The 144,179-nt window shown below is 40.4% G+C and overlaps 4 protein-coding genes and 1 long non-coding RNA gene across 6 annotated transcripts; 3 read left to right on the forward strand and 2 right to left on the reverse strand.

The window, feature by feature from the left end:
* Positions 1 to 26,343: 26,343 nt before the first annotated feature.
* On the forward strand, positions 26,344 to 46,793 carry LOC124276614 (GTPase Era, mitochondrial-like). Its single transcript, XM_046712263.1, has 11 exons — positions 26,344 to 26,435; positions 27,785 to 27,994; positions 29,689 to 29,816; positions 32,176 to 32,253; positions 34,048 to 34,094; positions 35,419 to 35,480; positions 36,363 to 36,475; positions 38,750 to 39,190; positions 39,703 to 39,852; positions 44,162 to 44,242; positions 45,034 to 46,793. The coding sequence occupies exons 1-11, from the start codon at positions 26,348 to 26,350 to the stop codon at positions 45,220 to 45,222; spliced, it is 1,587 nt and encodes a 528-aa protein (XP_046568219.1). The 5' UTR covers positions 26,344 to 26,347; the 3' UTR covers positions 45,223 to 46,793.
* A 417-nt stretch (positions 46,794 to 47,210) lies between these two features.
* Positions 47,211 to 107,804, reverse strand: LOC124276615 (signal peptide peptidase-like 3). 2 transcript variants are annotated; one of them, XM_046712264.1, is made up of 14 exons: positions 107,358 to 107,804; positions 77,419 to 77,474; positions 70,839 to 70,916; positions 60,864 to 60,961; positions 59,715 to 59,834; positions 58,347 to 58,425; positions 57,831 to 57,943; positions 56,412 to 56,518; positions 55,931 to 56,002; positions 54,646 to 54,734; positions 53,538 to 53,583; positions 53,065 to 53,215; positions 51,861 to 51,970; positions 47,211 to 51,346 (listed from the first exon to the last, which is right to left on the reverse strand). In XM_046712264.1, exons 2-14 carry the CDS (start codon positions 77,454 to 77,456, stop codon positions 51,278 to 51,280), a joined length of 1,170 nt encoding a protein of 389 aa, XP_046568220.1. In that variant the 5' UTR covers positions 77,457 to 77,474; positions 107,358 to 107,804; the 3' UTR covers positions 47,211 to 51,277. The 2 variants fall into 2 exon arrangements, with proteins under 2 accessions (XP_046568220.1, XP_046568221.1); XM_046712265.1 differs by lacking the exon at positions 107,358 to 107,804 and adding an exon at positions 82,227 to 82,320.
* Positions 107,805 to 124,511: 16,707 nt separating this feature from the next.
* On the forward strand, positions 124,512 to 125,525 carry LOC124276616. Its single transcript, XR_006898587.1, has 3 exons — positions 124,512 to 124,555; positions 124,636 to 124,715; positions 125,278 to 125,525. It is a non-coding gene; the product is annotated as an uncharacterized LOC124276616 (long non-coding RNA).
* Positions 125,526 to 126,905: 1,380 nt separating this feature from the next.
* On the reverse strand, positions 126,906 to 135,836 carry LOC124276617 (sin3 histone deacetylase corepressor complex component SDS3-like). The gene is made up of 9 exons (XM_046712266.1): positions 135,651 to 135,836; positions 134,911 to 134,980; positions 134,196 to 134,343; positions 133,423 to 133,482; positions 132,797 to 132,899; positions 130,690 to 130,794; positions 129,134 to 129,302; positions 128,610 to 128,694; positions 126,906 to 127,725 (listed from the first exon to the last, which is right to left on the reverse strand). Exons 1-9 carry the CDS (start codon positions 135,748 to 135,750, stop codon positions 127,630 to 127,632), a joined length of 936 nt encoding a protein of 311 aa, XP_046568222.1. The 5' UTR covers positions 135,751 to 135,836; the 3' UTR covers positions 126,906 to 127,629.
* A 260-nt stretch (positions 135,837 to 136,096) lies between these two features.
* On the forward strand, positions 136,097 to 143,247 carry LOC124276618 (derlin-2-like). The gene is made up of 6 exons (XM_046712268.1): positions 136,097 to 136,203; positions 138,919 to 138,984; positions 139,179 to 139,346; positions 141,068 to 141,263; positions 142,460 to 142,550; positions 142,831 to 143,247. Exons 1-6 carry the CDS (start codon positions 136,111 to 136,113, stop codon positions 142,970 to 142,972), a joined length of 756 nt encoding a protein of 251 aa, XP_046568224.1. The 5' UTR covers positions 136,097 to 136,110; the 3' UTR covers positions 142,973 to 143,247.
* Positions 143,248 to 144,179: the final 932 nt, after the last annotated feature.

Genomic DNA, 144,179 nt, shown 5'->3' on the forward strand with positions numbered 1-144,179 from the left:
CCACTTGGTGGCCCTTTCCACGAATCTTCAAATAATCATAACAAAATGATTGAATACAAAGGGTACATTGTTTGTTTGTGTTTTTTGCTTAATACCACAGTATTCCAGCTATATGTCGGCGGTCTGAAAGTAATCGAGTCTGGACCAGACAATCAAGTTATTGGCATCATGACCATCGATCTACGCAACTGAGATACAATCACATGCATCAACCAAGTCAGTGGGCCTGACTACCCGATCCCATTAGTCGCCTCTTACGACAAGCATGGGTTGCTGAAGACCAATTCCAACCCGGAATGCCCCAGGTGTATGGGTCAACAGATCTAATCCCCTTACAGACAGTCCCATCCAGCCTACATGTACAACTTTGTTTTAAACAGTTCTTGGTTTTTGTTTGTTTGTTTATTTATTTACCGCCACACTCAACAATATTCAAGCTATTTTGCAGCGGTCTGTAAATAATCGAGTCTGGACCAGACAATCCAGTGATCAACTACATGAGCAACGAATTGGGATACGATAACATGTGTCCCAATATGCGTAGATCGATGCTCATGCTGTTGATCACTAGATTGTCTGATCTCAGTTCTTTTTTTTCTTAGACATAGTGAGTGAGGTTTTACGCCGATTTAAGAAACAATATTTCCAAAATACTACGGCGTGCGTAGATAGGCATAACATACGGGCTTCATGCATTCTACCATGTAGGGATACGAACCCGGGTCTTCGGCGTGACGAGCGAACGCTTTAACCACTAGGCTAAACCCATCCCACCGTTGAAGGGAAGCACAGTATACAGGTTAACGCTCAATGACATGTTAGAAAAAGCCTATTACCAACAGACGTAGTAGTCCGGAAACCCTGTAATCCGGAAACCTGCTAATCCGGAAACATGTTAGTCCGGATTCCAGCATTGCGGACCATTAGTGTTGGGAACGTCTCCATTAACCAAGACATATTGCTGCTCTCCTTCACCTTCCTATACAGACTTACATTATAGTGAGTATGGTTTTACGCCGCTTTTAGCAATATTCCGGCAATATCACGGCGGGGGGACACCAGAAATGGACTTCACACATTGTACCCATGTGGGGAATCGAACCCGGGTCTTCGGCGTGACGCGCGAACTCTTTAACCATTAGGCTACCCACCGAACGGTTCCGTATGGACTCACGAGGTTTCACTACATAAGATTTTTTATAAAGCTTTTCTTTTTCTCTCTAAGAAGTGCATAGAAATATTAATATACTTAATAAACAGATTTAAAAATTTTTGGCCTAAAATATCGATTCCGTATTCGCAATGATCTCTTTTAACTCACACCGACACACTACCGACACTTGAAATACACAAGCACGTGATCTTCAACATGTATACATGTCAATCATTTTCTCCGACTTAACGTTTGAGACTTTGAGGTTGCGCGAACAAAGAGGGCTGACCCAGTCAACCATCACAAAAGTCAGCTTTGGAATTACGCAACCAAACTTCAAATATTCTTTCCCTCACATTAAATACTTCACAACTTAAATATAATATTTCCCGTAATGTGGACATTTTGTCGATTAAGCTTTCTCCCTTTCAAGCTTTAAGACATCGCTTGAAACGTACACCCACCCTTTAATTATTGCCAATACCCAAAGTAGCTATTTTAGCAGTTACCGTGCTGCGCTTCATTACTAGCGAGGGATTGGGGAGTATTGGGTGTAATTAAATGTGGGCTTGGCGTGTAGGGGGGCAGAATTACTGACCGTTCATCAAAACTGAAGTCCGAATGCAGTTAGGGGGCTGGGTATTTACGATGCCATTTCGCATTTGGAGACCGCCCAAACTGCCGCTTAGATATGTAGAGTTTGGCTTTCATAATTATAATTAGCCCCCGGTCATCCCTTGAGTAAGTTCAGTTACTGATAGATCGTTAAAGGAAATTACAAAAGCATTGGTATACTTTTATGGTGTGTTTATTGTGATTATGACTGGCAGTTATGATTGTTAACTGTATCAGTGATCTGTGGTATTGGGCATCTGACCTGAACTGGTCGCGCTTTGGGGAAATAGTTTGAGAAAAACTTTATATAAGTGTTCATTACCCACTTTGAAGAACTTCGGCATCGGGAGGCGATTTAAGTTATAAGTAAGTTTTACTTCACATCCTGAAACATGGTTGATTTCGATACTGCACTAATATATATGACCTGAACCTTGGCTTGAGTGAGTGAGTACGTGAGTTGCGTTTTACGCCGCACTCAGCAATATTCCACCTATATGGCGGCGGTCTGTAAATAATCGAGTCTGGACCAGACAATTCAGTGATCAAAACCAGGAGCATCGATCTACGCAATTTGGATACGATGATATATGTCAACCAAGCCAGCGAGCCTGACCACCCGATCCCATTAGTCGCCTCTTACGACAAGCATGGGTTATTGAAGATCAATTCTAACCCGGATCTCCTTTACTTGAAGCTCCATGACGTGTACTTATAGTAACACCCAGTTCGGCTGAAAGGTTGTGGAGTGGGGGTGTCGGTGTGGGTGGGGGATTACTATTTCCCAATCGGTGACCCCATACTGGTCCAAAAAGGTCACGAATTGGTGATTAGGGTTTTTAGCGTGTTGTTGATATTAATCACTGGATTGTCTGATCCAGGCTATTTACAGGCCGTCGTCGTATAGCTAGAATAATGCCGAGTAAAAAATTAACAACGACAACGACAACAATAACTATCGTCATTATTGGGGCGTCGGTTGCTTACGAAAGGGACATAGCTGCGTAACGACGATTTACTTTATCCGGAATATGTTAACACGTACAATTTCAATTGGCTCGGAAGAGTCCGGATTAACGGGTCCACTGTTCAAAATGTAAACAACAGTTTGGTAACATATTGTGACCCTGAGGGTGAGATTCCAAATATTGGTATTTAGAGGAACAAAGAATTATTTCACAGTAAAAAAGCTATGTGTTGCTCAAATTTGAAATTAAATAACCACAAGCGAAGTTTCAGCGATGCAATTGAACACAATCTGATACACGATCCCTGAAGTGATGGCCACATGTTTCCACAATAAAACGAAGTGACACTATCAACCGGAAAAATATATAATCAAAGTTCGAATCATATTTCTTTTGTTAAAATCAATAACAATATGCATTTAAATTGAAAGTTTTGAAAATCAAAACAACTATCTCTCAATCCGCAAATATAGCGATCGTGGAGTCAATTAATCTATTGTGCCGCCCCATGAAAAGTTTGCCTGACCTGAAACGAGGTTAGCAGGTAAATTCAAACTCGGGGGAACACATCTTTGCGTCTTCCACCAATTTTCATGACATAAAAACGACACTGTGTGAATCTTATTACCATAAGTTTCTGTCGACATATGTATGGGCCACAGGTATTGTATCCATGGAAACGCTCCAGCGATTTCGTGGACAAACGAGACTGAAAGACCAATCATAGCATATGCGCCGATTTTAAGTGATCCCCACCCCACCTCGCACTAATGGTGTAATTAAAATCACTCACCTGTAAGGGGTTGTGTCATAAAGTCTCTCTGTATTTTAAAACGTTCGTCAGCAATAGATTGAAGAATCCTTCAACTTTTGTGATTAAAAAATGAAACGGATAATTTATACCAACAAAGTCTTCCCATCTTTAAATTAACCCTCAAAACCAATATGTATGTCTACCTGTCTGGTACAAATATTGTGTTTGACAATGGACACGTTTTCTCTTTGAGACGTCCTTCTACGAGGCTGCTTAAGTCAAGCGAGACATGCGCAGTAGCGTCTTTACGAACCTAATGACGTTATTTTTACACTGATGTAAACTTGCTAGTCGATTTATTCTTTTTTAAACATCACCTGCAAAATCTTTTCGCATGTTACCAAATGGACCATCACCCTCGCGGCGGCCAACTTCAAAAGAAATGGTTACCTGTCCTAAATAAGCTCAGAATAAAAATTAGCAACGCGGTGATAACAAACATGATAACGTTTAAAGTTAGCAATATTAATTTAGATGCTTTGCGGATAGCATTGTTCCCGGTTCGTAAATTTTACGAATGATTAAAATTTATTAAACATAATATTTAGACTAATTGTGTTTTTGTAGTGTAATATTTCATTGGCACCCGGGATATTTTATGAGTATAGAGTCGGCTTTAATTTCAACGAGCAGCAATTTATCATAATTTGCAACGATACTAAAACTGAATTGATCATTTCAGTTTTCAGTAAGGTTAATTATGGCAAAGAAATGTATACGTCCAGTGCATCCATCCGCCTGATATGCACGTGCAGCTGTAAAAGACATTTGTAACCATTCACGTTAGTGCTGATGATGCTATGCCGCTGGCCCTGGGTACCCGTAGGTCACTTCAACAGCTGTTTATGATTTATACTGTTTGTTGCGCTACGATCTCGTTTTGAGACGCCCTTTGGGGAATTTCGGACAGAATATTTTCTTGCATCCATTCTTGTCTTGTTTTAATTTACGAATTGATGGATTGGTACAGGAATAGTACCATCAACCACTTGTTTAGGTAGCGCTTCGATGGCTTTTTGATACGTCCTTTTGGGGATTCCAGACATTTATTAAGATTATCTTGTATCCATTCCTGTCTTGTTACATTGTACGAATTGATGGATTGGTACCGGAATAACACAATCAACTACTTGTTTATGTAGCACTTCGATGGCTTTTTTAAACGTCCTTTCGGGGATTCCAGACATAAGATTGTCTTGTATCCATTCTTGTCTGTTACAGTTGACGAATTGCTGGATTGGGTTACCACGGTAATCATATGAACCGCTAATTTTTTCGTTGCTACGGCAACTTTGTCTGTGACATATTTACTGCCAGACTTTTGACGCGATGGATTAGTACTCGCGGAAATAGAAATACAATGGTTGTTGACGTGTATTTCGTAGTTTTGAACACAAATAAAGTTTGATTGTTAAATATTCTATGACTATCGTTTTTCCCAACTTTTGTTTTTAACACTTTTTGTAAATTCATCCGAAATAGATGGGTTTACAGGAAAGCAAATCGTGTCATTTTTACCCCTTGAAATTTCATCCAAGTCAAAATGTACGTTTCTGATGCAAGCTGTAGTATGCAAATGAGATGTACTCTCCATAGGTTTGCGTACATGATATATTATATTATGTAAAACGTCATACACCATTCATCCTTTATTTCTTTTATCATAATTTGGAAAGAGTTCCTTCCGCTCCCCCATAGTCTTTCTTTCGCAGATTAACACTAGAGGTAACGCTAAGTGGTTCGACCTTAGATATTGTAATTAATTTGGGGGCTTTTAGTTATTTTTGCGAGTTCTCCAGTAATTTTTGTGTTAGGTTTTGTTAATAATTTTAGTATATATTAATTTATAAATATTGTTTGGAACGGGAGGAACTCTTACCCATAAGGGATACACAAAATAATTGATATAGGGATTTTTTCAGTACGTTTTTCACGCCTGTGCTCTTGTTGCAAGTTTACTATTACATCCATAGCTTTGATTATCAATTGCACAATCGCTATGGCAACGCACGTGCAAATGCATCTTCCCGTCTAAACTGTGCTACAGGTAGTAACCACCTATTGCTGATTGTGATGTAAGCTGTGACGCGTTCCTAATTTTGATGATAATATGCAAATCTTTGTTATTTTTACCTGTAAAATGGTATTTTGGATGACGATTAGAGCACCAAATTAAAAGGCGTAGTTGTGAAAAACATAGCTATTTCAATATTTGTTACAACTACCTATTTTAATGAAGTAATAAACAAATAAACTTTTAAAGACATTTTAGTTCTATTTCCGTGAGTACTTTTTTTATAGTTTGGATTATAGGTTTGATATTCCGAGGCTAGCCGTAACTGTCTCTAACCGATTCAGAGGCTAGTGCGATTCGAAATCCATGGCTGGTCGTGGGTATCTGATGAAATCAATGGCTGGTCGGACGTGCGTGCGTGCGTGAGTGCGTGTGTGCGTGAGTGAGTTTAATTTTACGCCGCACTCAGCAATATTCCAGCCATGTGGCGGCGGTCTGTATATAATCGAGTCTTGACCAGACAATCCAGTGATCCGGACGTGTTTTAGGGAATCGATGACAAAGTGTCTGTGACGAAGTTTATGACTTGTGGTTGGTGTCCGTGGCAAAAACCTATTGCTAGTTGTGAGCATTTGTTATGAAATTAATGGCTAGTCGAAGGTGTCTTGAACAGAACGTCTTTGGTTTCTGAGACGAAATCAATAGTTAGTAGTCCGTTCCTCATCAACTCAAGGTCTAGTCGAGGGCGTTCGACGGAATCAATTCGCGAGGACGCTGAAATATACGGCTAGTCGTTTGGATGTTAAAATCGACATCTAGTCGTGTGGATGTTGAAATCAGGGACTAGCCAAGTGGATGTTAAAATTGATATCTAGTCGTTTGGATGTTGAATCAGGGGCTAGTCGTGCGGTTGTTGAAATCAGGGGCTGGTCGTTTTGACTTTGAAATCAACTGCTAGCCATGTGGATGTTAAAATCGACATCTAGTCATTTGGATGTGGAAATCAAGGGACTAGTCGTTTGGATGTTGAAATCAGGGGATAGTCGTTTGGATGTTGAAATCAGGGGATAGTCGTTTTGACTTTGAAATCAACTGCTAGACGTGTTGATGTTGAAATCGACGTCTAGTCGTGGATGTTGAAATCAGGGGCTAGTCGTGTGGATGTTGAAATCGACGGCTAGTCCTGGTGTCTGCAAGCGGAGCCAAGCATACCTAAAGCGGTACAGCCGCGTTTTGGAAACTTGATCGAGAGTAATGAACGTTCATGGATTTAACTTGCCTAATCTGAGCTAATCTGGGTCCGTGTCGGATAACATTGATCCGATCGCTCAATCCGATGAAAATTACATATCACAGTGTTGAACCCAGTAAGCACTGTCACCGATTGCCAGAATTGGTGAGCCTCGACGCGCGCCGACGGTGACAATGTCGAAAGTGCGGCCGGTTCATTCACACCATCCAGGCTCCTTGCCGCCTCACGTGCTAAACCAAGGGAGATAATGAGGTCGGGACTACGGGGTAATTTTCCTCGTATATATTAATTACGCCGGAAGGGGAATATTCCGTGGAAGGTGAGAGGAATTAGGTAAAATTCTTCACCCTGCGTTCCAGATTTGCGCACAAGAGCGTTTAATTTGACTTTCGGTGATTGCCCGAACTCTAAGCTCGTGTCGAAAGACCAAAATCTCGAGTGCCGAAAAAAAGGACTTCAAACGGCATAGCATATTAGGCGATCGCTGTCTACAAGTTAATCTGTTCATGGGTCCCCGAGATGGCCACGGATAAGGCTGTCAATATTTCATAGGTTCGGAATCCCCTCAGGAGAAAATGAGACAGAGCACGGATTGATTCATTCGCTATTGAGATCGCCCGTGCTGATATACTCTATTTTTGAAGAATTAATTTTTGAATATTGACGTAAGGATCTGAGATGGGGAAGACGGGGTTGATTCTCATGTAATCTTGGACAGTTTGGTCTAAATTGTGCAAGAACTGCTGACATTCTTGAAGTTGGGATGAAATTTGAAAGCTTTGGTGTTGTAAAAGTACTAATTTTCAGAAGGGATGTTTTCACATAGGCCTATACAAGAAGGGATGGTATAAATCCTGCTTTGAAGCAGAAGCATGGTCCCCCGAGTATGGTTGGATAACTTCCGTTGCTAGCGATCTCTTGCCGGTATATTCTCTTGTTGTTATTTCTTAGTTTATTGTTTTAATTTTCCTTGAGCAAGTTTTAACAAATATGTGATAGTTATTTTACTGTTCTTTGACAAAGGATATTATCTAGTTTGTATATATAAACTATTAATGCATAAATTTGTCTTTTCACGATATGGCTGAATATTGCCGATGTGATGTTGCATTTTTAACTCACTCATTCACACATACACGAGCTGAACATAGATGGATGTTGTAGTGGGGTTCAGAATCTTTTTAAAATGAGGTAGTCATGCCAGGTGGATCATGATTGTGCCGATGATGATGGGTGTGGGTGATGACGCAGAGTGGGGAGGGGCGTTAATGTAACGGCTCGCGCATGGTAGGTAGTCCTATATTTAAACATTGACCTGATGATCGATTTGTTTATAACGCGACTGACTCCTTTAAGACACCCCTTGTAAACCGTTAGCGACACTGTGGGGAGTTCGACACCAACTACCGCAATCATCCCTTGTAAACCGTTAGCGACACTGTAGGCAGTTCGATACTAACTGCCGCAATCATCCCTTGTACACCGTTAGCGAAACTGTGGGGAGTTCGACACCAACTACCGCAATCATCCCTTGTAAACCGTTAGCAACACTGTAGGCAGTTCGACACCAACTACCGCAATCATCCCTTGTAAACCGTTAGCGACACTGTAGGCAGTTCGACACCAACTACCGCAATCACCCCTTGTAAACCGTTAGCGAAACTGTAGGCAGTTCGACACCAACTACCGCAATCATCCCTTGTAAACCGTTAGCGACACTGTAGGGAGTTCGACACCAAAGACCGCAATCATCCCTTGTAAACCGTTAGCGACACTGTAGGGAGTTCGACACCAAAGACCGCAATCATCCCTTGTAAACCGTTAGCGACACTGTAGGGAGTTCGACGCCAGCTACAGCAATCATCCCTTGTAAACCGTTAGCGGCATTGTATGGGGTTCGACACCAGTTACAGCAAACACCCCTAGTAAGGGACCGTTCATTTTATGGCTAGGGGTGGGGTGGGGTTGATGATGATTTTAAGGGGGTCACCCATTTTGTTCTGGGCAGGTGGGGGTGGGTGTCATCAATTTTGAACACATGTACTAGGGGTCAGCAATTTTGTACATAAAATATTTAAAAATTATGCTTAAAAATATGGAAAGGGGAGGTGGGGGGTGGTTGATTCTGTACATGACATGCAGGGGGGTCACTTACTTTGTATGTAACTTTTAGGGGGGGCGGTCACTCACATTGTACATGCTTCTCCTTAAAATCATCATATCACACACACACACACACACACACACACTCACACACACACAAACACACACTATAAATTATGAACGGTCCCTAAACCGTTAGCGACACTGTATGGAGTACGACACCAGTTGCGGCAAACACCACGAAGCCTGTCTTTAAATAGGTACACAATGCTACAAATATCCCTGGATAGGTGAACACAACGCTGTTTGGCCAATGCTCGTGGTTGTCATGACCTTTGAAGCGAGTTGTAGTATAATTGGGAGAAGCATATCTTATATAGACAAGCAGTATGTCAAAGTGGTTGTACAGAATCTCTGTGAATTCACAAGCAATCCTCCATAAGATATACGTTTTGTTTGTTTATCGTTCAACTCCGCACTCAGCAATATTAGAAGAAGACGTTCATTTAGTACAAAAGCCACGGGCCCATGTACATTATGGGCATAACAAACAATGAATACATTCAGCGTGGTGGTTCTGAAGCTGTGCAGATGAAGGGTATACTGAAGAACATAAAGATAAAGCTTCTTTGACATGTACTCAGCAATATTCCAGCTATATGAAGGCGGTCTTTAAATAATCGCCTGGACCAGAAAATCCAGTGATTAACGCCGGGACCATCAATCTGCCCTACTGGAGTACGATGGCATGTGTCAATCAAGTCCGCGAGCCTGACCACCCGATCCCGTCAGTCGCCTCTTACGACAAACGTGGGTTGCTGAAGACCAATTCTAACCCGGATCTTTTCGGGTACAACTACACACATTCACATAACAATATTGTATGAACATTTACATCACTCACCCAACTCACATAACTAGTTTAAACTTGTGTCCAGAGTTCTGTGTATCCAAGAATAACTGATCGTATACACTGGTTTCCTGTATATATTTTAATGTGCAATGGGTTTTACTACAGAAACTGACACAGGCTTAACATTTTGCTTATGAGTGTGTGAGGGTGGATTGGGGTGGGATGGGGGTGGGGTTGTTGACTGAAGATGGGTGAATGAGTGCGTGCAAGAGTGAGTGAGTGAGTGAGGTTTATCAACGCTGTAATATTCTACTCTTATAAATACTTACAATTCTTTGAGTCGATTGATACTGATGATATCTGATCCAGACTCAACAGGGGAGATAATACGGGGGTTAAAGAGCAAACAAACAAACAAACAAACACCAGTACAAGAGAGGGGATAGGTCACTTATGGGCTCTCCTTATGGCTCCCTGTGTTATTGCTGGCTGATTGTGTTATTACTGGATATATTGTTATTACTGGATATCCATTGCTGGATATCCATTGTTATTACTGGATACCCATTGTTATTACTGGATATCCATTGTTATTACTGGATATCCATTGTTATTACTGGATATCCATTGTTATTACTGGATATCCATTGTTATATATCCATTGTTATTACTGGATATCCATTGTTATTACTGGATATCCATTGTTATTACTGGATATCCATTGTTATTACTGGATATCCATTGTTATTACTGGATATCCATTGTTATTACTGGATATCCATTGTTATTACTGGATATCCATTGTTATTACTGGATATCCATTGTTATTACTGGATATCCATTGTTATTACTGGATACCCATTGTTATTACTGGATATCCATTGTTATTACTGGATATCCATTGTTATTACTGTAATTACTGGATACCCATTGTTATTACTGGATATCCATTGTTATTACTGGATATCCATTGTTATTGGACTGGATATCCATTGTTTACTGGATTCCATTGGATATTGTTATTACTGGATATCCATTGTTATTACTGGATATCCATTGTTATTACTGGATATCCATTGCTATTACTGGATACCCATTGTTATTACTGGATATCCATTGTTATTACTAGATATCCATTGTTATTGCTGGATATCCATTGTTATTACTGGATATCCATTGTTATTACTGGATATCCATTGTTATTACTGGATATCCATTGTTATTACTGGATATCCATTGTTATTGCTGGATATTCATTGCTATTACTAAATACCCATTGTTATTGCTGGATATCCATTGTTATTACTGGATATCCATTGTTATTACTGGATACCCATTGTTATTACTGGATGTCCATTGTTATTCCTTGATATCCATTGTTATCCATTGGTATTACTGGATATCCATTGTTATTACTGGATATCCATCGTCATTGGATATCCATTGTCATTACTGGTACCATTTTTGTTACTGGCGGGACACGAAATATTTTATTAATTTGCAAGCGCCATTATACTTTAATTAGAAATTATTTTTGCCCTCTTTCTCACGTTTACCCACCGAGCAGTGTATCGATGTCTCACGTCCTGGCTGTAGGCGGTAAGGATCGCCCGTGTTGAATAGTTCGTTTAGGTAGCAAAGGTTGTCATGAGCTTGTTTGTAGTTGATTCGAGTTAAAGGTGTTTTCAGGGAATTTCAGTGAGTGGGGTATGGGAAAGTCGTTGTCAAAAGTATCCAGGTATATCACGTCGTGTGAGCCTCACGTTGAAGAACAGCAGAAGTCATGTCGATCTAAGATGTTTATCGTTCTGGCGAACCCCATGAGCACGTATATTTAGAATTTAGACTATCACTTAGTCTCTGCATGTATGTAATTTCGATAGTAACAAATAAACCCATTTAAATAAAAAAGGAGCCCCTGTGAGTTGGGAGATTCAGAACCTGAGGAAATCTAGAGTTTGTATATTTAGAGTTCTACCATTGCAGGGAGTGCTAGGCAGTAGAGAAAATACTGTGTTTCAGGGACTGTGAGACAGGCTACTTATATTGTGCTGCGTGTAATCAGAGCGTGTCTGGGATTCAGACCAAGTTCTCAGGGATCCGAGGACACTTATTTTTCGCGAATTGGATGTGCAGATGTGTGTTTTTACAGTTTCTGTGGATTTTGTGGTGATTGATATCATGAGCGTCAATACAAACGCCATCTTCAAGGGCCACCAAGCCTGATCAACCGAGCCACGAATTCACCTCTTACAGTATAGGTTTCAATATGGACCAGGGCCCTGTTCCTCAAAGCGACCGTAGCTCTAAGACGATCGTAACTCCCACACTTTAACATAGACTTGCGACTGTCGTAGCGCTAAGGTGATCGTAACTCCCATACTTTAACATAGACTTACGACAGTCGTAGCGCTAAGGTGATCGTAACTCCCATACTTTAACATAGACTTACGACAGTCGTAGCGCTAAGGTGATCGTAACTCCCACACTTTAACATAGACTTACGACAGTCGTACCGCTACGATCGCTTTGAGGAACGAGGCCCAGTTCTAACCCCTATCCCAATGTGTTCCAAATTTAGCTGCCTCTACAGTGAAGTGCTGGGGACACACCTTATATCGGGGAAATATACAGTTCCAAGAATCTAGAAGTGTATTATTATAGATTTCCATAAACAGGATAACTGTTATGTCCGTGTGTGTGCGCGTGTGCATGTGTGCTGTTTTGTAAATTAATAATACAATCATACATTGTTTCATCTATTGTGCGTGCATGTGTCTGTGTGTAGGAGCGCGTGCGCGCGTGCCGTTTGTAATTAACACGGTCATATCGGTTCTTTGACCATTATTGTGAAGGATGTGGAACAAACATTATTTTTCGGGGTTTTTTCTGCACCAATAATTCAACCTCATACAAAACAAAGATATCAAAATTTCAGACAGATATGGTAGTGGCGAATACAAACAGCGGCGTGCTCTCCCTCAATACATGTAAAACGAATTTAATTCAACAAAGTCATTTTCTGCATTATAATCGTTCGACCATGAGACACGATACGGCTTTTATGTGGTAAATACTGTTTGAGGCTTAATTGTTTTTTGTTAAACCTTTTTTAGAAAAACATTAAAATGTGAAATTAGGTCCATGTAGAAATTCCCCAAGCTGTGGTCACTTCCGATGCACGTGACTAATTTCAAAATATGCGCAACATCTGCCGGTGTTAAAAATTTGCAGTATCTAAAGAGAAATAATTACACCTAGGTATTTGTATTACAGTCTGTGCGGTGAAAACCTGATAAAATCTCATAGCTTTATTTCACTACTGTAAACTTCGGCGATGTGCGGTTTGATAACATTCACGACCCTGTCGATTTGACGAAAAATCAACTCCGCTCGAATTCATAACATAAAAAAATTGAATTGAATACGGCCGTTTAAGGTAAATTTAATGATTTTGTTAAGAGAATGTAAACAACAGATTTCGGTAAGGAAACCGATACTGCCACATAACAATAAAACAGGGGGAATTGCTAATTTAGACTTTCCTTAACAAATTGGTTTCGAGGCTTTCCCGGCGGACATTGTTGGAGTAAAATTCTTGATATAATTGGTCAAGAAGGATCATAATTAGCTATTTTAGCTTGTCAATCATTACGTAATTTGTAAAAGATTTACTTGATTAAAAAACGTGATTAATCTTTCTTTTCACTCTGTAGTTCTGTATTATTTGCGAATTTAACCCATATAATTTACGTTTGTTTAATGATTGCCCTCGGCTGAAATGTTCGGAGTAATTGTTGTAATTTAGAGGTGTTTCCGCCCTCGCTTACAAATTGTCACTTCTTAAACGTGCTCGCGAGACGACGCGATAAAAACCTGTCTCCCTTGTATGCTGGCGTATACGTTAGGTGATGTCATCTCGTGTGTAATCGATCTTGAAGTCTTAACTTTCTAAAAGTCACCGGCGTCACAGTTTATGGATTGAAAGCGGTATTAGATACAAAAAATGTGACTTCTAAAAGTGGCCAGATTGATGCATGTGGGTACTTTTTTACATCTTAAACACGTTGAATCAAGGGAATATAATTTTGTAAATGGTTTGAAAAGCCGTTTAATAAGGGTTTTTAATTTTTACCATAGCGTATCAGGTCGTGATTGAGGAGACCAACGGGATCACAATGGGATCGAACCAAAGAACAGCAGATCCTGGAACTGCTAAGGGAGCTAACTCTATATACGATATAGCTGCGACTAAGATCACTGGTTTGACCTTCTTAATGTAAGGTGTAAAAGCACGCAAGTGAATATATTTAAAAGATATATAAGATATAAATAACAAACTTCTACCTTGACCCACAAAAAGAAGTTTACAAACTATGTCAATGCAACCACTATCGATATCGACTTTTACTTTTAGAAGCTTAACAAAGACGTTAGGTTACATACTGTTTGTCTACGGAAATAGTGTTTTGTTGTTGTTGTTGCAACATACAAGTCTTCCAGTACTGTATATCAACCAATATAGACATCGACTTTTAAAAATTGTTTTTGTTTTGGACTGTCTTTCACTCACTGAACTGGAGTAAATTAATTTCTCTAACTACAAAAAATAATTCTGTTTTCGTTTAAATTCAACAGATTCTCATAACGACAAATTGTGAGTGAGTGAGTTTAGTTTTACGCTGCACTCAGCAATATTCCACCTATATGGCGGCGATCTGTAAGTAATCGAGTCTGGACCAGACAATCCAGTGATCACATCGACCTGCGCAACTGGGAACCGATGACATGTCTCAACCAAGCCAGCGAGCCTGACCACCCGATCCCGTTAGTCGTCTGATACGACAAGCATGGGTTACTGAAGGTTCATTCTAATCCGGACCTTCACGTGTCGACAAATTATGAGATTCGGGTAGATTTGATATGTTTATATGGAAATGACATGTTGTATTTGAAGGGAACAATTTATTAACATTTAATTGTGGCAAATAGTGTCTTTTCGTGACACAAGTGTTCCGGTCCTGCTTCTGTTAATTGATGAGCGGTGGTTGAAACAGCTTTCTGACGTAAAAACGAAAGTGAACGTTGGAGCGTTATATGAATGGATAGGATGAAATAAACTCACGAAAATGGCTAAAGTGAGTGAAAATGGGTGCATGCAGTACCACACTCTAGTCAACAATGTTTCAGCTATAGCGTGTTAGTTTCAAGTCTTGTCATTTTTCAAAGTATTTTAGCATCATTGCCTCTTGATAATCACATTTAGAGAATTAATGTAAGAGCCTGAAGAAGATATTTATGTTTGTTAAGATTCAATGCATTACCATTACGATGTAATATTAGATGGACAGAGGCCCTGATGTATTTAGTAAGATGTGTACAAGTAATAGAAATGAGGATGAAGTCCACTTCCTTTTTGAATGTGATAGATATGTAACACTACGAAAAACGTATTTACCTCTATGGTATAATTTAACAAATGATTGTAAATTCATAAGGCTAATATCTTCTAACGATCGACATGGTATTTTGATTGAGGAAGAGAGGTGAATGGCGAAGGAGTAAGGATATACTCCGAAACGCTGTGTTCCTCATAATAAAGAAGTTGACATCCATAAAACTATTCTCTTATGTGTATAATTCTAAATGCCATTCAAAGGCCTACTTTTATTGAATTGTGCTAAATTTATCAAATCAGGCCCCGGTGTCTCGAAACAAACTTAAGTCTGAGTTTTGACTTAAGTTAGAGTTTTTACTAAAATTTGAGAAAATGCATTTGCCAGAATGAACTGAAATCGACATTGAACTCAAACTTAGTAGACAATTTGAGTTTGGTGGATAGATTACTTAAGTTGTTTGGGCTTTTTTATTTTTAAAATGCAGTTGAGTTAAAAAAATTCAGCTGTTTCAAATTGTCAAACTCAGTTTGAAATTTGAGTAAAAACTTAAGTTTGTTTCGAGAAATCGGGGCCTGGTCTTAACTGTCGATCTTCTGTAAACTGACAACTCAAATGTCTGCCTATTGCCATATGCACTTTATCATTATTTGTATTGCTTTTTGTACATGGGCCGAATCCCTACAAACTGAAAATAAACTTAATTCTTTCTTTCAGTTATGACTACAACACTGCCGATTACCCGGACCAAGATCTGGTTGTATGGAAAGTAGTATGGGATAAAAATAATAATGGAATATTATAATTGTTGGCAGTACAACCGAAATGTAACCATTAGCTGCAAGAAGAAAGGTTCCTGACCTAAACATGAATGTCTTCTGAAGACAGGCATGGAGATAAAACCGTCACCTAATGAAATTAAAATAAGTTTCATTCACTGGGTGATGTTCAACATTTTGAATTAAGATTTAACTTGAGAGAAGACATGGCTCCGAAATAACCACAAATAAGATCTTAGGAGACAGGTAAACCCGTGTCCTTATTATCAATGAATAATACCAACGAGCAGAAAGTCCAACAAATAAAAATGATTGAAAAAGTTCTCCTCGCGAATCACTGCTTTCTTCACCCTATCCAATCAGCTGACGCTCTCGAAGAAGTCTTATCGAGAATAAAACTAAATTATTAAAGCTCCAGTCTCAGATTACTAAAATAAAACAAGGAAATAAAATAGTGAACTGAAGCGGGATTTGACCTGATTGAGAAGGTTAATAAATCAATTATACCACTGATCTTATCAAACATTATCTACGAGAGCTTGAGATTAATCTCGGCTTCATGTCGTCAAGTCAGAGCCTCCTATCGGAAAGCATTTGATGAAATAACAATGCTTTCGTTATTTTCCCCATTCATTCAGAGTCTAATCAAACACCTATAGAAGGCTATGACAGTTTTTCGAGTATCCAAATCAGCTTCGGGTGAAATCAGGTCTGCTTCCAGCATAGCCACGACCACCTGAACATAAGTTCTGGAAAAACTGATGTATTCATCAGCAGTTACCTCCCTTCGATATACACGTATCGTTGGTTTGTTGCTTATTTTTATTTTGGAATACCTGTACCGTGGCTCATCTAGGTTTAGATGGACCCGATAAGAAATTTGAAGAGTAGCGCTCACGATAGTCAAGGGATTTGTTTTGACAGGTCAGCGGTTGTCTCCCTTAGGTTAAAGGTTAGTTTTAATCCTGCTTGACACAACTGAATGGCTTTGATACTCTTTTTATGCTTTCAAACTTTTTAAAAGATAAAAGTAGCCGTGGAATTGACTTAAATAGAACAAATTGCAACAGCTCATTCTTTTGTGAATGACGTTTTAAAACAATTCGTCACATGAACTTGAAGGCTATTTAGCTGGACATAATTTTCGTGTTTTTTATCTCTACAATCATAAGAAATATCTTTTTAGCGGAATCTCAAATTGGTTATTTTTTAATATCAAAGCGAAAACAAAAAAATAGAAATAAAAAACCTATATACTAGAATCGTTTGTCAACAACGGAGAGGACAAGTGGATGGTAATGTTGAATCTGGACCCAGCAGCACCAGGGCGGCGCTAACAAAAGCAAGGGTTATATTGGGTTTAACCTCACAACAGCAGATCCTGGCTCAACAGGGGCGTAACTCCTTAGACAACGTGAGCACCAAATCTTTGCGTTAAGCGCTGATGGGGACTACCAATTTCTATAGACAGAAACAACATGGCTAAAATACTGCCGACGTCACTTGAATTTAACTCACTATAGAAAGTGACTCAGATACATAAACCTCCTCGCAGTATTATCGCTAAATATGCTTCGTAAATCCGGCCCAAACATTTCAAAATACCATTGCATTAACGTCAAAGAAACCACAGTTTCTATTTCGCTGTTTGGTAATAGTCTCTTGGTTCATCGTCATCGGAGGTCGTGATTTCCATGAAGCAATACTCCCTCTGTTATTCAGGTTTCTTGACAAGGGCGGGGTACTTTGATGTTTAATGCTGTGCCGACATTTCTAACCCTCGGAGAAGATAATTTAACACCTGAATGTTAATTTACCTGTAATTAATCAGCATGCAACTGTCATTCATTTGATTGTCACGTGATTAGGTGCAAGGTGTTGACCTTTATGCAAATCGTCACAGGAAACCTGTCGCCTTTCGGGATTTTTTCAGGTTATTGTTGATGGTTGTAGTTATTTTCAGTATATTTTTGCAGCAAATGTAGCTTCCAATATCTTGTATATGTTTTCAATACTTTCGGAGCTTAATGCTAAGATCGAAAATACATCCTTATATAAAATAAACTTTCATTTAAAATAATATACAATGAAGGAATACATACAAAATAGGGTTAGGGTTAATTAAGTGCCATACAACCTTAGATTTTAATAGTAACTGAAGATTAACCCTATTTAGCTTGCTACTGTGAGAGAACAAACCATGCATGCTTGTCGTAAGAGGCGCCTAACGGGATCGGGTGGTCAGGCTGACCCCGGTGTTGATTTTGTGAAACAGGGGCAAGATGTCTTTTACAGAATATTAGTGTGCAGAATAATCGTAGCATATCATTTGTTGCCGACAGGTTCTTTAAAACAAACAAACGAACTTGTTTATTGATTAATGTTGTTTTAAATCTTTGTGTATTTAGTGACTTATGATGAATTTAAATGATAAATGTTTGTATTGACGTTTAGTAGTCAGTCTACTTATGCATTTCCTTGTGTGCAATATTTACAAATAAATATTGTTATAACCAAGATAAACTCCGTAAAGTCATTTTATGACGCACACTGCCGGTCAAACGAAACTATACATCATTGCTCAATGGTGACCAGTGTGCGAAATAGCCACTGGCCCGCTAGCCCGTGGCAAGTAAAAATCCAGTCGGGCAAGTAAATCTCCACAGTCACTGTGGTCATTTTTCAAATATATCACGCTCTCCGACTTGTTTAGTTGTAATACACTTTTAAATCATGCAAGATTATGGCCTGATAAATGATGGTATTTTACCTTTTTATAATCTTTTGCTTAGTTTCTACATTCAGATTTCAGGCTAGTGAAATATTTTGTCGGCTAGTAAGTTTCAGACGTAGCTAGCCCGAGTGGCAAAACTTGGAAACTATTTCGGACACTGATGGTGACTAAAGTTAAACAAAGAAGAAACGGATGTTCAAGGGTGATGTATATGATAGGGTGTCATAGCTGTGTCTCGGATCTGAAATGTACATACAGTGTCTCGGATCTGAAATGTACAGAAATGCAGATACAGAATCTCGGATCTGAAATGTACATACAGTGTCTCGGATCTGAAATGCACATACAGTGTCTCGGATCTGAAATGCACATACAGTGTCTAGGATCTGATATGCACATACAGTGTCTCGGATCTGAAATGTACATACAGTGTCTCGGATCTGAAATGTACAGAAATGCAGATACAGAATCTCGGATCTGAAATGTACATACAGTGTCTCGGATCTGAAATGCACATACAGTGTCTCGGATCTTAAATGTGCATACAGTGTCTCAGATCTGAAATGTACATACAGTGTCTCGGATCTGAAATGCACATACAGTGTCTCCGATCTGAAATGTACATACAGTGTCTCGGATCTGAAATGTACATACAGTGTCTCGGATCTGAAATGTACATACAGTGTCTCGGATCTGAAATGTACATACAGTGTCTCGGATCTGAAATGTACAGAAATGCACATACAGTGTCTCAGTTCTAAAATGTACATACAGTGTCTCGGATCTGAAATGTACATACAGTGTCTCGGATCTGAAATGTACATACAGTGTCTCGGATCTGAAATGTACATACAGTGTCTCGGATCTGAAATGTACATACAGTGTCTCGGATCTGAAATGTATACATGTCTCGGATCTGAAATGTACATACAGTGTCTCGGATCTGAAATGTACATACAATGTCTCGGATCTGAAATGTACATACAGTGTCTCGGATCTGAAATGTACATACAGTGTCTCGGATCTGAAATGTACATACAGTGTCTCGGATCTGAAATGTACATACAGTGTCTCGGATCTGAAATGTACATACAATGTCTCGGATCTGAAATGTACATACAGTGTCTCGGATCTGAAATGTACATACAGTGTCTCGGATCTGAAATGTACATACAGTGTCTCGGATCTGAAATGCACATACAGTGTCTCGGATCTGAAATGCATATACAATGTCTCGGATCTGAAATGTACATACAGTGTCTCGGATCTGAAATGTACGTACAGTGTTTCGGCGACTGTGTTATTCGTTGTTTCAGTCGCCCTTTTCGCCAACAAAACCATCCCCGAAGCTTAACTAACAGGTGAAAGTAAGTTATTCTCTTGGAAATTGGATTTGAACAAAATACTAAATACCTTGCCAAAGCACCAGACAGACAGCAATCACACAACATACTTAAGGTCCTAAACACGTGGGGCGGTGGGGTTGCCAAGTGGGTAAAGCGTTTGCTCGTCACACCGAAGACCCGGGTTCGATTCCCCACATGGGTACAATGTGTGAAGCCCATTTCTGGTGTCGCCCGCCGTGATGTTGCTGGAATATTGCTAAAAGCGGCGTAAAACTAAACTCACTCACTCACTCCTAAACACGTATTACATGCACCACACTCGAATAACCATGTCTTGATATAGCTGTCAGTTTGAGCCCCCATTAGACATAGGTGTAGTTCTTTTGCCCAGCACCATACGTCACAACTGTAATCACCGCCTCTGTGGTGTAGTGGTTAGAGCGTGCGCCCGGAGAGCGGAAGGTCGCTGGTTCGATCCCCGGTCGCGTCATACCAAAAGACGTTAAAATATGGTACTTGTTGGTCCCTGCCTGGCGCTCAGCATTAATGGGTACAACAAGGACTGGTCGGCTCGGAGTCAGGGGTTGGGGGCTTGTGATCCTGGTACAGTGAGATCCTGGGTTTCTTAAGGGTCATCATCAGCTCAGGGCCCTTGCCCCATCTACACGCAGCCCAGATACATACTGCCCACACAGCAAATGGGACTTCTCCCAGGATGTGCTGCCAAGTCGCACCAACTAAGACATTTCCGGAAAATATGGAGACTGCCCAACACTGCAACCTTCTGCATTACCCTGAGTTTCAGAATGGCTGTGTTCCCGGTGCAGACCCCTGGCTTCCAGAGGTACCAAACCAAGGGCACCGAGAACAATGGCGAGTTGGACGATAGTTTACATGGGATGCAAGCGTAACATGTATATCTTACTTTCCCCCAGTCCTGACAATGTCAGTGCTCTCAAAGGGGGAAGAAAATTCAATAACATAAAAATGTCATTGGCTTTGTGAAAAAGGACGAATACATTTTCTTAGGCTCTATATGGGCTTTTCCCAAAGAAGTTGAAAACATCATCCTCCATGACGCTCTGGACATGTTCAGGGTGGTACTATGGTGTACCTCGGAGCCATCGTGTCGGGTAAGATACGCCTTTGGTGCCAGGGAAGTACATCAACTGACAACGTGTTCAACAGCCCCATAGAATTCATCAGATAGTCGACATTATAACATTTTCACCAACAATCTCATTTTGGTGATTGCGAGCGGGAAATGACTGGTCTTGGGTACCAAGACAAAGCCCTCTGTTTCACTTTTAAGACCAGCCGACTTTATCCAGTCAAAGGAGTCCGTTGGAGTGCTATTCTGTTCCACACACTGCATACACACACGGTGCAGTGGTTTCCCGCAAAGCTTCTCCTTCAATGACATACTCTGGGTTGACGTGGTGAATGACTTCACCTTCATCTTTACACCCATCGCTGTACCGTTTACACCCACTGCTGTACCGTTTACACCCATCGCTGTACCGTTTACACCAATCGCTGTACCGTTTACACCAATCGCTGTACCGTTTACACCCATCTGCTGTACCGTTTACACCCACTGCTGTACCGTTTACACCCATCGCTGTACCGTTTACACCCTGTACCGTTTACACCCATTGCTGTACCGTTTACACCCATTTGCTGTACCGTTTACACCCATTGCTGTACCGTTTACACCCATTTACACCCATTGCTGTACCGTTTACACCCACCGTACCGTTTACACCCATTGCTGTACCGTTTACACCCATTGCTGTACCGTTTACACCCATTGCTGTACCGTTTACACCCATCGCTGTACCGTTTACACCCATTGCTGTACCGTTTACACCCACCGTACCGTTTACACCCATTGCTGTACCGTTTACACCCATTGCTGTACCGTTTACACCCATTGCTGTACCGTTTACACCCATTGCTGTACCGTTTACACCCATTGCTGTACCGTTTACACCCATTGATGTACCGTTTACACCCATTGCTGTACCGTTTACACCCACCGCTGTACCGTTTACACCCATTGCTGTACCGTTTACACCCATTGCTGTACCGTTTACACCCATTGCTGTACCGTTTACACCCATTGCTGTACCGTTTACACCCATTGATGTACCGTTTACACCCATTGCTGTACCGTTTACACCCATTGATGTACCGTTTACACCCATTGCTGTACCGTTTACACCCATTGCTGTACCGTTTACACCCATTGCTGTACCGTTTACACCCATTGCTGTACCGTTTACACCCATTGCTGTACCGTTTACACCCATTGCTGTACCGTTTACACCCATCGCTGTACCGTTTACACCCATTGCTGTACCGTTTACACCATTGGTACCGTTTACACCCATTGCTGTACCGTTTACACCCACCGTACCGTTTACACCCATTGCTGTACCGTTTACACCCACCGCTGTACCGTTTACACCCATTGCTGTACCGTTTACACCCATTGCTGTACCGTTTACACCCATTGATGTACCGTTTACACCCACCGTACCGTTTACACCCATGGCTGTACCGTTTACACCCATTGCTGTACCGTTTACACCCATTGCTGTACCGTTTACACCCATTGCTGTACCGTTTACACCCATCGCTGTACCGTTTACACCCATCGCTGTACCGTTTACACCCATTGCTGTACCGTTTACACCCATTGATGTACCGTTTACACCCATTGCTGTACCATTTACACCCACCGTACCGTTTACACCCATTGATGTACCGTTTACACCCATAGCTGTACCGTTTACACCCATTGCTGTACCGTTTACACCCATTGCTGTACCATTTACACCCACCGTACCGTTTACACCCATTGATGTACCGTTTACACCCATTGCTGTACCGTTTACACCCATTGCTGTACCGTTTACACCCATTGCTGTACCGTTTACACCCATTGCTGTACCGTTTACACCCATCGCTGTACCGTTTACACCCATTGCTGTACCGTTTACACCCATCGCTGTACCGTTTACACCCATCGCTGTACCGTTTACATCCATTGCTGTACCGTTTACACCCATTGCTGTACCGTTTACACCCACCTACCGTTTACACCCATTGCTGTACAGTTTACACCCATCGCTGTACCGTTTACACCCATCGCTGTACCGTTTACACCCATCGTTGTACCGTTTACACCCATCGCTGTACAGTTTACACCCATCGCTGTACCGTTTACACCCATCGCTGTACCGTTTACACCCATTGCTGTACCGTTTACACCCATTGCTGTACCGTTTACACCCATGGCTGTACCGTTTACACCCATCGCTGTACCGTTTACACCCATTGCTGTACCGTTTACACCCATCGCTGTACCGTTTACACCCATTGATGTACCGTTTACACCCATCGCTGTACCGTTTACACCCATTGCTGTACATCGCCATCAGCCAAATCAATTTCAACGTTGATATCCTGTCCAACAACCTTGGCGTGCTTGAAATAGCTGAGGAATTTCTTGCTTTCGTCACGAGTCTTGACGTGACTCATCACGGGATCATCAAATACACACGGTTGTCCAAAGATACACAACATTCGTTATGAAGAGTCTCCGAATTAATTAAACCTAACCTGATTGGTATATAAAATGAATTAAGAGAAGAACAAGTCGGCTCTGACGTCAGACATGATCCCTCCAGTGATGCCGTAAAGACTCTGGATGTCCTGATTTGTCTAGTCAACTACAAAAACGGAATAAATGAAGGATTGGCACAGAAAAATTATTTGCGGCTTTGACCTTGTTTCAAGCATTTAGCTCTGGGCTCCAGATTTATACACAGTTCGTTATAAATTTTGGCATACTTGAGCTTGTCCACACTTCAAGCTGGTGTAGGCCTGGTTATCATGTCATGTGCTGAACACTGCTGGAAGTCATCGTTAAAGTCAGGTTTATGTGATCATATCAATCTTCCTATATTTTAAACTGCCATTAGTTAACGCAGTCGCTTGGAGAAACAAATATTTAAAAGTCAGTTTACGAGCATTCCGTAAACCAAATGATGGAAAAAAAGCCCTTGCCATTTTCATCTGAATTTGAAAGTTTCTCTCTTATGTTATATCAGTGTATGAAATATGCCCAAAACCCAGCCAGACATCTGGGCTGGTAACTTCAAAAACTTACCAGCCCAGAAGAGATTTAACCAGTCCTTCTTAAATACTAAATAGACAGTGCCAGTGGACACGTTATTTGAATATTGTTTTCACCTGTCCATCAGGCTGGCTAGCTGTAAAATTAGACCGTCCGGCAGAAATCTAGCCCGTCTTAATAATAATAATGTGGGTATTTATATAGCGCTACATCCAGGTACTAATACCCGCTCATGGCGCTACAATACTATAGGAGAAAAAAAAATAGTTAAAACTATTTACAGAGAGACAATTGAACATAGAAAGTCTAGTAATAGGCAAGACGAAAAAGTGGGTTTTTAGAGACGATTTAAATGTGTCCAAAGATTCAGCATTCTTGATGTGAGTGGGCAAGTTGTTCCAGAGACTGGCGGCTGCGTGTTGGAATGATCTTTTCCCATAGGATGAGAGTCGAACTTTAGGAATGACAAGTAGCTGGTGATTCTGGGATCGTAATGGTCGGGTTGGAATGTACTGACACAGAAGACTGGAGAGGTATTCAGGTGTTTGTCCATGTAGAGCTTTGAAAGTGATACATAGAATTTTGAAGTCAATCCGGAATTTGACAGGCAACCAGTGTAGAGACATCAGTGAAGGTGTGATATGATCTTTCTTGGACTTGAGGCAGACGATGCGAGCTGCTGAGTTCTGTAATTTTTGAAGTTTCTGAAGTTGAGTTGAACTGATGCCAAAGTGCAGACTGTTGCAATAGTCGAGTCGAGAGAGTATAATGGATCGAACCAAAGAATGAGCACATTCTGTTGTGATGAGATTTCTAATGGAGCTGATGGTTCGCAGATAATAGTGACAGTTCTTATAAAGATGGTTGACTTGCGATTCCAAAGACAAACTGGCATCAAGATATACACCAAGATCCTTAGTGACAGGGGAAGGTTGAATGTGAGATGTTGAAATCTTCACATTGCAGATGGAGGTTTTCTTAGTCTTTTGACACCAACTTCATGTTCCAATGTGTGTAACAGGCACTTGTGGTCAACCGTGTCAAACGCGGCACTTAGGTTGAGTAGGACTAATGCCGCCATATTGCCACTGTCCAGGATCATTCTGAGATCATTCACTAAACGAAGGAGAATGGTCTCAGTAATGTGGAATGGCCTGTATGCAGACTGGAATGGGTCAAGGATATTGTTGGATGAAATGTGATCCATTAATCTCTTAGACACTGCTCGCTCTATGACTTTAGACAAGAAACTAAGATTTGAGACCGTTAAGTAACACAGCCAGCCAAAATAAATTGGGTCTTTCTTTTTCTGAATTCAAGCATTTTGGGTTGTTTTATTCGGTCTCGTAGAACAACCAACAATGTGAGGTCTAATGGCATTCTGTACCCGGGTCAGGATACTCTTCACGTACCCAGGGTACGTTAGATCTGGGGTCAGGCTTGTTGACTGTTCGAGTTGGGTTTCATACTGCCCGGTGACGTGAGTTGTTGCTGATGTTTTAGTCTCTGCTTTGCCTGTTTTTATCAATATCAATCATTGTCAGTTTTATATTGCTGGAATATTGCAAATAACACTCACTCACCCACTCACTCACTTATTTTTGACGTGTTTTCAAATAGGCAGATTGTTTCAACAGATGACAGTTTTGGAATATGTTATAATATCACTTTCTTGGTTAAGTACAAATTCTATTACTATTACTATGGGTAATTGAGTCCCATCTGGGATTTGAACCCACACCCTCGGTGTCAGGCACCAACTCGTCACACTCACAAAATCTTTTTGTTTATTCATTCAACTAATATTTGTTCTTGTACCATTTGGTACACAGTAGGAAATGATTTTGCTGCACCGAAATAAATACACAAGAAATACGCAGTGATGAATGACTTCACGAGTATTCATGTCACATGTCGAGATGATGTATTTAGGCCTGTTCGTTTCATGACAACGGTTCAGGAAGAGCTAGGTTGGCCGATTCCACACAAATGTTTCCAAAAATGAATAAAATATAAGGCCAGCGAGTCCTCGATTGATATGTACGACGTTTATGCCACGAATGTTTGGCGCGTTCAGTGCCATTATTTGATCACTCGTAAATTATAGGCATGCAGTAAGTACTGCAGAGGTTCGTTGTGGTCAAAGGGAAGTAACTCACAAGGACATTATTTCAAGATGGCGGCGCCCATGAGAAGCATGTTATCGCGCAGTAGTCCGACAAGTATATTTGCTGCAGTTGAAGCTGCATCATGTGTTAAACGATGTAAGTCACGGACTTCGTACCTCATTATAGCTGTTAAACACCGAAATGAGTTTAAATCTTGTAGAATGGCACAACCTAGGTACAAGTAGTAGTGTTCCATGGGTAACATTACATTTACAACTTGGGCTGGTTAGGACGTAAGGTCAGTTGTTTTTATACGTTGTAGATTGTCATATTATCATAACATATCAACAATGACGTGGTTTCCATTGTACTTGGAATTAATATTTGGTATGAAATTACTGTAACACAATGGTCGGCGAATACACTTTGTATCAATATTATGGGAAACAAGCTCGTCACATTAAGGAAGCGGTCGTAAATCGTGTTATCATTTCCAAAATAATCTCATCACAAAGGGACCTTTTGTAACCTTGTATTGGAATTGTTGTGTTGAAATACTGAAACCACCCTAAACCTCTGTCTGTTTCACACTAGTAATTCCGGGTTTCAGGTTTATTGTTCCTAATGACAGTGATATGGTAAACTAGGACATTCACTGGTCATGTACTTCCAGACACACAAGAATACAGATACACACAGGCACATACAGATACACACAGACACATACAGATACACACACACACATACACATATACATAGACACATACAGACACAGTCACATACAGATACACACAGACACAGACACATACAGATACATAGACACAGAAAGACGCAGTCACATATATACACACATAAAGATCGCAGACAAACTGATACTGTATCCACATCAACCTTTTCTGAATGTCTACACTGAAAATAAGATAGCTTAAAATGGAATTTCCTGTATGTTACACGGCCATTCCTACAGCCCCTTATAGAAATGACCAGTGCCCAATCAGAGACCATCAGACAGACAGAGTCGGCCAACCAGGTCACAGCGTCTGACCACCAGCTGATCCATTTGGTCACCTGTGATGGCCAGAATGGGTTGCTGGGCACTTCTCACCTGGAATCACAACGTGCTAGAAGTAGAACAGTGTCAAAACCTCACTCTGTTTTTGTAATGTCTCTAAAGGTTCTGAATCCCATCCTGGGATTCGAACCATGGACCTTCTGATCGAGACTCGCATGCCTTGCCCACATGACCAAAGGGGTTAAACCAGTGAGGAGGCTGACAGGGTAAAGATGTCGTGTGTTGGATGACTTCGTGCCCTCTTGGGGCGGTGGGGTAGTCTAGTGGTTAAAGGGTTGGCTCGTCACGACGAAGACCCGGGTTTGAATCCCCACATGGGTACAATGAGTGAAGCCCATTTCTGGTGTCCCCCGCCATGATATTGCTGGAATATTGCTAAAAGCGGCGTAAAACCAAACTCAGTCAGTCAGTCACGCCCTCTTATGTGTTTCAGCTGTTACATGGTGCTGCATGCAGTACAACTATACACGGAGGCATCTCACAGCCGCAGCAGGCTCGTCCTCAAGTACAGCTGAGTCAGCCAATTCTTCAGCTTCACCCTCATCAAGTCTGTCAGCACAGCCAAGCAGCATTCCAGATGAACACTTGGCTGAAGGTCAAAAGACATCGGGAGAACCACAACGGAATGTTAGCATGACAAAAGGTATGAAGTAACAAAAGCCAGCACTGAATGGGTACCTGTTAGGATGATAATAGTGACTTTTAGCGCTAAACTGGTGGCTGAAGGTCACATGACATCAGGAGAACCACAACGGAATGTTAGCATGACGAAAGGTATGAGTGAGTGAGTGAGTTTAGTTTTACACCACACTCAGCAATATTCCAGCTATATGGCGGCGGTCTGTAAATAATCGAGTCTGGACCAGACAATCCAGTGATCAACAGCATGAGCATAGATCTGCGCAATTGGGAACCGATGACCTCTGTCAACCAAGTCAGCGAGTCTGACCACCAGATCCCGTTAGTCTCCTCTTACAACAAGCATGGGTTACTGAAGGCCAATATTCTAACCCGGACCTTCACGGGTACGAAAGGAATGAAGTAACAAGTGCCAGCAGTGAATGGGTACCCGGTAGGATGATAGTAGGGACTGTTAACCTTCTAGCACTGAACAGGCACCTTTAGTTGCATACTCCCCAGGGAGCTGAGAATGTTAATCAAGTCCACACTGATATGCACAATGTCAAGTTGATAATTAGATGCGGTCAGAAAATCCAGTATACCACAAAAACATGCTAATGAATATGTATCACAATACATTTAGAAAAAATCCAGTATATTGCATTTTTCAAGTGACAAGTCAAAATGATCAAAAACAGTACTTAACTGTTTCAGTCCTGTGATTTAAAAAGTGAAACTATTCTAACAGCTTCTGGAATATACTGAGTTCCCATAGCAACATCCAACAATATGTTGGAGGGAGAAGTCCATTGTATCAGTACTCTTGCTAACTTCGAGCAATATATTGTGGTACCAGCACACAAAGTCAGGCCAAGTAAAAAAATGTTGTGGTTCCAATTACACCTCTTTAAAATTTAGGGTAGGTAGGTAGGAATTTTTGTTTTTCCACATTTTATTTAGAAGTAAAAAAACAACTCAAACTAAGAACACATTTATCAATGTGTAATTGTTTATACAATCAAGCTTATAGGCATCATGTCGACTTTCTCTATCAGAATGATCGATGTCTGTCGGTGCTGGGAATAAAAAATGGTATCTGAAAGCTTATTTTATTCATACCGCTTAAAAAAATAGATCCGGCACCAGAATTCAAGGGTCGGTCGGGTAATCGGAACCACAACATTTTTTATTAGGCCTCAATGGCCTAACCCACTCAGCCATCACATTGTGGAGCGGTGGCTGAGTGGGTTAGATGGCTGACTTTGTGTGCTGGCAATTAGGTGCCTGCCTTGAGGGTGTGGTTTCGAATCCCAGATAGGACTCAACCCAATAAAAGTACTAGAATCTGTACTTTACTCAATTACTAAAAAAAGTGCATTCCCAAATATAACCTGGTACATTTGACCACTTTCTAAATGGCATTGTGTATTCATAATATATTGTGGTAAGTGTCACAATACTTGAATCATTTTTGCAATATGAAGTCAGGCCAGTACTCATCTCTTTTAACATAAAAACAGCCTTTCAGGTTTTGCCAACATTGCCAAGAATTATGTGTTTTTTCTGGGTACAGTATGAAGCAGTGATAGATCTAGCTAAAGTGCAGAAAGTTTTGAGGACGATGAGACCTGTGATAGTTAACTTGAACATCATTTATCTCACCACAATCAATGTTTGACTTGCAACACATACATAAACCCCCCATGTCCTGTACAGATGGCCAGCACTGGCGTCTCCTCATGAAGCCAGACCAGCCGCCAGACGCCCGGACGCTGAGGGTCGCCATCATTGGTATACCCAACTCAGGGAAGTCCACACTCACCAACAGACTCATGGGCTGGAAGGTGAGCTACTGAACCTAAGAGTGTGCGTGGGAGTGAGGTTAGGTGAAATTGGGTTTTACGTTGTGCTTGAGAATATTTCGCTCATATGACGACGTGCATGCGTGTGTATGTGTATGTGCGGCTGCTTGTACTAGCCCAGACTTAAGCTGGTTTTATAGTGCTAGCCCACTGAGATACCATGCCGCAGTGAAGCATGAATACCCCATTCAGACATATTATACTGACTCAGAGCTGACCAGTCCTTGTTGTACCGATTAATGCCGAGCACCAGGCAGGGACCAACAAGTACCATATTTTAACGTCTTTTGTATGACGCGACCGCGGATCGAACCTGCGACCTTCCGCTCTCCGGGCGGACGCTCTAACCACTACACCACGGAGGCGGTCACTGAACCTAAGAGTGTGTGCGGGTGTGAGCAAGGCCATTGTTTCAAATTTATATAATCTGTAGTAAATTATACGTCACATGAAGCTATAGATTTTAAAGGAGGGCCTCAAGAGTTCTGTCAGGGCCTGCAGCTTGTGAAGTCTGTGGCTCCTCATGGCAACCTGGCAGTTATCTCAGACACTGGAATGTGGCACTGTCTTAATATACATACACCAAGTGTGGAACCTGCTTCTGGTGTTACTACTATGTTATATTAGACTGAATACTCAAATAATAGATATGTGTAACCATTTTAAAACATTTTGTTTTTAATTTTTTACACTTTTTATCCCCCCGGCATGTAATGCGGGGGGATATAGTCGACGCCTAGTCCATCTGTCTGTATGTCCATAATCATTTTGTTTTTGCATAACTCAAAAACTCAATATTTTTCAACAAAAATTGGTAGATGTATCAAACAGAACCTAAGGGGGGTGCCTTTTGCTATTTACAGAGTTTTGTCATTTTTATTTTTCTCGTTTTCCATCGAAACATTTTGGACTTAGTCTTAAAAGCTTAAAGGGAGTGGTGTGCTTCGTTTCAGGAGCATAACTAAAAAAACGTTCAATATTTTTCTGCAAAACTTTGTAGATATATCAAACAGAACCTAAAGTGATGCCTTTTGCTATTTACAGACTTTTGTGATTTATTATTTTCTCGGTTTCCATGGAAACGATTCGGACTTAGTCTCAAAAGGGAGGGGTGGATTTCGTTTCCAGAGCACAACTCGAAAACTTCTTAATATCTTTCAGCAAAACTTGGCAGATATGTGAGGCAGATCCCAAAGTGGTGCCTTTTGCTATTTACAAATTTTTAGGATGTTTATTTTTCCCCGGTTTCCCTGGAAAGATTCAGACTTAGTCTCAAAGTCAAATGGGAGAGGTTGCCTTCGTTTCCGGAGCACAACTCGAAAACCGATCAATATCTTTCTACAAGACTTGGTAGATATATCAAACATAAGCTAAAGTGGTGCCTTTTGCTATTAACAGATGTTTGGCATTTTTCTTTTTCTTGTAAACGTTTTGGACTTAGTCTCAAAAGGGAGGGATGAGCTTCGTTTCCGGAGCACAACTCGAAAACCGTTCAATATCTTTCAAGAGAACTTGGCAGATATATGAGACATATCTTGAATTGGTGCCTTTTGCTATTTGCAGATTTTTGGCTTTTTTATTTTTCATAATTTCCATGGCAACGATTTGGACATAGTCCAAATAAATCAAGTTGGACTTTAAGTAACTGTCAGTTGATTTGTTCTTTCAAATTTATGTGGTCCGGGGAGATTTGTCATCTTCTGATGACTCTTGTTATCCCCCGCAATGTGTTTTGCGGGGGGTATTAAAATGTACTCCGTCCATGCGTCCGTCCGTCCGTGCACATTTGTCTTTTCCGGAGCAGAACTCTAAAACCGTTCAATATTTCTTCACCAAACTTGGTCCATGGATAGATCTGGTAGTGTACTGGTGCCTTTTGGTAGTTTTGGAATTCTGAATAAAATATTTTTGGCGTTTCCATGGCAACAAGTTTGACATAGACTGAAATTGGTGGTAGTGCCATTTTCTGGAGCAGAGGGCCGGTGGGGTAGCCTAGTGGTTAAAGCGTTGGCTCGTCACGCCGAAGACCCGGGTTCGATTCCCCACATGGGCACAATGTGTTAAGCCCATTTCTGGTGTCCCCCGCCGTGATATTGCTGGAATATTGCTAAAAGCGGCGTAAAACTAAACTCAGTCAGTCAGTCAGTTCTGGAGCAGAACTTTTAAAACCTTTCAATACTCTCCTTCCACTTTTCTATATACACACCTAAATATTTGAAATAATCATACCTCGTAGACATAATCATGAAGAGTATTTTGCCATTGCGGGGGATATTGATGACTTTGTCTTCTTGTTTTCATTTGGTTTCAAAGCTCGGTTGTTCACTTACTGGTGTTATAGGTATCCGCTGTATCCAAGAAGGTTCACACAACAAGACAGAACTCAATGGCCGTCCACACAGAAGGAAATACACAGATTGTAAGTAGCCATTAGGTTGGTTGAATAGAGTAAAGGAATATTGTAGGGTGAGATCTGGTTGAATAGAGTAATTGAATATTGTAGTGTGAGATCTGGTTGAATAGAGTAATTGAATATTGTAGGGTGAGATCTGGTTGAATAGAGTAAATGAATATTGTAGGGTGAGATCTGGTTGAATAGAGTAAATGAATATTGTAGGGTGAGATCTGGTTGAATAGAGTAAAGGAATATTGTAGAAGTGAGATCTGGTTGAATAGAGTAAACTAATATTGTAGGGTGAGATCTGGTTGAATAGAGTAAAGGAATATTGTAGGGTGAGATCTGGTTGAATAGAGTATATGAATATTGTAGGGTGAGATCTGGTTGAATAGAGTAAAGGAATATTGTAGAAGTGAGATCTGGTTGAATAGAGTAAAGAATATTGAATATTGTAGAAAACTAATATGAGATCTGGTTGAATAGAGTAAATGAATATTGTAGAAGTGAGATCTGGTTGAATAAATGAGTAAAGGTTGAATATTGTATTGTAGGTGAGATCTGGTTGAATAGAGTAAAAGGAATATTGTAGGGTGAGATCTGGTTGAATAGAGTAAATAATATTGTAGGGTGAGATCTGGTTGAATAGAGTAAAGGAATATTGTAGGGTGAGATCTGGTTGAATAGAGTAAAGGAATATTGTAGAAGTGAGATCTGGTTGAATAGAGTAAAGGAATATTGTAGGGTGAGATCTGGTTGAATAGAGTAAAGGAATATTGTATTGTAGGGTGAGATCTGGTTGAATAGAGTAAAAAATCTGGTAATATTGTAGGTGAGATCTGGTTGAATAGAGTAAAGGAATATTGTAGGGTGAGATCTGGTTGAATAGAGTAAATAGAATATTGTAGGGTGAGATCTGGTTGAATAGAGTAAAAAGGAATATTGTAGGGTGAGATCTGGTTGAATAGAGTAAAAGAAATGAATATTGTAGGGTGAGATCTGGTTGAATAGAGTAAATGAATATTGTAGGGTGAGATCTGGTTGAATAGAGTAAATGAATATTGTAGGGTGAGATCTGGTTGAATAGAGTAAATGAATATTGTAGGGTGAGATCTGGTTGAATAGAGTAAATGAATATTGTAGGGTGAGATCTGGTTGAATAGAGTAAAAGTAAAGGATATTGTAGGGTGAGATCTGGTTGAATAGAGTAAATGAATATTGTAGGGTGAGATCTGGTTGAATAGAGTAAATGAATATTGTAGGGTGAGATCTGGTTGAATAGAGTAAATGAATATTGTAGGGTGAGATCTGGTTGAATAGAGTAAATGAATATTGTAGGGTGAGATCTGGTTGAATAGAGTAAATGAATATTGTAGGAGATCTGGTTGAATGAGATCTGGTTGAATAGAGTAAATGAATATTGTAGGGTGAGATCTGGTTGAAAATGTGAGATCTGGTTGAATAGAGTATATGAATATTGTAGGCAGAGGCCTGGTTGAATAGAATGAGAATAGCTGAATGTGTCCTGTTCGACAGACAGGGAATTCTGATTGAATAGCCAGGCACCTGAGGTCTGGGGGGACTGAAATATGTTAATAATTCTGTTTGTGTTGAGGGGAAGTGAATGATATTAATAGTTTGTGTACGTTGGCCTGGATACATGTCCTCATACATGCATGTTGCAAACTTTAAATACTACTACCTCTAAAGCATATTTAAAGAAAGAGTCTTGCTTCATGATTCGAGTGCAACATAGTATTAGGTCTAACTGACCTTTCAGTTCCTTCATTGTAAATATGATTGTGTCATTGATTACAGGTATTCATCGACACACCTGGCATCATGCATCCCATGGAGAAGAAAAGGTACAGAGATACAGCAGTGTAGCATCATGTACTTTTCTAATGAAGTAATTTCTTAATTAAAGGGAAAATATATACACAGACATTGGAACATACAAACCTATATAAAGAAATCAGTAAACGACCAGAAAAGATCGCTGAGAAATCAGTAAATTATATCCAAACATGCAGTATATTTTGGAAGTAGAAAGGGTGAAATACATGGCAGCAGTAACAAATATCAAACCCTGTATTAAGACGTTATTACATGAGTTTTCCGTTCGCCAGTCATATCAGCCCTGATATGGTAGTCGAGGGCTTATATGACTGGCGAAAGGGAAACTGTAATATCATAACCTTTTTATCAGACACCACATCAAGGGACGTAACACTAAAATAAACTAGGCTCCATCTATTGAAGTTTCGAGCATTTGCGTGTGTTCATTCCGTACCAGTTTAGTAGCTGGGCAATACGGCAGTCTTAGTAAACTTAGGCTCAGTATTATTTGTTACACTGCTATACTGAGTCTAACTAAACCTAGTAGAAGGTCGCATCAGCTAACCTTTGAGCAACCTATGACCGTCCAATCAAACGCGAGGCTGCTGAACGGACTGAACCAATCAGACAACAACTACTTGTTAGGGTTCGGCAGGACTTACAAAACGTTTTTTGGATTTTCTCTTACCTGGTCACTGCCACTGATCTATCAACAAAGGAAAATCCACATAAAACACAGATGTTTGACCTGCAGTATATACGCTTATAGGTTTCTAATGACATCGTTACTGTTTGCTTATATTTTCGCAAGATGACATCCTTGAATATTGACAAAAGCGCTATTTTCAGCGACTCGAAAGTGATCGTGCGGAAAATAGCATTCGGAATCGTTCGAGATTTTGAGGTAAAGGTTCAAACGGTAATTGCGAATGTTAACTTTCGCGATTTGGTAAGCTGTGTTCTGATTGGTCAGTCCAAAAGGTTACCTGACGCAACCTTCTACTAGCTTTTGTTACACTCAGTATAGCAGTGTAACGAATAATACTGAGCCTAAGTTTACTTAGACTGGGCAATACGGCTCATATGGATTTTCGGCCCTGGGGCTGATATGCATTTTCAGCCCAGGTGGTCAATATGGACAGCCAGCATTATATGTGCAAAATGGTCCATATTATTCACAGGTGTATGATAATAAATGTTAAAGCACATGCAAAGGTCTGCCAACAGACCGTGTTCAATGCTGCCTGGCATTTGGTATATTTAATTATGTATCCAAAATGTAGTTGAGTTGAGCATGTGTCAACACTGTTGAGTACAACCTTGGAATTAGGATTGTCTACTTTGTTTCAGACATGGCCTGGAGAAGAGCCACTTCCTGGACCCAGCTCGAAGTCTGGACCAGGCTGACATAGGTAAACAGCGTCAAATACAATAATGATAATGTTCTGTTTAGGTATTGTGTGTGCTTATTTCCGTTCTTTTAGTTGCTGAGTGTTAGAATGGTTCCTGCAAACACACATGACTTTGTGGACAGTTGTAAGAATGTGTAAAACTCATGCCTTGTCCACCACATATCGAGCAATTGTAGTCAGCTGGGCTGTTGACATATGATAGGTAACATCCATAGATATGCTTGTAATGAAGGGTTAGTTGTCACTGTAGAGAGTCAGCTTTAGACTTAGGACGTGGAACATATTGAGATTGTTTTGTGACGTAGAGATATATCGATTCAGAAAGTTAGGAATGCACAACGTTGTAAAGGTAAACTGAAAAAAAATGAATTTTAACTAAGAATAAACGTTAACTTGTTTAACTAAGAATTCCACTAGTAGTTGTTTCTGCTGATTAGTGTTGTTTCTGCTGGATCAATCATTGCTTCCAGTCAATGGATCAGTGTTCTGTGCTTTTCACTGAGGTGTCTGTGCTTCAGTGAGGTGTCTGTGTCTGTGCTTCAGTGAGGTGTCTGTGTCTGTGCTGAGGTGTCTGTCTGTGCTTCAGTGAGGTGTCTGTGTCTGTGCTTCAGTGAGGTGTCTGTCTGTGCTTCAGTGAGGTGTCTGTGTCTGTGCTTCAGTGAGGTGTCTGTGTCTGTGCTTCAGTGAGGTGTCTGTGTCTGCTTCAGTGAGGTGTCTGTCTGTGTTTCAGTGAGGTGTCTCTCTGTGCTTCAGTGAGGTCTGTCTGTGCTCTGTGTTTGTGTCTGTGAGGTGTCTGTGTCTGTGCTTCAGTGAGGTCTGTGCTCTGTGTCTGTGCTTCAGTGAGGTGTCTGTGTCTGTTTCAGTGAGGTGTCTGTGTTTCAGTGGGTGTGTTGGTGGATGTGTCAGACGCCTGGAAGAGGGACCGTCTGGACCCTGTAGTGTTGAGGCATCTTCATCTGAACCCCCACATACCGTCAGTCCTCATCCTCAACAAGGTGAGACATCCAGCCGCAGTGCTGGTAGTTGTGGGGTGGTTCTCTCGGTACTGGTACTGAATAACTGTGTTCTGAATAACAGGGTTATATGGTCCAGACTAACAGGGACCAGAGTAACAGGGTCCAGACTAACAGGGTCCAGAGTAACAGGGTCCAGACTAACAGGGTCCAGAGTAACAGGGTACAGAGTGACAGGGACCAGACTAACAGGGTCCAGAGTAACAGGGACCAGACTAACAGGGTCCAGAGTAACAGGGTCCAGAGTGACAGGGTCCAGACTAACAGGGTCCAGAGTAACAGGGTCCAGAGTAGGGTAACAGGGGTCCAGAGTAACAGGGTCCAGACTAACAGGGTCCAGACAGGGTCCAGAGTAACAGAGTAACAGGGTCCAGAGTAACAGGTACCAGAGTAACAGGGTCCAGAGTGACAGGGACCAGACTAACAGGGTCCAGAGTAACAGGGTATAGAGTAACAGGGTCCAGAGTAACAGGGACCAGACTAACAGGGTCCAGAGTGACAGGGACCAGACTAACAGGGTACCAGAGTAACAGGGTACAGAGTGACAGGGACCAGAGTAACAGGGACCAGAGTGACAGGGTCCTGGGACCGGGAAGAGTAACAGGGGCCAGAGTAACAGGGACTAGAGTAACAGGGACCAGAGTAACAAGGTACAGAGTAACAGGGACCAGAGTAACAGGGACTAGAGTAACAGGGACTAGAGTAACAGGGTCCAGAGTAACAGGGTCCAGAGTGACAGGGGTCCAGAGTAACAGGGACCAGAGTAACAGGGACCAGAGTAACAGGGACCAGAGTAACAGGGACCAGGGACCAGAGTAACAGAATAACAGGTACCAGAGTAACAGGGACCAGAATAACAGGGTACAGAGTAACAGGGACCAGAGTAACAGGGACCAGAGCGACGAGGGTCCAGAGTAACAGGGTCCAGAGTGACAGGGACCAGAGTGACAGGGACCAGAGTAACAGGGACCAGAGTAACAGGGACCAGAGTAACAGGGTCCAGAGTAACAGGGACCTGAGTAACAGGGACCAGAGTAACAGGGACCAGGGACCAGAGTAACAGAATAACAGGTACCAGAGTAACAGGGACCAGAATAACAGGGTACAGAGTAACAGGGACCAGAGTAACAGGGACCAGAGCGACGGGGTCCAGAGTGACGGGGTCCAGAGTAACAGGGACCAGAGCGACAGGGTCCAGAGTGACAGGGTCCAGAGTGACAGGGTCCAGAGTGACAGGGACCAGGGACCAGAGCGACAGGGTCCAGAGTGACAGGGTCCAGAGTAACAGGGACCAGAGTAACAGGGTCCAGAGTAACAGGGACCAGAGCGACAGGGGTCCAGAGTGACAGGGTCCAGAGTGACAGGGACCAGAGTAACAGGGTCCAGAGTAACAGGGACCAGAGTAACAGGGACCAGAGTAACAGTGTACAGAGTAACAGGGACCAGAGAAACAGGGACTAGAGTAACAGGGACCAGAGTAACAGGGTCCAGAGTGACAGGGACCAGAGTAACAGGGTCCAGGGTAGAGAGTAACAGGGACCAGAGTAACGGGGTCCAGAGTGACAGGGGTCCAGAGTGACAGGGACCAGGGACCAGAGTAACAGGGGCCAGAGTACCAGGGACTAGAGTAACAGGGACCAGAGTAACAGTGTACAGAGTAACAGGGACCAGAGAAACAGGGACTAGAGTAACAGGGACCAGAGTGACGAGGTCCAGAGTGACAGGGACCAGAGTAACAGGGACTAGAGTAACAGGGACCAGAGCGACGGGGTCCAGGGACCAGAGTAACAGGGTCCAGAGTAACAGGGTCCAGACTCACAGGGTCTAGGGACCAGAGTAACAGGGTCCAGGGACCAGAGTAACAGGGACCAGAGTAACGGGGACCTGAGTAACATGGACCAGAGTAACAGTGTCCAGGGACCAGAGTAACAGAGTAACAGGTACCAGAGTAGCAGGGACCAGAATAACAGGGACCAGAGTAACAGGGACCTGAGTAACAGGGACCAGAGTAACATGGTCCAGACTAACAGGGACAGGGACCAGAACAACAGGGACCAGACTAATGGGCTAAATAATTTGTTATATTTCAATTTATCAGAATGTTTTCGATATATATGTAGAATCAATATCCACTACATTTCAGTATTTATAGAAAGAATTGTTTGTTTAAAAAGTCATTAAAATTGTATTTTCCACTTGATCAGTGCTAAGGAAAAGTTTCACCAAGCTTTATATTTGGAGTTTTGTGTTCCACAGATTGATAATGTACAGGAGAAGGAAACACTCCTCCAGAGTACGCGATGTTTGACGGAGGGGATCGTTAATGGTACCCCGATCAAAGCAACACCAATGAGACAACACAAGAAGCAGGAAATCAACTTGAAGGAGATGTTCAACCAGTATGAACACAATACCAAGGGAAGTGGAGCCGACGCGTCTGAGACGGGTGACTTCTCCGACAGGGAGATGAAGAATGTGGACAACAGGAGAAAGGACAGTGGGGACAGTGATGCAGAAACAAGGTCAGAACAGTTCGAGAAACGTCACATCCTGCCACTAGGGTCGGAGGTCAAGGACAGTGATGCATTACCAAATAAGGCAATACGACAGAAGATTCATCAGTCTCGAGGCTGGCCTCACTTTGACCGTGTGTTTATGGTGTCTGCGCAGACTGGAGACGGCATTCTTGAGGTCAAGGTAGGGCAATGGTGAAGCTGGCAGCAACAGTAGTGTGAGGGTCAGTAGGCTGATGTCTGACCACGCGCATGGTCTGGTGGTTAGAATATCTTCCCACAGTGTGGAAGGTCGGTGGTTCCACCCGATACCAAAGTGTGTTAAATTGTGGTACTTGTTGTTACTCTGCCTGAACTCTTGAGTGAGTGAGTGAGTTTCGTTTTACGCCGCACTCAGCAATATTCCAGCTATATGGCGGCGATCTGTAAATAATCGAGTCTGGACCAGACAACCCAGTGATCAACAGCATGAGCATCGATCTGCTCAATCGGAAACTGATGACATGTGTCAACCAAGTCAGTGAGCCTGACCACCTGATCTCGTTAGTCAACTCTTACGACAAGCATAGTCGCCTTTTGTGGCAAGCATGGGTTGCTGAAGACCTATTCTACCCCGGATCTTCACGGGTCTTGAATATGGTTATGAATGCTATCTATCTATAACAATGTACAGTTATTGCATGTGTGCTTGTCCAGGACTACCTGATGTCATGTGCGGCTCCCGGAGACTGGGACTACCACAGCAGCATCGTCACCGAGGATGACACATTCCACATCGCCAGGACCTGTGTCTGGGAGAAGATGCTGGATAATCTTCCTAATGAAATACCTTACCAGCTCTACCCGGTTAGTACCAGTTTGGGTTTGTTTACACCAGTTAGCTGTAGTGTATACTAGTTCTACATGTTATTTTCTAGTTCTGTTCTCTGAATATATTTATGGCGCTACGGGACATATATCACTGGTACAAGGATCGCCATTTTGTTCCTTATGTACCTCTGGAAACAGTTGATTGCCAGCTTACCCAAGTTGTCTTAATCAAGTGATCCTCGACACGCATGCGCGCTGCCGAAGTAGCTGCACCGGGATACGGAAGGAGTGTCCAGAGTAATTCGGCGGAGTTGAAACCGCCCGAGACAAAAGGTTCTGCTTAGCCACAAGAGGAAGGTGAGCTATTGGACGGTTGGTTGTGTTTATCGATGAAGAGAGCATCACACCTGGAAGCTCGCTGGAGATTTCTGATGTGATACAGCGTTTCCTGAGGCTGGGAATACGGGACACAGAGAGCTGTTAGAAAAATAGTGTGATTGGCACCCCTGGGGCCCGGTCTCTGATGCCTTAAGGAGGAGAGTACACTTTGTAGATGTGTCGAAGTCCTAAATCGCCACACAGACATTAACACTCGGGATCAAAGTTGTCTGAGCAGGTTATCTCCCACAATCAAGAAACCCTCGAAAAGGCTGTGTAATGCACATGCATTCCATGATGAAGTCGCTTTTATCGGTCCGGAGGAGTCCAGCACGGAGGGCAGCCACCACCTTGTGTATACTAGTTCTACATGTTATTTACTAGTTCTGTTCGGTATTTATGTTATATCGATATGTTCCATCTGGTTTGTTATGCTTTAACTAAATATGAATAACCTCCATGCTGCTTGTACCAGTTTTTCCTGGTCTGTACCGCTCTACTTGGTATGTAAATTCCCTCCCAAAGAAGTTCCATCTGGTTTGAACTTGTTCTAATGAGTTTGCATCATCTCAATAGCTTGAGGGAGTAATTCAAAGACTCTCCCTGTATTGTGGTTGATAATGGTCAATAGGGCTGGATATTGTGATATGTTGCAATAACTTAAGAGCTATGGCAATACATATAGATATATATTGACTAGAAGGTTTCTGCCCAAGTACATACATAATAAATTCATAATAGCTCTCTGTGTGCGACATATCATTACTTTTCCATTCCGCAGGATCCAGTATCATCTTAGTTAATGCTACACCATACTTTCAGGCTCTATTGTGTATGGCTGTATGCAGTTGGTTTACAGATAAATAAAATGATATAGAGCCTTAATGTGGAATGTTTAAATGAAGTATTGCAACAACGTTTAGCGAACATAATGAAAAGGTAACAGTATAACATGATTTTCATGGTCAGTGTTGTTTGCTTCAACAGAATACACTTCAATGCAGTATGGGGGCGGTGGGGTAGCCTAGTGGTTAAAGCAATGGCTCGTCACGCCGAGGACCCGGGTTCGAGTCCCCACATGGGTACAATGTGTGAAGCCCATTTCTGGTGTCTCCTGCCATGATGTTGCTGGAATATTGCTAAAAGCGGCGTAAAACCATACTCAGTCAGTCAGTCAGTCAGTCAGTCAATGCAGTATGTAATTATTGTTACGGTATGTCAGTGATTCATTCAGATTCAACTCCAATATAAACATGTCTTACTAATAAGTCCAAATAAACTACTTGAGGTCGTGGCGACCCTCCCTATGACTTTTTGACTGGCATTACACAGTCCTAAATTTATCCTTGAAAATGTCACCCATTATGAAACAAAAACAAAATAATGTGAATTTGAAAATGGTCACAAGCCAGACGCCTACAAAACCAAATAAAAGGGTTCATTTGAACATTTGGCACATATGAAACTTTTTGGTAGAACATTTGGCTCTTTTGGGGCCACTAATAAAGATACTTCCACTTGTAAAATGTTACATGAAACCGACAGAAATAAAATAAATAAATGGAACTTTTAGAGCCCATTTTGTTGCGAGGGAAATCAAGGGCTGATAATTCAAAGGGAGCTAACTCTGTATAACCCAATATATTGCAGAATCTGAACCGAGTTTCTGTACCGGTATATACCGGTTTACCGTTAACGTTGCTCAGTTCTAGTGGTCAATGAGAGTCGAACCAGATGGACCTGTGAAGATCCGGGTACGGATTGGTCTTCAGCAAACCATGTTTGTCGTACGAGGTGACTAACGGGATCGGGTGGTCAGGCACAACGTTTTCAGATCCTATACAGGCAAACTTTATGGATAGAAAACATCTTTAGTCGGATGATGCGATGTTTCGATACAGATTCTTGTATCAAAACGTCTTTCTTGACAATGATACAAGAATCTGTATCGAAACATCTTTCTTGACAATGATACAAGAATCTGTATCGAAACATCTTTCTTGACAACGATACAAGAATCTGTATCGAAACATCTTTCTTGACAATGATACAAGAATCTGTATCGAAACATCTTTCTTGACAATGATACAAGAATCTGTATCAAATTGTTTCTTGACACCGATACAAGGATCTGTATCGAAACGTCTTTCTTGACACCGATACAAGAATCTGTATCGAAACGTCTTTCTTGACACCGATACAAGAATCTGTATCAAAACGTCTTTCTTGACAACGATACAAGAATCTGTATCGAAACGCGTCTTTCTTGACAACAAGAATCGATACAAGAATCTGTATCGAAAACGCCTTTTCTTGACAATGATACAAGAATCTGTATCGAACGTGTCTTTCTTCGAACGTCTTTTCTTGACAACGACAAGAATCTGTATCAAACGTTTCTTGACAACGATACAAGAATCTGTATCGAACGTCTTTTTTTGACAATAAACGATACAAGAATCTGTATCGAAACGTCTTCTTGACAACGATACAAGAATCTGTATCGAAACGCCTTTTCTTGACAACGATACAAGAATCTGTATCAAACGCTCTTTCTTGATGAACCCATACAAGAATCTGTATCGAACACGATACAAGAATCTGTATCGAACTGCTCTTTCTTGAACGATACAAGAATCTGTATCGAAGCGCTCTTTTCTTGACGACAAGAATCTGTATCAGCCTAAACATCTTTCTTGACAACGATACAAGAATCTGTATCGAACGTCTTTCTTGACAACGATACAAGAATCTGTATCAAACGCCTTTCTTGACAAACGATATACAAGATAAAAGAATCTGTATCGACAAGAATCTTTCTTTGACAACGATACAAGAATCTGTATCGAAAACGCCTTTTCTTGACAGCGATACAAGAATCTGTATCGAAACGCCTTTTCTTGACAACGATACAAGAATCTGTATCAAAACGCCTTTTCTTGACAACGATACAAGAATCTGTATCGAAACGCCTTTTCTTGACAACGATACAAGAATCTGTATCGAAACGCTCTTTCTTGACAATTTCTTGGACGATACAAGAATCTGTATCGAACGTCTTTCGCCTATTTACAACGATACAAGAATCTGTATCAAACGCTCTTTCTTGACAGCGATACAAGAATCTGTATCGAAACGATGATACAAGAATCTTTCTTGACAACGCGGTATACAAGAATCTGTATCAAAAATCTGTATCGGCCGTCTTTCTTTTCTTGACAACCATACAAGAATCTGTATCAAAACGCTTTTCTTCTCTGACACACGCGTCTACAAATGATACAAGAATCTGTATCGAAACGTCTTTCTTGACACCGATACAAGAATCTGTATCAAAACGTCTTTCTTGACAACGATACAAGAATCTGTATCAAAACGTCGCATCATCTGAATAAAGAAGTTGTTTATCCATAAAGTTTGTCTGTATATTACTCTCCAACTTCTAAACAATGCCTAGCCTTGTGGTTAAAGCGTTCGCTCATCACCCCGAAGACCTGGGTTCGATTCCCCACATGGGTACAAAGTGTGAAGCCCATGTCTGGTGTTCCCCGTCGTGATATTGCTGGAATACTGCTAAAAAAGTGGCGTAAAACCAAAACTCACTCACTCACTCTAAACAATGCCACTCAAAAAAAGTTTCAGATTCTGTTGTCCTGATGGGGGAATTCTGGTTAGAATAAATCCTCAGAAACAGAAACTTGTTATAAGGTTAAAATGGAGATCAGGGAGACAGACTTTGTAACATGGCTGATTCCAAGTTTCAAAATGAAACATCGCTCATGTTTTCAGTAACAGATTTGCCTGACCCAGATTTGATTATTAATGAGCTGCTTTGACTTAATTGGAAGAGAGCTAACTGCAGTGTTACAAAGTAAGTCACACAGATACTGACTTGAATGGAACACAACGTCAACAATTCTGAAATAAAGAACGTAGTGTCCTAACTCAGTGTGTGTTCTTCCTACAGGAGATCATGGTGTGGGATGTGGACCAGGATGACAATCTGGACATTGTGATGGACATCGTGAGTCAGCGGCCATATCACCTGGTACGTGGATCCGGTTTTTGTCATTCAAAACGAAAAATTGGTACAGGAAGAATTTCAGTACATGTGCAGTACAGGTGGCTGAATACTATTCTGGCCTCATTTGGTTATACCGATATTATAAATTGTGTTGTCCATGTTCCTGAATTTACCTAAATATCTTTGAACATGCTAAACTGAGGAAGCCAACTTTGTGTGTATGACTCTGACAGTATATTTTGTTAAAATCATTACAGTATTAGTTTGTTGTTATTAAGTCCTTGGTGCCGCCTCCATGGTGTAGTGGTTAGAGCGTCCTCCCGGAGAGCAGAAGGTCGCTGGTTCGATCCCCGACCGCGTCATACCAAAAGACGTTAAAATATGGCACTTGTTGGTCCCTGTCTGGCGCCCGGCATTAATGGGTACAACAAGGACTGGTCAGCTCGGAGTCAGTATAATGTGTCTGAGTGGGGTATTCACTGGGCTAGTGGGCTAGCACTATAAAACCAGCTTCAGTCTGGGCTAGTACAAGCAGCCTCACATACACATACACACGCATGCACGTCGTCATATGAGCGAAATATTCTCAAGCACGACGGAAAAACCCAATTTCACCTCAGTATTTAAGCTGAAAATATTTTACCATTGTGACGGCAACTTTAGGCCAGCTTGTTGACAGCAGACTGATGGCCAAATGTCAGGCCAAGCTTAATTGTTTTTTGAGACTGACTTAAGTTTAAACAATTTCAAAAAGCCCAAACCATTCCCATACTTGCTTGACTGAGATTGATGCTGTAGTGATCTGTTCTGTGCAGCGCACCCTGGTAGGAAGAGGAGGGGAGACAATCAAGCTCATCACAGCACAGGCAAGGCAGGAAATCATGAATGTGTTCCGCTGTGATGTCCGCCTCCATCTACACGCCAAGCCTGGATCCAAACTCCAAGAGAAGATGAGGCAACGCAGACCTCATCGACATGTGCGGCCGTTCAACAGGGGAAGATGAGGCAACGCAGACCCCATCGACATGTGCCGCCGTTCAGCATGGGAAGATGAGGTGTGACCTCATCGACATGTCCGGCCGTTCAGCAGGGGAAGATGAGGCAACGCCGACCCCATCAACATGTGCGGCCGTTCAGCAGGGGAAGATGAGGCATCGCAGACCTCATCGACATGGGCGGCCGTTCAGCAGGGGAAGATGAGGCAACGCAGACCCCATCGACATGTGCGGCCGTTCAGCAGGGGAAGATGAGGCGTGGAACACCGCATTAAAATTTACACCTCCATCTACAAATCAAGGTTGATCCAAGCTGCCAGACAAGATGAAGCAAGGCAGAGCTTTTGGCAGGGGAAAACATTCAGAATATAACTAACGATCACAACACTAAATTATTGAGTTATCAGCCATGTTGGTGTTGCTGAGACAACCCACTACAAGACATTTGATGTATACTACTCAGTGTTTACTAGGGTGAAGGCGATATCTGGTTGAGAATGTGTCCGCATACCTCAACGTCATAGCTCATGCTGGCGACCATTGCCTGGCTTAGGCTTGGTTCATTGTCGAATTATTGTGTAAAACTACATATTGCATTGTTTACAGGTACCAGACCATTCCTCCAGGCAATCTTCATTCTTAGACTATTGAAAGCCTATTAAGCTTGGAAGTATGAGATGATCATCGTAGAGCTAAGGCGACTTTGTGAGCAGGGCCGGATCCTTGCCTGTTATAGTGATATTGCCTCAGATGGTTTGTCCTGCCAGACCTGAGTTAAGTGTGTGTACATGTGAAGCCCATGAAGCCATCGTTTTTTGGCTGGAATATGTGTATTTCTAATCGTGGCATTAAAACTGTTCACTCATCCAAACCTATTGCTTGCTATATGACACTGTACCACGACTGTGCGGGTCCCTGTAATCCTGCTCCTTGCATTAGTCACAGGTCATACTGGAATACTACGCAGTGTGGCCTCATACAAGGTAAGAGGTATAGGTGTCTTCAGCACAAAAGGGGACTATGCTTGTCGTAAGAGGCGACTAACGGCATCGGGTGGTCAGGCTCGCTGACTTGGTTGACATGTCTTCGGTTCCCAATTGCGCAGATCAATGCTCATGCTGTTGATCACTGGATTGTCTAGTCCAGACTCGATTATTTACAGACCGCCATCATATAGTTGGAATATTGCTGAGTACGTGTCAAAGAAACTTTATCTGTGTTCCTCACTATTACGCTAGTATACCTTTCATCTGTACAACTTTCAACCCACCACGCTGTATGTATTCATTGTTTGTTATGTAATGTACATGGGCCAGTGGCCTATATACTACTCACTCACTCATACAAGGTAATGTGTGTAATCTTGTTTCAGAAAGTTACAGTTATAAAAGAAATGATCAGTAGTTGAAGTTGTTCTCTAACAAGGATTAAGGGGACTTAATTTGATGGTGAAGGTCCTGACATTTTCATTTTTGGAATTCACAAGATCGAAGACATTGTATTTGAGCAATGATCACCTATTACATCCAAACTGTGTTGGCAAATAAAATGGTTGAAGGAACTTGTTGGTACTGACAGTTTCCCCGTCTTTTGTTCTCTATTATCCTTGATAATCAAGTGTATACTACCAATCTTTTGATTGGGATGTCAGATGTATTTAATATACACTTCACTATCAGATTCACTTTTGTATCTTGGAAAGATGGAAAACATGCCAATTAAAAGTGGGGTAGTGAATTCTATCGCCATCCTTTCATAATTGCCCTGGATCAATCTGCTGTGAGGGCTTTGGTTTGAGTCCAGAATGAGGCGGTCATATTCATCCAATCAAATGTTCTCACCGTCAAGAGAAGTTACAGATTGGAGAAAGATGTGGATGTCTCCTCATCCTGTCCTCTGATATCGAAAACTGGTTTGCCTGGTCCAAACTTGAATTTGTGCAGACAAATTTACCACCCAAAATCCATCATTGAAAAAGAAATCACTTCACACACTGATTGAAAAACATTAATTTTATTTTTCCTGTGGCCTACATGGCAAAATCCCCTGAACATGGCCTCTTGCAGAACGTCCATCTTTCTCATTCATACAATATATAGAAAGTATAATCTTAAATATACGAGGGTGTCATATGCAATAAATGTTACAAATATATACATCAATAACACTTATCTACAGACGTAAAACCAGAGTGAGACTAAACATAATAAACAGGCTAAAACATTCTGCGATCACGTTTGTGTAGATTTATTTCTTTGCTGATATAATAACTAGCGCTGAATCCGGGTGACCTCCAAACAATCCTATAACTTCGGGTGATCTGGGTGATCTGCCTTTCAGCAAAAGTTGTATCACATCCTCCTTCAGCAACCACTGCTGACATGAAGAATCAAATATGGCTGGTCTCAAAGGGAGCTAACTCTAGATATCAGTCCCCAAAATCTGTAACCATTTCAATCAAAGTAACATTTCAGTTAAATGAACATCAAGGATTTTTAAATTATTTGCAGTTTCTCAAACTTTTCAAGTGCGAGTCTAGTTTGTTGTTATAACAAGCTAATTTTAGTTCATAATTTTTCAGTAATTACTCGACTCGTTCAAGTCGTGTTTCTATCACACGAGTACTTGATGTCTTTTATATGGCCTTTAGTTCAGTTAAAAAAAGGCATTTACAACCAAAGATTTCTTTCAACCTAACACTGTTGTTTAATGCTTAGAAAAGACTGACTGAAAACCATTAAAATTACCTTCCTCATTCCAGAAAGAAAATGTATTTGGAAATCGTAAATATTTAATTATTCTCTGGACCATCAAAAGCCAGCAGTGACATTCCCCCTCTCATGATGAACCCAATGTTCAGCAGTGAACATTGCTAAAGCACTAGTTTTCTACTTTCATTACACTTGAGCAATGAAACATATCACATACCAAAATGCATTTATTTTTTGTTTCAACATAAAAAGCACATGAACGTTTTTTACTTGTTTTTAAAAGTCTTGTGAAGTTTGTATATTTGTTATAAAATATGTTGTTTCCATGACATTAAGTAAAAACACTGATCCATCGACATTCACGAAAAGACACTGAAGTAGTAATGACGGTAATTATATCAAAATCTCTTCTATTTAGAACATTTATTTTCTGTACTTTGGGAGACAAAAACACCCTCAGTCTGCAAAACAAGCAGTGTAACAAAATTAACATGAGGTCCCACCAACCCATATATTAATTACTTTGGAGTAAACATGGCCAAATTGCCTGGAGTTGCAGTAGCGTGAAATTTTAATATAATTACTGAATACATCCACACAAACAGCAAAGTCCTTCACCTGCTTCTCTGAACTTACAGAGTCGCCTCCCCTGTACAACTAAACCATGGAATCTGCCATTGTATTTGAGACTTATCACATCTGAAATACTTTCCTTCCTTACGAACATTCTAAACCTTTAACAAATTGTTTTAGTACTATGAAAGTGAACTGTGCAATTTACGTAACTTAGAGAGTGAGCGAGTGAGTTGGGTTTTATGCCGCTTGTAGCAATATTCCAGCAATATCATGGCAGGGGACACCAGAAATGGGCTTCACACATTGTACCCATGTGGGAGAATCAAACCCGGGTCTTTGGCGTGGCGAGCGAACGCTTTAATCACTAGGCTACCCCACTGCCCCTTACGTAACTTAGTGTTGTTAGAGTAAAAATAATTATGCTTGATTTTATTTCTTTGTTTATTGGTATAATTTGTTACCATGGTTACATTATAATACTCAGGATATATCTGTTGTGTTACAGCACCTGATATAAATTCATAATAAATGATGAATGAATTTACGTTGCTTGTTATTTCGACACGAGGCGAGATGTATGAGATACAGGGGAGAAGAATCGGTTAGTCCAGAGTTTCCACAAACCATCAACATTCACAACTAGTTCACACTTAAGAAAAGAACCCATCCTTTATCAAGAATGCTGGTGTATTGTGGAGGGAGCACACGTACAAGCATCATGGCATCTGAAGGTCGACATACCGTATACAACCGTAGATAAGCTAACTTTTAAGGACCTAAAAATGCAGTATTTTCACTACACAGTAACCTTACTCGTTAGTTATGCTTTGCCTGAATCCAAAATTGTGTCACCAAAGTGAGTTTTCACTATGCATGTTTCTTTTTTCATATTATTCGTTGGCCCAAATTTCATGTAAAATTACATTTTATTTATTTCTGGTTAGCAAACAAAACCCAGCTGTTCATCTATACATTTCTGATTTAAACTGGGTTGGCAGTAGATTCATAAACCAAACTGATAAATCCTTACCCTCGTATTCTCTACAACATGCAACATTCTGGTAGATGAGAATCAATGGAACAGTTATGTTTTGTTCAGGCTACCTCCCCAAATCTGTTCTTTTCCCTTTAATCAAAGTTTGATATAAACTTAATTATTTTACTTGCATCAATTACATTGTTATAATCTTAAATGTTTTTCTCAATGTGTCTGGAGCCATGTCATTTTCATGTACTTATTGGAATAGAAGAAAATAATAAAGATCAAATACTTTTAGAATTCATCGTAATTAAAATGGACTGCTTGCCACTGCTCGACATTATCACATGACAATCATGTGACCTGTGCTCCCTCCAATCCATGTTCAGGGCCTGCTCAGTGGGCCAACTCGAGTACATACAGGCTGTAAGGTTGACCCCATCCAGAGTAGTTCTACACACAATGAAATGTCCACCCACGTTGCTTGATGAATTGTCACATTCTGGAAGTCTTTAACAGATGTCACAGCATCAAGATGCAACTGAATTATTACCAGTTCAGACAATACCACAACTGGAAAGCCTGTCCCACCTTACATTAAGTGGAATCTTCCAACACATTTCTGTTGTTTAGTCTTTCAGGGCAAAACATTCATAATTGGTCTCTTCCCTGCACATATTCCGATGAGAAGATTCCACTGTCATAAATAACCTCTGTAAATGAAATGGAATCTTCTGTTGTATGTATGCTGACTTCCCTCAAAACTGAATGGAATCTTCCAGCCATACCTTGAAAACAGACAAACCATTTCACTTTTAAGGAAGACATCTCGCTAACAAGTCCAGCGACTCTTGTCGTTGACACTTTGATGGAATCATTCAAAGACAAGGGTCATGCCATTTTACATGATTTAAAGACCTGACAACCTCCCTGAAACAAAAATGGAATCCTCAACATCCATCTCACACAGATTGGACTGTTCCACTTCTGAAGTATGGGGGTCAGGTACACAAATAAATAAACTTATCCACTGGCCACAACACAAAACACTGAATGTCGATTGGAAGAAGCAACTCCATTAAGAGTCTGGGCTCTTTCACAGTCAGGATGGGAGTTGTATAAATATAAATAAACAAAAAATCCCCATCTATTCCAGGCCGTCCCTCAGCACTGTATGACAACCACAAATATGGTTTCCATCAGGCTCCTTCCACCACATAGTCTTTCAATTACAAAGTTCACTTGATGTCCAAAGAAATGACTTCATTCTTGACCACTGATCTCTGTCAAGTCATGCACACACAGTAGGTTGGTACCGCCATCCTTAAAATCTTAAAATCCAACTCTCGAATGGATTTTTATTTCTCTTCAAAATGCCCCCAGTGAAATATGAAATCATGAACTCGGACTGTGAATGATCTCCATGTGAAAAAAAACTTCTCTCTAAAATATTATCTTTGTAAAATGCTTGTTTCACATGATGGTATGAGAGGATGAAGTATGACATGTGTCTCCATTAAAAGACAATATGAGTTGGCATGACAACGCAGATCATTTAGGTATTTCTGTGGTTATTTTCACATCAATGCAAGAGTTACTCCCCTTTCTTTGAGTCGTCTCCTTTTGCATTTCTACCATTTGAATTCTGGCCACTCCAATGTTTCATCACATGAAGGTGTCTAACCATTCTTCAGTCTTCAACAATCCTTGTTTTAAAGGTATCATTCAGAAAGTCACCTCCAATATGTTGGTGACTGCCATTCAGGAATTGTTTTATTATGATCAGCTTGTGTTCCCACTATACTTCAATGTTTTTGGGTTGCACAGACACGATGAACGGTTCATGCCACATCCTTCTTAGATCCCCCTGAAATGGCAGAAATATTACATATAAAATTTTCTCTTTACATGTCTCAACAGATTATGGAACCTTTTCAGCCAAGGTGAAGAGCCTATAACCACCAAGTGCACAAGTATGACCTTGAATTAACAGACAACTTACTATGTTTGTGTTACTTGAACCAAATTTGTCAGGTCAGTATAGTTTCATGCCACTTTTAGCAATATTTCTGCAACACTATGGCAGAGGACACAAGAAATAGGCTTTACACATTACACCCAAGAAGAGAATCGAACCTGAGTCTGACGTATAACAAGCAATGTTTTTGCTTGTTGTTTAATGCCGACATCGGGACCAGACGATCCAGTGATCAAAATCATTACAATCAGTCAAAGCAATTGGGATATGATGAAACGCGTTAACCAAGTCAGCAAGCCTAAATACCCGATCACATTAGTCGCCTCACATGAAAAGCTTGGGTTGCTGAACACCAATTTTAACCCGGATTTTCACTGCTACAGCGTATCTGCACAGTATTTACCTTCAAGTATGCCATACACAGTAGTGGAAGCAGCGTGAACGGCACCAGGTACAACAGAGCTGGCTGGGCAGCCTTAAATAACTCCGAGGACACGGTGGCTGTCAACAGTCCTGAATGTAGACAAACACAACATATAATACAAACAAAATAACTGTTGAACTATTCTCCCCAAACAGTTACAGCTACACCAATCATAGATATTCCACTTAGTGAAGCATGATTTCTCACAAACACATGAACCATAATTTGGGCAATCTTGGATTTGAACCCATAATTGCTGGATGCTGGCAAAGGGAGGCAACTCTGTAGCGTGAAGCACTGCACTAAGACAAGTAGGCTATCCTTCCACTGTTTGCATAATACAGTGTTTGACCTTATCACTGCTTTGAACAGTATAACAGCCATGTTGTGACAACGAAAATGTACGATAGATTTCTTCTGCCATTAGCACCCCTGTGGTATTGATAGACAAAGGATCTTGATCTGGGCTCAAAACTCACATGAAGTGGAGCGAGTGAGTGAGTGAGTGAGGTTTTACGCCGCTTTTAGCAACATTCTAGCAAAATCACGGCTGGGAACACAAGAAATGGGCTTCACACATTGTGCACATGTGGAGAATTGAACCCAGATCTTCACGTGTCCACACCCCTTGATATAGAGGTAGGGATGGGGATACATATATGGGGTAAAGGTGGGCTGATTTATAAGGGAAGGGTATTGAGGGTCATGCCCAGAGCTTCAAGACCTTCATTGGCTTCCTGTCCACCACAGAATCCAATGCAAGATCCTTGTTCATGTATTCAAATGTCTGAAGGGTCTTGCTCCATCATATCTGTCCAGCATGACAGAAACCTATCAACCAGTCCGTCAGTTAAGATCAGCTGAACAGAATCTATTTGCTGTGCCACGGACTAGGACAAAGATGTTTGAAGATAGATCTTTTGGTAAAGCAGGTCCAGTTCTCTGGAACAGATTACCTCTTTGCCTAAGATCAGAACAACAGCTATCCACTTATACAGAGAAGCATTCAATCTGTAACTGTTGCTTGAAGTGTTTTCCTGGAACTGATGCGCTTTTGAGCAGCTTCTGCTGGATTCTAGTGCTCTATAAATGTTTCTATCTATATATATGATGGGGTTTAGTAACAAGGTAGGGACGAATATCAAAGGTGTTAAACTATGGCAGTTGTTGGGTGATAACTCACCTAAAAAGTAACCTAAAAGGGAGCAGTGAAAGTAGGTGATCTTCTGCACGTAAGTAGGAGGGGGTGGCACGCCTGCCTCTGCCGAACTGGTCTGGGACTTCTTGTATGCATCGTAGCGAAGGACAAAACACAGCAGCAAGCCAGGCATCACCTGCAACAATAGACCATGTTGCAACATCTGACAAATTTCTGTTAAGTGAGTGAGTGAGTATGATTTTATGCCACATTTAGCAATATTCCAGCAATATCACAGCGGGGAACACCAGAAATGGGCTTCATACATTGTACCCATGTGGGGAATCTAACTTGGGACTTCAGCGTGATGAGCAGACGCTTCAGCCATCAGGCTACTCCACGGCCCCTCTGTTAAGAAGGGGTGAGAAGGGGTAAACTGTCTGGTTTACTGATTATTTACGCCAGCGTACTTATCAGATAATAGATCAGATTCGTACATACTTTCACACAATACTTACGATGTCTCCGAGGCCAAGCATTGAAAAATGACTAGAATTTTGTGTGCTGAAAAGAAAAACATCAATATGTAAACAACAACTTTGATTTATGACATGTCTTTACTGTTGATAGTAAATGCTTGTTATAACACATCTAACTACATGATAAATACAAACATGTTTGATATGTTCAGGAATACACGTGATTGGTCATATCCATCTGGTGATTTATGTTGTCATTAAATTACAAAGTTCAACAACTCGATGTTTAATTGTTTCTGTGGCTTGCTGCAGCTAAACAAAGATCTGAGTACATGCAATTACAGGTCACACCTGAACTTTGACAGACCAACGAAATTGCTCACAGAACTTGTCATTAGCCAATCAAAACACAGCTTTCTCAACTTTATGGAACTAGTTTCAAACTAACAACTTCCATTCCAGACTGTCTTGAAAAAAAAATAATTTGACAAAGTTTCCAATTTGAAAATTTGAAAACTGAACAGTTGAAATTTCGGGGAAGTCTAATACATGGCAGAAAGTGTATTGGGGTACATCCAGTGCTATGGAAACACCGTCTGCATTAAGTTTGAGACATGTACATATACTATACTCCGTTTGGCTCAAAAGCGGACTGATGAATTGCAATCTAACTCGAAAACTAATAAACAGAAAATACTCAATGAAACACTGATCATAATCAAAACGTCAGACCAACTCTGTGGACAGCCAGGTGTTCGAGAACGGATGGAGACGGCACAGCACAGGTTAATGAATCAATAACTTTGTCGGTACTTGTGCACGTGCTTCTCTAACACCTGGCTGTCCCCTTCTCTGTAGTCCTCCCTCGTAACAAATAGTGAACTGTGTCAATATTTTAATGATAGTTTGATAAACAACTTTTTTAATTTTAGGACATAAATTCTGCAAAAAAACTCAGAGTTGGTCTGACGTTTTGCAATTCATCGGTCTGCTTTTGAGCCAAATGCACTATACTCAAAAGACGTTTAGGAATTCCTGAGATTTCCACGTGACTTCGGTCATCTGATGTCATACTGATTGTTCTCATCTTCTTTTGAGTAGTATATTATTATGAAAAATAGATCCAGTGATCAATCAGTGGTGTTACCTTGGAAACACTAATTTGGCAGGCAATGACAATTTAGGAGCATCTCGAACTAGACCCGTTAAGTGAAGCTTCTTGGCAAATAGGCCCACCTGAAAACAGAATCACAGTTGAAGAACTAGGTTCATAACAGTTAAAACATGTAGCCAAAACACCTACGATGTGCTGAACCTACACAAGATCTCTACCAGTGACCTCTAGAACATTTACTACGTACATAGAGATTATTACATGAGCAAGTGTGTCATACGACTTACACGAAACGAGTGTGAAAATTTGAATTGCCCGAGCAAGAGTACATAATTTTATATGAGTTTCATAGAAGTCATATGACACTCTTGCTCGAGTGTAATAATTTCGTTATTGTCCATTATATTCATTTACATTTGTGCAGTAAAACACAGTAAGCAAGTGTGACGACCCTCTTCATTGACGTCATGTTCAATTGTTTAATAAGGTCAAAATAGGAAAACAATGGTTGCTTGGCACTGGTTATGTTTCACCATATGGGTAATAAATACATTAATTATGTCTTATGATCAATATGGTGGCAAGGTTTGTGTCGAACTGGCAGGAAATGTCAACGTTCAAGGACTGCAGAACTCTGAGCATGATGCTTGTGTTTTTTTCTACAGATACCCAGAGATCCGTTCGACAAAGCGATCAGCGTTAAGGTGACCATAACTTTGGTATAGTCAGACAACAGTTTTAGTGTTATAATGCCTTGTCGAACGGGTCCCAGGTACATACAATCGACCAAGTGATGCAGCCTGACCACACGATCCTATCAGTCCTCTTTAAAGACAGGATCAGGTTGCATGGGAACATGTGAACATCTAAAACAGAAACCTCACATGGTGAGCCCTTGCTAATGCACTCAAGATTAATGAGATCTGAAATGTCAACATCTGACGTCTCTTTTTTATAGCCTCCTCATACAACCAACAGGTAGCTGCAACATACCAATATATTTTTTGCCCATTCAGAATCCCTACTTTACTGCCATTATTACTACAAATAATATATCTACTAATATTACTACAACTACGACTGCTACTACGACAGAATCCCCACAAGGGCCATTTTGAGGAGTGAGTGAGTGAGTTTAGTTTTACCCCCGCTTTTAGCAATATTCCAGCAATATCACAACAGGGTGCACCAGAAATGGGCTTCACACGTTGTACCCATGTAGGGAATCGAACCCGGGTCATCGGTGTGGTGAGCGAACGCTTTAACCATTAGGCTACCCCACCGCCCCCATTTTGTGGAAATGTCTCGGCATACTTACTGGGTTTTCAGCAGGTCTGGTTGCCACTTTGACCATAACATTGGCACTAAATATATAGGAAGAGAAGAATACCTGAAACAGGAAACAGGCACATCGTCAGCACTGGGGAATACTTCACAATCATATTCTAGAGAAGACTTCATGATCATTTACTTGGAAATTGAACTGTGGTACAAATTGTTAGCACCTCATAGTCATGATCTGTTTTTTGGTTCTTCAAACACCACTGAACCATAATTCTGCTACATCTCCTTACCTGGTCATCTGCTATGGAAATATCTTTGTGAAACCATTAATAACCATTGTGAAACATCTCTCGGAATTGTCATGTTATAACCACGTAGTGACACGATTGAGCCAAGAAAATTAGGCTTGAAATTGTAAGGGTAGACAGACACTTTGATGTAGGCAGGAGGACATCGTTGCTTACTTAAGGCAGATGGCCACCTAGGATCCCAAATATTTCAGTGTTTCTACCTACCCAGAATACATCATAAACTAGAAGCCCAACGAGCAGCAGCGTGGACACCTTGAGACTTGGTAGCCGCACCAGCTCGATGAAAGCCACGCACAGACCCATACCCAGTGCTGAAACGTGGGAAACATATCATACATTTACAACAGGTCCTATTGCTGTGCAGGTATTATAACTTATATAATAGATGAGGTGAGGTGAAATTGGGTTTTACGTCGTGCTTGAGAATATTTCACTCATATGACGACGTGCATGCGTGTGTGTGTGTATGTCGCGGTTGCTTGTACTAGCCCAGACTGAAGCTGGTTTTATACTGCTAGCCCACTGAGATACCATGCCACAGTGAAGCATGAATACCCTTCTCAGACATTATTATACTGACTCCGAGCCGACCAGTCCTTGTTGTACCCATTAATGCCGAGCCAGGCAGGGACCAACAAGTACCATATTTTACGCTTTTGGTATGATGCAGTCGGGATCGAACCCGCGACCTTCCGTTCTCCAGGCGGACGCTTTAACAACTACACCACGGAGGCGGTCTATATAATAGAGTGTAAGGGAGTTGGGTTTTACACTGCTTTTAGCAATATTCCATTAATATCACAGAGGGAGACAATGGAAATGGGCTTCACAAATTGTACCAAATTGGGGAATTGAACCCAGGCCTTCAGTGAGATGAGTGAATGCCTACCCCACCAACCACCCAATCATTTACTAACAGAGTTCATTCCCTTTACTGTTGTGTATTTTGATTACATCAATTCAGACCATAAAAGGACTCAGAAACATCTGAACATCTTAATACAAATGAGTGAGTGAGTATGATTTTACACCATTTTTCACAATATTCCAGCAATATCATAGCATGGGACACCAGAAATGGGCTTCACACATTGTACCCATGTGGGGAATCGAACCCGTGTCTTCAGCATGATGAGGGAACGCTTTAACCACTAGGCTACCCCACCACCTTTAATACAAATGGAAATATTTTTTAAAATTGAAGGTGCACTCAAAATGCAAAAATGCTATCTCCCTAACTCGTATTGTTTCAACAAATAAAATAATCTTGCCTCACACATAAATGTCGTTTTCTGATTGGCTGAGCACTCTTCTATTATTTATGTACCCCACTTACAAGCGAGTAACATTTCCTATGTACCCCGCTGGGAATGCCGAACTCATTTGGTACTTCATAGTAGTAATTCTTTATCTCAAATAACATTGAATCACGTGTGATGTACGGAAATTACCAATGTTTGCGAATGCAAATTGATGGAAGGGAATCAATTCAGGCTCAGGGAACAAAAACATCGAGGGTACATCAGCCTATGTCCCCCTCGAGACCAGTGAACAACTTATAATGGTCTTTAGATAAAACCATGATTGTGTTAGCGTAGGAGTTACACCAGCTGGAGTACTGACCATCCATGAGTAGCCAATGCCCAGTGAGGATCCAGACACACACGATGAAGAAGGACATACAGAACGATACGATCTCTGCTGCCGTGAACCGACCACAACACCCGAAGGAAATTCTGAAAGCAGACAAATCACACTTAATCTATCATGAATCCAGTACTATTCCACCATTAGCCTCTTTAAGACATATGCATGTTTGAAAGCTATTTAAATATCATGGAAATGTAACGATAACAAAACTATTGAGAGAATGTTTGTCATTTAGATTTTACAAGATCATTTCTATATATTCGGTGATTTAAGCCATAATATTGCTTAAAGGGGTAATAAATATACATGCTATTATTTTATCCTGAAGGCATGATCACAAGAAGTATGCTGACTTGCATCAATTCTGAAACTTAACATTAATGGTCATGTGTCCAGGATATAAATATCGTAATACATGGCGACCAGGATATAAATATGAGACAATGGAGCCAGCAATATTCCATCTATTGTCGGAGTTCCTGAACTTACTTCTGACCACTGGAGCAGGGCTGGATGATATACTGACACATCGGCAGCAGCAGGAAGGCGAAGGCTACCGTGGCAAGGACTGCAACAAACACAGGTCATATTAGGTGGACCAAACACCTGACCCACTCCCCTAGCTTAGTGTGGCAGACAGCCCAATGTTGATTACAGGTCACAGTACAAGACAAACTATTCATTAGGAATCCTGTCCATCAACTTCAATAATTGTTGATCTGTGTTCTTTGAAAGAACAAGTAAGTGTGAGTTACCATGGTTTTACGCTGCTTTTAACAATGTCAGGGGAAACTACAAATGGGCTTCAGCATGACGAATGCTTTGAGTGAGTGAGTGAGTGAGTATGGTTTTACACCACTTTTAGCAATATTCCAGCAATATCATGGCAGGGGACACCAGAAATGGGCTTCACACATTGTACCCATGTGGGGATTCGAACCCGGGTCTTCGGCGTGATGAACAAACACTTTAACCACTAGGCTACTCCACTGCACCAGTCATAAATGAGGTTAGTACATGGAAACTATGGGTCAATTTTTGTCGCCAATCATTCAGAAATAGCCAAGCCACAGCTGCAGCAGCATCTGTGACCTTATTAGCCGCATTCTCGTAATATAACAGGACATCTTAGCCGTGACTATGAAAATGTTAACCCAAAATACCTTATGATGTACATGTTATTGACAAACACCATCTGTAGAGAGTCAAAGAACACTAGTGGTTCCCCTAGGCATTTCTAACAGGGCGCAGTGCCCTGTCCTTTTTCCTTGGCGGCCTGCCCTTCTTTTAAGGCTATAATTGATATTAACACTTGGTGGTTTTTAGTTTCTATTTCACGTTTAAGTTAAGTGAAATAACTGTGTTCTTTGAGTCTTTAAGAATCATATGCATGAATAACTTGACTTAATACTTGGACATATGTCATTGCACGTCCTTGTTGGAATAAGTCCGCCAATTTTGAAATTCTGTCACCCAGCCAGTGTGCAAAATAGCCACTTGCCCGCTAGCCCTAGGCTAGTAAAAATTCAATCGGGTCAGTAAATTTCCAGTCACTAGCCTGACTGGCTAGTGAATTTTATGGGGTCATTATTTAAACATATCACTCTCTCCGACTTGTTTAGTCATTATACACTTTTAAATCATGCAAAATTATGGCCTGATAAATGATGGTGATTTACGGATTTTGTAATTTTTTGCTTAGCTTCTACATTAATATTTTAGGCTAGTGAATTATTTTGTGGGCTAGTAACTTTCAGGCATAGCTAGCCCGACTGGCTAGCAAAATTTGGAAACTATTTCGCACACTACACCCAGCCCTTTAGGATCTTTGGGAAACACTAAATAGCAACTACTTACTGGCAGTAAAGATGGCGAACACCATCTGGAGAGAGTCAAAGAACAGGAACATGATGAGCAGTGAAGCAGACGCTCCCAGAGGCAGGAACATGGCTTGACATGTGTCGATCGTCTGCATCTCTGTTCAGAAAGATACAAGTCTCATGTAGTGTTTGATTGAGTAAATATGGTTAAACAAGGTCAGCAAAGAACAGTGAGTGAGTTTGGTTTTACGCCGCTTCGAGCTGTACATGTTGTTTATACCTGCAAGGGACAGTTCATAATTTATGGCTAGGGGGGTGATGATGATTTTACGGGGTGTGTGGGGGTGTGATTCACCCATTTCATTCAGGGGAGGTAGGGGGGTCAGCAATTTTGTACACATGTACTTGGGGGGTCAGCAATTTTGTATATAGAAATATTTAAAATATTTGTGCTTAAAAATTATGGAAAGGGAAGGGGGATCATTGATTTTGTACATGACATGCAGGACTGGGTCACATACATTGTACATAAATTTGGGGTGGGGTGATGGGGGTCATTCACATTGTACATGCTTCTGCATGAAAATCATCATCACCTCCCTAGGTATAAATTAGGAACGGTCCCTAATGCTCATGGGATGCTTTATGAAAATGCAAAAATACAAAAACTACTGAAACTAATATAATAAGAAAAATGCAGGTGCTGCTATCTAAACCAACTGCCTAAATGCCACAAAATCTGCCCACGCACAAGTAATTCAGGACAAGTAGCAGTTAATATCAGATCAAAATGGTTTATTACAGATTCAACTGCACTCTGGAACATTATTGACATTACTAAATACCATATCTCCTATCTGTTTGACCCCTAGATAATGAAGGTGAGCATATGTTCACAATAAACAAGTTGAAAAGTACTTTCGTCCAACAACCATGACAAGTGACATAAATCACTCCTTCACAAATATATCGAAAACAAATCAATAAACTTTGTATTTCATTTCTGTAACAACAGAGCACATGTTAGAATCATCAATTTCGCCCAACCCACTAACAAGATTCAAAACCCAGAACAAACAAGATCTCCCTCTAAAATAATTGCTTTGAAGGCTGTACTACCTGAGTTTCCATGGCAACCAGTGTTATTACAGGGAGGGTTGAAAGGGGAGATGTGAGGTTCACTTACGACTTTCTGTCTCCACGACATTTGCAGGATTGGCGTAGCCTCCCGCCTTTTCTTTCTCCTTATCTTTCTCTTTATTTTCCTTTTCTAAGTTGAGCGACCTGAAGAAAAAATATCATGATTATGAACACACAAAACATATTAACATCATGGCCAATGCAGGCAAAGAGTTTAGCTTAATAAAGGTGACTCACCAGGTGACCCTCACGACAAACTAGATGTCAAATACATATTACCGCCATATGATATCAGAATAAAGGAGGAAGGACCATATTTTCAAACCGCAACTAATTTTTCGCGATTTCATAAAAACAAACATTATTGACAGTGAAATATTCATATAATCAAACAGGTCTCATATGCTGACATCTGGTTTCAATCATTAAGTGTAATCACCACAAGCTTCCGTATTGTCATCAACCTCTTCAACTGGGGAAACTGAAATCCCCCTAAAGTATATATTCTTCTTGTGCATCATGTTGTGTATCATTTGTTTGGCAACGTTGTTAGGAGCTACACCGAAACGTCGCATCTATTGCAATAAAGAAGTGAGTGAGTGAGTGAGTATGATTTCACGCTGCTTTTAGCAATATTCCAGCAATATCACGGCGGGGGACACCAGAAATGGGCTTCACACATTGTACCCATGTGGGGAATCGAACCCGGGTCTTCAGCGTGACGAGCAAACACTTTAACCACTAGGCTACCCCAAGAAGTTGTCTATCCATAAAAAGTGTTCCACTTTATGGTTCCTCATCATAGCACAATGACGTTATATACAGATATACATGTAATGAGATACATGAGAACACAGACGATATACTTTAGTTTTTGATATCATAGAAATATAAACCATGTCCCTATCAACAATGGTTCAGTATATTTAAAGAAAGTCAGAAGAATCTTGTCACTCACATACATAATGAAACCCTAAAACAGTCTGAATATTGTACAAAGGCCTTCAAATACCTGAATATTGTACAAAGGCCATCAAATACCTGAATATTGTACAAAGGCCTTCAAATACCTGAATATTGTACAAAGGCCTTCAAATAGTCTGAATATTGTACAAAGGCCTTACAATAGTCTGAATATTGTACAAAGGCCTTCAAATACCTGAATATTGTACAAAGGCCTTCAAATAGTCTGAATATTGTACAAAGGCCTTCAAATACCTGAATATTGTACAAAGGCCTTCAAATACCTGAATATTGGCCTTCACAATATTGTACAAAGGCCTTCAAATAGTCTGAATATTGTACAAAGGCCTTGACAAATAGTCTGAATATTGTACAAAGGCCTTCAAATACCTGAATATTGTACAAAGGCCTTCAAATAGTCTGAATATTGTACAAAGGCCTTTACAATACCCTGAATATTGTACTGAATATTGTACAAAGGCCTTCAAATAGTCTGAATATTGTACAAAGGCCTGAATATTGTACAAAGGCCTTCAAATAGTCTACAAAGAATATTGAATATTGTAAAGGCCTTCACAATAGTCTGAATATTGTACAAAGGCCTTCAATCAAATACCTGAATAGTCTGAATATTGTACAAAGGCCTTACAATAGTCTGAATATTGTACAAAGGCCTTCAAATACCTGAATATTGTACAAAGGCCTTCTAATAGTCTGAATATTGTACAAAGCCTTCCTAATAGCCTTATTGCAATACAAAGGCCTTCTCAAATAGTCTGAATATTGTACAAAGGCCTTCTAATAGTCTGAATATTGTACAAAGGCCTTCAAAGTCTGAATATTGGCCGTACAAAGGCCTCCTTCAAATACCTGAATATTGTACAAAGGCCTTACAATAGTCTGAATATTGTACAAAGGCCTTCAAATACCTGAATATTGTACAAAGGCCTTCAATAATAGTCTGAATATTGTACAAAGGTCTTAAATAGTCTGAATATACAGGCCTTCAAATACCTGAATATTGTAAAAGGTCAGTCTGAATCTGAATATTGTACAAAGGCCTTCAAATACCTGAATATTGTACAAAGGCCTTCTAATAGTCTGAATATTGTACAAAGGCCTTACAATAGTCTGAATATTGTACAAAGGCCCTCAAATACCTGAATATTGTACAAAGGCCTTCTAATAGTCTGAATATTGTACAAAGGCCCTCAAATACCTGAATATTGTACAAAGGCCTTCTAATAGTCTGAATATTGTACAAAGGCCTTCAAATAGTCTGAATATTGTACAAAGGCCTTCCAATAGTCTGAATATTGTACAAAGGCCTTCCAATACCTGAATATTGTACAAAGGCCTTCCAATACCTGAATATTGTACAAAGGCCTTCCAATAGTCTGAATACTGACTGTGTAAAGGCTTTCCAATACCTGAACATTGTACAAAGGCCTTCCAATAGTCTGAATACTGACTGTGAAAAGGCCATCCAATAATCTTATTATTGTATAAAGGCCTTGTATCAATACATACAGAACCAAAAATGTCAGGGATCGTGAAAATTGGGGGATATTTTTCGTTGTAAAGACTGAACACACATTTCAATAAAAACATCCCTCAAAATAATTGTTAACAATAACAATTTTTCGTTCAGTGTCTATTCTGTCCAGCATATCAATCATGGAACCAAGGACTGGGAGCATGTAGTGATGACCCTGCCTTGGGCAAGATAGCCTTCTAGCCATGTCTTGTGAAATAGCTTCAACATCTGCCGGTGGCATAGTAATTAGTGATAGACACAGTAATTAAGTTGAACCCCACATCTACTACCATGTGACCCCTGTCAATAGCACACATCAATAAAGTGGATTTTGTGCATCAATCGCCGGCTGTCGGTTGTTGATGTAAGACACAGGTTGAACTCACTCAGCGTGTTTATCAGTCTGCTAGTCGGGCCGTTTCATCTTCGTGTAGTGTGCTTTGATTACTCAATACTGTTAGGCTTAGATTCGTTGGATTTCACAGTGCATAAAGGGTTAAAATTATACACAGGGGAGAACGGGTACAGGGGAGGGAGCACAGGCACGCGCACGCACGCACACACACGCACACACAAACAACAATCTTATTGTGCGTATTAAGATTTCTCACTGCACACAAGGGTGGTGAGGGCACTTGGAAAAATATTTCCCCCACATTTAACACAAAATAACAGTTTCAAACTTTATTTCCACATATAAAGTTCCTCAAAAACAGGAAGCTTGTTTCAGTTCATGACAAATTGAAAAACATTCAGATTTACCTAACTGGAGATTTGTCACGCCTAAGATAAGAAGTAGATATGTTCTTGGCATAAATCTTCTATTGCATTTAACAGATCACCCAGTATAATCTGGCCTAGATAGAGCAGGCTTACAAAATGGATCTCTTTTGAGCTTTCAGTAAACATTTGTTTGTGACAAACACGAACAAGAATAGCAACTAGGAGGTCCATCCAACTAAGTACAGACATGTATTTTCTTATAATGCCATAATGTAGAAAAAGGTTCTCATTGTCAGAGACAATAAAAATTCTCTTACTTTTTTAAGGATCTCGAAACTGAACTGTCAGACTTCAGATCTTCACAAGGTCAGAAGTCCATGGTATTCATGTCTTTTTCTTAAATGCCATCAGTTGGACAAATAATTTCGAAATTACGAATCTGAAGATTTTCAGGGTTTGACTCTCATTTCCTGCAATTTGTTAAATACTTCACACATCACATGACTGCCAGGCTATTCGGCAATCCCTATAATGATAAGTGAGTGATTTGGATTTAACACATTTTTTTAACCTGGCTGATGCCAATTATGGTTTGGTAGACTGTCAGTTTTACCTGAAGTCATGGCGATGCATACCATTGAAAATATCCCTATATGGTCCAGACACAAACTTTTATAGACTGTTGTCATACAACTGAAATATTTGTTTGATTGGCATTTTAGAAGTTGATGGATAATAGAAAAGTATAATACTTTATGGATGACAACTTCTTTATTTCTTATGATGCGACGTTTCGGTATAGCTTCTTATACCATTGTCAAGCAAGAAGCTATACCGAAACGTCGAAATGCCAATGACAACTTCTTTATTTCTTATGATGCGACGTTTCGGTATAGCTTCTTATACCATTGTCAAGCAAGAAGCTATACCGAAACGTCGAAATGCCAATGACAACTTCTTTATTTCTTATGATGACGCGTCGGGTATAGCTTCTATACCATTGTCAAGCAAGAAGCTATACCAAACGTCGAAATGCCAATGACAACTTCTTTATTTCTTATGATGCGACGCTTTCGGTATAGCTTCTATACCCATTGTCAAGCAAGAAGCTATACCGAAACGTCGAAATGCCAATGACAACTTCTTTATTTCTTATGATGACGTTTCGGTATAGCTTCTTATACCGTTGTCAAGCAAGAAGCTATACCGTTGTCAAGCAGGAAGCTATACCGAAACGTCGCATCATAAGAAATAAAGAAGTTGTCATCCATAATGTATTATACTTTTCAACTGAAATATTGCTGAGTCATGCAAAGACAAGAAACAAAAATATCGTTCCCATCAAAATGAAGCCCTTACAGGATGTTCACATTGGCAATCCTTGCAATTTGCTCAAGCCATTTACATCAAGTCCATGATTATACACGTTAATACTATGTCAATATTTGGGACAGTATTTTGTATGAAATGTGTTAACAGTAAATATTCTGAACAAGTAGACGGGCATATAAAACATGGTTAAACCTGTCCCCGTCAAACTCGGAACAATATCGGACATTTCCTTTTTAGTGTTATGTCATGCTTTACAAAAAATGTTTGTTTGCTTGCTAAACATCGCCAAATATCAATAAGCATACATGCAAAATGAGCCTCAAGTCAAATATTCTAAATGAATAACAAAGAAAGTTCTTGTCCCAGTCAATGAAGAAATGTCAATAGTTTCTCTCGTCTCAATAATACAGCTTTCATAATTCTTATCGTCATCTACTTGTAGGCTGGACTATGCATACTATTCAGGGGCCTAGCTACCATTATAAAGAAAGTCTGGGCTTACACATGATTGCTGCTACAAAGGTTGTGGATGTCCTTAATATTATCTAAATAGAAAGCTTTGCAACCTATCGGGCTTACACAAAAAATTGGCTTGCTACGCGCCTGCAATTTTCAACATTTTCTCAAAGAGTAATATCACCAATGACATTAGGTGATCTATGGAATAATTAAGGCAAATATTGGTTTTATCATGGTAATATTGAGAGATGCAATGGCAATATTAGCAGTGTTGGACTGTGATGAGGCATTTGGAATAGCGCAAGAGTGGCTACCTAATAGGACCAACAATGATGGGCCATAGAGTAACACTAGGTAAAACTACCCATGACAAATAAGGCTTATACAAGGATGAAATTTCTAAAAATAAATCAAATTTACGGATTATCTTTCCGGCTCGGGATTATTGCCATAACTCGCTCAGGGCAGTGAGTGAGTGAGTGAGTTTAGTTTTACGCCGCACTCAGCAATATTCCAGCTATATGGCGGCGGTCTGTAAATAATCGAGTGTGGTCCAGACAATCCAGTGGTCAAGAGCATGAGCATCGACGCTCAGGGCAGATAGTCTTCAAGTTCAACTGCGTTGTTTTACTCTCTAATAACTCTACGGGCATGAAAATACCAGACCATGTGTGTCTAACCTTGTGATCTAAACTCACAAAAGTGGACTTTATATCCCAGCAGATTCGTATTTCATTCACAGTGAACATAATGTCAATGACAAAATAAATACAATTTCACAACAAACATAAAGTGACATGTTTACATGCAAAAGGTAATATTGAATCTTGTCTTCATCAGGTTTGTTTTAAGGATGCACATCATCATTTGTTTGCAATGGAGGACATAGTTGTCATATTCTGTTATACAGGGAAAACGAAAGAGAATGAGATCCCTGGAAATCACGTCCGTTTATAGGCCTTCCACATACATCACATTAAGTTAAAGGGGAAGTGTAGACGAATAAATCACGTTTATTCTTCTGTGAATCAAAGTGAACTGTTTTAATAAGTTAATACCAATGTTTGAAAATATACACTCATTTTTCTTACAATGTAAGTATAACCCTAAAAATAAGTGCTGATATGTTATGCCAATATGAAGCCTTTGTTTGCTGAGCTAAACAGGCCAGAATTACCGCCCTTTGATTATGACGTAATTGGTGCCACTTGATTTTAAACTGGTCTACTGTCTAGTCCCAAATCAAAAGATAATAATACTGAAATTAATCAAGTGAAAAAGGTTTGTGAAAATTCGAAAGAAGCATAAGAACAGAAAATGTAAGCAGCAGGACAGATTGATCTCGTGTATTTTCATTCATAACCTCACCTCAATGAAAATACCAAATATGTATAACGATGTTGAAGTCTGTATGACATCACTATCGGGAAGCGACTTTTTCAAAATGGCGTGTTCACTGACACGAGTACGCCGGAGTTGTCGAAGAAATTTTCGTTGTTTCAAGCAACGTATATGCATAAATGTGACATGTAGGTAGTCGGAAAATTCTGTCAGTCTGCTGGTTGTTATTTTCTTTTTGTTTTCATTGTGACCAAGGGAAATAGTCAGAAATTAAGAGAGGTACTGTCATCGTTGTGCGTGAGTTTGCGCCAGTCATGGTGTCACGCTTTCAGAAACCATGATATGTTGTGATGAATCTAGAAAATCAATCGAATACACCTATTTTATTTAACTATCGCTAGCTACGATACCTTTCCCATGCATGTTCCAACTTTAATGAGCATGTGTATGCAACAAGTAGGCGAGCGCATACACAGTGTAAAATCTGAGATTGGCTTTGTTTACATTTCAAACAAGTGGTCCTTTCCCTGCGCGGCATCAGATATATTTCGTTCGATTTCACTGACACACTTCGAATTGGTGACAAAGTCCATTTGTCAGTTTATTTTGAACTGTATCAGAAATTCAGGGATTCGTGTCAGGAAGATGGTGTTGAACTATATACAATTGATTTTATGGGTGAAATATAGCCGACACACATGTGACGTGATTTTATAAACACTCTGTAAACTGGCTGAAAATTCACTTTGACATTAATTGTGTTTGCAAGCGTATTTTCCAAAACATTCTCAGCGATTCTCAGTTCATCGACAATGTTTCAGAACGAGCATTAGTGATTTGATCATACAACAACAAAACAACCGCTGATCACAATGATAGGTCTTTTTCTTTTAAATTCAACTCTCCCAGTAACATTTGACATTTGAATTAAGACACGCAAAACGCAGTGAATGGAGATGTAGTAATGTGTCAAAACTGGCGAGATTTACGATGCATGTAATTTTCAGTATATTTGCAAATTGCATTTATTTTCGTGATGTACATGGATATGGTATCGCTATCAAAGTGAAGGTGGAAGAGGAGGGACATATTGTACAATTTAAGTAAGAATTTTAGTAACAAACGTAGAATGCCTGCACATTCGCAGATGGCAAGCTAGATGTAGTGCACATTTTAGTTTTTGTGAAAAAAGATGCCGTTGAAAAGGCGACCGACTCAGGTTAAATGTTATACAATTTAGTTACATGGTAACACATTTAGTATAATGTATACGTTTTTTCAAACTGCAACGTCATTACAGTGTAGAACTGATGACATAGCCAGCTGACGGCCAGGCAACAGGTGGATTAAAACAGTATCCTGCACACCGAGACACAAGAACTGCACCTATACCTGCATCACGTGAAATGGGTCTAATAACGTCTAACGACGTCATTCATTTATCATTTGGGCACCAATGACGTCATTTCCAAGGGACATAAGCCATGGTGTGTTTATTGTGGACACAGAACTCTGGGTAAATGTTGAAAATATGAATTGATATAACACAAAAAATAAATTAGTTACTTCTTATATATGTACGGGTTTGGATATAAAACTACTTGACAAACATTTTTCATGATGAAAAAGTGCAAGACAAAAAGGTTTATTTTCGTGTACACTTGCCCTTTAAGAGCCCTAATCCTTCATATACTGTGAAAGTGTCAAGTAGTGGGTTACTTGAGGGTTAATTAATCAAAATCAAATGAAATATGAGTTGGCAAGCATGGATATATATAAATATATAACACCAGATGATAACATAATATCTTACCTAACATACGAATGTGGGATTCTGATTGGCTGATACCAAATTTCATGTTGCCTGCTAATTTGAACTGTTGACATTACTTTGGCAACATACCAACTACAGTTTTGTTTCTTAACTAATGATGTAAGAAACCTTTCTCCATATATTCTCTATATGTTTCTAATAATATACATATTGAGGTAATAGTCTTTTTCTGTCAACTATTTTGAATGCTTAACTATGGTATTCTAACCAATCAGATTAAAGCATGCACTAGATATACCTGCAGTATATATTAGGTATGTGGTCCCTTGGGTGATTCAGGTAAATCAACCCATGGCCTGTTGAGACCAGTACACAAATGTTAACATTATCTCAATAAATAGCACAGCTGTTAAATTAAATGGAAACTGAATCACTACATCCAATGTTTTACACACAAGAAAAAATGATATTTTTGCTGGTGTAGATAAATTGGATTTACTGTCCAATTACAATGAATCCTGATTGTAAGCACAGATGTTAAATGTATATCTGACTGCAAGCTTTCATTTCAGATTGAGTTGTTGTGAAGATACTCAAAATTCAAAAGCTCTTACCAAGCAGAAAATATCAGCATGTTAATACTTTACCAGTTCATTTAACACCTTTCAAACACAACATGGCTGATTGACACAACACACTCTGTAAACATCTATATAACACATACGGTTTATTGTTTGCCTGTGTTTAATACATATAAATGCTGCACAATAGGAACCGATCAAGTAGACAATGCAATACACTTTCCAAAATGATTGACTGGTATAGTGTTGTATAAATGATTTAACGGATAGCTTGGGTTAATGGTGACTTGCACAAGTTAATGGTTCGCCTTACACTGTGGTATAAATAATGTATACACCGGCATTGTGTTAAAGGTTGATTGGTAGAGCGTGGCATTAATGATTTATAGAGGGATGAGTGACAAGAGCTATATCAGGACATATCAGCCACGGTCATTGTACACATCTGCTGTATCTAAACGAAACAAAAAACACTGCACATTGGAAATATACAGGATGTTTTGTCAATACAAAGGACTGTGTGAATGTATGTTGTTTAATGCTGTACTCAGCTGTATGACCAGACAATCCAGTGATTGAAGTTTACTACAATGTTAAACATATCAAGCAAACATTGAAATACGTTAAAGCAAGTCAAACCTGTTTATCAAGTCAATGCATCTTTTGCATCAACACAGTGTGATATCCCATGAATATATGAATATCCATGAATATACCATGAATATACCATGAATATACCATGAATATATTTCAGCAACTACACAATATTAATGTTTTGAGCAGGCTTTCCCGAAGCAATGTTTTTTGGTCTCCAGCATGAGAAGAACAAAAGTTTTACCACACTGCAATTGCCATGACAGACAACACAGGCTATATGACATATGTACCGCATTATATATAACTTCAGTGCTGCTCGTCTTTTATAATATCTGCTATACAAGATCATGGTTTATACCTTAAGTATGGCCAAACAGGTTGTATTATGTTTTGAATGGCATATCTTTAGAATCTTCAATAGTAAATACTCCAAAGACCAGACACTTCATGACCCAAACTGGGTATTTTCTAAATAAATGTCTCATTAAATTACATTTATGACGTCATTCCATTGTCTGCTCGCAGGAATGGAGCGATGTGTACCAGTTTCAAATGTAAGACTTAGATAGATCGTTTCATTTGGTTTTTAAAATTACCTATACTTTGAATATAATTTAAGTAGGGTAATTTCCTCGTAACTCTCTCGTAACAACTAATAGACTTCTTAAAACGACTTTCATCATCATTATCATCATCATCATCATCATCTCTTACCTGAAACTGCCATAGACGATGAGCAGGATAGAGATGACAAATGTTGAGAGGCGGGACGTATCCACAATTGAAAAGGCACTGCAAAAATGAACAAATACAGTTAATTATCAACAATCACTATTTACCTCTCGGGCATATATATATATATGTATTTTCGATAATTAACAAACACCTTTTATATCTTCTACTGCATAATGATGTTACACCTGGTTATAATGATTACTCTCATGATCACAGTCAATATGAGTGAGTGAGTGAGTGAGTATAGCAATATTCCAGCCACATCACGGTGGGGGACTCCAGAAATGGGCTTCACACAGTGTAACCATGTGGGTAATTGAACTCGGGCATTCGGTTTGACGAGCGAACGCTTTAACCACTAGGCTACCCCACCACCCGAAGACAATATGAAAAATGTGAATACTCCAGAGTGTATACTTTGGGTGATATTTTTAGACTAACTACGGTAGCCAGCCATCGAAAATCGAACACCATTCCAGTGAAACTGTCATTAGTGTCTCCACTGTCTACAGATATTTATATACAAGATCAATGGAACTTGTCATCATGATCAACAAAATAGGCAGCAGTCCACAAAGTCGTCATGGAAACAACAATACTTGGACAGTAAATATCCCAGTCAGTATGGAGGTTCATAGCAACACAGCCACCTGGACCGGTGAGTTCTATTTCCAAAGAATCACGGACCAACAGTGAATGTCATCGAGCAATTATCCATACAAACATCCTACTTAAATAAAAGGCCAAGTTGTCAACATTTTTAACATTTCCAGAATGTGGTGTTTCTTCACGGAAGTGACAGCAGACATTTATTTAATTAGGGTTCAGGCAGGTTTAGAGGTAGTGTTTAAGTATTCAGAGCTGGATGTGAAGCGTCAGTATCGGTTCACCTGACATTAAAAGGACTAGAAACAAATTAATTATGCTGGATGACTGTTTCACACTGTTTACAGAGGAATAATTATTACTTATGAAAAAATATGTAATCATCATTCGCTTGTAACTTGAATAAATTTAACAAAATCACATCTTTTTAAAAAAACGGTGCCTGCAAAGGCTGCTTAGTTTGTTTCCGCGAAGGGAAACTGTGATCAATACTGATAATATAGACGGCTCCCTATCGTGAATACCGCACAACTAATATTTGGGTAAAATGTATATTTGATATGAAAAATAACAAATGCATTTTTTACCTAACAATAGTAGACCGCCTCCGTGGTGTAGTGGTTAGAGCGTCCGCCCGGAGAGCGGAAGGTCGGGGGTTCGATCCCCAACCGCGTCATACCAAAAGACGTTAAAATATGGTACTTGTTGGTCCCTGTCTGGCACTCGGCATTAATGGGTACAACAAGGACTGGTCGGCTCAGAGTCAGTATAATGTGTCTGAGTGGGGTATTCATGCTTCACTGCGGCATGGTATCTCAGTGGGCTAGCACTATAAAACCAGCTTCAGTCTGGGCTAGTACAAGCAGCCGCAATTGCACATACACACGCATGCACGTCGTCATATGACCTCACCTAACAATAGTAACATATTTTAATACACAGAATTACTTTTTCACAAACAGACAGATGAATTAAAATGATAATCAATTATGTTTCTTAAAGAATATTAGTTCCATTCGGACTGTGCATTATCACAGGGGTGGCTAGCTGTAGTAGACGTTTTTAATGCACTAATGTAATAATATGCCTCCAACATGCTGGTCATAATTCTCCAATAAACCTCTCTCCTTGACAAAAAGCACTTTATACTTTAACACATAATATCCATTTTTTTAATGACATATATGTGTTATTTTTATTACCACCTCCCAGTCCTAGAGATTTATACTGGAAAGCACCTGCCCTTCGTTCTATGACCCTGTAATGTATGAATGGTTCCTAAGAAAAGTTTAATATGGCAGTCTGATGTCTGATGTTTCAACAAAACACCAAAATGACCTTTTCATGTCTGTTATTTAGCTCGGTGAATTCACGGTTTATCGCATAAGTGGAAAAAATCATCTCAACCCATAATAGACGACAGCCACCAGCCACTTGTGTACTGCAGGATTTAATGGGCCACAGCTTAGTGGAGCTCAACAGAAACAACCAAGTCAGGACAAACGATAAACAGGTGCTTGTTCTCTACTCCCATCAAACAGGTTCTCCACAGATTACCACACGACCTTATGAATTGGATCCTGCAGGGGGTGCCTTATTCTGTTATGCAAATTTAACGCTTGTGTCTCTCAATGTGGAAAATATTACAAGGTTGATGTGATGCTGTTTAGTTATGTCAGACTGTGAAGTTATACAATATAAGTGGTCATTGAACGTCCTCGTAAATCTCTCGAGGTGTGTGGATTTATAACTCAGCTGTTTAAGTATGATCAAGATAGACTCACTCTGTTATGAAATTTACTGTATCTCTTTGTTGAAAACATTTCAAGGCCATTGACAATATGGACCTTGTGCTTATTAACAAAGCAAATAATATGGATTATCTTTTTAAATTGCTGGGTGTGTGTTTAACCACTTGCCATGGTTTAAACTGTCAATCATTATTTTAAGCTGTCCGTCATGAGGGTCTACAGGAGGATGTTCCACCAACATAATCATGATAATATAACAATAAATGCCGCTGAAAGTAGCATGTGCTTTATGTAACTTTACTTTAATGTAACTGTTCACTTCATCAGTTCATTTAATTGAACAAATTTAGAAATTGCTTCACATCAGTGTTCGAAATAGCCACTGGCCCGCTAGCCCATAGCTAGTAAAAATTCAAGTCGGGCCATAAATATCCTCAGTCACTGGCCCGACTGGCTAGTGAATTTTTTCATAGGGTCATTTTGTAAATATATTACTTTCTCCGACTTGTTAAGTTATCATACACCTTTAAATCATGCAAGATTATGGCCTGATAAAAATGTTCACCATAATAGCAGCTTAATGATGAAACCCTTGTCATGCCAACAATATCTTATTCTCATCTATTTTTGTAATCTTTCTCTTAGTTTCTACATTCTAAGTTTGGGCTAGTGAATTATTTTTGGGGGCTAGTAACTTTCAGGCATAGCTAGCCCGACTAGAAAAATTTGGAACTATTTCACACCCTGCTTTACACTGAACAATTTAAACAAGAAAAGATTTGAAACTAAATATTGCTAATTCTAAATATGTGGAATCTGTGTTCCCCTGTTCCCCTTTAAAACCCCTAATGACTTCACTCTACTTAACATTTCAAACCAAACCCTGGCTTTCGCTGTTTATCGACAGAATGCCACAGGGTCATATACAACCATACAAGCATCAAAGAGCCCCAACCTCAACAAAACCCATTATATTTGCTTTAATTATTTTGACCTTATCCTGATATGGCCAAGGAACTGAATTAAACACGAAATATCACCTGACTAATTACAATATCTCTATCTTTCCTTCATTAATCTTTATTTATCATTTCTGTCATTCTAAATCCAATGAAATCCAGTTTAGCTTGAAGAATCCTGTATACCATGCTACTCTAACATTAACTGACAGTTCAAGCTTGATTATTTATAACAGAGGTGATGAAGCACAAATATTCCCAATTGTCGTACAGTGTGAACAAAATCTAATGGGGTATATTCATTTATAACACCCTACTACAGATACACTCAGCGACTCATTAGCTGCCCTCATGTTATGCATATACCTTGAATACAGCAGAATGTGTGCTTCGAAACAAATAACTACAATGTGAGATTTTATTATCTCAGCTGCTGAGAACAGAAGAGATGATTTGAGCAAACCCGGGATCTGCATCCCCCACCAGCTAAGGGACACAACCATGTACATCACAACAATATCAACAATAAAGAATGTGACAGATGGTGAACGAGCAGATGGTAACATACATAACTTGTACATCACATATCTGACAGGCAGTTTTGACGTGTTCCTACCCCCGATTTCCCATAGCCTCTGCACCTGAACTTCACCTGTTGTACCTAGTTTTGTGGTTGACACATGTTATACTATCCCAACTGCATAGATTGATGCTCATGCTGTTGATCACTGGATTGTCTGGTCCAGACTTGACTATTTACAGACCGACACCATATAGCTGGAATAGTGCTGAGCGTGCGACATTAGACAAGCAACAAAGAAACAGCAAACATTTGTGTCTACACGTCTGTAGGCTGTTAATATTTAAGAAAATGAAACAAATATCAACACCATTTAACTGAAAATCATGTAACTGAGTAACATTGCCTGAAAAAGGTAATTTTTAAAGATGGTCCCATCTGCATGCTTCACAAGGTTTCACAAGGCGGCTTTGATAAGCTTTCACACTTCTCCAAACCACTGAGGACTATTGTTTATCAGCCGTGAGATTACCATGGGACTTTGGTCATTGATCCCTGGAAAAACCTTGTCTCATACATGAACAAATCTGCTCGTGAAGCCAATTATTTCCACAGGTAGTGGTTATGTGAGGAGGGGACTCATTACTACCGAAAAATGATCTGAAATTCTTGGTAGTCTCTCTTAGAGAGCCAATTATATTACAGAACAGTTGACATATTCCTCTGTATGTGCCCTCTGATCCACGAAATTGTCAATATGAATAATATTTTATTGTATTTATAATGCGACACATTCTCTTTCATCAAGATCGTATTCAAGCATCTAGATTTTTGCTACTCTGATAAGCTTGGTTAGTGGACCAGAGTAAACTCGTTAAGGATATACCACCCAAGCTGTCTGGGAGGCTCTAGGTTACAATCCTGCTGGGTACCCATTCGCTGCTGGGTATAAAAAAACAAATTTCAAACAAAATCTTGAGGAGACACCAAATGTAACTGTCTTTGATTGTGCGACAGGGTCTGAGCCCTTGAAACTCTCACGAGTAAAGATGCTGAACATCACCTACTCTCAGACCAACTTTGATTTGTGAGTGAGTGAGTGAGTTTAGGTTTACGCCGCTTTTAGCAATATTTCTGCAATATAAAGGTGGGAAACACCAGAAATGGTCTTCACACATTGTACCCATGTGGGAAATCGAACCCGGGTCTTCGGCATGACGAGCGAACGCTATAACTTTATAACCCCTAGGCTACCCCACCGCCCCAACTTTGATTTTTGATCTGTTTACAGAACACAGGAATAGATGCAACAACGTCTGTTCTAGATTCTTCTTCAGCCTTCCATGATGACTGTCAAAGGACTGACACTGTGGGTGAGATTTACACCATACACTTGCTACAATATTCCAGCATGTTGGGTGAGGTGAGGTGAAATTAGGCTTTACGTCGTGCTTGAGAATATTTCGCTCATATGACGACGTGCATGCGTGTGTATGTGCATGTGCGGCTGCTTGTACTAGCCCAGACTGAAGCTGGTTTTATAGTGCTAGCCCACTGAGATACCATGCCGCAGTGAAGCATGAATACCCCACTCAGACACAGTATACTGACTCCGAGCCGACCAGTCCTTGTTGTAACCATTAATGCCGAGCGCCAGGCAGGGACCAACAAGTACCATATTTTAACGTTTTTTGGTATGACGCGGCGATCGAACCCGCGACCTTCCGCTCTCCGGGCGGACGCTCTAACCGCTACACCACGGAGGCAGTCCCAGCATGTTGGGGGTCAACACAAATAGACTTGAACCTGGATCTACGACCTCATGAGCCAATACTTTCACCATGAGACTACACCAATATACTGTTTGGAGTAGAGAATAGATTCAACTCACTGTTTTGTGGGTGAAGTCTCTTACATTATCGCATAACATTACTGACTCCAAAGTCTCATAGAAACAAATAACCACTTTAAAACTAAGTGAGTGAGTTGAGTTTTATGCTGCACTCAGCAATATTCCAGCTATATGGCGGTGGTCTGTAAATAATCCAGTGATCAACAGCATGAGCATTGATCTGCACAACCTGGAACTGATGACATGTGTCCACCAAGCCTTACCACCTGATCCTATTAGTCGCCTCTTACGACAAGCATGGGTTACTGAAGATCAATTCTAACTAGGGCTGCGCAAATATAACCGGTTTACCGGTATTTACCGGTTCAGACATGAAAACGATACGTATTGCGATACGCTGATCGAAAACCGGTATTTTGACTTGCATTCAGAAAACTTCGTAACACTCGGAAATCTTCGGATATTTCTTGTTTCATTTGGGCCAAATATTATTCACATTTTTATTTTATCATGATTAAAAAGTCTTATTAAAGTTTATCATAGAGATTTTGTTGTGTTTTTGCTCTATAAAATTAAGCATTAACTCGATTATAAGTAGTTTTTTGTATAAAAATACTTCGTGCAATATATTGCAATACATATCGCAATACATGCTTTCGCATCGCAATATATCTCAATATGAAAATTCTCTGCAATACCCATCCCCAATTCTAACCCGGATCTTCACGGGTCACATGTGAATTAAGAGAAACAATGTTGAGAAGGAAGATTCAGAACTCTACAGAAAATGATTTGATTGGTGGCAGGGAAAATAGTACAGATGAGGTACTGTTAGAAAGACAACTTCAATCTAGTCAACAGGTCAACTTACGATATTGTGGCTGCCTCAGTCAACTGTTCTTCACCCATCTTGGTAGACCCCACCTCCTGTAAACACAAATGCACAATGTTAATGTCATGACAGTGCCAAATGTACTATCCTCTGTGAAACTATTTCTGTAGAGTAAGTGAGCGAGTTCAGTTTTAAGCCGCTTTTAGCAATATTCCAGCAATATCCCGACGGGGGACACCAGAAATGAGCTTTAAACATTGTGCCCATGTGGGGAATCGAACCCGGGTCCTCGGCATGACGATCGAACACCTTGACCACTAGGCTACCCCACCGCCCCATATCTTTAGATCATGTATGTGTCAGGGTAGAGATTGCAAGCTGGTAGAATCGTAGATTCTTCCAATAGAGATTGCAATCGGAGTGTCTACTGGTAGAGACTCTGATTATACAGGATTTACCTATATAATCACAATCTCTACCAGTAGAAGCTCCAATCTGATCCTACTAGTAGAGAATGCAATTCTACGATAGTGTCACAACAGTGAGTTTTAGCGGAGTTTTACAAACGGCTGGATCACCACATCACACAAACATTACAATTGTAATATAATCTTAAGTCACATTTGTATTTTAGCCATAAATGTATGTCCATCCAAACAGGCTTAAGTTTTCACAACTTCTGAACAGTTCAAATACTAAAGAAATTGAAAACCTGTCCATGTATATTTGCTACGCATTTGTACATAAGAAAGGGTATCTGCAATATTGTAATATAATCTCAAGTCACATTTGCATTTTAGCCGCAAATGTACTATCTGTTGGACTGGAAATAAAATGCACATTATTGTTCAGCAAATAAAGTGTCTTTGTTTTTTGCCCACAGATCAATCTGAGATTCCAGTTGAATTGGAAATTCTACCAATTAGTGAGTGAGTGAAAATAGTTTTATGCTGCTTTTAGCAAGATTCCAATAATACACAGCATTTTCACCTAATACCTATGTAGGGATTCAAACATGGTCTTCGGTGTGATGAGCGGATGCTTCAACAACTGGGCCACCCCACCGCCCTGGATCCACTTTGGATCAGACAATGCAGTGACTGATATTATGAAGAATAACCCATGTCTTCTGGGCAAAATGAGTGAGTGAGTTGAGTTTTACGCCACACTCAGCAATATTCCAGCTATATGGCGGCTATCTGTAAATAATCGAGTCTGGACCAGACGATCCAGGGAGCAACAGCATGAATATCGATCTACGTGATAGGATACGATGATATGTGTCAACCAAGTCAGCAAGCCTGACCACCCGATCCCGTTAGTCGCCTCTTACGACAAGCATAGGTTACTGAAGATCAATTCTAACCCGGACCTTCATGGGTCTGGTCAAAATGACATGCAAGCCAGTCAGATCCTGACCACCTCATCCAATTAAGTCCTCTTCTGACCAGCATATGTTCTTGAGGACTTATCGGAATCCCACGAATATGAGGAATCGCACGAACGATGACAGCGAAAGAACCCTTTGGTGAATGACCAAGTTGGGACACATGTGGGCATTTACTGTACAAAAACACATTATCAATACTTGAATCATCATTTTTAACTCTCTTCAAAATGAAATTTCCATTTTTTTGTATGTTGTAAAACCAAATGCTTGTCTTGTAAAAAGTTAAAGCTTATAGGCTTAACAATCACTATTTAACCATCCTGAAAAACACACAACCAACCTCGTTGACATGTTTGTCTATGACATACAGCTTATCCATGTCTATAAGCAGATCCACCTCTCAAGACAACATAAAGCGTTATCATCTAGAGCATTATTAGATAATGGTAACAACTACAAAAAGAATATTTTGCACTTATTCTCCCTAAAACTTCATATGCTTAAAAAACAAAATCAGTATGTTGAAGTTTATAAAAATGAAAAATAATTTGACAAATAAAATTCATGGCAATATTTTTTAAATTTAACAAATAATCCATTGTAAAGTACAGTAGAATACTTTTATAACGAACACGGATATAACGAACTGACGGCTATAGCGAACTGTTTTAAAAGTCCCGAATAAACCTTACATTATCATATAATAAAGTGAATAGCGAACTACGGATATAACGAACTATATGTCAATGGTCCCTTGGAGTTCGTTTTAAAGGTATTTGACTGTACCATGTCCCATTCCAACCACAGCTACAAATTTAGCACTTAATATGAAGAAACTAAGCTACAAGCTTGCCTGGTTACATTATTTTCTCATATCAAAGGTTATAAGCACAATACCAAATTGTTAGCCACTTTCTCTGTCAGCTATCAGTAAATAATGTTCCAGCAGCATGCATGGAATAAATACATGTGAATACACTACGATACACATCACACACACACACAATAGAACAAGTACAATGGGCTCACAAACCAGGAGAGACCAAGGTCAAGGTCAAGGTGAGATTATGGCAAAAGGTTTGTGTCTGTGACAAATCCTCCAGTGAGTTAGATAGCTGTGACTTGACTCTGTAATACGGTATTAAGTCTCAAACAACTGTTGACATACCCGTTTTTAGTTATGTAAGCTAGATGTCGGGGAAAGTCTCAGGCCAAAACGTTAGTCTAGCTGATCCAGACAATGTGTACAATTTGAAGCCATCACCAATAGCTTTGTCATGTGTCTTAAATTATGATTCAGAAAAAAAGAAACATGTCTCTTTTGTCTTTCATAGCTTCAAAGTTAATTTTTGTATTAATTTCTTTTCAGTACTCTTTACAGAATGGAAATCATTGGTTACAAACATGCATAACTGATCACATATAAAGAGTCAGTGAGTGAGTGAGTTGAGTTTTACACCACTTTTAGCAATATTCCAGCAATATCACCGCGGGGACACCAGAAATGGGCTTCACACATTGTACCCATTTGGGGAATCGAATCCAGGTCTTCAGCGTGATGAACGGACGCTTTAACCACTAGGCTACTCCACCGCCCCAAGATGAGACAAGAACATCAGGCACACTGATCTATTGACCAGGGCGACGATGGTGGATTATTATTATTATTACCAGGGATATTACTATCATAATTCATCCCACATACTTCAATTTTCTGTCACATTCATTATTTTTCCACTTGAGCTTTCAACAGATAATCTCTATGAAATTAATTCAGATAATTACAAACTTAGCATGGTGATCATGCATTATCTTTATTTAGAAGTTCTGTATAATAATTCTCAAGTAGTACATGCACACATTCAGACTACACCTTTGGATTTCTGTGAAATCAGTGATAATACCTTTACTTCCCAGCTGACACCATTTCTAACCAATGGACAACAAAACATCTGAATGCTTAATATGTTTGATAAATCAGCTTCATAAACATAAACATATGCATATGTGACACGAATGCACTCAAGCCAAACACCCTCAACCATCCACACGCACCACAAAAACACTTCCCTACACCACACAGTATATATCAATATATATCCTGGTATATATCACAGTATTTATAAAAGTATATACATGTATCATGGTATATATTCCAGTATATCAAAATATATATCACAGTATATATCAAAGTATATATTCCTTCCAAAGAAATCAAAACATGCATCCGACCTTAATTCATTATTCCTGTTTCTGAGTTAAGATTAATAAGAAGAATGGTAATTATTGAAACAATGACCAATGGTGACAGAAACTTCAATTTATCTACTGGTAGTCTAGAAGGAAGTGACTTGTCAGGACTAGGAATTACTGACTCGGTCATCGCTAGAAATAGCATCAATACCTGTCGACTAGGTCATATACACTGACGATAGTTAACAAGAGGTCAGTCTTTCACCCTAGGTCTGCAAATGTCATCAAAATGTTCCAAACTGTAATTATACATTTCCAAATTAATTCGGTAATATTTATAACTAACTTTATGTCTTTGAGAGGTGATAATTTTTTCACTGGTAAGTGGACAATTTTTTTAGCAAGAGGCTTTAATGCCTACGTACAATTACAGAAATAGATGGTGTTTCAAAATAAAGTTAAAATACTACTGAATTTAGGAATGTAAGAAATGTAAAATGAAACACCAATTTTTAAGTGAATAACATTTTTAACCAAATTTTAACCCAATAATAAGAATCTCTGTTAACTGGGGTTGTAATGACACGATATGAAGATATTGTTATATCCACAACAGTGTCCGGAAACTCCATCATAAAATATATTGAACAAAACATTTGAAGCGCATTTCAACTAATAACAGCTTACAAACTAATGCATATAAAGACATAAAATAAATATTTTCATAAGACAAGGGGTACTTGAATATACATGCATCAACACCCAACATCACAACATCCAATTCAAGAGGCTTTAATGCCTTCCCCCATTCACAAAATATTGTGATGCACTGGTCGTGCATTGAGTTGTCATGTGTTTTTGAAATCAATCAGAAATAATTATCTTGAAACAAAGATAGTTCTTTCCAGCTGTCCACACTGAATATAAGCACACCATATATCATTAAATTGTTTCGAACACAAATCTGTTTACTATGACCGAACAACGAACATGGCCATTGTGGCTTCAGCAAAGCATAGTTAATACGGACATTGAATACAAGAGATGGGTACAATACATGTAATACGCTATATATCACACTACCTTTGTTCACCTTCTGTGGGACATTCCTTCGTCACAACAACTTAGAAATAGGTCAATATAGTCAGTCATATGACCAAAAAAACAAACTGTCAATAGTCAGAGAGATCGCTGACTGAGGGAGTCAGTTAATGCACAGCTCCACACAGATTATTTTTTAATATTCTCTCACAGACAAACTCACCACAAAGTGTCCAAAGTGTGTTCTCTGAATGTATGTATCAGCCGATGGAGGTATTCCCAACTTGTAGGTAAACAAAGGCCACTGTATCTCTCCATGTGCTACACAGTCTGGGGATTATGGGTAATCTATATTTAGCTGAGGTTTGGACCAATAATCAGAGGGGTGTCAGGGCATACATACAAACCTTGTTTCAATAAAAAGCCTTGATATATAAACCTTAATATAAGGTTACTTGTAAAAACATATAGATACAAAATTCATGAACCCAGATAACATATCTTTTCATAAATTATTTCAAAATGTAACATTGTTAAGGTGATGAACTACCTTCCACCCCTTTGCAAATTACATGAACTGGTCCTCCATAACAGCTGAGAGGAGTGAACTGAAATTTCTTCTTCCTTTTTGTCCATTTAATATATACAAGCAAATAAACCATTGATTAATTCCTGAGTAGCAAATAGGAACCCCTACAAGGGAATGGATTAGAGGACTACCTAAGGCATATTCACACATTTATGATCAGCAAGCCTTACAAAGCATGGGGCATACCCTAAGCAGTGTCCAGGAATTGTCTTTGTGTAAGTGTGTAGCAAGGGTCAGATCTGAAGTGCCCCGAGGGGGTAATTATCTAAAGTTATCAGATCAAGGTTGAGAGTCTGTATCAGAGATTGCTATACACACAAGAATTTGTCTGCCATTTTTATACCTGTCATTGAACTTGTCACCTGGGCAGAACTATTAAAATGTACTGTTTATCACATGGTGATCTAAACTACCATCAAGAATTTCGAAATCTTGCATATTTGTAACACTTCTTCAGGATATGTGAGATCGCAGTTTCCACAATGTGGATGCCAACCCCACCCCGCAAGGCATCTGGTATACCACTTAAGTCGTCTTGGAATCCAATTTAAAAAGTTATCAGAGCACACAGCACATACAAGTCAATAGTCTGGGATATCATAGACAAACATCTAGAGTCTGAAATAAACATATTTCACAAAAACAAAAAAACAAAAAAACGGTTTCTAAATTATGTTGATAAAATTTAATAAAAAGGAGCCCAGAGACTTTCTTCATTACATTTTATTGGTCAAGCCTGAAATGGTGGTAATCTAGTCATGCCCCACATTCTAGACTAGTGTGAGCTGCATTGTGTATATTTGTTTCAGGGAATGTGTGAGTGAGTATGGTTCTACACTGCTTATAGCAAGTTTCCAGCAATATCATGGCGGAGGACACCAGAAATTTGCTCCGCACATTGTACCCATGTGGGGAATCGAACCTGGGTCTTCGGCGTGATGAGCAGACGCTTTAACCACTAGGCTACCCCACTGCCCCCAGGGTCTGTATGACAGACTAGGGATATCGCAAAGAATGCAAGATTTGAAAGCTCCTACGCCTAGAGCTAAATATTTTATCGATTTTGTAAAGTTGTGCAAGAAAAAATAATCCAAATTTCAATGTTCAAATATTGGCATCAGAGCACTAGATTACACATATCTGGTATATTTCAACAAAAGCACAAAATATTGTGATGAACTGATCCTTTAATGAATTGTGTGTATGATTTGGAAATCAATCAGAAATCATTATCTTGAAACAAAGATAGTTCTTTCCAGCTGTCCATATTTAGCATTGATTACAAGCATCTAATGATGTTTCATACACAAATCTGTTTACTATAACCAACCCAATAACATGGTCACTGTCGCTTCAGCAAAGCATAGTTAATCAGAGGCCCAGATAAGCTGCGTATCCGGGTAAAATATGCATAGAAAACGTCAAATTACGCATTGAAAAATAATTGTTGCGTACCAATTACGCATTTAAAATGTTAGATACGCACAAAGTTTAAAACAAATGCGTACAAAATATATTTATAAAAATAGCTTTGCGTAATGAAAAAGACATCGATTGCTATCAAGTTGTACTGTTAGTATAGGACAAGTGTTGTACTGTCAGTATTGGATGAGTGATTTTTTATGAAATCATTTCCATTATATTTAAGTTGGTTTTGATTAGGTATGACATAAGGCAGAACATACCTGCTTAGTAAACTTACTCAATGACAATACTTAGGTGAGTAAAATGACTGACATACGCACATATTTGAAAGCAGTGGGTAACGGAAAATGAAGTACCAAATCAACATTTAAAATACCCACTCCAAAAAATTACAGTGGGTACAGTACCCACATGAGCTAAATCTTATCTGGAGCTCTGGTTAATACAAAACAGTCATTGAATACAAGAGAAGGTTCAACAGTAATACGCTATATATCACACTACCTTTGTTCACCTTCTGCGGGACATTCCTTCACCACAGCAACTTAGAGCATTTAGAACATATATCATTACATTATGTTTCAACATTGCTTAGAATGTACAAACCACCAACATGGCCATGGTGATTCAGCAAAGCCTAGTTAATGCATGGTGGCATCTGGGAAACTGGTGTCATGTCTGGCATAACAAAAGAAGGCTGCCACCATCACAATGGTTATCTTTTCTTCAATTTTCATTAATCTATGGCTAATGAATATTTCATACAGAAGTAATGCACACTTTGTTAAACAAGTTGTTCATATCAACCGTGACATCATGAATGTTAATATGATTAATTATGAAGTAATTCTACTTCACAATGCTGTTTAACCTGAAAAAAGAAATCAATTAAGATAAAGTCAAAATTTTCTTTTCAATGGGTCAAAAGAGTCGCTACAAAGCACGATACACTTAACCATACAATTGATCTTGTCAGTCATGAGGAGAGTAAAAGAAATTGCGTGGGCATGACTGTCTATTATGATAATACAATTGAACTCATCTGTAATATTTGTTGGTTGTTTGATGTAGTGCTCAAAAATATTTCAGCTACATGGCTGTGAATAGTCGAGTCTGGATCAGACAATCTAGTGATCAACAGCAAGAGCATTAAGCAACGCAACTGTGTTACAATGACACGTGTTAAAGAGTCAGCGAGCCTGACCACCCGATCCTGTTAGTTGCCTCTTATGACTAGCATGGGTTGCTGAACCCTAATTCTAAGCCGGATCTTCACAGGCAGAAATGGTCTGTTAACATAAACCTTGATTTGTAAAACAGAAGTGAGTGATGACAGCAATATCCCAGCCCCATCCCAGCTTTACACATCATTGTAATGTGGGGAATTGAACCAGGGCCTTTGGCATGAGAAACAAACACTTCAACCACTTGTCTACCCCTACACACGCAAGACAAAGCAATATTTCATAGGAAACTCCTGTCAAACAGCCATTACAATTATCAATGAATACATATTGTCAGGAAGATTCACACATAATTTAAGACATAGTTTATATTCTAGATAAAAAACAACAACCATGGCTCACACAAAACCTCACATAACTGTAGTTAATCTTAAATATAGTAATATGAATAAATCAATTGATCCTTAACTTTTCTTTAAGCTGTCTAATATATTTTGGTGCTAATGTTTTGACACCACATAATGCTTTAAACATTATTTTGTATTTTAGGACAAACGTTTCTTAACTTGCTGGTGTGCTGATTTGGGGATAACAAATAACATGTGAGTGTCAGAATCTACATGTCTTTATGTTATTTGACATTTTTGGGGTCAGTGGTTGTCATAGGGAAACAAAATGGTGTCTAGTACAAATACTATTTACAATATACACTTTCAACAAGAGTCGGTCTTCACAATGAGTGAGTGAGAGAGTGAGTTTAGTTTTACGCCACACTCAGCAACATTCCAGCTATATGATAGTCCTAAGTTAATGTATGGCACTTGCAGCTATCTTAGCGCAATGAGAGCTTTGAAAATCTAGGCCCAGGATACAACTGGTGAGTGAGTGAGTGAGTGAGTGAGTGAGTGAGTGAGTGAGTGAGTGAGTGAGTGAGTGAGTGAGTGAGTGAGTGAGTGAGTGAGTGAGTGAGCTTTTATGCCGCTTTAAGCAATATTCCAGCAATATTCCAGTGACACCAGAAATGGCTTCACACATTATACCCATGTGGGGAATTGAACCAAGGACTTCGGCGTGACAAGCGAAGGCTTTAACCGCTAGCCTATCTCATCACCTCAGTTACAGAAGTATACATGTAGGTGACCTAAATGGGTCACATATGGATGTCTGATTCATGGTGACACAGGTCAATAATTCTATCCAAACTGGAGCATGACACATTCACCTGAACAGCAGAAACCATTCCTCTGTACACTTCGTAGCACTGATCACAAAATGACTACATTACACTATAATGCTGTGTCACTCGTATCCCAGGTTTATGATGACAGCCTGTAAAAAGAGTCATGTCTGATCACACAAACCATTGATTGATGTTGACACCCAACCATTCATTCATCTCTTATAACCAGGGCAGTTGGGTGGCCAAGCGGTTAAAGAATTTGCTCAAAACACTTGATGACCCAGGTTCAATTCCCAAAATGGGTACATTGTGAAACCCATTTCTAGCGTTTCCAGAAATATTGGTGAAAATTCATAAAACCATACACACTGACTTGTGAACACATATGGGTTCCTCTGCAACTGTTCTAACCCAGAACCCCTGTGCATTAATTCAGACAAGCAGAGACCATATACCGATACAATGTATATGGTCTGTGAGGTAAGCATGAAAAAGATGACACAAGTGTTAATTTACCCCAGAATTCAATATATTTAATAACCGATATTGCTGCATACTGGCCACCGTCTCATATACATATTACAGACCCAGTCGGTTGAGGTTTAAAAGACTATCTTTACCCTAGAATTCCAATAAAACATTTGCAGGCATACCATATTTCACATGACATGGCTGGGAACAAAGACAGTTGTCTGCCCAATATGTGCATGAGCTTAAAGCTGTTACAAGAAGATAGATTTTACTTAATAAACACTATCAAGCAAGCATCTGCTGCCTCTCCCTCCACATCTGTCTGCATGGATGAATCTATACTGAAGCTGACAACACATGCTCCCTGGCCAGTAACAAACAAAAGAATTATGCAGTTATCTCCCCTGGTGGGAGGTGGTTTTGTTATAAAACCAGATGTTGCTTTTAATGGATTTACCAGGAGATTGAAGGATATCCTTTTAATACAGTTCATCCAAGAGTTGTTACAGATGAATGCACTACATGTTGTAAAACAGATCTGACGATCTTCACATAGTTTTAGTCAATTCAGACTAAAATGAAGTGGAATTCTTGAAATCTGTTCAATTCACATCCAAAGTTACTGGGGGAGACATCATCTTGATCATGTAAGATCACATCCAGAGTTCTGCTACTGCTTCAAATTGGAGCAAAACATGGAGCAAGGACCATAACTCTGTAAAAAAATTTACTCAAGACACCAATTTTTCAACTCATTTTAGATTATGATCAGCAACATCAGAGTTAAATTTCGTGTCTCTAACTCAAATAGGTTTTTTTAAAACTTGATCCCATTTCACACAACTTGCACTAAGTTGAAAAGGGCCATAACCCCGTAAAAAAATTAATTTAAGACACCAATTCTGGACCTCACTTTAGATCATGACTACCTAGATCAGCAGCTTGTAAATAGTCAAGTCTGTCCAGACAGACCATTGACTGACATGAGCATCATTCTACACTGCGAAGCATCTACTAAGTCCGACTGTAATCCCATTGGCTGCCTCCTCCAACAAGCATGCACTACTGAAGACCTAACACAGAGGCCCTTGTGTGTGCTCAAAGGTGAAAATGTTCGTGGACAATAGCATAAGCACATTCCAAGCTGTCAGGTTTCGGTGACACAATGCCACCACCCAATCATTATTCATCTGCTCTTACAACAAGCAGGGGTATCTATTCAGGCCAGGCTAGAAACAGAACAGACTTGACTGAGTCCTGTTACCCAGGGCGACCCAAACCAGGGATTCACATGGAGTCCTGTATTTGAGGGTCCCTGGGACTCATACTCTTAATTCTTCACAAGACAGCACTTGTCCAGAAACCGACTCTGAATGATCAAAGCGAATATCTGAACCTACAGTCAACAATTCTTTTCAATGGAAAGTTCGCAAATGTACTCAAATAATTGAAAAGGTTCATCGCTATGACAACCAGTTCTCCCATTCATTATTTCTTCTCCTTAATCGTCCATCGTCTGAGCAATGGGACGAATGTGCTCTGTCATGCTCAAGCAGGGGACTGACACACAATGTGTTACATCCTGCAAGAAGTACTTCTGTTGACATTGTATGTTGTCGGTATCTGGGTCAACCGGAGACTCTTCAGGACACATCCATCTTCAAAATCTGCCAGTTATATTTCTGCCAGGAGGTAATTCACCATGGTTTGTCCGCCATTCACAGATACAAGTCAGCGGACGTACAACAGCCATAGTTCAAAGGGCCAAGACAAGGTTGACCAAAACCTGTGATAAACAGCAACCCAAGCAGACTGTGTCAGAATCTTTGACTTTATTAAAATAAATAATTTGGTTAACTCTACACTCAGTGACATGTCACCTATATGTTTAACAAGGAAGTATTTAGTTAATGTATGTACTTCCACTTCGATAGAATACGGGACATGCTAAACTGACAGATTTTGTATTAGACTTAACACAATGCTTGTGGCTGAAGTCTCACACTTGCAGAATGAGTGAGTGAGTACGTGAGTGATTTTAGTTTTACGCTACTTTTAGCAATATTCCATCAATTTCAGGCTGAGGGACACCAGAAATGGGCTTCACACATTGTACCGATGTGGGGAATCGAACTCGGGTCTTCAGTGTGACGAGCGACCGCTTTAACCTCTAGGCTACCCCAACACCCCTCAAAAGATATGATACCTGTGAAGGTCCAGGTTAGAATATTGATCTTCAGTAACCCACGCTTGTCGTAAGAGGCGACTAACGGGATCGGGTGGTCAGGCTCGCTGACTTGGTTGATACATGTCATCAGTTCCCAATTGCGCAGATCGATGCTCATGCTGTTGATCATTGGATTGCCTGGTCCAGACTCGATTATTTACAGGCCGCCACCATATACCTGGAATATTGCTGAGTGTGGCGTAAAACTAAACTCATTCACTCAAAAGATATGATACAGATATATACATAAATGTTTAAATGATGGTCGATAAACAAATCCAACATAGCCACAATAATGATATTGTGTATAGTTATAAACATCATGTGTCATGTAACGTCTTAGGAGCCGTATTGTAATTAGCTCTATTCATAACAAAGGATCTGTAAAGCCTATCGGCTGAATGTGTAACTGGGTCATTTCTTTCCATGAACCAATCAGCTGAATGTTTAAATGGGTCATTTCTTTCCATGAACAGTATAAGGATCAACAGGTTAAATAAACCTTTGTTTGCATGAGACGTAATTTCTAACTTCATCACACCTGAACAGGTGGAAACTGATGACTTTAAGGTCAAAATCCTCTTGTAGAATTACACAGCATGAGTCACAGATATTATTTGTATAGTCCGTTTATCAGGTCTAACTTGAAATGAAAAATATACTGACTGACTGACTGAGTTTAGTTTTATGCCGCTTTTAGCAATATTCCAGCAATATCACGGCGGGGGACACCAGAATTGGGCTTAACACATTGTGCCCATGTGGGGAATCGAACCCGGGTCTTCAGCATGACGAGCGAACGCTTTAACCACTAGGCTTCCCCACCGCACCAAAAATATACACGAGTAGCCAGTGATATTCATTATAGAATCTGAGTTAATTGGAAGTTACAACTGACTTCACATATGAATGGAGATGTTTCACACTGTGATACATTCACTGACCCAAAACAAGGAGAAAACTGTCAAAATACATTGATCGTGTTAATATCTACAAGGCTTCATCAGAAGAAAATGAGAGAAAACAAAGCATCATGGTTTGTATGATAGGAAAACCTTACATTTTCAGAACAAAAATCTATGAGGACCTGAATGATTTTACATCATGCGCAGACTATTTAACAGCTGTGACTGATGGCGAAACATGAAACTAGAGCTGGTGATGAAGCTGCTCTCTGTATATCTGTGTAGACTTACTAAATTACTTGAACATATGTGAAAACATGCTTTCCACACAATGCATTACAAGCCACGCAATGCATTACAAGCCATGCAATGCATTACAAGCCACGCAATGCATTACAAGCCATGCAATGGATTACAAGCCACACAATGCATTACAATCCAAATTATGTATCACCCTGTTTCGCCATGTTTCACACACGACATCTTCAATCTTAAAAATATGCCAAAAGAAAAAATTCTCTTTTGTTTAAGCAGTGTGACAAGAAAATCCTAAAGTATTCTCAAACTAGACTAGCTAAAAAATACAACAAAGCTTAAACTATTCTTAATCACGTTTATCAGTGTTTTGTTTATTTGACTTCTCAGATTTGAACACAAAAGCAAATTTCAAAAACAACTCTGCATTATGTCCACTGTCTTGGCTAAATCCGCTGACCAAACACAATTATTTACCCACATGAACTTTAACCTGAAATGAGCTTGTCAACACTTCGGTAGCAATCCGCTTGTGATTTCCTCTCTGTTTTAGAAGCCATTTCCCCGTGTGAAGCCCCCGACGTGCCTCATCATCCCATTAGCATCGCTATGTGGCACAGACACTTCACCAGACACTCCCAAACTAAAGGTCTCAGATCGAACACGGTGTCCTGGTGCAACCTTAGCGGAAATGTGGCTACGGAAACTAAGTTCTGTCCCATATCAATATCAACAGTTATAATGGTCTCTTCTATTAATCCTGTAAACGAACTCCTAATCACATTGTTTGTTTAGCATGCAACTGACACAATTGATGATGTTTGACAGTTGTTTATTCAGCTTACAAAACAAATCCAAGATGGATGACATGCTTTTTGGTTTCCTATGGAGACATTTTTTTAAATAAAGACAAACCTGAGGCCAACTGTCAGTACTCACAAGTTCAATTTAACTTTAACCTCTCTTCAAAGTGTGAAGCCCATTTCTGGTGTCCCCGGCCGTGATATTGCTGGAATATTGCTAAAAGCGGCGTAAAACCAAACTCACTCACTCACTCTTCAAAGTCTAATGCTATTATGCACAACATTCCAGAAATATGTAACCAGGAATATGCACGGTAATTTCAGATAAGCACGATATGACACGAGAATCACTCACCTCTCGTTACAACATCTTGATAGGGCTTGCAACAGAGAGTTAATGCATATAGTTCACTTTTATAACCTCTTTCTTGCCAAGTGCATTGGCTAAACTCCCCATTCCATCACCCAACTAGTACACCACCTTGATATGGATGATATTATAGGCAGATTTAAATTACTGCTTCCCTCACTCACCCAACTAGTACAGGGGTTGAAAAAACCCATTGCCCGACGTCCCAGTCCAGTGTATTCTTGTCGGGCAAGCAAATTTGTATATCATGCTGTACCAGTGTCCAGTTGACTTTCCAGTGTTAATTATGTTGTTTATATTAAAAATAAACAAGAAAAACGGCCGGTACAGTGGAAGAATTATCAGGACATGTAATTTTACATGTGCCACTGTACCGGGAGTAGTAATTTATTTCCACCCCTGTAGTACACCCCCATGGTATGGCAGATATTACTGACAGGTTTTAATTACTGGTTCACTCACTCACTCACCCAACTAATACACCCCTATTATGAGATACGGCAGATATCACACATCATAGACGTAAACCACCCTGGTGAAACCCACGAACACAGCTACTGTGATAACAGATCAAGGATTCAAACCATGAGTGAGTTTGGTTTTAATGTCGCTTTTAGCAATATTCTAGCAATATCGCGGCGGGGGAAACCAGAAATGGGCTTCACAACTTGTACCTGGGTCTCCGGTGTGACAAGCAAACGCTTTAACCTCTAGGTTACCCCACAGCCCCTTCAAACCATGAACACTGGATTCGAGTGACTCATTTAAACAGGAACCTTTTGACATTTTTCATGTGTGAACAAATACAGCCTTCAAATCTAGAAATGTGTAATACATAAACATGCCTTACAATCAGTGCCAATTTGGGATTTGAACACCTGCAATCTGTTGAAGATGGAACGTTAAAGGAACACAGCTCTGCACAGCAGAACACTGAATTTCAGTACAGTTGATGAGCAGAGATCTTGACCCTGACTCAAGTCAGCGGCTTTGTAGATATCATGTGACAACTGGCACAGATTCAGACAGCCTACTAGATCAAGTCATCTGACGTAAGTAGATTATCTCCCCTTCCACACATGATCAAGGGCTTGTGATTCTTGCTGCTGGACAAGCAGGTTGAGAGCTTATCACAAGCTGACCTGGAATGTCATGGATTTGTGGGTAAAATCAACTATTGGAACACAGTTTGCCCTCAAGCAAGGGACTGGTTAACCCTCACATAACTTGTACAAGTATCAGCCATCTCTATGTTGAGTAAGGGGCGGTGGGGTGGCCTAGTGGTTAAAGCGTCAAGCCGAAAACCCGGGTTCGATTCCCCACATGGGTGCAATGTGTGAAGCATGTGTTTGTGACAGGATATAGTAGGTTGGTTTGTCCTTAAACGCCACACTCAGCAATATTCCATCTATATAGCAAGGGTCTGTAAACAATCCAGTCTGAACCAGACAATCCAGTCATCAAGAGGATGAGCATCGATCTACGTAACTGGGATACGATGACATTCATGATATAGTAAGAATTGAGCAATCGACTCTGCTTTCTATAGACACAGAATCGGAAGGATTTTGTTGCTAAATGTTATTAACCCAAACATGTTTAAAGAATAGGTCTCTGCAACAGAAATAAGCAAAAGGTTGACACTGTCTTGACGACAACCATCAGTATGATGAACAAGAAATCAAATTCAAAACTGTAAACATCACTTTGTCTGAACATATCTCCGAAAAGTCACATGTTACTGACATTTCACACAAGCCTTTGAAACTACATTCATCTTAAATAAGGCTGGTCCTACATAACATGATGTTTTGTTGGCTCTGTCTATTGAATGGGGCATGATATCGGTTCAACTCAATGCACAGTCATACCTGTTCAATAACAAAAAACATCAATTTCCCGACAGCTGTGGCCAGCTGGGATTGTTCCATAAAGCATTCTCTGCTCTACAATCCTAGTGCTATGGTTGGTAGGTACGTTTGTTATTTAATGCTGCACTCAGCAATATTCCAGCGATGGTCTGTAAATAATCGTGTCTGGACCAGACAATCCAGTGATCAACAGCTCAATCTACACAATTGGGGTGTAATAACATGTGTCAACCAATGCAGCAAGCCTGACCAGCCGATCCTGTTAGTCGCCTCTTACGACAAGCATGGGTTACTGAAGACCAATTCTAACACGGATCTTCACGGGTCCCCAGTGCTATGACCCCAGCTGTACAATCTTAGTGCTACGACAGCAACAGCCCTTATATTTTGACACAAACTTACAATCATTGTAGTACCATTTACAGCGGTAAGTGTGATCCGAGCTCGGCTTCATGCCACAGCAATGTTAAGCTTGGTCTGTGCAAACAGTGCTGGAGACATCTCACTTGACTGTTATACCATGCATAGGGTATAACATAGATGTAAGTCAGTTAACTGGGAACCAGTGAAAAACTAGTTGCATTGTCCCAATAACAAGTTATTCATCATTAGATTAAAAAGGGCTGCAAACAAACTGGATTAACCAGTGGTGTCTACCCATTACCTCCTGAAATTAATATCCAGGTAGAGCTGTTAATGCCCTGTTACTGCGCATCCCATCTATAAATTCACAATGTCAAACTAAAATTTAAGTTTTGAAAAAATTTACAATATTTTAAAAACTTAATGTAATATAACAACTCATTTTTAATAAATTAGGATATTTCTGTGTGGAGTATATTGGAGTGAATTGAGTTGGGTTTAACATTACTTTGAACAACAATATTTCTCTCTGCCTGAGGAGTGAGTGAGAGAGTTTAGTTTTTCACCACTTTAGCAATAATCCAGCAATATCATGGCTCGGGACACCAGAAAAGGGCTTCACATGTTGTACCCATTTGGGGATCAAACCCGGGTCTTTGTGTGATGAGCGAACGCTTTAACCACTAGGCTACCCCTCTGCCTGAGGAACTGACAAGACATTGGGTTTTGAAACCTCTACCATAACAGCTATATTTAACATCTCATTTGAAGTAGCTTACAGGGAACAATTTTTCATTGAAAACATTAAGTCATCCCACCATGAAAACTGATAGGGATATGAACTTCTAGTTAAACCTGATGAGGGAAATCTATGATTTTAGCCCCAAGCATCTCGCACATATCTGCATGCAATTAGAGCAATTTCCAATGTCATGTGACCCCCAATGGGTTTAAAATTGCACCCCAATTATAGCTGTCCTACATCTTTGTTCAGGCCAAACCCATGCAGATCTAGGTTAGAACTGATCTTCAGCAACCCATATATTCCGACAGCGTAAATCTAATGAACTAATGACTAATGATTCAATCACTGGATCGCATGGTCCAAAACTGATTATTTACAAACTTCATAGCTGGAAATTGCTGAGTGCAGCTTTAAACAACAAACAAATATTTGGATTCCACAAAGCAGTCGTAGTGCCATAGAAATTGCAAGTTGTTCAGGTATGGAGCAACAATCCCTTCACCACATTACCACAACAATCACCTTACCACAACAATCCCTCTACCACAACAATGCCCTTGCCACAACAATGCCCTTGCCACAACAATCCCTCTACCACAACAATCACCTTACCACAACAATCCCTCTACCACAACAATCACCTTGCGACAACAATCCCTCTACCACAACAATCACCTTGCCACAACAATCCCTCTACCACAACAATCACCTTACAACAATCACCTTACCACAACAATCCCTCTACCACAACAATCACCTTGCGACAACAATCCCTCTACCACAACAATCACCTTGCCACAACAATCCCTCTACCACAACAATCCCCTTGCCACAACAATCACAGTGGATCTGGGCCCAATAACCCCAACTGTAGAATTTCACAAGTCTCTAAGGTAAAAATTAAGATAATTATGATAATTTCTAAAAGATAATAAATAACAGACAGGGTTCATCTAGACCTGCCTCTTCGAAGGACAGAATTACTATACACCCATGGGGTCAGCGTTCAGTACAGCCATAGACCAAGGCTTCCCCTACTGGCATGTTAGCATTACACCCTCAGGTAACAGTAAACTCAGACCAAGTGCAGTAACAATGAATATCCTCCCCAAGCATTACTACCCATTGTGGGAGAGCATAGCAAATACTAACAAAGTGTAACCATGGATACCTTCTCTTACTTTACCTTGACCGGTGTGACCTCTGCCTGGAGCACACAACTTACAACTTCATTGGTGATAAACTCCAAATATGAATGGCTAAGAGCAAAATCAACATGCAGGCACAAAGGTAATTTCAGATAAACTCCCAAATAGCTGCAATGCTCAGCATTATAAATGTTGAATGACATGTTTTTCTTTATCACTTGGGGGGACAATAATGTTATCATGATTAAAACATTCTGCTAAGTTTTACTATTGTTTGAAAACTCTGAGGCATATAAATCCGGAAGCTGTAGAAATATCTGTATCAAGATTTTAGGTGAGTGAGTGAGTGAGTGAGTGAGTGAGTGAGTGAGTGAGTGAGTGAGTGAGTGAGTGAGTGAGTGAGTGAGTGAGTGAGTGAGTGAGTGAGTGAGTGAGTGAGTGAGTGAGTGAGTGAGTGCGTGAAGCTTTAAGCAATATTCCAGCAATATCACAGCAGGAGACTACAGAAATGGGCTTCACACACTGTACGCATGTGGGGAATAGAACCAGAGTCTTTGGCATGACAAGGAAACACTTTAACCACCAGGCGAGCAGAGTTTATCTCTGCTATGAACAGTATTACAATTATACCATATATATAGCTTACTTATGTGAGGAAAGCCTTAAGTGATGCCGATCTCAGATACATGTATTTGTGAAACCAACAAGGATGAGTACATTCCTGTTATTAAAGCACTCCCTCTCAGAGATCATGTTTGGACCAGGCAAACCCGTGATTTATAGCATGGATATCCAAAGTCAGGATAAGATAACACACCAAGCCACACACTTTAATAAATCCTTCAATATGCACATGGTGCAGAGCATCCATCTATTAAACTCCACTATGTCCACAGGGTAATCACAGACGTGAAGACGGTCTTCATGACCGGTCAACTGTCTAGTGCGGGGGATGCTGCCGAGACAGTCTGATTGGCTTCAGTTATCACACCTCGCAGGTCCTCAAACATTCTGCTATTAACTGTTTACTTCACGATTGGAAACACTTCCTAGTTTGTCATGGCCCGGGTAAGGCTGTCTGGATGTAGACTAGATGCTGGTTAACAAGGAGGCGTAGACTCCATCGTAATGATGACAGGGAGTCAATTTCTAATCAAAGTAAATTTGATCAAAGTCAGCAAAGTGTTCATGTTGAATGACAACAATTCTGAACCTTCCTGTCTAGTGCACGAGAATATTCATTTCTCTCTATAACTTTAATGGGTTTTTTGCATATTCTGATGGAGAAAATGTTTGGTCTGAAACTGAGCTGATTGCATTTTTATGACTGAAGTATTTAAGTTTAAGGTATGTACACAAAAGCCTGTGAATATCCTGAAAGGTTTGAACGGGAGTTACAGATTGTGTGTACACAGGTAGGAGCAGCTTCATATCCTAACAAGTGCTCTACAAATGTGTCATGTGCAGATACCACTTCTATAGTACCTGGCTATATTTACACACCTTTCATACATGCATTTCAATGAAGACATTACCTGTAACGAGGCGTCCTCCACCGTGATATTGCTGGAATATTTCTAAAAGCGGTGTAAAACCATACTCACTCACCTGTAACGAGTCTTACCTGTACTAAATACTCAAAATAATTGTACCATGTGTATAGGGAAGGGGAGTATGTGTTACCTATTGAAAGCTGTGAGTGAGTGAGTGAGTGAGTGGTTTTGAGTAAATGTAAGTGATAGCAATTGTGAATGAGAGTCAAAGCAATTTTTAGAGTGAATGAATAATTTTGAGTGAGTGAGTGAGTGACTTCTCCACTGTGTATGGTTTGTGTTCGTACGGTAGGGCAGCACCAATGATGATGCCTCATACAGTAAACTGTATAGCCTGTGCCAACTGGGTCAACATTTACAATAAACATCCATGTAAATTATACATAAAGACTGGAATAAATAGTTTCTAAAAATATATAGATATATTCTACTCAAAATACGTAGGAATCTTTTATCGTACATAAGTTAATCTGTTATGCCAAGTCTGAATAATGACAGTCATTACTTCTTGTGAAGAGCATAACATCAAAATGTGGATATAATATCTTGATCTCCTCAGCACAGCGTGTGCTAACCATATATGGATTTACCAATATATCTGGTGGCTAAAACAGAGTTATCAGAACAGATACTTAATTTCCTGTCTTGCTAAAAATGGCCATCACAGACTATAGAAATTATATAACAGACATCGTGGACATTATAGTCCGTTTGGCTCAAAATCGGACCAATGAATTGCAATCTAACTCGAAAACTAATAAACATATACTCAATGAAACGCTGATCATAACTAAAACGTCAGACCAACTCTGTGAGGTTTTTGCAGAATTTATATCCTAAAAATAAAAAAGTTGTTTAACAAACTATCATTAAAATTGTGACACAGTTCACTATTTGTTACGAGGGAGGAGTGCAGAGAAAGGGACAGCCAGGTGTGCGAGAAAGGATGGAGACAGCACAGCACAGGTTAATGAATCAATAACGTTGTCGGCACTTGCTTCTCTAACACCTGGCTGTCCCTTTCTCTGCACTCCTCCCTCTTAACAAATAGTGAGCTGTGTCAAAATTTTAATGATAGTTTGTTAAACAACTTTTTTAATTTTAGGACATAAATTCTGCAAACAAACCACAGAGTTGGTCTGATGTTTTGATTATGATCAGCGTTTCATTGAGTATTATATGTTTATTAGTTTACGAGTTACATTGCAATTCATCGGTCCGCTTTTGAGACAAACGGACTATAGAAAATGGAATCATTAACATGTAAGTCCCTGTTATTGCTTCAGTTGTGGTAACCATGGTAATGTAGAGAACTGACAGCTGATTCAGGAAATAACGTTATTACACAGTAAAAATTGGAATTTAAAATCATAATCCACCCAAATTTGTATGTGTAATTGTCAAAATTATTAAGCAAATGACAGATTACCTATTTTGTTATCTAAAATCTCATATTTGGCTGAATTATTTATAAATTCACTCCAAAAACATTATAAAATGGATTTACACAAAATGCAAACCTTTTCACATTCATCTTGTTTATCCCTCCATGAACATATTGTTATAAACAAATTAGTCAACTATATCTTCAAAAACTGTACACAGTATGATTCAGTGACATTGATTGGTGCAAAAATGCAACAGGAGTCCTGCCTATTCCATATTCAGCCAATCAGAAAACAGCATTCCCTGAGAGTGTCTGTTGTAATGCATTTTCAGTTCATGGCAACAAATGCAAAAAAATATGCATGGTTAGCTAAAAAAAATGTCATGTAATCACTTTTAATTTGTTTAACAATAAAAGACAAAGAGAAGTATTATTACCCTAATTTGCCAAGAGATCTTGCTCTAGCCTCCGGCAACAACAAAACGAGCGATATGCTCCATGACGAATGCCGCTGAACTGAACCTCCTGTCACAGAGCGACTTGAGCTTCTCCCATGTCAACTTGACCTGTACAAGACCTGCATACCATCACTGCCAACATCTTCCTTCCACTGATGTACCGCTCCCTCACACACACCAGCCTTATTCAGTGTCAGGCATGGGTCCTCAACAACATACCTCTAAACAAATGTTTCACCTCGACCATTGTGAACAAAATGTTTTAATGGTGTGTTTCAACAGAGGTTTGACTAAGTATTCCAGCAACATCACGACGGGTGACACCAGAAATGGGCTTCACACAATGAACCCATGTGGGGAATCGAACCCGGGTCTTCAGCGTGACGAGTCAACGCTTTACCCACTAGGCTACCCACCGCCCCCGATCTGGACATGAACAAGATTATTCCTGATAATAAGATAGGGACAAAAAAATGTCCTTCTAATTGTTATTTGTGGAGGGATACGATGTAATTTTTTTTAATGAGACTAATACCTGATTAATTTTATGCTTTCTTAACAGAAGATTGGTTTTATTGGCGCCTCCATGGAAGTTTTGTAGCGAAGTGATTCGAATTTGATCCATACAAGCAAAGTTGGCCTGTACCAAGGAAACAATGGTACTATGGCATAATGGACTGCTCTAGCTGTCATCTCTACTCATGCATACACAAACAATGCCTAATGAGATCTGCTGTTATTTTCAGTGTATCGCTGGTCTTATAGTCTACACTTTCACAACAATACCAGAGAATACCTTACCAGAAAACCTTGCGTCTCCACAATAGCAGGGCAGATGTCAAGGAAAATGCAGCAAAAGCTGTGTGGTCATTATTAACGCAAGCACGAAACATGAAACTGCAAATTGACTGAATGTGATCAGCATTTCACACACTGATTGACCCTGTCCACCAGTACAGTGTGGACATGAGGGCATTTGAAAACAGAAGCCGTACTGACATGCTTTGGCGTACATTGTATGAGTTTTGGATATTTCTCTTTGGTTTCTCCAAGTTTGTATCTAGCTCCACCCATAGTAATGGTGAGGTTATTAGAGTCAGTGAACAATGGATGAGCGAGTTTAGTTTTACACCCTTTTATTCCAGCAATATCACGGCGGGGGTACAACAGAAATGGGCTTCACACATTGTGCCCACAATGAACAATGAAGTAGATATGGAGGAACAGTAGTCGAAAGGCTGTCATATATTTTCTGTGTTTTCTATCTCCCGAAGCCCTGAATCTTCATTTTGATCAGTCAGAGACATAATGTGTATGCGAGACGACGTACTGTATCTTGTACGCGAGACAGGTGTGCTCTGCGGCACTAAGTGAAACGTTTGATGCTAATTAAATCTACATGAAATAACAAAGTTTTCCATATCAATTTTCCTGGCCACTATGGAAATTTATTCCCTGATGTGATAAAGAAATACTCTTACCTCACACATTCATTAAAAAAATAGCTGATCTCTCTCCAACTACAATTATTAGACAAATTGTTTCTGAAGCAAAGCAACCTGATCAATTTCATAATTGGATTTAAAGAATATTAAAAAGTGAACTAAATTGTATGATTAAAGTAATACAATTAAAGAAAACGCACCAGTATTGTTTTTTACTTAATGAATTTGGTGCAGAGGCAGAGGCATGCCTGTTCCAAAAGTAACTATTATTACAATGAAACATGATTAAATCACACTTGTCACATCAAAATGTTAGGAATATCCTGAGTCACATATACAGCAAAATCTACATGTCAAACTTGACTTGTCCATTACTACCTTGACGAGTCCCTCCCTACCTCGACAAGACCATCCCTTCCTTGATGTGTCTACCTGTCACCTTGACGTGTCCCACCCTATCTCGATGTGTCCCTCCCTAGCTTGAATCCCTTGTTATCTTGATGGTTCCTTCTCTACCTTGACGAGTCCCTCCATACCTTGATGTGTCTACCTCTGTCACCTTTGCAAGTCCCTCCCTACCTTGACGTGTCCCACCCTACCTCGACGTGTCCCTCCCTACCTTGAATCCCTCGTTATCTTGATCGGTCCTTCTCTACCTTGACTAGTCCCTCCATACCTTGATGTGTCCCTTTTACCTTGATGTGTCTACCTCTGTCACATTTACGAGTCCCTCCCTACCTCGACGAGTCCCACCTTACATCGACAAATCCCTCCCTACCTTGACAAGTCCCTCCTTATCTTGATGAGCGAGTCCCTCCCTACCTTGACGAGTCCCTCCCTACATCTTGATGAGCGATCCCTCCCTACCTTGACGAGTCCCTCCCTATCTTGATGAGCGAGTCCCTCCCTACCTCGACGAGTCCCTACCTACCTTGAGGAGTCCCTCCCTACCTTGAGGAGTCCTTCCCTACCTTTATGTGTCCCTCCCTCAGTTGAAGTGTCCCTTTTTACCTAGACGTGTCTATCTGTGACGCCTGCCCGACAAGTGTTGGGTCTACATCCTCATCCCCAGTACACACAAGCTGATAGGCAAGTGAAAGTGCCCAAAGGCTACACAATCAATACATGACAGTTTCCCATCAGCATACAATTAACAAATCCCACCTGCATTGAAACAACCTAACACAATCACTGATTGTTTATTGTACCTGCAGTTACCTGTATTACACAACACATCATTACCTTAGTTGATTATTGCACCTGCATACCTGGCTGTAATAGACAATGAATCTTTTCTAATTATAGCATAGGGAACTGGTGTCCTGCTGGGGGTTTACCTTGGTTTAAATATGTTCATATTCTTGTCACTTGTACAAACAGTTAAAGTACTGTCGGAAATGCTAGAAAAATGTTTTTTGACTCATATTTAAAATTCAGAGGTATTACAGTTACAAAAATAACAAATATCACTTTAAGAAACATCTACCTAATGTAGACCGAGGGAATAAATTTTGAGACATGCCCTAAAATGTGTTTTGACTGATGAAAATACCAAAAACTTAGAAAAATAAGCGGTAGTGGGACGTTATTTGATACAAACATCAACTGCCTGTGTTACGTCATCAGCATGCACGGTATCGACAGGTGAAATTGACACCTGAGCAAATGCTCGGGAGAGGGGTCATCTCAATAGATGTTTTCTTCAAAATGTTGAATATGTATGTATAGTATACATGTTGGTTATGTAAGGAATCATGTGATATCCACATTTCGCACACCAACAATACCTATATGTGTGTGTGTGTGTGTTTGTTTTGAAATAAACATACGAATTACTGTACATTGGAAAGAATCCTATCACTTGTGTTATCTTATCGATTGATTGTAGAAATGTGCAACGTTTTAATAAATGTTTTGCATGTCAACAGTATATTTCATTGCTAAAATATGGATGTAATTCGGTCAGTTTAATCTAGTTGTGAACATTGGCCAAAGATCTAACTAAGTCAATGGTGTAGCTTCTTTAGACTATATATATTCTTCTTCTCATAAAGTTTGTAGACCGCCCTTCTAAGTACTCCCTTGTCAAAGATGTCAAGGATGGTTTTACGTCCCGGTTTTGCTCTTGAGACGGTCCCTGTCTTATCTGATTTGTTTACAATATTGTAAACTTGTTGGTAAGACATACCAACAGCTTTACAAGTTCTGTAATAAACCCTTTCTAAACTAATGAAAGGTTTACCTCTGTCTTTTTCATGCACAAGAAACTTATAAACCTTTGCAACAATCGACTGTAAATAGTTAGCCATAGTGAACGCTGTGATAAAGATGTGCATGCATGACGGGAAACTTATTTATCAAGACTTAACATTTATATTAATATTTCTTCAATAAAGAAACGATAATAAATTAAAGTAACAGAAACATTCAACATTTATTTGTTTAAGAAAAACGCTAATTCATATTTTTACACGGCCTGTATTATTAGCATTAATGTAAAGACTATTTCAGATTTCTGTTGTTGAACTCTGAAAAAATCTTGAGTTGTTGTTTTGGTACCAAATTCTCTCCTGTAAACTGCCCTTTAAATGCATGGGAATGTTAAATCGATTGAAATAAAAATTAGGTACACTATAGGCGAGTTGATATATTGACAACATAGTACATTTATCACCTTTATCGTAGTATTAAGGCTAAAAAGCATTTTTCTAGCATTTCCGACAGTACTTTAGTCTCTGAAATGAACATATTTTACAGAAACTAAAAGTTTTTAAATTAAATTTGTAAATACAATAAAAAGGAGCTCAGGGACTTTCTTCATCTAGACTTGACACATTTTCTAGACTTGCGTGGGCTTTCTTGGATATATTTGCTATAGGGTCTTTACCAACACTGGTATAAGAAGACACATGCATATTGGTATGAGTTGGTTTGTTCATGGTTTAATGCTGCACTCAGCTATATGGCGGCAGTCTGTAAATAATCAAGTCTGGACCAGACAATCCAGTGATAAAGATATTAAAGCTGAAAAACATTTTTCAAGCATTTCCGACAGTACTTTAGTTGTGTCTTTGGCACCTCAGAGTCATTTCAATTATTAGACACTGGTGTCCTACCAGCGTTTTACAATGTGTTCAAAATCTTGTCACTTGTCGTACACACGGTCAGTTTCAACAATTAGACTCATTTCAACAATTAGACACCTGGGTCCAAGTGTTTGAAACTCTTTACACCATGGCCAACTATCACTGAACCGTTGCACATAAAATGTTGAAAAAGATATTTAAGACCTCTCTGCTTCACTGTAAGTCAGTCACCTGTAGCCTGTATAGTGACCTAGCTCTTTGGTGACTCATGTAATGAAATACATGTACACAGGAAAATGCAAACATCGATGTTGATGTGACTTCAACAATCACTGGGGTAGCCGACTGGTTAAAGTGTCCGCACGTCATGCTGAAGCCTGGGTTCGATTCCACACATGGGTTCAATGTGTGAAAACCATTTCTGGGTCCATCACGCCATGATATTGCTGGAATTCGGCTTGACGAGCCAACGCTTTAACCACTAGACTACCCCAACGCCCCTCACTGCAGTAGAAGACTTCATATGTTTGCCTTCAGTATTTCGATCGCTATAGCAACACATTCTGTCATGAAATTAAATTTGTGAAAAAAGGTGCTGTCACTGCCATGTGTAATTACCGCCTTGGCTAAAAATGGCTGACAAAGACCAGGAGAAACTAAAATAGACCTCATTACACGTTAGAAACTGATCAGTTCACACATGGTCACGGGAAAAGGGGCCATGGTTGAAAACAAATGGAATAACAAGTAGTCCATGGACTAACTCTTAGTTTCCGAATATATATAAATTTGATAGAAATAAACAATTCCTTTTAAATTCAAAAGGAGCCAAACACACAGCTACTACTTAACGAAATTAAGGAAGGTCTGATTCGAACTTTTAGTACTACTGTTAAGCTGTCACTGCATGTTCTTTAATATCTTACCCGTGAAGGTCCGGGTTAGAATATTGATCTTCAGTAACCCATGCTTGTCGTAAGAGGCGACTAATTGGATCGGGTGGACAGGCTTGCTGACTTGGTTAACACATGTCATCGGTTCACAATTGCACAGATCGGTGCTCATGTTGTTGATCACTGGATTGTCTGGTCCAGACTCAATTATTTACAGACCGCCGCCATATAGCTGGAATATTGCTGAGTGCGGCATAAAACTAAACTCACTCACTCTTTAACATCTTTTGAGTGGTATATTCAAGCCTTTAATCACACTGAATGAGTATGTAATGTAATGATTCCAAATTAAAACATGAGAGAGTTAACAAGAACACTGCATGTACTGACAGACTGACTGAGTTTGGTTTTACGCCGCTTTTAGCAATATTCCAGCAACATCACGGCAGGGGACACCAGAAATGGGCTTCACACATTGTGCCCATGTGGGGATTCGAACCCGGGTCTTCGGCGTGACGAGCCAACGCTTTAACCATTAGGCTACCCCACCGCCCCACACTGCATGTATCTTCAGAAGCTATTGGTTTACATGAATGATCTGAAGAAGCAAGAAGGCTTACTTTTAAGGGTAGAAATGGTCTGGGGTAGACTAAGCCTAAGTTTCTAAATATGTTTAATTTTGATAGAAACAAAAAAATCCTTTTAAATTGAAAAGGAGCCCCAGGGAGATAGGAGATTCAGAACCCGAGGAAATCTACACTTCTTTCATATAGGTGAGGTGAGATTGGGTTTTACGTCGTGCTTGAGAATACTTCGCTCATATGACGAGGTGCATGAGTGTGTATGTGTATGTGCGACTGCTTGTACTAGCCCAGACTGAAGCTGGTTTTATAGTGCTAGCCCACTGAGATACCACGCCGCAGTTAAGCATGAATACCCCACTCAGACACAGTATACTGACTCCGAGCCGACCAGTCCTTGTTGTACCCATTAATGCCGAGCGCCAGACTGAGACCAACAAGTACCATATTTTAACGTCTTTTGGTATGATGCGACTGGGGATCGAACCCGCGACCTTCCGCTCTCTGGGCGGACGCTCTAACCACTACACCACGGAGGCGGCCCTTTCATATAGGGCTGTAGCATTACAGAAAGAGCTGGGCAGAAAGAAATATAATGCAGTTCAGTGAGTGAGTTAGGATTAACGCCGCTTTTACCATAGTCCAGCAATATCACGGCTGGGGACACCAGAAATGGGCTTCACACATTGTACCCATGTGGGGAATCAAACCCGGGTCTTCGGCGAGACGTAATTCAGTTCAGGGACTGTGGGGCAGACTATGCTCACCTACAGCTGCTCCCTGCTCTGATCATAAAACAAAAACAGTCAGATTATTTTCCCAAATAATTATGTATGAATTATGTTCAATCCAGATAACATACCACCACTGAACCATGTCTGTTTGTGAGACTGAAAACAGGAGTGCCTGAAACGGGCCGACACTATCCCCATGAGACTATGCAACATAGCATATCTAGACCCCATGACGAAAGGCTGGTGCAAATTCTAGACACAGCACTTAAAGCAACGAGACTCTGTCTCTGTGTGATTAACTACGTACTTGATGTACATCTTCCACTTTGATTTAACAGACCAACTGGGGTGGAAATAACTTTAAAATTGCTGGTGAACTCCGGTACAGTTGCACATGTAAAATCACTTGCCCTGATAATTTTTCCATTACCGGCCAATTTTCATGTTGATTTTTTAAATAAACAATATAATTAACATTGGAAAGTCAACTGGACACCGGTACAGCTTGATATACAAATATGCTTGCCCGACAGAAAAAACACTGGACTGGGGCGTCAGGCAATGGGTTATTTCCACCCCTGGACCAAGTTGGTTAAAGAGACTTTAATCAACCAACCATGGAGTTGATGTTCTATCAACCAGGTCCATCCAAACTCTTACATTTGGAAAAACAAGTTCATTTTCAAAACACATTGATCTTTTACCCAGTTTGTTCACAATCAACAGAGTGAGTGAATGCTGCTTAATAATACAATAACAATATTTTAACAATATTTGCTGAGTGAGTGAGTGAGTTAATCTTACACTATTTTTAGCATTATTGCAGCATCACGACAGAGGACACCAGAAATGCATGGCTTCACACAGTGTTCCCATATCAGGAATCAAACCCAGCTCTTCGGTGTGATGAACAAACGCTTTAACCACTAGGCTACCCCACCACCCACATTTGGTATGATGCCACCAGGGATAAAACCACAGGCATTATGCTCTCCGGGCATACACTGTATCCACTTGCCAACCCTTGTGGTCCAGATACATCATATATAAGGGATAATGTCAGTGTGCCAAGGTCGCATATTGGAATAGTCCTCTCCTAAACAGCTGACCCAAACAAGCAGAGGTATAGGTGGTGGCCTTATCTGCCCAGAAACAGTGTGTGTCAGCGTGACACATATTTATACCATAGAAAACCAGCAGTTATGAATCAAAAACAATGCATACAACTCTGCATCAACAAATTGCATGATCTACATACAATACTGTTGGTCATTATTACATGTATAACACCATAAAGAAAAGAGACGGATACAATGTTATACAACGACTGCCTGTTCCAATGTGTCATACTGTAACACTGTATCAATGCAGGTTTATCAGCTGATCTGACTATTACTAGTGTAAGTAGTACGTATAATGCACACGGTTTCACAACACGAAATGGCTCACATCGTGTAATCTCGAGCGGCTTCACAACACACATGACCAAACAAGAGAGGGTGTTTTCCTAGTCAGAGCTATTTAGGGGGTCAGTCGCATCATGCCATTTCAGTAAATAATGGCGGACATGGGAGAGGAAATGTCAAAAGCCTTTAAACTGGATGCCGGTCATCAGGGTATAGTCACACAGCTAAGCTACACAAGAGAATGCACGATACGCAAAACAGATATATGTACTTACATTTAGTGCCTGACCTGCTGATACATCAAAGATGGGCTGTGAGACGGCTTCTGTGAGGTCGTATGCTCCAGGAGTCAGCGATGATGTGACTGTCGTCGTCCGACGCTTGAGTTAATTGGGTAACAATAGAACGACGCTCCAGGTATCATTCAATCATGGGCTTGTGTTAATTACATAATATTCGTCACGTGCACTGCATATGCACTTGCTGGAAGAAGGATAACAATATACGAACATCCACCTTTGTTTACAATCACCCCGAGGTCACAGTGAGCAGGTGTTTATGTATTCCTCCGCCGTTATATAGTGCGTCCTTTCGTCCACATTATTCGGGTTTCATTCCACAAAGTGCTATATTCCCTGCACGTAACCCATAGGTTGAAAAGATTACTTAGTATTCCCCTTCCGCCTGAAACCTCAATGTCGGCACACGCATGCTAGCTTGGTTCCAATGTATGCGCATTAATTCTCGTTTCTGAATTCTGATTGGCTCTTGAAAATATGACATCATCCAGATAGTCTCAGGGTTGATATCACACCCCCAGAGATTATTTATATTAGATATGGCCTGAAAATAAAACTTGAGTCAGATTCGTGAGATAAACTCGATAAATTGATTATCATATTAGAAGAATAAGTCGTCAAATCTGATCAGAAATAGGACAGATAAATAATCGCGTTAAGTTTTGGTATGCATCGCTAATAAGTAATGTATATTCCCGGCCGATGTGCCTTGGGAAACCCATATAGAAAACGACAAAAGAAAAACGAGAAAAAATAGATATCAGAAATTATGTGAAAGGGTATAATTCACACCTACATAGGGCGCTATATAAATTTTGTACATTATTATTATTATTATTACATGAGCGTGCTGTCAACTAAGTATATCGTTAATTTGAAGAGAGGTGTGTATGTGTGTGTGTGTGTGTGTGTGTGTGTGTGAGAGAGAGAGAGAGAGAGAGAGAGTGAGAGAGAGAGAGAGAGAGAGAGAGAGAGAGAGAGAGAGAGAGAGTGAGAGAGAGAGAGAGAGAGAGAGAGAGAGAGAGAGAGAGAGTGAGGTGAGGAGAGAGAGAGAGAGAGAGAGAGAGAGAGAGAGAGAGAGAGAGAGAGAGAGAGAGAGAGAGAGAGAGAGAGAGAGAGAGAGAGAGAGAGAGAGACAGAGAGAGAGAGAGAGAGAGAGAGAGAGAGAATAACGCCATCATAATAAGACATTGGGTGAGTGAAGGTAGCACACGCAAGTGTACACACACGCACACGCACACCTGTGATTCAGGTGGCCTATTTATAGAAGTGTTTACTTCTCTGGCTTCAAGGTAGGATTGAAAGAACAAAGGTAATTTTCTCTATCATGGACTGAATATATTTTCATGGCGCCTTTAGCAATATCCAAACAACAATGTCACGGCTGGGTACACAAGAATGGGTTTCACTCCATATACCCCTGTAGGCAGCCGAGACGACCCTTTCACCATGCTTACAACAACAATACCTAACACCTGCCCCTCTCTTACCTTGCCCGCAGATCCCATTCCCATTTCCCATTGAAAAACTTGTTTACTGTTTAGTGACGCACCCCTGTAGTTATCTGGGTTATAATGAGTGAGTTTGGTTATACGCAGCTTTTAGCAATATTCCAGCAATTTCACGGTGGGGGACACCAGAGAGGGACTTCAAACAATGTACCCATGTAGGGATTCGAACCCGGGTCTCCGGCGTGACAAGCGAACGCTTTAACCGCTATGCTACCCCACCGCCCTAATTCCGATAAGATACGACCAACACTCGATCGCTGCTGACCACAGAGCATGCATAAAGATATTAAACCCGAGTACATCATTCACCTTCATGTGTCTCGGCTGGCCAAGACGTCTATATTCGTTGAGCAGAGTTGTGCCTCAGGCGTGGTTCGAATCTTGGGTTCGAATCCCGGTCTGCCATTCCAGGTTTGTCACACCATATCCGAACGTTTGGGTTTCATCAAACTACATATACCTGCATCAATTTGTATTCCTCTCACATCAACTTGACACTCGTAATATACCCGGAATAATGTTCAAAGCCGTCAAACCGAAACATGAGTCTCATTAACCTATTTAGACAAGGACCTACTTTTCAGCACATCCGAATTTTCGTGTGTGAAAAGGAAAATAGACATCACAAACAACTATGGTTACACTGAATTCCAATTCCTTGTTTCATACAAAATTGGTATCTACAAATGAATTTTAATTTTAAACTTTAATAACATCGTATTTCTATCTTTTGCGGCGAGGTGTAGGCAACTAAGACGTCACAGACTGCCCCAGATTGATGAGGTCGTAAAGTGATTCACAATGCATCTGCCTCACTGGTTACATCTGTTATGTGTTTTCTGCGCTTATTCATTGTAGTTCTGTAACGCACAATGTGATTGATATAATATCAAGTTCGTACCAGACCGCCAAACTGTTCTAGCGGCAGAACCTCGTTTTGAGATTTCGACGATTTCCAGGTTTCTGTTTGACAGTGCTCGCTGTGCGACGGAGCACGCTGCACGACATGTTTGTAAGGATTATAAGGAGCGTAGTGTTGCAATATACAAGTGCTTAGATGTATCAAATAATACTGACTAATATTATGTATCTAGTTAAATGAATTGGTCTCAGGTTCGGGGACTTGGACGATGGAGAGTCATCGTACCCCACGTCGGGGTCGTTGCTGAGAATGTTAGCATGACTGGGGTTTTTTTGGACAAGAGCATTTTTTTCTCGTATTTAGTAACCGTAGATTTTAACAAAAAGCTGTTCAATATCGTTTTGGAGTGATTGAGTGAGTATGATTTTACGATATTCCAGCAATATCATGGCGGGGGACACTAGAAATGGGCTTTACACATATGTGAGGGGGGATCGAACCCGGGTCTTCAGCGTGACGACCGGACGCTTTAACCATTAGGCTACCCTACCGTCCCTCCTAATTTGGAGTCCAGATTACGGTAGTTTGTTTTAACGCTTAGTAAGACCCTATATAATACCACTTGTTTTGGGAAGCCAAAACATTCACCACTTTTGTGAAGCCTGTAAATCCGGGTATGGCGTCAGCAGCGTATCAAGAAACAACAGGGGCGCGACACATCTTGTGTAACTTTGTATAAACTTAACTAATGAGCAATTGTTAATTTCATCCTTAATCTTGATTAAGACACAACCAGATTGTTATTTCTACCTCATAATCCGGTCTTCAGCAAACCATGCTTGTTACGCGTAAGAGGCGGCTAAGGGGGATCGGGTGGTCAGGGCTACTGACCTGGTTGACACATGTCATCGTATCCTAGTTGCGTAGATCGATGTTCATGCTGTTGATCACTGGAGTGTCTGGTCCAGACTCGATTATTTACAGGCCGCCTCATATAGCTGGAATATTGCTGAGTGCGGCGTTAAACACCAACCAACCAGCCTCATAATCCGAGCCTTTAAGGTCTTATTTTGTTCATAATTTGGTGTACAGAATTTTTTCAAAAAACGATCAGCAAGGTAAGTTATTTTGAAGAAAACGTCGGAGGATCCAAAAGCAAAAGGATACAAAAACTCAAAAAGATTAGAAATAGAACTCTTTGAGTAGCATTGAGAAGTCGGTGTGATGAACAACGGGGAGGGGATGAGTGAGTTTAGTTTTAGGCCGCTTTTAGCAATATTCCAGCAAAATCATGCACGGCGGGGGATCCCAGAAATGGGCTTCACACATTGTACGCATGTGGGGAATCGAACCCGGGTCTTCGGCGTGACGAGCGAACACCTTAACCACTAGGCCACCCCACCGCCCTGTTCTATGGATGATCATTTCCTTGATAACGGTTTAGCAGCTACACCGAAACGTCGCTCACATTAATAATGAAGAAGTTTTATATCCATAGAAATCAAATCACACCGTTGTTTAGACATAAAAAAGCAAAATTATTCTTATGGTCTGTTTATGTTAGGATCACAATTACCCTTTGCTTATCCAAACCGCAATCGTTGTCAACACAATCAGGCGATGTGTTATAATTCATGCACTTTTCAGCTTAATCCCTAAACTGTTATTTGCACAAGATGTACCACATTATATACAGAATATTTTGTTTGTTAGTTTAACGCCGAACAACCTTCCCCAAGGTTACTTACAGTAAGACGTTAAACACTGGCCCTTCAGCCCATCCAAACATACTTAGTGCAGGTATGATATCATATGTACATCTTCAACAAACAACCGACACCTCCCCCCGCCGTTACCCCTATAGTCTCACTCTCACGCTGCACATCAGCTCGAAAATCCCCTTTCCACGTAAAGCAACGTAAGCCGTATATGTTGTTGAGTGCTGAATATGTTCAGTCGTGTAAGTCAACTAGCTCAAGGCTAGTCATGTTTCATGAGTTTGTCCCCGGGATGTGATCAGCAGAGCGTGCTGCTTACACTTTGGTCGGGATGAGAATTAAAAAATATATATGTTCCCGAAGGCTTGATGCCATCCCTGGCTCACATAGGTCATGATTGCGGGCAAGAGATTAAGCTTTTCTTAGATTAAAACACATCCAACAGTTAGGAGTCCATGTTATAGACGCATAGGTTTGGATGTGGTGAAGCGATATATCAATATTGGCAAGATTATTCGATAATGATAGGGAGATATGACGTGTTATATCAACCGTTAGCGGATGTATAAACTCTATGATTTGTCATTATATTACATTTTCTATCAAAATGTGTTGGGCATATGCGGAAAACTGCATACAGTGAAACACCGTTGTGTCGAACTTTGATGTGTCGAGTTTATGCTTATCTCGAAGTAAAAACTAGGTCCCTGCATAATCCTTCTCATTTTATCATTTTTCGGTTGCGTCGAATCTCGGATAACTCGAAGTATTTACGCAGACCCCTTCAACTTCGACACAACAGTGTTTGGCTATGCTGGGATAATTGCTGGGATGGTCTTGTGGGTACAGTGTTCGTATTGTTGTGCTGTCATCGCAATTCGCCGGTCCCCTGATTAGGTCATACGCATATGCGGAAAACTGCATACAGTGAAACACCGTTGTGTCGAACTTTGATGTGTCGAATTTATGCTTATCTCGAAGTAAAAACTAGGTCCCTGCATAATCCTTCACATTTTATCATTTTTCGGTTGCGTCGAATCCCGGATAACTCGAAGTATTTACGCAGACCCCCTTCAACTTCGACACAACAGTGTTTGGCTATGCTGGGATAATTGCTGGGGATGGTATTGTGGGTACAGTGTTCGTATTGTTGTGCTGTCGTCGCAATTCGCCGGTCCCCAGATTAGGTACCCAGGATCCGACGATCGTGGGTTCGAATCCAAGATTGGCCCTGATTATGACTTTTTATTGACTTCACATCATTGTCGCGGGTAAAGTATTATATCTGACGAATCTCTGATATTGTGACCAATAGTCGATGCCTTTGGGGTGCGATAACAAGCAATTTGACACGTGTCATCGTATCCCAAGATCGATGCTCATGCTATTTTTAGTGGGCTGTGGGAGCCCGTTTTTCTATAGGCAGGTCTCTCCATTTCCTATACTACTACAGGATTGTCTGGTTCAGGCTCGATTATTTACAGACCGCCGCCATATAGCTGGAATATTCCAGCGTGCGGCGTTAAACAACAAACAAACAAATCTTATCGGTCCTCGCTGGGCACTAATTTGGAGTACCCTTTGGGTAGGGACAGAAGGACTTGGTCAGATGTCGTAAACAACGACCAGCTCTGTAATTACGACAACGCTGAAATCGGCTCGGCCTGTTGGCTGTTGTATGCATGCAGCGTTAGGGATCTCACTAGACTAAGGCTTAGTCTCTGAATATATATAATTTTGATAGTAACAAACAAGCCCATTTATATTGAAAAGGAGCCCTAGGGAGACCAGAGATTCAGAACCTGAGGAAATCTAGACTTGCTTTATTTAGGGCTTAGCACAGCAGAGAGGGCTTGGCAGTAGGGAAATTAATGTGGTTCAGGGACTGTGAGACAGACTAGGTCTCACCTGCGCGGAATCAAAAGGACAGGATGTTTGACCCGGCACTGAAACTGCTTGCCGACAAAACCCTCTCGATTAATTTCATGTAATATAAAGTCCCCACGTGATCTGAGTGAATAAGTTAAAATTTGTCGTCGTATCAGCGTAATCTCAGCACATAGCGACAAGACCATGTTTGTGCATATACGTGAAAGGGGATATGAAAAATATATACTGAGAGAAACAAATAAAGGAACACCTCTTGATTGCAGTGTTCCTTCATATATTCCCAGATTTTCACTTGCAGTACAAAGCTTGCGAGGGATTACCTGGAAAAGAATCAAGGAACATACGTACTTTCATGTGTTCCCTTATTTGTTTCCCTCAGTATATTCATCTATATCCAGTAGCGCTAAGATGATCGTAAGTTAATGTTAATGTATGGCACTTACGACTATCTTAGCGCTAAGAGAGCCTCGAAAATCTAGGCCCAGGGCCCCGTTCCTCAAGGCGATCGTAGCGCTACGACAGTCGTAAGTATATGTTAAAGTATAGGAGTTACGATCAACTTAGCGCTACGATCGCCTTGAGGAACGGGGCCCAGTACTTAACTACTGTCGTAGCGCTTCGATCGCTTTGAGGAACGGGGCTCAGGTGTTCTCGGTATAGCTGCAGCAGCATATCAGCTCCATTATTAGGTCAGAATCGTGTGCTGTATAAATTCATTTAGTGATATACATTAAGAGAACAATTGTATTCTCTAGTGGTTTGATTTGAAATTGGAGACCCGCGACTGATGCATGTTACTCGAATGCTGCTTACGTCGCAGAGTGAGTGAGTATGGTTTTACGCCGCTTTTAACAAAATTCCAGGAATGTAACGGAAGGTTCACCACATATGTTACGTCACAGAAAGCAATGCCGCTGGGTCCCGATCCTCAAAGCGTTTGTAATGTTCTATACTAGGTAGAGTAACGGTTTGTCTTGGGCTTACGAATGACGCAGAGCTACGGACGCTTTGTGGATAAGGCCCCTGCTCTATATACTGACTGACTGAGTTTGGTTTTACGCCGCTTTTAGCAATATTCCAGCAACATCACGGCGGGGGGACACCAGAAATGGACTCCACACATTGTACCCATGTGGGGATTCGAACCCGGGTCTTCGGCGTGACGAGCCAACTCTTTAACCATTAGGCTACCCCACCGCCCCCTGTATATACTTCTGCCTGTATATAGTTGAGTTTGGATTAAGCATGCGCGCACGCACCCTCTCTCTCCTTCACGCACGCACACTCTCTCTCTCTCTCTCTCTCTCTCTCTCTCTCTCACACACACACACACACACCAGACATCCAATAATGCAATAACACGACGACATTTCAATTACAAAAAAGAAGTGTACATGTTATAAGTTTGATTGAAAGTTTCTCCCCTGCCCGACAACTGCCATGTATCATGTATATGGGTGTGACAGGTGTGTACATGTACCACCACGTCAACAGTGTCCGCATCATCACTCACACCGTCGCGAGGAAACACCTGCCTTCATATATACGACACGGCCGCCCGCCAGCGACAAAGAGCAGGTAAAAATGACTGATGAAAAAGATTCTGTGAAACAAATAACTGCTGCCTAAAAACCCAATCTGATCTAATGGTCTCTGAATTCAACATTTCGTCGGCTCAGAGTGATACGTATAGCACTTGTCTACGACAACGTAAGAATATATTCGTAAATATGAGTGAGTGAGTGAGTTCCAATTATATCTCGGCGTGTCTGTTAGATATGGGAGGAAACCCGAAGTGACTCAGTTGTGAGATGTTTACCACATTGTCAGGCGCGTACCAAGTCAATTTTTTTTTTTCGTTTCAGCCCGATAGGTGCTAAGCTATTTATTTGGAGAGTATTGAAGACTTGGCCAACCTGTCTAGCAACAATCATGTGTAAGCCCGTGTTTTTTATAATGGTAGCTACCTCCCTGTTTGTTGAAACCCACGAGTATGCACGGGATGGTGCTGGCAAACCTGTAGACATGGCGAGGCGAATACATCCATCAAGACATGGCGAGGCGAAAACATCCATCATGAGGTAGTGCTGAGCCCTCCTTACTGCTGATGATGGTAGTGCTGAGCCCTCCTTACTGCTGATGATGGTAGTGCTGAGCCTCAAGATTCGGATAAACGTTGGTTGGGAATGAATGGTTGGTTCCGTTTTTTGTTTCAAATTTCGTAGTTTAAAAGAAAATTCATTACTACACCGAAAAAATGAAACTTGCTGATTCCGCCAGGCGTCGTATATCCCCGTGTATATGTCTTCCCTTAGAACCCAAGGATCATGAGTTGGAATCCCAGAACCCTCCTGATGATTATCCGCTTATAGAGTGGAATCACATGTTCAACCTAAAATCACAATGAGTAAATTGATAAAAATGTCCCTAGAAGACTTCAGAAAAGCGTCGGAATCGAAGTTTCAAAACCTTGGAGAAAGACGCAGTGTTAGTAAACTGCCAAAGGATGTTCCTTGGAGGTTATCACCAAAGCTCCAAATACCACTGTAAGAAATGGAAAACACTTTGTAATAAAATAAAAAAATAGCATTGTACATTTGATGACTCTGTTGTCATTGATGATATTTATAAAAGAGTATCACGCCGAAGACCCGGGTTCGAATCCCCACATGGGTACAATGAGTGAAGCCTTTTCTGGTGTCCCCCGCCGTGATATTGCTGGAATATTGCTAAAAGCGGCGTAAAACCAAACTCAGTCAGTCAGTATTAAAGAGTTAACATGTTTGTGATGTGATCATAGTTGAACTTTGTCTTACTACCCTATTTTCATCTTTGTAATCATAATTTCCGTATTGTTTGGTCTATTTTGTTTCTTTAAATCGAGAAAAGGTACCATCAGCGTGCTTAAGTTAGTACTTGATTGAAAGTATGTAATCACTTTGCACAGTGTATGCATCATAACTGATTTATCACATAAATAAATACAAATACAGATTCTTGTACCCTTGTCAAACAGGGCTTTTGAATGGCAAATTCAGTAATGACAAATTTTATGGATAACAACTTCGTATATTTCGTGAGAGCGACGTTACAATACGGATTTTTGATACCATTGTGAAGCAGGGAAGTTTTCCTGAGGCTGTCCGTATGTTTTCCTGGGTTTTTTCATTCCGACGTAGAATATTAGATTCTTCCCAATCTCAGTTGTCCCCGCAGTGTGGAAACGTATGCCCTGATAAAAAGTGAGTGAGTGAGTTTGGTTTTAGCAACCCTTAGCTTTTAGCAATATTCCAGCAATATCACGACGGGGGACACCAGAAATGGGCTTAACACATCGTATCCATGTGGGGAATCAAACCCAGGTCTTCGGAGTGAGGAGCGGACGCTATAACCACTATGCTACCCCACCGCTGGGATACGATGACATACGTTAGCCAAGTCAGCGAGTCTGACCTTGTCACCTCCTACGACAAGAATGGGTTGCTGGAGACGTGTTCTAAACCGGATCTTCACGGGTGGTATATTTCTCTGAAAACCACAAGCATCGGTACTAGAGTATACACATACAACATACAATAAAAATCTATTTAGATCAAGATGATGACATACTTAATGTCATTTAGACACTTTAATGTAAATATTGTTTTCAAATGAGCAATGGCTCACGAGAGATGTTTCAAAGCGGATCTGTTTCTAGGTGATAATGTTTAAGGTAATTTATGCATTTTGGCCAGTTGTAAGTCTATGTCTATTTAAGTCTAGGAGAAAAGCTTCACGCCTAAAAAGTAAACTCGATCGTCTCCAGCAGAAGATTAATTGTGTAGTGTAAACATACGGTCTTCTGTCAATAAGACTTTCAGCTGTTTCACGGGAATCTGCCCATCATTCGCGAAGGTTACAATATGCGACGCCTTAGTGTCTAAAGTCTTCTTTAATTAACAACTGACTTGCCTTTGCTTGTGTTTGTGGCGGGTGCCACCGATGATGCAGGATCCGCTCACCTTTTCGCGAACATCCGCATGGAATCATCCCTATGTAACAGTCAGTCATAAACACATGCTCTGGAAATAGTACAGCGGAATCTTGTTTAAGTAAATATCTCTTATTATGATTGAAATTTGATGTTGACATTAAGAAAAATCCATAAAAATGTTAGTAAGGAGATGGGTGTTTATGAATATTCAAGTAGTTGTTTATGAACACCCCAAGCGACTCGTGACATATCGGTGAAGAGAACCACTCTCTACTCTGGTGTTCCCCATTGTGGGTGTCGTCTGCTCCTCTAACGACGTCGATGTGTGTCTGTCGGGCTGGGTGTCTTGCACGGATGACGTAGACGCGAAGACGTCGTCAAACTGTTCACGGAGATACATGTCTGTTGCCACATATAGGACGGGTTGTGCGGGTTGTACGGGTTGTGCGGGTTGTACGGCTGCTGACTGGAACCTGTGTCGGAGGCGCGTTGCTCGAATCCATCAGTTATGATGTGGGATCGTTAGGGACCGTTAATAATTTATGGCTAGGGGGGTGATGATGATTTTAAGGGAGGGAGGGGGGTCACCCATTTTGTTCTGGGGAGGTAGGGGATTCGCAATTTTGTACACATGTTTCTAGGGGTGGGGTCAGCAATTTTGTACATAAACATATTTAAAAATTGTGCTTTAAAAAAATATGGGAAGGGGGTTGGGGTTGGGTTCATTGTACAATTTGTACATGACATGCAAGGGGGTCACTTACTTTATACATAAATGTTAGGGGGGGGGGGGGTAGTCATTCACATTGTACATGTTTCTCCATAAAAATCACCATCACACCCCCACACCCCAGCCATAATTATGAACTTTCCCTTACTGGTGGGCTTCCGCTATGGGGACAGACTGTACCTTGATTGTTTTGCTGAAAATGTTGACATAAGTGCCAAATGGTGCCTCTTCGGAAGTTGAATCGACAAGCTACGTCACGCTACAAAGCATACCCATACCTCTCCATCTGCCATTTTCTCCGAGGCGTGGCATGTCGAGCTTGTTCCAGGACGATGGACAGAGGTGTTTTTCTGATTTCTTAAGATTGCATCGAGTGGACATGTTGCCTGGTCTTTCAAAGGGAACCTCACTGGTCATGTTCTCGATTATGTCATGTTTCTTGCAAATCTCATGCAATACAAAGAAAACCAGTCCTTGATTGTATTCAAGATTATAGTTAATGTTTGAGACAGGGGATTGGTGGTATGTTTGCGTGACCCAGAAATATATAGGCTACCTCTTCCTGCGTTTTTTATGGGACATTGAAATCCAGGAAAAAAGAGCAATGCATGTTTTTGTACGATTGGTAGATTTCTTCCTCTGTTACCATTCTTGCCTTACACGTGTCGTTATTTGATTATTCACTTCGTACCATGATTACAGTTCTTATACGTCTTTTTCAGTAGGACTTCTATAAACTAGATTTTGTATGAAAGCTGGTTTGGGTAAATGAAATTTATCATCCAGTATTTCCATCATATGAGTAACTGACATAGAATTCCATCAACGCGGCCTACCATAGACAGGCTCTGGTCCTTTCAGCCACCCATGACCGCCTCCGTGGTGTAGTGGTTAGAGCGTCCGCCCGGAGAGCGGAAGGTCGCGGGTTCGATCCCCGACCGCGTCATACCAAAAGACGTTAAAATATGGTACCTGTTGGTCCCTGCCTGGCGCTCGGCATTAATGGGTACAACAAGGACTGGTCGGCTCGGAGTCAGTATAATGTGTCTGAGTGGGGTATTCATGCTTCACTGCGGCATGGTATCTCAGTGGGCTAGCACTATAAAACCAGCTTCAGTCTGGGCTAGTACAAGCAGCCGCACATACACATACACACGCATGCACGTCGTCATATGAGCGAAATATTCTCAAGCACGACGTAAAACCCAATTTCACCTCACCTCACCTCACCTTCAGCCACCCATTGCACCCTGTGCCCGGGTATCATGCCATCAACACGTTTGTTTGTTGTTTAACGCTACACTCAGCAATATTCCAGCTACTTGGCGGCGGTATGTAAATAATCGAGTCTGGACCAGACAATCCAGTGATCAACATCATGAGCATCGATCTACACAATAGGGAACTGATACATCTGTATCGTCATGCAGTCTTCAGGTGCGGCAGCCTAACGGAGACGACCAGGGTTCGATTCCCCATATGCCCTAGGGTTGATGCGGTAACTGTATCAAATCGTGTAACCATCGCTTCATAAATACACTGGGGCGGTGGGGTAGCGTTGGCTCGTCACGCCGAAGGCCCGGGTTCGACCTAGTGGTTAAAGCGTTGGCTCGTCACGCCGAAGGCCCGGGTTCGATTCCCCACATGGGTACAATTTGTGAAGCCCATTTCTGGTGTCCCCCGCCGTGATATTGCTGGAATATTGCTAAAAACGGCGTAAAACCATACTCAGTCAGTCAGTCATAAATACACTGATTCCGTTGCATACGCCTGGTTAACGAAATACGTTTGCTACAATCCGAAAATATCATGTCTCCTTAACGACAGTGGGCTATAAATAACAGAATGGCGGCAGGTTTTGTTGCATCACTTTATGTTAAAGTGTTCGAAAATAAGACACCAGAGTGACATCATCGAATTTTGTTGGACCAGACAATCCAGTGATCAACAGCTTTACCACCCGATCCCGTTAGTCGCCTCTTACGACAAGCATGAGCAACATACCCAAGAAACATCTGTGTTGTTTAACACGACATTGTTTGCTTCCAAGCATGCCAACTCGTTACCAAAGCACGTGCAACACGTGCAGCACGCACAAGCACAATTCAATTATGCAATGAAGTCACGAATGTACCTTCAGTTGAAGAGGAAAGCATTTGAACAAAACAAACACTATTGCGCAATGAAGTCTGTTAAGTGCAGTATCAATTCTGCAAGTCATTATATGCAAGTAAAAAGACGCATTTTGCACATTAATGAACACTAACAGGGCGAATTAAGGGGACTGCTTATAATGCTGACATTGAGATCAATATCGTGCTTTGTCCTTTACACAACATATATAGCTGCACTAGTATCAGTTTCCTAAGTATAATTTTAACACATGTTACAAAATATCTGCCGCTGCTGCAACAGTATTTATCGATTATGACTCATAACTGAACATAAAATACCTGTTCAGAAACAAATTGAAAACTAGATACAAAGAATTACGAATTTTGTGCACGTTCTGGGTGAACTGACAACCCTGAGCCTTGAAATAAAAGCATTATGCTTTGAAAAACATTTAACGATATTAGTACAGCGAATGTCGATTATAACTCATCTAATAATGTACACATATGGTGAGAAGCGCACATTTCACAAAGTTTGAAAAAGGAAATCTGTTATTGAAACACGATGGCAGTAATTGACCGGGTTGATCTGACCAGACATGAATAAAAGACTGCCTGCCGTGGTGTAGCTGGTTTGTTGCTTAATGTGGCCTCAAAACAATTATTTACACACGCACGCAAGCACGCACACACATATATTATTTTTAAGGCTATTTATAAGAGACAGAGTAGTGTCACTTTCGTCTCAAATTACACCAAGACAAGCCCTTGTTTGAACATCTTACTCTCACCCTTTGTCTCCAGCTGGGGGCGGTGGGCTGGCCTAGTTGATAACGTGTTCGCTCGTCACCGTTCGATTCCCTACATGGGTACAATGTGTGAAACCCATTTCTGGTGTCTTCCGGTCCGATGTTGCTGGACCCCGCCTCTGGATCCGCCCCTGATGTATGTTTCAGCAACACAAGAGTTGACAGTGTGAGACAAGGTGTCAGTAATACCTGGGTTGACAGTGTGAGACAAGGTGTCAGTAATACCTGGGTTGACAGTGTGAGACAATGTGTCAGTAATACCTGGGTTGACAGTGTGAGACAATGTGTCAGTAATACCTGGGTTGACAGTGTGAGACAAGGTGTCAGTAATACCTGGGTTGACAGTGTGAGACAATGTGTCAGTAATACCTGGGTTGACACTGTGAGACAAGGTGTCAGTAATATCTGGGTTGAAAGTGTGAGACAAGGTGTCAGTAATACCTGGGTTGACACTGAGACAAGGTGTCAGTAATAATAGGGTTGACAGTGTGAGACAAGGTGTCAGTAATACCTAGGTTGACAGTGTGAGACAATGTGTCAGTAATACCTGGGTTGACAGTGTGAGACAAGGTGTCAGTAATACCCGCTTTCGATACCTGGGTTGACAGTGTCAATAATACCTGGGTTGACAGTGTGAGACAATGTGTCAGTAATACCTGGGTTGACAGTGTGAGACAAGGTGTCAGTAATACCTGGGTTGACAGTGTGAGACAAGGTGTCAGTAATACCTGGGTTGACAGTGTGAGACAATGTGTCAGTAATACCTGGGTTGACACTGTGAGACAAGGTGTCAGTAATATCTGGGTTGAAAGTGTGAGACAAGGTGTCAGTAATACCTGGGTTGACACTGAGACAAGGTGTCAGTAATAATAGGGTTGACAGTGTGAGACAAGGTGTCAGTAATACCTAGGTTGACAGTGTGAGACAATGTGTCAGTAATACCTGGGTTGACAGTGTGAGACAAGGTGTCAATAATACCTGGGTTGACAGTGTGAGACAATGTGTCAGTAATACCTGGGTTGACAGTGTGAGACAAGGTGTCAGTAATACCTGGGTTGACAGTGTGAGACAATGTGTCAGTAATACCTGGGTTGACAGTGTGAGACAATGAATCAGTAATACCTGGGTTGACAGTGTGAGACAAGGTGTCAGTAATACCTGGGTTGACAGTGTGAGACAAGGTGTCAGTAATACCTGGGTTGACAGTGTGAGGCAATGTGTCAGTAATACCTGGGTTGACACTGTGAGACAAGGTGTCAGTAATATCTGGGTTGACACTGTGAGACAAGGTGTCAGTAATACCTGGGTTGACACTGTGAGACAAGGTGTCAGTAATATCTGGGTTGACAGTGTGAGACAAGGTGTCAGTAATACCTGGGTTGAAAGTGTGAGACAATGTGTCAGTAATACCTGGGTTGACACTGTGAGACAATGAAGCAGTAATACCTGGGTTGACAGTGTGAGACAAGGTGTCAGTAATACCTGGGTTGACAGTGTGAGACAATGTGTCAGTAATACCTGGGTTGACAGTGTGAGACAATGAATCAGTAATACCTGGGTTGACAGTGTGAGACAATGAATCAGTAATACCTGGGTTGACAGTGTGAGACAATGTGTTAGTAATACCTGGGTTGACAGTGTGAGACAATGAATCAGTAATACCTGGGTTGACAGTGTGAGACAAGTTGTCAGTAATAGCTGGGTTGACACTGTGAGACTATGGATCAATCTGGACATTTGAAAAAGACAACATGTTTCACATTTCTCATATAGATTTTATTTAATTTTACAATTGTTTTCTACAACTACTTTGATCAGTAACAAGTTGAGTGTCAGTACAAAGGATTCAAAGCTCTGTGCAGTTGGCTGACTCAAATGCAACACTCTGGAATGAAAGGGCATGCTAAACTGCTAAACGTCAGACTGGGTATACATGGTAGAGGACAAGGACTAGTTGCACTAAGTACCTGGGCTGAAAGCCAATATCTCAGTACAATATTTATGAGGATAAAATGTGGGTAAAATGTAGTCATTTTGATATTATAAAGGACGAGGTCTTTGATGTAAACTGTTCATGCTATTTCAAGACAACATCAATACATGATCTAATTGAAAAACAGGATCAGTATAAATCCTATTATAACACTACAAGGTACATGCTATTGTCAACACTCTGTGAAGTTAGTGTGGAGGGAGGTTCAAGGCTACATAGGTTGTAGATGTTTTAACCTGTTGATAAAACAAGATGGTTTTAATCAGGGTGGGTCGCATTACCCTGTAGACCAAGGTTCTTAATCAGGGTGGGTCGCATTACCCTGTAGACCAAGGTTCTTAATCAGGGTGGGTCACATTACCATGTAGACCAAGGATCTTAATCAGGATGGGTCACATTACCCTGTAGACCAAGGATCTTAATCAGGGTGGGTCACATTACCATGTAGACCAAGGTTCCTTATCAGGGTGGGTCACATTACCATGTAGACCAAGGATCTTAATCAGGGTGGGTCACATTACCCTGTAGACCAAGGTTCCTTATCAGGGTGGGTCACATTACCCTGTAGACCAAGGATCTTAATCAGGGTGGGTCACATTACCATGTAGACCAAGGATCCTTATCAGGGTGGGTCACATTACCCTGTAGACCAAGGATCTTAATCAGGGTGGGTCACATTACCCTGTAGACCAAGGATCTTAATCAGGGTGGGTCACATTACCCTGTAGACCAAGGTTCCTTATCAGGGCTGGTCACATTACCCTGTAGACCAAGGATCTTAATTAGGGTGGGTCACATTACCCTGTAGACCAAGGATCTTAATCAGGGTGGGTCACATTACCATGTAGACCAAGGATCTTAATCAGGGTGGGTCACATTACCCTGTAGACCAAGGATCTTAATCAGGGTAGGTCACATTACCATGTAGACCAAGGTTCCTTATCAGGGTGGGTCACATTACCATGTAGACCAAGGATCTTAATCAGGGAGGGTCACATTACCATGTAGACCAAGGTTCCTTATCAGGGTGGGTCACATTACCATGTAGACCAAGGTTCCTTATCAGGGTGGGTCACATTACCCTGTAGACCAAGGATCTTAATCAGGGTGGGTCACATTACCATGTAGACCAAGGATCTTAATCAGGGTGGGTCACATTACCATGTATACCAAGGTTCCTTATCAGGGTGGGTCACATTACCATGTAGACCAAGGATCTTAATCAGGGTGGGTCACATTACCCTGTAGACCAAGGACCCTTATCAGGGTGGGTCACATTACCCTGTAGACCAAGGACCTTATTTAGGGTGGGTCACATTACCCTGTAGACCAAGGTTCCTTATCACGGTGGGTCACATTACCCTGTAGACCAAGGATCTTCATCAGGGTGGGTCACATTACCATGTAGACCAAGGATCTTAATCAGGGTGGGTCACATTACCATGTAGACCAAGGATCTTAATCAGGGTGGGTCACATTACCCTGTAGACCAAGGTTCCTTATCAGGGTGGGTCACATTACCATGTAGACCAAGGATCTTAATTAGGGTGGATCATGTTACCCTGTAGACCAAGGTTCCTTATCAGGGTGGGTCACATTACCATGTAGACCAAGGTTCTTAATCAGGGTGGGTCGCATTACCATGTAGACCAAGGTTCTTAATCAGGGTGGGTCGCATTACCCTGTAGACCAAGGATCTTAATCAGGGTGGGTCACATTACCCTGTAGACCAAGGTTCTTAATCAGGGTGGGGTTAGCATTACCTGTAGACCAAGGTTCTTAATCAGGGTGGGTCGTTACCCTGTAGACCAAGGTTCTTAATCAGGGTGGGTCGCATTACCCTGTAGACCAAGGTTCTTAATCAGGGTGGGTCGCATTACCCTGTAGATCAAGGTTCCTTATCAGGGTGGGTCACATTACCATGTAGACCAAGGATCTTAATCAGGGTGGGTCACATTACCCTGTAGACCAAGGTTCCTTATCAGGGTGGGTCACATTACCCTGTAGACCAAGGATCTTAATCAGGGTGGGTCACATTACCATGTAGACCAAGGATCTTAATCAGGGTGGGTCACATTACCCTGTAGACCAAGGATCTTAATCAGGGTGGGTCACATTACCATGTAGACCAAGGATCTTAATCAGGGTGGGTCACATTACCATGTAGACCAAGGTTCTTTATCAGGGTGGGTCACATTACCCTGTAGACCAAGGTTCCTCTATATCAGGGTGGACCACATTACCATGTAGACCAATGTTCCTTATCAGGGTGGACCACATTACCATGTAGACCAAGGATCTTAATTAGGGTGGATCATGTTACCCTGTAGACCAAGAATCTCAAACAGGGTGGGTCACATTACCCTGTAGACCATGGTTCCTAATCAGGGTGTGCCATGTTAGATTGGTGGACATGTATGGACTCAATTTGACCATGTTATCTGAAGCATTCACCATTCCTTAAAAAGGTTACAAGTAAATGCATAATGACTAGCAGTCAAGAGGATGACAAAATTGATGATTAAATGAATAGTCAAAAAACTATGACACCTTTTTGTCGAACAAACAGTAACTATCTCCAAAGCATCTGCATTACACATGTGTGAAACCTGTCATGATACGTTCATAGGCAACAAGATTCTTATTTTGGACAAGTATACTCCAAAGGTTTCAAAAGTAGCAGAAACTAACTTAAAATGTTGTATTTAGTGAAAATATTCTTTCAGTTTTGGAGAAAATATTATTTCAAAGAGTTTGAAAATATTATTTCAAAGATGAAGTCATCTAAAACAGCATTGATTTTGTACATGACATGCAGGGGTGGGGTTCCACTTATTTTGTACATAAATTTCAGGGGAGGTCATTCACATTGTACATGCTTCTCCATAAAAATCATCATCACTCCCCCTAGCCATAAATTATGAACGGTTAGACTAAGCCTGAAGTGAGCCTCAGAGCACGGAGCAGGCTCCCCTTAACATGGGTTGACGGTGTACATGTCTTCAAACACTCCAGTGAATACACACACCTCGAACCAGGTAGATGATGATGAACTAAGGAGATGAACATGGATTTGAATCTATGATCAGAACATCATGACACACCAAAGGGACATAACTCTGTATAACAACTTAAACCAGACAAATATCCAAAAACAACTCAGAGACTGGCAAAACTTGTCAACAGGTCATAAAATTACCAGCCAACATCCACAGCTGATTTAAAATTACACTTAATTTTATAAACTTACCTACTTATAAACTAGGTATGATGAAATATAATATAAGACTAAGTATATTTGAATACTTCTCACCTTATGCTGGACATCAGTGTGAACTGGTTTAGGAGGAGACTGATCCTGGATCTAGTCCAGAACGAACTATTTCTATCAGTAATAGTTATTCACTTCACTGGGAAAGTGATTTCGTTTCTTTCCATTTCCATGGAAAATAGCGAGGACCGTCAAATAAAAAAATCAATAGTTTTGATGTTAAGTTGCTTAGAGTTCAATGTTCATTGTTCAGTTAATGAAACTGCTGCATAAGATGAACCTGATGGCAGCGTTTAAAATTTCCGCCTGCCCGACCGTCCCGAACGGTCTATTTTCATCTCAGACTGTCAGATTTCAAAGTAGCCTGTCCGGTGGTCTGGTAGATATAATTACCCCTAACAGTATATATTTCATAAGATCAGACAGGTTCTCTTGTCATCAGTTGAGGTATTTATTAAGGTATTATGATAATTATGTTAAACTACTTACGATTGGACAGTTCATGCTATGATAACCAATCACAACACATGTACTTTCAGTTTACCTAAACTCGGTGCATTGCCTGTTAGTGCTATGTAGTTCATTGCGATACCTACAAACAGGAAAGTATTCAGAAACCTAATTGTTTTTACTATTGTTGAAAACCGGACAGGTAAGTTTGTATCCGGACTGGTCTGGCTTGGAATTTTTGGAGTTTTAAACACTGCTAATAGGCAACATTGTAAAATGAATGGGAGTGTGTGCTGCATTCTGATTGGCTAACAAATGTAACTAGGTCACAGAAACCAGGAAAACTGTTGGGCTGGGTGGTGGAGCTGCCTCTGTTGGAGGACTAACCAGTTTGGGGGAGAGTATAACAACCTGAATTCAACAGAGCAAAAGAAGAGCTATACAACACAGGATTGTACTTGGAATTTACATTATAATTATTCACAAAATACAAACAATATTAACTTGATTAATGATCACACAATTGTTTTTAGTAGGATTGACAATTTTGTTCTCTGGAACATGTTTATATGAATTTTCAATAATGTATATTGAAAGATTCAGGGATGAAGACACTGATTTTAATTACATGCATTTATGCCCATTTATGGTAATATACAAGAAATCAAGCTCACTATACACTTAGCACACACTTTGGACAATCAAAAGAGTAATTATTAATCATATCATTCAGAATAGTATCGAATACAAAAATTTAAAATTTAAAATAAATAATGGTTTGTAGAGGCAGAATAATTACAGTCATGAAGACTGTAGAGCATAAATATTTTAGCGGCTTATTCGGAGTGTTGCCATGACAACATGATGTAAAATGGGGATGAGCATGATGTCATGTGTATGACAGTGTGTGATGACGTCTCACACAAGTCATGTGGAACGACGACGGAGGATGTATTTGCCTTTCTGAAGCTGGGAGACGTAGATGCGGAGCTTGGTGTTGTCGGACGTCTTCCTCACCCAGATCTGAAAACAGCAGAGATGTAAACACAAATGTTTGCCTGGAATCGGAGGAAAATGATGCTACAAACTTGCAACCATGCATCGTCATTAACAGCCTCTTACGTGTACCCTCTGCAATATTCCAGCTAATATTATCAGCTGCAAATAATCAGATCTGGGCAGGACGATCCATTGATCGACATTGTGAACAATAATCCATCCAGTCTTGATACAAGGAGTGAGTGAGTGAGTTTAGTTTTACGCCGCACTCAGCAATATTCCAGCTATATGGTGGCGGTCTGTAAATAATCGAGTCTCGACCAGACAATCCAGTGATCAACAGCATGAGCATCGATCTGCGCAATTGGGAACCGATGACATGTGTCAACCAAGTCAGCGAGCCTGACCACCCGATCCCGTTTTTCGCCTCTTATGACAAGCATGGGTTACTGAAGGTTCATTCTAACCCGGACCTTCACGGTACTTGATACAAAGACATGCAATCAGCAAAGGCTGTTGGGGAACCAGGGATGCTATCACAGCTCTGTGAAGCACTATGACCAGATTTTAATGAGACTGATCTTTGATGTGAATCCACAAAGAGGGTTGGTTGCAACAAAGGGAGACAACTCTCCAGGGGTCATCCCAGCACCTAAAACTGGGACACCCTGACTCAAATTTGTTTCATTCTAATCAGCAATATTCTTGCTAGATAGCTACAGCTTGTAATAAGTCAGACAATGCTGCATTAGTCAAACAACTGACTGATATTCAGAGCAACCACCTATGCAGTCAGGGTACGATGTCGGACAATCAAACAAGTTATGGTACCACACCACTAGGTGATACTTCATTTTTTTAACTTTGAAAGCTGGGTTGAGAATGAAGATTGTATTTCCTGTACTGACCTCCTGCGAGCCGACGCCTGTGATGACCCCACACACCTTGCCTCCTTCCTTAGACTCCACAAACACTGGCTGGTTTCTGTGGAACCTGGAACAGAACAATGTTGACAATACCTAAGGATATTCACTGCAGATAAACAACATGATGTAGCACAAAGGGAGGCAACTCATCCTGGATCACAATCGCATTCACTCATTACTCACTGTTTGTTTTTTCGTTTAACGCCGCACTCAGCAATATTCCAGCTATATGGCGGCAGTCTGTAAATAATCCAGTCTGGACCAGACAATCCAGAGATCAACAGCATGAGCATCGATCAAAGCAATTGGGATATGATGACATGTGTCAACCAAGTCAGCGAGCCTGACCACCCGTTCCCATTAGTTGCCTCTTACGACAAGCATGGGTTACTGAAGACCAACTATAACCTGGATCTTCACGGGTACTAACATGATCAAATTTTAACTGTCTCAATATATTGGGTGCATTACATCATTTTGAGAGATGTTTGACAGTCATAACCTACCATCTCTTGTCATAGTAGAGCTTGCCATCATCTATCTTCACATCTGACACTCCTTCTATAGGCGTGGGGACAGGCGCTGGCTTCTTGTTGATTGGTTTACCGCTGACTTTGTTGATGATACGGAGGTCATCCTGGATCTCTTGTTCATCCAAGAAGAAATTAAGCTGAGGTGAAATCAGTTAAGGAAGATCTGCATTGTCGATCAGTGTTTCCACTGGTCATCAGCGTTCGGTCACATTCTTGTGTGCCCATCTTACTTCCATACTGGCCATTAGAGCTGTGACGATATATCGTAGTATCGATAATCGTGATACTTTATCTGACGATAAATATATCGATACTATTTTTTGTATTGTGATATGTATCGTTGACCTTAAAATTGTTAATGTTCACCAGAAATTGACAGTTATGTCAAAATTTACACTGTTATTTGCTATCAAAATATACTTTTTGAAAGAAAATAACTAAAGATAGCATATCGTGATATGCATCGAATCGAATCATATCGTTCCCAAGATATCACGATACGTATCGTATCGTGAAATTTCTGTATCGTCACACCTCTACCGGCCATTCAGTGAACATCCAGTATCTTTCGGTTTGTTTTTATAAGACATTGCATTAGAGATCAAAGGAATATTGACCATGATGAGTTTTTCATTATTTACAATGATTTCATTTGCTGTTACGATGTCTAGTAATGAGCGAGTATGGTTTTACGCCGCTTTTATCAATATTGTAGCAATATCATGGAGGGGGGCACCAGAAAAGGGCTTCACACATTCTAACCATGCTGGGAATTGAACTCAGGTTTTCGGTGTGATGAGCGAACGCTTTAAGCACTAGGCTACCCCAACGCCTCTGAGGGCTAGTACGTTCAGGCACCGAGTCTCTTACATAAAGCATGCATGATCTACCAGATGGAGTCAATATTTAAAACTGCTACAAATACATACAGTTACATGGATATAAGTATATGACAATACAATTCAAGGCAAGAAATTGTTGACATGTCCAAAGGCAAAGGCAACAATAGTGGGAATCTGATCATGGCTGAGTTTGTGTGACCCGCTGACCAACTCAGTTTTGCTGAAATTAATGTAAACAATATTGGATAAAACTGACCATAAATTATAAATCAAGCCAGTGACATCCAATGATCCATTCTCATAGCCCATCAGTATAACAATTATTAGCTTGCGTACTTCAACTCAGGTTTGTTGACACAGTATATCTGTGTGTTACATGCATTAATTGTTTTGCTTTTGGGAAAAAGGATTAAAACTCATTGAAGGCATGTCTAATCTGCACTACATTATTTGGGAAAAATCTGAACTTAAGAGTGAGATGGGTTTTATACTGCTTTTATCAATATTCCAGCAATATCACTGGTGGCGGGGACACCAGAAATGGACTTCACACATTGTACCTATGTGGGGAATTGAACCCGGCCCTTTGGTGTGACGAACTTTAACCACTGGACTACCTCACCGCCCCTTTATGATTGTTGGAATATTATCAGTTTATATGGTATGGATACAAATAACAAAGGATATCAGGAGACGGTTTCCTCCGCTTCTCTGGCAGCGGTACCGGGTCATTTGGCCGTCGTCGCAGTTTCCTTGTCATGATTGGCTTCACTTCCATGAAGTCTGTCATTCCTGCGAGATATTCCACATCAGTCAGTGAGTATTGTTTTTGTGCCGCTTTCAGCAATATTCAAGCAATATTACAATGGAAGACACATGGAATAAGTTTCAAGCATCAGTTCATGGCAAGACTTGAACATGTCCTTTGGCATGAGAAGAAAATGCTTTAACCACTAGGCTACTGCATAGATAACAATTGTGGGTAGGTAGGTACTTGGGTATAGGATGGATGGATAGATGGATGGATGGATGGATGAGTGGATGGATAGGTAGATGGGTGGGTGGAGGGATGGATGAGTGGATGGATAGGTAGATGGGTGGAAGGAAGGATGGATGGATGGAGTGGATGGATGGTAGAGGGGTGGATGGATGGGTGGATGTAAGGGATGGATGGATGTGATGGATGGGTGGAGGGATGGATGGATGGAGGGATGGATGGAAGGTGGATGGATGGATGGATGGATGGATGGATGAATAGGATAGATGGATGGGTGGAGGGGGATGGATGGAGTGGATGGATGGGTGGATGGGTGGGATGGATGGAAGGATGGATGATGGATGGATGGTAGATGGGTGGGTGGAGGGATGGATGGATGGATGGAGTGGATAGGTAGATGGGTGGGTGGAGGGGATGGATGAGTGGATGGATGGATGGATGGGTGAGGTGGATGGATGGATGGATGGATGAGGGATGGATAGGTAGATGGATGTGGATGGAGGGATGGATGGATGAGTGGATGGATAGGTAGATGGGTGGATGGATGGATGGATGGATGGATGGATGGTGGATGGATGGGTGGATGGATGGATGGATGGATGGATGGGTGGATGGATGGATGGATGGATGAGTGGATGGATAGGTAGATGGGTGGGTGGATGGATGGAGTGGATGGATGGGTAGATGGATGTGGATGGAGGGATGATGGATGAGAGGGGATGGATGAGTGGATGGATAGGTAGATGGGTGGGTGGAGAGGGATGGGTGGATGAGTGGATGGAGGGATGGATGAGTGGATGGATAGGATAGGATGGATGGGTGGATGGATGGATGGATAGGATGGAGATGAGTGGGATGGATGGATGGATGGATGGATGGATGGATGGGATTGATAGGTGGATGGATGGATGGATGGATGGGGGTGGGGCATGGATGGATGGGATGGGTTGGGGCATGGATGAATGGGATGGGTGGGAGCATGGATGGATGGGATGGGTGGGGGGATGGGAAGGAGGGATGGATGGATGGATGGGTGGATGGATGGATGGATGGGATGGGTAGGGGCATGGATGGATGGTGGGTGGGAGGGAGATGGATGGATGGTGGGTGGGCCGGAAGGAAGGAGGGAGGGATGGAGGGAGGGATGGGTGGATGGATGGATGGGAGGGAGGATGGGATGTGTGGATGAATGGATGGGATGGATGGTGGCATGGATGGGTGGAGTGGGAGGGATGGATGGATGGATGGATGGATGGATGGGATGGATGGATGGATGGATGGATGGTAGGATGGATGGATGGATGGGAGGATGGATGGATGGATGGATAGGAGGATGAATGGGTAGATGGATGGTGGGATGGATGGATGGATGGAGGGATGGATGGATGGGATAAGGGATGGATGGGTGGATGGATAGGGATGGATGGGTGGAGGGATGGATGGATGGATGGATGGATGGATGGATGGATGGATGGATGGATGGTGGATGGATGGATGGATGGTTAGTGGAGATGGATGGATGGATGGTGGAAAGGATGGATGGGAGGGATTGTGGGTGGATGGATGGATGGATGGGTGGATGGATGGTGGGTGGAGGATGGATGGATGATAGGTGGGATGGATAGAATCTGGATAGATGGATGGATGGTGGATGGATGGGTGGGAGGGATGTATGAAGAGATGGATTTGAGGGAGAGAAGACAATTACTGAGGTGAATTACAGAAAACATAAACTGCATTTTATATACAGCTAAATCAAGCCCTACTACTCGATGACAAGGAGACAAGAACCCTTACCACTGCTGGTGTTCATGTCCATCGTCCCTCTCTCACACTCCACGTTTCTTTTCTTCTCCTCCAAATCCATGATTAGACTTTCCTTCAGCTCAATCTTCTTCTCCTGAGGAGAAACACATATAATATCATTCAAGTACCCAGCATATAACCAAAATCAGACCCGTGAAGATCCGGGGTAGAATAGGTCTTCAGCAACCCATGTGCTTGCCATAAAAAGGCGACTATCTTGTCGTAAGAGGCGACTAACGGGATCGGGTGGTCAGTTTCGCTGACTTGGTTGACACATGTCATTGGTTCCCAATTGCGTAGATCGATGCTCATGCTGTTGATCACTGGATTGTCTGGTCCAGACTCGATTATTTACAGACCGCCGCCATATAGCTGGAATATTGCTGAGTCCGGCGTAAAACTAAACTCACTCACTCACTCCTCACCAAAATCAGTAGGTTTCATTATTTGCTTTTATTGTTGCTTTGACGCCAGACTAAGCACACATAATAGCTACTGAGGGCTTAGGTATTATTTTGAAGATATAACGTAACTATAGAAGTCAATGGGAAAATATTTGGTTTTGTAAACCATTAGGCCATGTGTGTCATGCAACTGGGTTGTCTCCCTTCCCTCACCTCAAACTCTTTGGCTGATGCTTTCTTCTCTTTCTTGTGTTCTCGCTCAACTATCTCCAGCTGAAACAAAAGATACAACATTCATGGCAGAGCTGCTATTCCAGTAAACTCTATGATACACTGACATGATTGAAGCATTAGTCCTCAATTAAATAGTAAAACATTTGGCCAAGATACATGAAATTATCAAACACGTCAGCATGAGTAAATTCAATTTTCAATATCTAAAAAATCGCAGTTCAAAAGGTCTTAAGATTTGCTGAATTGTTTGATATGAATGTTTGGCAGGACTGTTAAAAGAGAATGGCTATTACGCTGGTGACATGGCGACCATGAAACAGTGAGGCACAGTCTCCTGTAGTTATGTGAGTATGGATGAAAGTCCCCCTTAGTAATAACTTATTATGTGGTCTTTAACAATAGTTAATTCAATGATTCTGCTTATAAGAATAGTAAATCTGACATTAATGTCAAGCTTGTGATGTACATAACAGTATAACATTTACATTTCACATCAACCATTAACATGCCTTTTAGAACAATGTCAGATTAGATAGAATGAACCAAATAACCTGTATTGTACTATAGTACTCATCCAAAGTCTGGGACCCTTGGATTCAAACCCATGACCAGCGGATCCTGACAGCTAAGGGACATAACTCTTGCACTGCAAGTTCAAGAACTGTGCGATTGGGGTCACTTGCACAAAGTAATCTTTAAAACACATCCTCTGGTACTGGGTAAGCTCAGAAAACATTTGTAGAATATACTACCTCAATATCTCTCCAGATCTCGTTCAGACGCAGTCTCTCACGATACTGCTGTTCGATCCTCCTGTTCCGCTTGATATATTCAGGGAGTGTGCCCTCCTTTAGATGCTGCAGCTGCTTTTTCAAGTGAGCCAATTTATCCTGGTACATCCTGGAACACAAAACGATATTATTCACCATGAGCTACTGGGGATTTTGACCATCATGAGAATATTACTACAGTTGAAACTACATGGCCATCATCATGATAAGGAGTTAGATGACTATGGTCATTTTATATCGACACATGGAAAAATTATGACAAAGATTTGTTGAAAATCAGTATTTTTAAATGGCGATTGACAACGTTCAGATTCCTTATACCCAATTGTCAATGTTATTTTGGATGTTTTTTGCTTGTTAACTGGGAATAGTTTAAGATGCTATACAAGTTCATGTTGTCTCAGTATATCCATGCAATGTTTTTCTGTTATTCTGGGAAATCTTGGGAGTTACATGGGATAATGAGTTTTGCCTCGTCCATGCAACATCATTGTGTGCTCAACCACGGACGTAACAATGATGCAATGGAACCTTGTGTTAAAAGATTGAAATACATTGTGAAAACATTATTTCCCTGTGCCTTTATGCAACTGCCTCGATTACAATGTTTTTCATATTGCACAAGAGCACAATGTTTTCCATGAACAGTCACACAGAGAATGCATGTAGGACTTACTGCTCCCTTATCTCTGTGCGAGGCAGATTGTTCTGTTGCTTGTCCTCGGTTTCACTTGCATCTTCAGTGTCTGCAATCAGAGAGGTAAGCATAAGACATCATTCTGTAGGTGACTTAATAGGTCATCAGAAAGGACACCGCGATGAATCTACTAATAGGCGAAATAGTGGGTAACAAATACAATGACAAGTCAGTGAGATGCAGTTTGTTGCAAGAATTATTGCAACAACCAAGTGGTCTGAACAGGTTACTATGTTCATTTACTGTCAGAATACATTGTTCATCAAACTCAACAAGTTGTCAAATACAGGTTGTGTGTGTAAAACGAGGACTAGTAATGATTCGAAACAAGCATTGTACATGTTGTTTTAAAGAGTTTTAAGAATACATTTTGAAAAAACCCCGTTTCATTGAACATCTATTTACCGTTTAAATGAGAGTATGTTGATGCCTGGCATCAAAGTTTGCTTGTCAAAATTATTTATTTGTTTTTGAGCATATGACATGTAGGTTACTAATTCTAAGACACGAATTCTATGCAAACAAAATTAAGCCGAAAGGGAATCTAGAAACCATATATTCAGAGGCTCTGATAATAGATCTGAGACAAGTGTCACTTGTAAAGTGCGGCTTTCAAACTACGCCTGCACGCGGTATATAGCCATAATGGTATATTTTCTACACTCGAATACAGATTACTTTTATTGACAGTGCATGCTCCTAAGTTTCATTTTATCAACCTTCATCAGAATCGTTGCCGTCCTCGTCTGTGCTGTAGATATCGTCGTTGTCGAGGTCGTCGTCGTTATCTGGTCTCGGCGATGAAGTGTAGCTGGACATTTGATTTCAAAATATCCCGATTACACGCCTCGGTCGTGCTCTCCCTGTTTTGTTGTCTCAATATATTTCCGGCTGCGTTCGCGCACCTGCGGATGTTGTCGATTTGTTCAAATAATAATTCTAATCGATCAATTTAACCATACATTTATTTAATATATTTCATAAGTTTTTAAAAAGAATATAACTATAAAAAACTAAAGACATAGTCACATTATAAGAGGTTAAAAGAATCATCTGTCGATGAGAATCCATGCAATAAGAAGTCACACTTTACTTGAAAACATTTATCGATGTGAATTTGACGAGGACGCTTTCCGGTAACACACGCATGCGTATAACACGTGGCTGAAATCAACAAGTATGGCGGCCCAAACGTTTCAGCAGGAGTATATGCAGATGCCCCCAATAACAAGGGCGTATACAACTGCATGTGTTCTAACAACTATTGCCGTGGTAAGTGCTTTAACGTTGCCGCAAGTAGTATTTGTAACTTTGACACCTAAAGCTGGTAGCGTGTAGATCTGAGTGAATGAACTCAAAGCGGACCGACTTATATGCCAAGACGGCAAGAGATTCACTGACGCTTCCGTGGTGTATTACTAACTACCCCTACCTACTGGTTAGATCCGAGAATGAAAGTCCATGATTCAATACATATGTCCAAAGTTAGGACGTAACGCGATATATGACGATGACTGTTGTCATTGTGACGAAACAAATCAAAACCTGTGTCAGCTGATAAACAATCCAGAATTCTGTAAATTCGGTTTTGGATGTCGTGGACATATTAGAGAAGCAACGAACACACTATGAGGCGAATATGTTATAGAATATAGGGTAATGAACAAGTCAGTTGTTGATGTATTATTCACTATGTTCAGTCACACACGCAATCATTTACTTTTTGATAATGTTGAGATGGGTGTCTGTGTATGATACATGTAGAAATATGAAAGGTTCAGTGTTTACATACATGGTCAGAGGCCCAGATAAGCTGTGTATCCGGGTAAAATACGCATAGAAAATTTCCAATTATGCACTGAAAAATAATTGTTGCGTACCAATTACGCATTTAGAATGTTAGATACGCAAAAAGTTTAAAACAAATGCGTACAGAATATGTTTATAAAAATCGCTTACGTAATGAAAAAGACATCGATTGCTATCAAGTTGTACTGTTAGTATAGGACAAGTGTTGTACTGTCAGTACAGGATGAGTGATTTTTTTATGAAATCATTTCCATTATATTTAAGTTGGTTTTGATTAGGTATGACATAAGGCAGAACATACCTGCTTAGTAAACTTACTCAATGACATAATACTTAGGTGAGTAAAATGACTGAAATATGCACATATTCTGAAAGCAGTGGGTAACGGAAAATGAAATACCCACTCAACATTCATAATACCCACTCCAAAAAAAAATACATTGGGTACAGTACCCACATGAGCTAAATCTTACCTGGAGCTCTGCATGGTTTTCAGACTTGTCTATCAGCAGTTGAGACAGACCTGACAATTATGATGATGATTCTTTTCAATATCAAAATGATCATGACAGCCAGAGTTATCGGACATTAGTTTTAAACATGAGTATAGATGAGACATTTAACAAGTGAATATAGTATAAGCAGCAATACAAATGTACATTATGATTGAGTGAGTGGGTTTTGTTTTACGCCACACTCAGCAATATTCCAGCTATATGGCGGCTGTCTGTAAATAATTGAGTCTGGATCAGACAATCCAGTGATCAACAGCATGAGCATCAATCTGGTATCAACCAAGTCAGCGAACCTGACCACCTGATCACGTTAGTCGCCTGTTACGGCAATCATGGGCTCCTGAAGATCAATATTCTAACCCGGACCTTCAGGGGTTATAAATTATGAAGCAATTTAGAGACAGTTCTAGCGGGATCAATTGCCATATTTGTGTTTGTACTTGTAGACCTGAGCAAATTCTTTTCCTGAATTAAACCAGATAATTTAGACATTTTACTGCTGCTGTTACTGTTATGGCCATGTTATAACCTGGCAGAGTCAAAACAAATGTCATGTTCTGTAAACAGAACTTTCCTTTACTATTCAGGACAGACCACTGGTTTGCTGTGAAAGGCAGTCACTGACAACCCTATTTCATTTGTTCTTTATCTAAAATTACCCTGAAAAAATTGTTAGCAATTATCATATTTCCCTCTATGGTAGTTATCCCAATCTTAAAAAAACCAACAACTGTTTTTCTATACTGACTGGCTGCCTGACTTGCAAAATTATTTTTTATGAGCTAAGTTCTAAGAAGGCCATGAATAATTAAGTTGCAGTACATTGTCATGCTAACCTGTTATAAACATGTACATCAATATACATGCTGTTGACAAGCAGTCACTATCTGATGGAATTGTACACGATCTAAGTTATTAAAGCTTATTGATTGTAAAGAACTGAAAAAGTAGACTTACTGGCTGCTACTCTATCATGTCTATAGTTGGTGTACATACTGCTACCTGAACTACAATCAACACAATATATATGTTCATTATAGGATTAGGATATGCCCTTACAATCTTTACAAGATAAAGAATGTGATATATACATGCTATAACATGTAACACATTACAGAGGCCCAGATAAGCTGTGTATCCAGGTAAAATATGCATAGAAAATTTCCAATTACGCATTGAAAAATAATTGTTGTGTACCAATTATGCATTTAAAATGTTACAAAAGCAAAAAGTTTCAAACAAATGCGTACAGAATATATTTATAAAAATCGCTTGCGTAATGAAAAAGACATCGATTGCTATCAAGTTGTACTGTTAGTATAGGATGAGTGATTTTTTATGAAATCATTTCCATTATATTTAAATTGGTTTTGATTGGGTATGAGATAAGGCAGAACATACCTGCTTAGTAAACTTACTCCGTGACATAATACTTAGGTGAGTAAAATGACTGAAATATGCAAATATTTGAAAGCAGTGGGTAACGGAAATTGAAATACCCACTCAACATTCATACCCACTCCAAAAAAATACATTGGGTACAGTACCCACATGAGCTAAATCTTATCTGGAGCTCTGACATTTGAAAGAAAATAAATACCCCAAACAATTTTTTTGTAGATATTTCTTCAAGGGCTTGTCAGTTTCTCTCTTTTCTTTTCAGCAACTTGATATCATCACACCATTCCAGATATACTTCAATCCAGACCTTATATTTAGGAGTTATCAGGTAAGTACTTGTCACCATCTGACTACTGTTGTTGGTTTTATTTAATGAATAACACTTGTAGACATGTTTCTGTGCTTCATTCGGAAATCCAAGAGGCAGTCAGTAAGTGGTAATCTGCAATGTCAGCATGTTTTTAAATAATTAGCTTGTTGTTTATCAGGCTTTTGTAACCATGGTAACTTTGTCTCTTGTAGTTATGGCGCCTGATCACCAACTTCTTATACTTTGGTCCGATTGGGTTCAACTTCCTGTTCAACATGATATTTGCATATCGGTATTGTCGGATGTTGGAAGAGGGATCGTTCAGAGGCCGGACGGCTGACTTCTTCTTCATGTTTCTCTTTGGAGGACTTTTAATGACTGTATCCTTTCAAGTTTATGTTAAGCATTTGCGACATTTAACATTACATGTATATAATAAGTTATTTTATGTTTTTTTCTTGGTGTTTTGCAGTTTCTGCTTAAGAAAGGATCTGTCAGTAATTTTGTTGCTAGGGACAAATGGCAATCAGATATTTTCAAGATTTTGTAAATTTTGAAGTAATGTAACAAAAAGTCAAGTGAACTTATGTCATGTTGCCTGTTATACATCTGTCTTAGGAATTTATGACTTCTTACCAGAATCTTTCAAGAACCGCCCCAGCCGTGATCCGATTTGGAACACGGCTGCCATGACAGCCATTTTGAAAGGATCATTTTGCCCCAAACTCAACAATTTCTGCATGTACCATAACAACATTTCTGTGCAATACCAGAATTCGTTGAGGACCGCCAAAAAATGCCAGTATAGAGGGTGTGCCGGTTTAGAGAACATTTCCTTTTTCAATCTGAGAATGATATTCCGTGTGCTGTAAAATATGACTGAATGTGTTGATAGTCATCATATTCTTTATTCATCAATAAAGATAACATCCGGTACAGCAAGGAAAAACAAACAAGTCTCATCGCAGTTAAAGACATCTTCAAGCACATATCCATGCGGGCAGTCAAAAATCACACGCCAATGTGTTAATTTTGTCAAATTTACTGTTTTCATTCACACAGCAATTAATTTATAATACAAGTGACATGTGTCACTCACCAATTTACCATACTCCTTTCATGAGGCAATATCAATGAGCTTAATGCCGATGGTAATCCATTGTGTTGTTAATACACGTTCAACCAATCAACAGGAGAGTCGAGGTACCGGATGCCGGTTTAGAGAGCGTTAACTGGGTGGTCTTTGATGTGCTGAATACGGAATAGACTGACGCTGGATTAGAGGGCGCGTAAATGATCATGAATTAACTAGCTACTGCGGGACCAAATTCTAGTGCTGATATTGACAGCATGCGTAATTGGAGTGCTGAGTTTAGAGGGCTTCCACTGTATATACAGGTACAACCTTGTACTCAAGTATTATCGTTGTTGTTGGTCTAGCTGCATTCTCTTCCCACAGAGGTTACTTGTCATATCTTCCTAATTCTAATACGGCTATATTTCCCGGTTCTCGTAAAATCCCCTAGCGGCAAAAGATCGCAACACGAATTATCTCCCTTCTTCCTATCCAATCAGAACACGTGTTACATCGACTTAGATTCAACTTGACTAACACAAGCAAATGTGGGGCCACAAATATCCACCATCTGCCGGGGCATTGTGTTGATGTTACACACAAGACGTTTAATGGCTAGCTTGTCCGTTGTCAACGAGGGCAATGGAGACGCCACTGATCTGCCATAACATGACTGAGTTCTGTCTAGAAGAAACGTTTGCGCATCGCGCAGGGGAAGAAGTTAAGTTTTTCTCGAAGCATACGGAAATTACCGAGGCCTTGCGAATGATCACTTTTGAAACAACGTCGCTGATTGCACAACTAAATCTGATTGCCTCCAATCACGAGACTTGAACGCTCATGAAAGGGCCGTATTAGAACAGAGGTTACGTAGGAAGATATGACAGGAGTAACCTCTGTGGGAAGAGAATGGTCTAGCTGTAACTGCTGTGTTTTAGAGTTATGCATTTTGCTCCTCTCTGAAAGTATAAGAACAAGAGGAGAGCTGAAACTTTGCCAAAATATATTTCCTTGACCTCATCTCAGATCATTGCATTGTTTGTAAATCTTGTGTTCCTGGGAAGTGCTTTCACAATAATGCTGGTGTATGTGTGGAGCCGAAGAAACCCTTACATAAGAATGAACTTTTTTGGTCTCATGAACTTTCAAGCACCATATTTACCATGGGTGCTTCTTGGTTTCTCTTTGTTGCTAGGCAACTCAATAATTGTTGATCTTATGGGTAAGTACATTTAGTCAAAAATCAGTATTAACATTTTACTTTAAATGTCATTTAAAAAGAAATCTTGTTAAGTAGTTTACTTTGTATTCTGTTATTCCTGAGGTTATGTTAGTGAGTGATTGAGTTTAGTTTTATGCTGCTTTTACCAATAGTCCAGTAATCACGGCGGGGAAACCAGAAATGGGCTTCACACATTGTACCCATGTGGGGAATCTAACCCGGGTTTTCGGCATGACAAGTGAAGGCTTTAACCACTAGGCTACCCAACCGCCCCTGAAGTAACCCAGGAGGTGTTTCTTATGCAATGAACATGGCTGTCTTAAATTGTGAAATATTTGCTTTTGGCCCTTCCATATTGCCTTGTTTTGGAGAGTAGAATGATGGGTTAGTCAAGTGCTTACATCTTTCACACATTGCTGAAGACCCAGGTTTGATTCTCCACTTGGGTACAAATCGTTTATATTTTAAAAAGTACATTAATACAAATGTAATAAGTGCACTTTAATATTTATGTTGTTCTTCATGGGATTTTGCACATCTTTGAACACAGACCCGGGTTGAACACAGTCCCGGGTTAGAATTGGTCTTCTTAATGCTTGTCGTAAGAGGCGACTATGTTTGTCGTAAGAGGCGACTAACGGGATCGGGTGGTCAGGCTTGCTGACTTGGTTGACACATGTCATCGGTTCCCAATTGCGCAGATCAATGCTCAAGCTGTTGATCACTGGATTGTCTGGTCCAGACTCGATTATTGGAATATTGCTAAGTGCGGCGTAAAACTAAACTCACTCACTCACTCTTTGAACACAAAATGGAGGAATTGTGCAAGTTTGAATTCCAACATAAAATCATAGAAATTGAAAATCTATGATATCACTCGAACTGATCAGTTGTTGAATTTAAGTAGGGTCACTGCTTCCCTGTGGTCTCTTATGATCTCCTAAGTCAGTTCACTCTAAGTCTTGAAATTCAACTTTGGGGTTTTCGCTATGAACCCTCGTCTTTCATGCTATTTGTTTAACCAGTCATTGTGTGAAGCCACTCTTTATGTTTTCTCTAGTAATTTGCTGACAATATTGTTGAATGCCTTGTAAAAACACTTTTTAAAGAACTGAAGGCCATAGGGACATTTTTAAGATAAGAATCTTTATGTTCCATGTTTGTTAGATGTGTAATGTTTGTCTTGAATGTTTCAGGTATAGCTATAGGCCATGTCTACTACTTCCTAGAGGATGTGTTTCCACAGCAACAAGGGGGATTTAAGTTGCTTAAAACACCAAGTATCTTGTAAGTTGAAAAACTATTTTTATGTTTTCACTCAACAAACGTATTTGACTATTTGTTGTTTGATTTGTTTTAATGGATAAACTGTTGAAAGCAGCTCTAAACCCAAACCAAAAAAGTTCTCACCCACTCACTCACCTCACTCACTCACTCACTCAACATTGAGAGCTGAAAGCCTTCCATCATGATATGGCTGAAATACTGCCGATGTGACTTTAAATTTTAACTCACTCACTAAAAACCTTCCATTCTTTGAAATCTGGTGTAACTTGTCTGTTTTCAGAAAATATCTATTCGATGCAGCCCCTGAAGATCCCAATTACAACCCTTTACCTGAAGATCGCCCTGGTGGCTTTGAATGGGGTCAAGGTCAAAGGGTGGGGGCTCAGGAGCAGGGTCAAGGTCAAGAGGGAGATGGAAACTGAGAAGCCATGGATCTTCCATAACTATGACAAACGTTATTCCAACTCCGAGTCTCAAGAGAGAGCCATATTAAGATGTTCAGTCCACATAATATGGTTTTTTGTTTAGCCAAACATCGAGCAGCATCTACCTGAACCAAAAGAGGCCGAGTTGTTTAGCTCAATGTTTTTCAGCGAGTGCAATCCGTGAGATTTATAACTTACAGGGTTGGTGTGCCACAGGGATGGCTTCTGGACCCTTCATCATTATCATGGTTTACATTTTTCAAGATCCGGACAATAATCTTGCCGAAGCTTGAAAACTTGCTTAGGATGATGCAGCAAGGAATAAGTTTGATGGAAAAAGTAGACATGTTGATGGTACATGATTGGAATGTTATTGAAATTACTGAAAGTTGCGATGACATGAACTTGTTACGAAAGTTAAGAATGGATGATCGGTGATGTTGTTGTTTTGATGTGTATGCATGATGGAAGTGTATATGATGTGGATATATCTTTTTAATAGTGTTATTTGTGTTCGTTTTATTGATGTTTGTGTTGGGGACATTCAGAACTATGTTTCCATGGTTACTGGTAATCTTTGAATATTTATAATTTATGATGCAGAGATAACAGTTGAATCAGAATAAATAATCCTTTTTTAGGAATGGCAATTTTTATTTAATTGACTGAAAAGTGTAGTATGTTCATAGGAACTCAGACTATTCCCATTATGTTGATGCAGTGTCAGGGACCATTCGTTGGTTTCACATTAGTTTCGACTCGCTGTGTGCATGCGCAGAGCGTGTAAAAATATCCACTGGTCAACTTCCGGTTTGGTTGTATGCTTTACTGAGTGTAAACACACTCTAAAAAACAAAATCAAAACAAATATATAGTTGTATGTCAAATGCAACTGATCCCAATTGAATTATGAAACAATTGCTGGAATTAGTTATATAAATAGCTTAATTTATATTAACAGCTAACAAGCTCTTGTATATAGACATCTCACCACCACCGTCCTTCCGCACATCCCCTTCTTGTAACTAAAACAACCCCACATCTCTGATGGAATTGCAACCAAAATGGGACATCAATTATTGACAAGCAGAGGCAAATGGAAGTATGTACTCAGCTATGAACAGTTGTCACAACGTAAATAATTTTCATAACAGCTTTTATTTAGAGTGCATTACTGGAAGTTGGCCAGTGTATAATTTTCACA

This window comes from Haliotis rubra, unplaced genomic scaffold (assembly GCF_003918875.1).
Source record: "Haliotis rubra isolate DU_JTF1 unplaced genomic scaffold, ASM391887v1 Scf210, whole genome shotgun sequence".
Taxonomy (NCBI): Eukaryota; Metazoa; Mollusca; class Gastropoda; order Lepetellida; family Haliotidae; genus Haliotis; species Haliotis rubra.

Excerpts from the sequence above, each read along its gene's own strand:
- LOC124276614 (XM_046712263.1), top strand. The coding sequence starts at position 26,348 with ATGGCGGCGCCCATGAGAAGCATGTTATCGCGCAGTAGTCCGACAAGT. Across the intron at positions 39,191-39,702 it reads ACGGCATTCTTGAGGTCAAG|GACTACCTGATGTCATGTGC; the intron begins GTAGGGCAATGG and ends GTGCTTGTCCAG. Across the intron at positions 44,243-45,033 it reads GTCAGCGGCCATATCACCTG|CGCACCCTGGTAGGAAGAGG; the intron begins GTACGTGGATCC and ends TGTTCTGTGCAG.
- LOC124276615 (XM_046712264.1), bottom strand. The coding sequence starts at position 77,456 with ATGGGTGAAGAACAGTTGACTGAGGCAGCCACAATATC. Across the intron at positions 70,917-77,418 it reads ACTGAGGCAGCCACAATATC|TGCCTTTTCAATTGTGGATA; the intron begins GTAAGTTGACCT and ends TCATTTTTGCAG. Across the intron at positions 51,347-51,860 it reads TGTGTATGGCATACTTGAAG|GGGGATCTAAGAAGGATGTG; the intron begins GTAAATACTGTG and ends CTGCCATTTCAG.
- LOC124276617 (XM_046712266.1), bottom strand. The coding sequence starts at position 135,750 with ATGTCCAGCTACACTTCATCGCCGAGACCAGATAACGACGACGACCTC. Across the intron at positions 132,900-133,422 it reads CATCAGCCAAAGAGTTTGAG|GAGAAGAAGATTGAGCTGAA; the intron begins GTGAGGGAAGGG and ends GTTTCTCCTCAG. Across the intron at positions 130,795-132,796 it reads GGACATGAACACCAGCAGTG|GAATGACAGACTTCATGGAA; the intron begins GTAAGGGTTCTT and ends AATATCTCGCAG.
- LOC124276618 (XM_046712268.1), top strand. The coding sequence starts at position 136,111 with ATGGCGGCCCAAACGTTTCAGCAGGAGTATATGCAGATGCCCCCAATA. Across the intron at positions 138,985-139,178 it reads TTATATTTAGGAGTTATCAG|TTATGGCGCCTGATCACCAA; the intron begins GTAAGTACTTGT and ends TGTCTCTTGTAG. Across the intron at positions 141,264-142,459 it reads AATAATTGTTGATCTTATGG|GTATAGCTATAGGCCATGTC; the intron begins GTAAGTACATTT and ends TGAATGTTTCAG.